Source organism: Tamandua tetradactyla, chromosome 16 (genome assembly GCF_023851605.1).
Source record: "Tamandua tetradactyla isolate mTamTet1 chromosome 16, mTamTet1.pri, whole genome shotgun sequence".
Lineage (NCBI taxonomy): Eukaryota > Metazoa > Chordata > Mammalia > Pilosa > Myrmecophagidae > Tamandua > Tamandua tetradactyla.
The window spans coordinates 29,036,007-29,180,185 of record NC_135342.1 but is presented as its reverse complement, the minus strand read 5'-3'; the positions used below and the strand labels follow the sequence as shown (position 1 = coordinate 29,180,185).

The 144,179-nt window shown below is 38.5% G+C and overlaps 1 protein-coding gene and 1 pseudogene across 18 annotated transcripts; one reads left to right on the top strand and one right to left on the bottom strand.

Annotated features, from left to right (window-relative positions):
* Window positions 1-74,066: 74,066 nt before the first annotated feature.
* On the bottom strand, window positions 74,067-133,575 carry ZNF382 (zinc finger protein 382). Of its 18 annotated transcripts, none has more exons than XM_077133394.1 (6): window positions 133,356-133,575; window positions 131,084-131,157; window positions 128,717-128,801; window positions 128,358-128,453; window positions 126,832-126,900; window positions 74,067-79,187 (listed from the first exon to the last, which is right to left on the bottom strand). In XM_077133394.1, exons 1-6 carry the CDS (start codon window positions 133,573-133,575, stop codon window positions 77,761-77,763), a joined length of 1,971 nt encoding a protein of 656 aa, XP_076989509.1. In that variant the 3' UTR covers window positions 74,067-77,760. The 18 variants fall into 18 exon arrangements, with proteins under 18 accessions (XP_076989509.1, XP_076989510.1, XP_076989521.1 ...); XM_077133395.1 differs by having other exon boundaries at window positions 131,084-131,139; XM_077133406.1 differs by lacking the exon at window positions 133,356-133,575 and adding an exon at window positions 133,173-133,349.
* On the top strand, window positions 94,889-97,790 carry LOC143660090 (macrophage metalloelastase-like; annotated as a pseudogene).
* Window positions 133,576-144,179: the final 10,604 nt, after the last annotated feature.

The following is a 144,179-nucleotide window of genomic DNA, read 5'->3' as shown; positions in this document are numbered from 1 at the left end:
CCATTAACCCTGGCTCCTACAATTCCCCCTTTTTATTTTATAAGCTGAGGTGACTGTGCCTGTCTTAGGTTACTCTTAAGCTCTGAAGGAAGGGTCTTGCCCATCATTGGCTACCAGTCAAACTCTCTGGCTTTGATTCAGGAGGGAGTCAAGGGCTTTCACCAGAATCACACTGTTAGCACAGCTCTGCTTAGTGGCATGGCTTGCTACTTTGAACATTTGTTGTTTGACATAGCTGAGGAGGAAGAGAAAGAGTATAAACACCCCCAAACCTAAGCTTATAGCAGTCAAAAAATGATGTGATTTCCACCAGTAAACAGCATTAAGATTGTTTAGCTCTTGGGTAAATGATTGTATAACATCATCTCCATCAGTTATATGTAAATTATTCTGAGATATTTTTAAAACCCGCTTTTCTTATTTTTAAATATCAAGATTTAAACTATCCAAATGCCCCAAAAGATGTCTTTTTACCTTTTCCCATTCTATTTCAGGATGATTATATCTTAAAGGGGTAATACAAAAATTGCTCTCATTCCAGTCACATTTTAAACATCATTAAAAATTTAAATTATGCATTTGACCTCCAATATGAACCAATGCTGTCTTTATATCATTTAGTCTATTATTAATTTGCTCATCAATATAAGATAGACTATGCCACAGTTCACTGACATTTTTATGCCATTTTCTAACATAATGCTGTGTCTGTATAGTTTGATGCAATACAATTCCAGCAACCACAGCCACTGTGATAATTCCAATGATTCCAATGACAGCAGCAATAATGAGTCCAACTAGTCTCTTAGTCCTTTTCAGATATTCTTTTGCCAAATGGATCAGGATTTGTGTTTCTGGAGAGGATTACCAGGATCTTGACATCTGCACTGGCAGCATACCTTTTCTCCTTGCTGCTATAATCATCTCATTTTCCTCCAACATAAATGCTTGGAGACAAGTGAATAGAGAACAATTCTCACAATTTAAAGTTTGGTTTCTTATATGCATATGACCTTTAACAAATACATATGGATTTCTAGCACATATTTGTATGTAATGTTTATGGTTGCTATAAGAGAAGTTATAGTTACTAGAATTTGCTATAAAAATTGGTCCCAGTCCTAGGAAAATTTTCCATAAATTTCTTTGACTAATGTTATATTTATCATCTCATGGATTTGGCACAAATCATCCTCTATGTATTAAACTCTGATTTAGCTTACCTGTTAACATAGTCTCAGTTATCTTTGAGTTAGAGATGGGAGGCCCCACAGGGGTCTCATCTCTTACAATTCCATAGGAATCATTAATTATGATAACTGCTTGGTCCATATGACATAACTGCCATCCATTCCAACTATCTTTCCCATCTCACAGGAAAGTATCATTTGATTCCACAGAGTTAAAAGAGGGATATACATGTAAGTAATTACAAGAATCATTCTTGATCTTAAACCACGTAGTTTGATTATTTGTTGTCATACATGGTAATTCATTACTTATGCATATGGGCCTTTCTAAAAATGGAAGAATTAAATTTGACACCATCTTTCCTTTTTCTTTAAGTAGTTTTAGAAGCCTTGACTCTACTGGACCTGGGAATCCTAAACTGGTATTCAGATATATTCAGGTAAAGTTGGATCTGCCCATGTTAGGGCCTGCAGCAGAGGTGGGCTAGGAATATAAACCCAATAAATATAATTATGTCCCTGTCCTTTAGCAATTAAAGTTATATGTCCTATAATGTACATTACCCACTTAGTTATTTTCATCAGAGTTGACATGTCTGGGTTTTATTCTTTTTGGGGAAATCCAAACCAAGTTTCCATCATCTGTAATGACAAGAGCAAATCCCCTACCCCACACTTTTATCATACCTGGTTTCCAAAAATCATCTTTAACATCTTTCCAATAGATCAGCTGCATTTCTGTTTGGGTCATATCACTTCTTTTCCAAATTATTAAAATGTTGTTCTGCAGGAGTCTGTGATGAATTATCATAAATGTTTTAAAAATTTAAAGTAAACAATGCTTTTACTAATTGATATTTAGGTGTACTTATTTTCACAACATCATCCTCCTGATCATCGTCTCCCCCTTTTTGTTTCATGAGCATAGACTTTAGTGTCCGGTTTGATCATTCAATAATTCCTTGACCAGAGGGATTATGTGGAATTCCTGTGATATAAGTAATATGAAAAGTAGTACAAAATTTATGAAATTGCTTTCCTGTATAACCAAGACCATTGTCCATTTTAATAGATTGAGGCATCCCATAACAGCAAAAGCATTAAGTAAATGTGATCGAACATGACAGAAACATTCTCCAGATTGTGTGGTAGCCCAGATGAAATGAGAAAAGGTGTCTATGACAACATGTACATATTGCATTCTACCAAAATGTGAAATCTGAGTAACATCCATTTGCCATAATTCATTTGCTTTTTTACCTCAAGGATTAACCCCTGGTGCAAATGGGAGTGCATTTAAAGGTCCACTTGTTGGACAAGTCCTAACAATGTCCTGAGCTTGCTGTTTAGATAAAGATGGAAATTTCTTTCACAATCCTTTGCTATTAATATGAGATAATTTGTGAAATGTTGTGGGATCCTCAATTACCCCCACAAGAGTATCTGCTTGCTGATTTTGTAATGACAAAGGACCTGGAAGATTGGTATAAGCTCTTATGTGCATGATAAAAAGGGGATTAATTATACTCCTGACTAATGTTTGTAAATGTAAAGACATTCGGGACAATTCATCTCCTTCAAACAAAGAAGCTGTCTCAATGTGAGTAACTGTTTGGCAGACATACTCAGAATCAGAAACAATATTAAGAGATTGCAGAAAATTTTGCAATACCTGAATTACAGCTGCTAATTCAGTGCACTGGGCTGAGGTATAATGTGCTTTCCAACTTTTGTTTTCCCCTGGGCTGAAATATGCAGCCTGCCCATTACTATTACCATCAGTAAAAACGGTAATGGCTCTCTCTAGTGGGGAAGCCCGAACTATTTTAGGGAAAATCCATTGTGTTCTTTTTAGAAATTGTAAAAGTTTATTTATTTAAAAAAAATTTAACAACCGAACAAAAACATTTCTAACATATCATTATTCTGTTCTATATATATAATCAGTAATTCACAATATCATCATATTGTTGCACAGTCATCATCATGATTAAGAAATTATAAAAGTTTTGACATAGGCAAGTGATTATTAATTTGTCCTTTAAAATTACTTAATGCTATTTGCCAAGAGGTATTGAAGATAATAGAGTTTGAACCTCTTCCTTTGTGAAGTTCACACACTATGCGATTAGGATTGTGACCTCTTAATTGATATCTTTGGTGACCTTTGGCTATTAAAGAAATGATTTTTTGCAGAAATATATTTAAATGTTTTTGTCAATTATTTGGTTAAAAAAAATCTATTTTAAAACATTACTTTGCCAAAATAGGCCTGTGGGAGACTGTGAGGTAAAGAAAATAATAAAATCAACAGGTTTTTCTAAATCTATTTGAACAAGCTGTCCTTCTTGAATGCATTGTTTAATTAATTTTAATTCTTGTTAAGCTGCATCTGTTAACTGCCTTTTGCTTAATAAATCAGAATCTCCTTGTAAAATATCAAACAGGTTTTGTAACATAAAGTATCAATAGTGACATATACCCATAGTAAATGACCAGATTTTATAAAATGAATTCACTGGATTGATGGAAAAGGAATGCAAGAATAAGGATTTTTTATAATTGATTGTGTGTTTTTGGTAATTTTAAATTTATTGCATGCCATTTTTATGATATTTTCCCAAAATAGTGGCCAAATCCCAATTTGCTTACATGACTGGGCCGAGTTGGGTCCTCTGAGAACTGGCTAGGGACCAAGAAGAGCTTCCTGGGTCTTAGACATCTTTATTAAAGTGCACCTCCTTCTGGGGGGATAGCCAGTCCTCCTTGTTAGAGTGCACATTTTAACTGTTTCTTACCAAGGTCATGTGATAGCAACATCAGTTGCATGTAATGGCAACATCAGGTGAAAGGAATAGACTCCACAAGTATCTCTTTTCCTTGTATTCAGCCTTTGAATTTGATTTGCTCCCAACATAAGCCATGGTTATTTGGGGATAAATTTAGTTTATACACATGTAGTTTATATAAACACTGGACAAAGCATTAAAATATTTTGGCTTAAAGGAATTTAGGTATTTGCATGATTTGAGTATTATTTAGCCAGTAATATATTCATTTATAGCAATATTACTTAAATTAGTAGATTAAGCCACCTGATTTAGGGCAAAAAAGGAAACATTTTTTTTTTTGCCAGTATAATGATACCCAGGAGAAAAACCAGTATTTTTTATACAGATAATGACATGATAAAAGTTAACATAAGTTATTTTGATAAAACACAGACTTTTTGCTTTTTACACTGATTATTTAGAAAATTTTTTTATATATTTTCATTAGAACAGGCTAAGAGTCCAAGAAAATGTTGTCATTTTAGACTCATTAAATCTTTTTTAATTTTGACCATAATATCCATTTTTACAAACTCTTAGCAATTATTATATTAGTTTAGGCTTTGTCCTATATTTTTCTCATTTTGTAACAGTTATTCATTTTATCTTAGGATAAAACTGTTCTGTTTTCCTATTAATAAAGATACATCTTTTGTATTTTTCATATTTAAGTCATTATTTTAAACAAATATTTTACTACATATAATGACCATCAAAATTAAATTTGTTAAAATAATGTTAAATACTTAAAATATTTTATTTAATGCACATTTGAAACATCAATATATAGTTTTTAACAAGAATTTTCAGTTTTAAAGTTCTGAAAATATATTTCCTTTTCAAATGTGACTAGGAGCTAAAATCATGGCCAGTTTCTAAATTGCTGTTTGTCAAGGATCTAAGTTAACAAAAGGAGATGGGGCTGCCATTCCCATTTCATGTCACAGATTTTATTTGTAGCGTTGGTATAAATTTCAGTGGAATAATTATTCAGATTAAACCAAGGTAACTTAACAGAACACTTTGAATCAGAACTACAATCCTGAATTGCATACCACTTAGGGGACTAATCTGTTACAATTCTATAGGAACCATTAATGAGTACTGATTTTTGTTTGGCATGGCATTGTTCTTATTGAATATTTTCTGACTCAGGTATATATGAATTTTTATATAAAGGCAGTTCATTAAGAACAAGCTCAGAAATTAATTTTCCTTTATCTTGGTCTGCTAAAGGTATGGTAAAGAAACAATTTTTAAATCTATTATAATAATAGAGAAGATTTTAGGAATTATAACAGGTATGGGCAAGCCAGGCTGTAATGACTCCATAGGTTGAATTACAGCATTAAGTTTTATTAAATCAGTTAACATTCTCCATTTTCCTGATTTCTTTTTTTATAATAAATACTGGAGAATTCCAGGGACTATGAGATTCTTCTATATGTCCTGCTTTAAACTGTTCTTGAACTAACTGAGTTAGAGCCTCTAACTTTTCTATAGATAAGGGCCACTGCTCAACCCCTAAAGATTCATTTGTAGTATTTGTAGTGGATGTCCCTGGAGCATCTCCTCACTTTATGCTTTAAGAGTTCCCCTATCAGATCCCTGGCTGGGCACCAATTGCCAAGTCCAGCTCAAGCAACTGTCCAAACAGGATCAGAAGGGGCAGTGGGAGATGGAGAAAAAACACAACTCAGAGTTTAAGAGAAAGCATGGGCTAGGTGGTTCATTGCCTGACTGAACACAATGACCAAATAGAAACAGGAATATCTTCCCCATTTTTTTATGCTTGCTGCAAAGCCTTCATAGCCAATTTCCATTACTTAAGATTTAAAACATTATGGCCTTAAGACTGAAACCAATAACAATATTTTTGAAAGAGATCAAATAAACTTACTAATTCAGATGTTTTAACAGGCACCCCAGTAGCTTCTAACAATGTTTTCAACACACACACATACTCCTCCAGCTGCCTATTATGATTACCTGTTACCCTGATGCTACAAGGAAAATGCTTACTTTACCAAGATGACTCGAGTCCTCTTCTATTGGCTGGACACACATGCCTCTAATGGAGACTTTTCCTTGGTTCCTTAATATTGTCTTGGAGTCTTCTTTTTCTTCTTTGAGCCCCACGTTGGGTGCCAGATGTTGCTTCCTATGAAATGGAGTTCAAACGATATTAAGGAATGATAAGAAAGAAAGAAAGAGACAGATAGGATCAGGGGGTCTGAAGCTTAGCAATAACAGACAACAGACAACTTTATTCTTAGCTAGTTCCTGCTTCTATACTGCAGGGTTTACATGACTAAAAGCATGCATACATTTCGTGGTAAAACAGAGTGCCTCCTTTTCAGTATATTATTCCATACACAGAAGAGATAGCTAACAAGACCTTGGGGTTTAAGAAAAAACAAACATTCTCTCCCTCTCAGACTGTCCTCCAATTAAGCAGATAGCAGTCTCCACAGTTTACTGCCAATGCCACTCTGAAGCCAGTTGCTCCCAATAAATTCTGCAGGTTTTCCATTAACCCTGGCTCCTACATTGACATATAGTATCAATTCATCTGCAAACAGTAAAAATTTTACTTCTTCCTTTCCAATTTTTATGTCTTGTATTTCTTTTTTTTTATCTAATTTCTGTGGCTAGAACTTCCAATACAATGTTGAATAAAAACGGTGATAGAAGACATCCTTGTCTTGTTCCTGATCTTAAGGGGAAAGTTTTCATTTTTTCCCCATTGAGGATGATGTTTCTGCTACCAATTTTTGTTTTGTTTTTCCAAATGCAGAACATTTTAATAGGTTGCCAAATATACAGTTATTAGAATTATCTAAATATCACTTAAGTTATAAAAATCACTGTATCACATTAGATGATTATATAAAATAAAAGCAAAGGAAGGTGACAGAATAGGGTAGGTCAAGTTCACTTTGGCCCCAAAGAACAGTTAGAGAAGGAATAGAAAAAAAAGATTGGGAGAGTGATTCCAGTATGTAAGTGACCTGGGACAGTCTTCTACACAGCATATGAAAGCCCTGGTTGAAAAAGCAGAATTGAGATGCAGAGACTGGAGACCAGCCAACTAGTGCAAACAGCTTAGTGCATCCATTTCTAGAGACCTGAAGCCATTAGGAGTGCAAAGACAGGAAGACAGGACAAGGAAGTAAGCTGAGCCATATTCCTTGAATGCACTACCCTCATATGTGTCACCCTTGCCCCACGACCTGTGACTCCTCCCACACCCTATGCATATGAACCTTGTCACCTGCCACCCCACTGCACTTCAAGTGCCCCCACCCTGAGCCCTCACTGTGTATCCTCATCCCACACCCCAGCTCCCCACATGCATGTAAACCTGTTTCAGCCTGACCCATCTCTCCAGTGCAAGCACACAGTCTTGTCCCACCCCTCCTCCCATTACCTGTGTACCCATGGCCAGCCCCTTAACCCGCACCTACCCCTCTCTGCCCCTGCAGGTGATCACTTTCATACCTGGGCCACACCCAGACCCACCCCATACAATCTCTCAACCCTGCCCGCCCCCCCCACACAGTGCTCTGCACACATGCACACGAGCATCTGGCCCCCCAGTCTTGCACATGCTCAAGCACCCACTCACACCACACTCCCTCAGCTCTGGGCAAGCCCTGATCTGCTCATTCAGGTCATACCCATCCCTAGGCCACCCAGGCAAAATCCAACCCACTGACCCTGAGCTCAGCGCATGTGCACATCAGGGCCATGCCCCACAGATCCACACATCAGCACAGCCACATCCTCCTTACTGGGAACCAATGTATCCATGCATGAACCTCTTAATAAATGTGCCTGAACCCCTCTCCCCGCAGATGTGCACATTCTTGACCCATCCATGACACAGGTGACCTATTCCCACACCTGTCAGGTTCTCTTGGGCACATCTGTGCCATATCGTTTCTGTCCTGCACTAGCGAGCACCCTTAGCACCAGGGCCCCACCAACCCATCATCACCCAACCGACACGTCCTACAACCTCTGAGACCTGTGCTTTGCCCCTACACACTCACACATCCACATCTTGAACCCCCTGGACCCCTCCCCCTGTGCAAAGATACACCCATGCCCCAATCTCCTTGTGCCCCAACTTCTGTGCCCTGAACCCCACACCCTGATACCCATAACCCACACGTCATGCACCCATCCATATCCTGCACACATGCCAGCCACCGTGCATCCATTCAGCCCCCCATTCACCTCCTGCCAGGCCATACATTTGTGTTCCCCATGCTGAACCCTGCTCCTGTGATCCATGGCCTGTCTCACTCCCACAGTCCCCACACCACACATCCACAACATCATGACACACACCCCAGGCTAATAGGCACCAGTGTAGAGTCTCCGACCTGTGCATATACCTGCACTACAACCTGCACCACACTGCTTTGTGCCTCCCAAGACCCCACATCCTGCTGTACACCTGTCCTGGAAATACAAAGTTTTAGACTACCGAAGGAAATCAACACCTAATGTAACCCTACTGAGATATTTACATGCCATAAAAATAATAAAAGATCACTAAACATATGAAAGTACAGACAAGACAGCCCAATGTAGTGACCAAATTAAAACATCAGAGGAGACACAGACTTTGGAACAACCAGTCATAACTTTACTAAATTCATATAACTACTAAATAAAATCAGTGGGTTGACAAATGACATGAGAAGATCAAAGGACACTAGAAGACCATAAAGAGGAATTTGAAAGAATAAATAGAAAAAAAGAGGAAATCACAGATATTAAAGTTGCTTTACATCAACTAAAAAAGAAAACAAAAAAAATACTAGAGACACACAACAGATTTGAAGAGGCTGAAGAAAGGATAAGCAAACTGGAGGACAGGACAAATGACTTTGAACACACAGAAGAGCAAATGGCAAATAATGATGGAAATTTTTGAATTGGATATCATGGAAATGATGGACAAAATAAAGCATGCAAATATAAGAATAATCAGTGTCCCAGAAGGAGAAGAAAAGAGTAAAGTACTAGGAAGGTTAGTGGAGGATATGATGGGTTAAAACTTCTCAACTCTTATAAAAGATATAAATATGTAAATCAAAGAAGCCCAACAAACTCCAAATAGAATAAATCCAAATGGGCTTGCCCCTAGACATATACTAATCACTCTGCCAAATGTTGAAGAGAAGCAGAAAATCCTGAAAGCAGCAAGAGAAAAACAATCTGCTACATACAAGGGTAACCACATAAATCTGACTTCAGACTACTCAACTGACACTATGGAGACAAGAATGCAGTGGTATGATATATTTAAGATTCTGAAAAAGAAAGACATCCAGCCAAGAATTCAGTACCCAGCCAAATTGTCCTTCAAAACTGAGGGAGATATTAAAGTTTACACAGATGAAGGAAGGCTGGAAGAATATGTCAACAAGAGACCAGCTTTCCAAGAAATACTAAAGGAAGTTCTGCTGCCTGAAAAAAAAAAAAAAAGATGGGAGAGGGAGGTCTAGAGGAGTGCACAGAACTGAAGAGTACCAGTAAGGGTAAACTGAAGAATAAAAAGAGAAAGATGGAAAATAACATATACATCTGACAAATAAAATCCAAAGGATAAGATGGTGGATTCAAGAAATGCCTTTACAGTAATAATTTTGAATATAATGGACTAAACTTACCAATTAAAAAATATAGATTGTTAGAATGGATTAAGAAATATAATCCAGCTGTGTGCTGCTTACAAGAGGCTCACCTTAGACACAAGAATACAAATAGATTGAAAATGAAAGGATGGAAAGAAAATTTCCATGAAAGCTGTGACCAAAAGTAAGCAGGAGTAGCTATACTGATATCAGACAAAATAGATTTTAAATGTAAACCCATCATAAGAGACAAAGAAGGACACTATATATTAATAAAATGGACAAATAACCAATAAGAAATAGCAATCATAAATGTCTATGCTCTCAATCAAGGCGCTCCAAGACATATGAGATGGATATTGGCAAAACTGCAGGGAGTGATAGACATTTCAATAATAATAGTAGGAGACTTCACACACCACCCTTCTCTATAGATAAAACAGCCAGACAGAGAATCAACAAGGAAATAAATAACTTAAACAATTTAATAAATCAATTAGACCTAACAGACATATATAGATCATTACACTCCCAAACATTAGGATATGTATTCCTCTCTAATGCTCATGGAACATTCTCCAGGATAGATCATATGTTGGGGCACAAAAATGGGTCTTTATAAATTTCAAAAGATTGAAATTATTCAAAGCACATTCTCTGATCACAATGCAGTACAGCTGGAAATCAATAACCAGCAAGGAATGAGAACTTTCACAAAGATATTGAGATTAAAAAACACTCTTAAACAACCAGTGAGTCAAAGAAGAAATTGCTAGAGAAATCATTAGCAAATGGAGATGAATGAAAAGGAGAACACAAATGGGATATGGCAAAGGCTGTGCTGAGAGGGAAATTTATTTCTCTAAATATCTATATGATAAAAGAAGAAAGTAAATATTCAGGACTTAACTGCTCACCTGGAAGAACTTTAAAAAGAACAGCAAACTAACCCCAAAGCAAATAGAAGAAGAGAAATAACAAATATTAAGGCAGAAATAAATGAATGGGAGAACAAAAGAACAACAGAAAGAATCAATAAAACCAAAAGTTGATTCTTTGAGAAAATCAATGAAATCAATGTGCCACTAGCAAGGCTGCCAAGGGAAAAAAGGAGAGAGGGTACAAATAAATATAATAAAAAATGAGAGGGCATGTGTTCACATGCCCACAGACCCTGAAGAAATTTTAAAAATCATAAAGTGGGTACTATGAACAAACTATATGCCAACAAACTAGACAACTTAGATGAAATGGAAAAATTCCTGGAAACACACATCAAACCACACTGTCTCAGGAAGAAATAGAAGATCTTAACAAACCAATAACAAGTTAAGAGATTCAGTCATCAAAAATCCTCCTACAAGAAAAGCCCAGGACCAGATGACTTCACAGGAGAATTTTATCAAACATTCCCAAAAGAGCTAATACCAATCCTGCTCAAATTTTTCAAACAAAAAAAATGAGGAAGAATTCATTTTATGAAGCTAACATTTTAATACCAAATCCAGGTAAAGATGTTACAAGAAAGAAAAACTACAGACCAATCTCCCTAATGAACATAGATGCAAAAATTCTCCACAAATATTAACAAATTGAATCCAACAGCATATTAAAAGAATTATACACCAAGGCCAAGTGGGGTTTATACCAGAAATGTAATAATGGTTCAACACAAGAAAATCAGTTCATGTAATACAGCATATTAACAAATCGAAAGGGAAAAATCATATGATCATATCAAGTAATGCCGAAAAAGCATTCGACAAAATTCAATGTCCTTTTCTGATAAAAAAAAAAAAACTTCAAAAGATAGGAATCAAAGATACCTTCCTCAACACGATAAAAGTTGTATATGAAAATCCATAGCCAGCATCATATTCAATGGTGAAAGGCTGAAATCCTTCCCTCTAAGATCAGGAATGAGACAAGGATGCCCTTGTTACCACTATTATTCAACATTGTACTAGAACTTCTAGCAGAAGCAATAAGGCAGGAGAAAGGATAAAAGGCTTCCAAATTGGAGAATAAGAAGTAAAACTTTGATTTTTTGCAGAAAACATGATACTTTACTAGGAAAATCCTGAGAAATCTACAACAAAGTTACTTGAGCTAATAAACAAATTCAGCAAGGTGGCAGGATGTAAGATTAACATGCAAAAATCAATAATGTTCCTAAAAACAAGCAATGACCTGAGGAGTCAATTAAGGAAAAATGTCCATTCAAAATAACAACTAAAAGAATCAAGTACCTAGGAATGAATGTAACTAGGGATGTAAAAGACTTGAACACAGAGAACTATATAACATTGTTAAAAGAAATCAAAGATTTAAATAAGTGGAGAGACATTCCATGCTCGTGGATAGGAAGGTTAAATATAGTTAAGATGTCAATTCTACCAAAAATGATGTACAGATTCAATGCAGTACCAATCAAAATTCCAACAACTGACTTTGAATACTTGGCAAAGCTTGTTCATCTGGAAGGGAAAGAGACCCAATTAGCTAAATGCATCCTAAAAAAAAAAGAATGAAGTGGGAGGATTAACACTCCCAAATTTTAAAACTTATTATAAAACCACTGTGGTCAAAACAGCATCATACTGACACAAAGATAGAAGTATTGACCAATGGAATTGAATCAAGAGCACAGAAATAGACCAACAAATCTACAGTAAACTGATCTTTGACAAAGCGCCCAAACCTACTGAACTGGGACAAAATAGTTAGTAAATGGACATGGCCAGAAGAAAGAAATTGGACCCTGAGCTTATGTCCTATACAAAAGTTAACTCAAAGTGGATCAAACACCCAAATATAAGTACCAGTACCATAAAACTCTTAGAAGAAAATGTAGGAAAACATCTTCAAGACCTAGTAATAGGAAACAGCTTCCTAAACTTTACACCTAAAGCACAAGCAACAAAAAAAAATAGATGAAGGGGAACTCCTCAAAATCAAATGCTTTTGTGCTTTAAAAGATTTTATCAAAAGGTAAAGAGGCAACCAACTCAATGGGAGAAAATATTTGGAAATCATGCATCAGATAAAGGTTTTATATCCTGTATACATGAAGAAATCATACAACTCAACAAGCAGCCCAAGTATAAAGTGGGCTAAAGATATAAATAGCCATTCTTCTGAAAAACAAATACAGATGGGTAAAAAGCACATGAAGAGATGCTCATTCTCATTAGCTGTAAGGGAAATTCAGAGTTATTAAACAAACAGGAAACTATAAATATTGGAGAGGATGTGGAGAAATTGGGACACTTATACACTGTTGGTGGGAATGTATAATGGTGCAACCATTATGGAAGACCGTCTTGCAGAAAACTAAATATTAAGTTGCCCTATGACCCACAATACCACTACTCAGTATATACCCAGAAGAGTTGAAAACAGCGATACAGACTTTTGCACACCAATGTTCATAGCGGCGCTATTCACAACCGCCAAAAGATAGAAACTGTCAAGTGCCCATCAACAGACAAATGGATTAACAAAATGTGGTATATACATATGATGGAATATTATCCAGCAATAAGATAAATGACATCCTGAACCACGCAAAAAGATGGATGAGCATAATGCTGAGTGAAATGAGCCAGACACAAAAGGGCAAATACTGTGTGATTTCACTTCTCTGACCATGGTAAAGGTAAAATCAGAGGCTTATAATGCAAGATATAGGGAACATATACAGAAGCTTGAGATAGGTGAAAACTTTGCTAATGAGGTTGAACTTAATTGTAATGGAATAGATAGAAGTGAAGGCATTTCACTAGTGGGTCTATAAGTAATTCTACCATATTGAAAGTGAACATGATTGAAAGGGGTTGTATAGACTCATGTGTTCCACCAATTAACTCTACAAATATAAGTAAGTTCTTGCATGAACTACTGCAAAGGATTGAATTTTGTACAAAGAGTGTATAATTTTGAGCTATAGGGGGAAAATGTTATTGCATGCTATGGGCTATGCTTGACAGGAAAATATCAACAGCACCACAGCAATATCAAGGGTACATAATGGGGGGGGGAACAAGAGTTAAGGGAGATTTAAATTTTCTATTTGGTTAGGGTGTGTTTATTGGCTATCTTTCTCTTGGGAACAATAAAATTATCTAAAATTGGGAATATTGATGAACTGTAGACTTTGGACATTGTACATAAGGTCCAGTAGATGGAGGTGGCTGAAAGATGTATTGACTGAGAAGTAGATTGGTGAATGATGGTGTAAACATATGATTAAACCTGGTACTGCTACCAAAAGGAATGAAGTTGTGAGGCATGCAGTGATTTGAATGAAATTTGGTGAAGCAAAATAAGCCAGAAACAAAAGAACAAATATTGCATGATCCCATTTAGAAAATATTTATAAGAAAGCTGGTGCCTAGAGTTAGACAGTCATGTTTACTCTGGAGTGGCAGATGTTATCTTTGGATTTTGAGGACCTATTTTATGTATGTATAACCTGGTATTTAGACATAATAATGAAGCTTATCAGGTCAAGATTAAGGTAATTCAGAATACAGAGGTAAGGAAGACCTTGTCAATATTTTAGAAACTCACATACTCTTTGAGACCAATGGAAGAAAGCTTTGTTATGTCCAGAACCTAAATTTTCTATACCACATAATCTAACACAACCTGTCTGGATAGATTATTTAAACAATCCAAACACAGAAAGCAAATAAGAATGAAAGGCTTTAATCCTGAAAGCTTGATGCAATGCCTGGATACACCCCAGAATATATTAAGCATATAATAAAAAGCATTGGCAAATCCCTTGAGGGATGGAAGAAAAAAATGTGGAACTATTAAAGTTTGCCACTGGGGAAACCTTGGAGACCAAGAAAATATTAGGGATACTGAAATTAATAGGCCAAGCCCTTGATCTTGAGCCTTGCCCTTGTGAAGCTTATGTATGTAGTGAAGAAGATTAGCCTAGCTATAGGTATGCCAAAGAGTTACTTCTGGAGGACCTCTTTTGTTGCTCAGATGTGGCCCCCCTCTCTCTAAGCCTAACTCCCCAAGTGAAACCATCACCCTCCCCCCCCGTGGGACATGATATCCAGGAATAAAAGTCTCCCTGGTGGTATGGTAGATGACTTCCAAGGATGAGCTTGGCCCTGGCACTGTGGGACCATCAATGCCATGTTGAGAAAAAAGGGGGAAAGAAGTGTAACTATTGAAGTACCAGTGGCTGAGAGAGTTCAAATATAGTCAAGAGGCTACACTGTAGGTCACTCTTACAAATGTTTCATTTAGACATTGCTACTTATCATAACTTGCCAAACACCAAACAAAACCATTCCTGCCAGTCCTAAAGACTATCTAGGACATTATACTCTACAAAGTTTCCATGCACTAGGATAACTTTCCAAAACTCACAACCTCCAGATTGGTCCCTGGACCAGATAAGTCATGAAGTGCAGAGGACCAGCCATTCCAGAAAATAAACTAGTTCCATCCCTATTTTCCATGTTAGTCCCTTCCAACATGAAAAGTATAGAATGGCAAAAGCCCAAATACCCCTAAAGAATGGGACAGAAAGACCAAAAGTGATGGTGAGTTATACAGAGATGGAAGGGTTTAACCAATGAATATGATTGCTGAATCACTAAATTGATATTTCTTTTAGTCTCCAGTATCTTAGAGCAGCTAGAAGTAAAAACCTTAAGTTGTGGAATTGTAACCCATACCAAACTCTGAAATTTGTTCTACAACTAATTGTTGTGCTGTGCTTTGAAATTTATTTTAACATATATTTTTGTATATATGTTATTTTTCACAAAAAAAGAATGTAAAAATTCAATTCTAATGACAAAAAATGTTTATTCCTTCTAGCCTCCTAACTTCTGGAGAAGCTAGAAGGAAAAATATGAAAGGATAGTATGGTAGCCCATGACAAACTCTTGGAACTGTTCTGTAACTACTTGTTGAAGAGTGCTTTGAAAACTATTGCTTTTTTCTTTTTTTGACTTGTATTATGTTATACAATTTAAAAAGTTTTTAAAAAGGGAAGTTTTAAACTTTCTTAAAATATTAAATATTTTAAGTAGTTAAAAAATAATTCTGTAAGTCAAAAAGTAATTTCAGAAAAATAGATAAATGGGAACTCCCCAAAATCAAATGCTTCTGCACCTCAAAAGACTTTGTCAAAAAGGGGACAAGATAGTCAACTCAATGGGAGAAAATATTTGGAAATCACATATCAGATAAAGGTTTGATTTCCTCTATATACAAAGAAAGCATACAATTCAACAAAAGAACAAACAGCCCAATTATAAGATGGGCTAAAGATATGAGTAGGCATTTTTCTGAAAAGCAAATACAGATGGCTCAAAAGCACATGAAGAAATGCTCATTTTCATTAGCTATAAGGGAAATGCAGATCAAGACTACAATGAAATAGTAGTCTTGCTATAGGAATGGCTGTTGTTAAACAAACAGGAAACTGTAAATGTTGGAGAGGATGTGGAGAAACCAGGACACTTATGCACTGCTAGTGGGAATGTATAATGGTGCAACCACTTTGGAAGACTGTTTGGCAGTGCCTTAGAAAACTAAATATCAAGTTGCCCTATGACCCAGCAAGAGCACTACTTGGTACATACTCAGAAAAGCTGGAAGCAAAGACACAAAGAGACATTTGCACACTGATGTTCATAGCAGTATTATTCACAACGGCCAAAAGGTGGAAACAAACCAAATGCCCAGCAACAGACGAGTGGATCAACAAAACGTGCTATACACATGTGATGGGATATTATGCAGCGTAAAACAAAATGATGCCCTGAAGCACATGACAAGATAGATGAGCTTTGAGGACATAATGCTGAGTGAAATTAGCCAGACACAAAAGGATACTGTATTATTCCACTTTTATGACCAGCATAACGATATAATCAGAGACTTATATTACAGAATATAGGGGACTTAGAGATACATAGAAACTAGAGATGGGTGAACCATTAGCTAATGAGGTTGAACTGCAATGCAAGGGAATAGATAGGAGAGAGGGTGGTTCTGAAATGGGTCTATAAATAATATTACCATACTGAAGATGAACAAGATTGAAAGGGGTTGTGTAGACGTATGTGTTCCACTGATTAACACCAGAAATATGAATTAGTTCTCAAAGCTTTATTTCAAAAATATGATTTTTGTACAAAGAGTGTTTAAGTCCAGGGTGCAGGGGGTGAATGATATTGCATGCTATGAGCTATGTTCAAAAGGAAACTATCAGCACTACCACAGCAACAGCAGAGGTAAATAATGGGGGGAGGGACAACAGTTAAGAGGAGGTTTAGATTTCCTATTTGGCAAAGGTGTGTTTATTGATTTTCTTTCTCTTGGGAACAATGAAATTAGCTAAAATTGAGAATGTAAATGGACTGTGGATTTTGGGTCCTTTACATGATGCTCAATGAATGCAGGTGGCTGAAGGATCCACTGACAGAGAATTAGATTGGCAAATGATGGTATATACATATGAACGAAGGGTGTGCTGCTGCAAAAAGGAACAAGGTCTTTAGGCAGGTAATGATGTAAATGAGCACGTGGTACATTTGGTGAGACAAAATAAGCCAGAAACAAAAGATCAAGAATAGTATGGACACCTTTAGAAAATGCTTATAAGAAAACAGGGACCTAGATTATAAGCTTTTAGAGGAGACACATTAAGTCCAGAGTGGTGATTATTATTTCTGGATTTTGAGAGGCTGTTTTATATACATAACCTGATATATAGAGATAATAATGAAGCCAAACAGGTTGGGGTTAAACTAATTCAGAACATAGGGGCAAGGAAGATAGTGTCTATATTTTAGAACCACACATACTCTTTGAGACCAATAGAAGAAAGATTTTTTTGGTCTGGAACTAAAATTTTCTGTAGTGCCTAATCTAATTCAGCCTATCTGTATAGCTCATTTGAACAATTGAAACACAGGGAGCCCAGAATAAGAAAGAGGCCCTTTAATCCTTTATAGGTTATTGCAATGCCCAGATATATCCTAGAGTATATCAAGCAGATAATCAAAAAGTATTGGCAGGACTTCTGGAGAAGATGGCGGTTTAGTAAGACATGCGGGTCTTAGTTCCTCCTCCAGAACAGCTACTAAAGAAATAGAAACGGTACAGAACAGCTCCCGGAGCCACAACAGAGACCAAAAAGACAGTGTACCCCATTCTGCAAAGGCTGAACCGGCAGGGAGAATCCGCTGTGGTGAGATACACGAGGGGCGCGCGCTTCCCTGGGCCTGGGCGGCTGGCGGCCAGAGTCCCTCCCTCCCTCCCTCCTGGGCCGGCTGGGAGAATTGGACAGGTGGTCCCCTCAAGCCACAGCGGCCATTGCCCCCACCACACATGGCCACCCGGGCCAGCTGGGAGAATTGGATAGGAGGTCCCCCAAGCCATGGAGGCCGGTGACCAGGGTCCCTTCCACACATGTGGCTTCCCGGTCCAGCTGGGAATGTTGGATCAGCACTCCCCCAAGCCACAGTGGCTGGCACCCCATGCCACGTGTGGCTTCCAGGGCTGGCTGGGAGATTTGGAACGGCACTCCCCCAAGCCATGGAGGCCGGTGCCCCCCACCCCATGCACGAACTCCTGGGCCGGCTGGGAGATTTGAATCAGAACTCCCCAAAGCCGCTTTCGCTGGTGATCCTCCCTCACAGCAAGAGTCTTCCAAAGTTAAAGGAGCCATGGCATCTTTTACTGGTGGGAAGCACAGACAGAAGAGCGCCACGAGCACCACATACTGGGCAGGATAAGAAAAACAGAGCCCAGAGATTTCACAGGAAAATCTTTCAACCTGCTGGGTCCCACACCCAGGGAAAACTGATTAAATGCCCAGATGCCAGCAGAAAATAACGGATCACGCTAAGAAAATTGAAGATATGGCACAGTCAAAGGAACAAACCAATAGTTCAAATGAGATACAGGAACTGAGACAACTAATTCTGAATATATGAACAGAAATGGAAAACCTCTTCAAAAACCAAATCAATAAATTGAGGGAGGACATGAAGAAGACATGGGCTGAACATAAAGAAGAAATAGAAAGTCTGAGAAAACAAATCACAGAACTTATGGGATTGAAGGACAAAGTAGAAAAGATGGAAAAAACAATGGATACCTACAATGGTAGATTTAAAAAGACAGAAGATAGAATTAGTGAACTGGAGGATGGAACATCTGAATTCCAAAAAGAAACAGAAACTATAGGGAAAACAATGGAAAAATTCGAGCAGGGGATCAGGAAACTGAATGATAATATGAAGCACACAAATATATGTGTTGTGGGTGTCCCAGAAGGAGAAGAGAAGGGAAAAGGAGGAGAAAAACTAATGGAAGAAATTATCACTGAAAATTTCCCAACTCTTATGAAAGACCTAAAATTACAGATCCAAGAAGTGCAGCGCACCCCAAAGAGATTAGACCCAAATAGGCACTCTCCAAGACACTTACTAGTTAGAATGTCAGAGGTCAAAGAGAAAGAGAGGATCTTGAAAGCAGCAAGAGAAAAACAATCCATCACATACAAGGGAAACCCAATAAGACTACGTGCAGATTTCTCAGCAGAAACCATGGAAGCTAGAAGACAGAGGGATGATATATTTAAATTACTAAAAGAGAAAAACTGCCAACCAAGACTTCTATATCCAGCAAAATTGTCCTTCAAAAATGAGGGAGAAATTAAAACATAGTCAGACAAAAATTCACTGAGAGAATTTGTGACCAAGAGACCAGCTCTGCAAGAAATACTAAAGGGAGCACTAGAGTCAGATATGAAAAGACAGAAGAGAGAGGTATGGAGAATAGTGTAGAAAGAAGGAAAATCAGATATGATATATATAATACAAAAGCCAAAATGGTAGAGGAAAATATTATCCAAACAGTAATAACACTAAATGTCAATGGACTGAATTCCCCAATCAAAAGACATAGACTGGCAGAATGGATTAAAAAACAGGATCCTTCTATATGCTGTCTACAGGAAACACATCTTAGACCCAAAGATAAACATAGGTTGAAAGTGAAAGTTGGGAAAAGATATTTCATGTAAATAACAACCAGAAAAGAGTAGGAGTAGCTATACTAATATCCAACAAATTAGACTTCAAATGTAAAACAGTTAAAAGAGACAAAGAAGGACACTATCTACTAATAAAAGGAACAATTAAACAAGAAGACATAACAATCATAAATATTTATGCACTGAACCAGAATGCCCCAAAAGACGTGAGGAACACACTGCAATCACTGAAAAGGAAAATAGACACATATACCATAATAGTTGGAGACTTCAATTCACCACTCTCATCAATGGACAGAACACCTAGACAGAGGATCAATAAAGAAATAGAGAATTTGAATATTACAATAAATGAGCTAGACTTAACAGATATTTATAGGACATTACATCCCACAACAGCAGGATACACCTTTTTCTCAAGTGCTCAGGGAACATTCTCAAAGATAGACCACATGCTGGGTCACAAGGCAAGTCTTAAATTCAAAAAGATTGAAATCATACACAACACTTTCTCGAATCACAAAGGAATGAAGTTGGAAATCAATAATAGGCAGAGTGCCAGAAAACTCAGAAATACGTGGAGGCTCAACAACACACTCTTAAACAACCAGTGGGTCAAGGAAGAAATTGCAAGAGAAATCAGTAAATATCTCGAGGCGAATGAAAATGAAAACACAACATATCAAAACCGATGGGATGCAGCAAAGGCAGTGCTAAGAGGGAAATTTATTGCCCTAAATGCCTATATCAGAAAAGAAGAAGAGGCAAAAATTCAGGAATTAACTTTCCACTTGGAAGAATTGGAGAAGGAACAGCAAACGAACCCCAAAGCAAGCAAAAGGAAAGAAATAACAAAGATTAGAGCAGAAATAAATGAAATTGAGAACATGAAAACAATAGAGAAAATCAGTAAGACCAGAAGTTGGTTCTATGAGAAAATCAATAAGATTGATGGGCCCTTAGCAAGATTGACAAAAAGAAGAGAGAGGACGCAAATAAATAAGATCAGAAATGGAAGAGGAGACACAACCACTGACCCCACAGAAATAAAGGAGGTAATAACAGGATACTATGAACAACTTTACGCTAATAAATACAGCAATTTAGATGAAATAGACAGGTTCCTGGAAAGGCATGAACAACTAACTTTGACTCAAGAAGAAATAGATGACCTCAACAAACCAATCACAAGTAAAGAAATTGAATCAGTCATTCAAAAGCTTCCTAAAAAGAAAAGTCCAGGACCAGACGGCTTCACATGTGAATTCTACCAAACATTCCAGAAAGAATTAGTACCAACTCTCCTCAAACTCTTCAAAAAAATCGAAGTGGAGGGAAAGCTACCTAATTCATTCTATGAAGCCAACATCACCCTCATACCAAAACCAGGCAAAGATATTACAAAAAAAGAAAACTACAGACCAATCTCTCTAATGAATATAGATGCAAAAATCCTCAACAAAATTCTAGCAAATCGAATCCAACAACACATTAAAAGAATTATACATCATGACCAAGTAGGATTCATTCCAGGTATGCAAGGATGGTTCAACATAAGAAAATCAATTAATGTAATACACCATATCAACAAATCAAAGCAGAAAAATCACATGATCATCTCAGTTGATGCAGAGAAGACATTTGACAAGATTCAACCCATCCTTTCCTGTTGAAAACACTTCAAAAGATAGGAATACAAGGGAACTTCTTAAAATGATAGAGGGAATATATGAAAAACCCACAGCTAATATCATCCTCAATGGGGAAAAATTGAAAACTTTCCCCCTAAGATCAGGAACAAGACAAGGATGTCCGCTATCACCACTATTATTCAACATTGTGTTGGAGGTTCTAGCCAGAGCAATTAGACAAGAAAAAGAAATACAAGGCATCAAAATTGGAAAAGAAGAAGTAAAACTATCACTGTTTGCAGACGATATGATACTATATGTCGAAAACCTGGAAAAATCCACAACAAAACTACTAGAGCTAATAAATGAGTACAGCAAAGTAGCAGGTTACAAGATCAACATTCAAAAATCTGTAGCATTTCTATACACCAGCAATGAACAAGCTGAGGGGGAAATCAAGAAACGAATCCCATTTACAATTGCAACTAAAAGAATAAAATACCTAGGAATAAATTTAACTAAAGAGACAAAAAACCTATACAAAGAAAACTACAAAAAACTGTTAAAAGAAATCACAGAAGACCTAAATAGATGGAAGGGTATACCGTGTTCATGGATTGGAAAACTAAATATAGTTAAGATGTCAATCCTACCTAAACTGATTTACAGATTCAACGCAATACCAATCAAAATCCCAACAAGTTATTTTTCAGAAATAGAAAAACCAATAAACAAATTTATCTGGAAGGGCAGGGTGCCCCGAATTGCTAAAAACATCTTGAGGAAAAAAAACGAAGCTGGAGGTCTCACGCTGCCAGACTTTAAGGCATATTATGAAGCCACAGTGGTCAAAACATCATGGTATTGGCATAAAGATAGATATATCGACCAATGGAATCGAATAGAGTGCTCAGATATAGACCCTCTCATCTATGGACATTTGATCTTTGATAAGGCAGTCAAGCCAACTCACCTGGGACAGAACAGCCTCTTCAATAAATGGTGCCTAGAGAACTGGATATCCATATGCAAAAGAATGAAAAAGGACCCGTATCTCACACCCTATACAAAAGTTAACTCAAAATGGATCAAAGATCTAAACATTAGGTCTAAGACCATAAAACAGTTAGAGGAAAATGTAGGGAGATATCTTATGAAACTTACAATTGGAGGCAGTTTTATGGACCTTAAACCTAAAGCAAGAGCACTGAAGAAAGAAATAAATAAATGGGAGCTCCTCAAAATTAAACACTTTTGTGCATCAAAGAACTTCATCAAGAAAGTAGAAAGACAGCCTACACAATGGGAGACAACATTTGGAAACGACATATTAGATAAAGGTCTAGTACCCAGAATTTATAAAGAGATTGTTGAACTCAACAACAAAAAGACAGCCAACCCAATTACAAAATGGGAAAAAGACTTGAACAGACACCTCTCAGAAGAGGAAATACAAATGGCCAAAAGGCACATGAAGAGATGCTCAATGTCCCTGGCCATTAGAGAAATGCAAATCAAAACCACAATGAGATATCATCTCACACCCACCAGAATGGCCATTATCAACAAAACAGAAAATGACAAGTGCTGGAGAGGATGCGGAGAAAGAGGCACACTTATCCACTGTTGGTGGGAATGTCAAATGGTGCAACTACTGTAGAAGGCAGTTTGGCGTTTCCTCAAAAAGATGAATATAGAATTGCCATACGACCCAGCAATACCATTGCTAGGTATCCACTCAAAGGACTTATGGGCAAAGACACAAACAGACATTTGCACACCAATGTTTACAGCAGCATTATTTACAATTGCAAAGAGATGGAAACAGCCAAAATGTCCATCAACAGACGAGTGGCTAAACAAACTGTGGTATATACATACGATGGAATATTATGCAGCTTTAATTTATGAAGCATGTAATAACATGGATGGACCTAGAGAACATTATGCTGAGTGAGTCTAGCCAAAAACTAAAGGACAAATACTGTATGGTCCCACTGATGTGAACCGACATTAGAGAATAAACTTGGAATATGTCATTGGTAACAGAGACCAGCAGGAGTTAGAAACAGGGTAAGATAATGGGTAATTGGAACTGAAGGGATACAGACTGTGCAACAGGACTAGATACAAAAACTCAAAAATGGACAGCACAATACTACCTAATTGTAATGTAATTTTGTTAAAACACTGAATGAAACTGCATCTGAGCTATGGTTTTTTTTGTTTGTTTGTTTGTGTGTTTTTTTGTTTTTATATATATATTTTTTTAATTATTATTTTTTTTATTTTTTTCTCCATATTATCATTCTATATCTTTTTCTGTTGTTTTGCTAGTTCTTTTCCTAAATCGATGCAAATGTACTAAGAAATGATGATCATACATCTATATGATGATATTAAGAATTACTGATTGCATATGTAGAATGGAATGACTTCTAAATGTTGTGTTAGTTAATTTTTTTTAATTAAAAAAAGAATAAAGAAACAATAAATACAACAGAATTAATGAAATAAAAAACAATATACAGAAAAGACTCAAGGATGCTCAATAAACCAAATGTTTGTCCTTTAAAATAACATAATAGATAAAGCATTGCTCACATTAATAAAGAGAGAAAAAAAGTAAGTATAATATTCAAATATAATAATTTGAAATTGTAAAAAGTGATATAAGTGAAGAAACAGCAGAGATTTAAAAATAAGAGTAGAGTGGTCCAGGAAGATGGCAGAATAAAATAGGTTGCTCCAAGAAACAGCTATAGAAATGAGAGAAAAATGACCAGGACAGCAATTCCAGGGAATAAGTGACCTGTGAGGGTCTTCTACACCATATAGAGAGGTTGAAAAAGCAGAAGAATTGAGATTAAGAGAACTGGAGACCATCCAACTAGTGCAAACAGCCTAGCACACTATTTTAGTTTGCAAGCTTCCAAAATGCAATATACCAGAAACAGAACAGTTTTTAAAAAGAGAAATGTATTAAATTACAAGTTTACAGTTCTAAGGCCATGAAAATTTCCAATTTAAGGCCCCAACAAGAGGTTGCCATCACTTAAGAAATGCCAATGAAATTCAGGGTTTCTCTTTCAGCTGGAAGGGCACATAGTGATGTCTGTTAGCATTCTCTCCCAGCTTCTTGTCTCATGAAGCTCCCCAGGGGAGTTTTCCTTCTTCATCTCCAAAGTTCTCTGGCTTATTTGGGCTCTAAAGCTTTTTCCAAAATGATTCCCTCTTAAAGTGCTCCAGTAAGCAACCCCATCTTGAATGGGTGGAGACGCTTATCCATGAAAACTGTCTAATCAAAGGTTACCACCCACAATTGAGTGGGTCACATCTTGAAAACAGTAAAAAAGATACCACCAACAATATTGAATGAGGAATAAGATCTTGGCTTATCTGGGGTACACAACAGATTCAAACCAGCATGTTCCACCCTTTGGACCCCAAAAAGACATGTTCTTTCCAAATGCAAAATACATTCATTCCATAATAATATCATAGAGACTTAAGCCTTTCAGTAACAATACAAAAGCAATACAAAGTCAGAAACAGTACAAAAACTCACCAAACTCGACTATAGCCATAGTCTGTCCTAAGACAAAATTCTCCTCAGCTCTGGACCTATAAAACTTAGAACAAGTTATTTGCTGCCGACACAGAAAGGAAGGACAGTCATCGATACATATTCCCATTCCCATAGGGAGAAATTGAAATTAGCACAGGGATCACAAGATCCAAGCAGTTTCAAAAACCTGCAAGGCAAACTCCACTAGATTTCAAAGACTGGGTCATCTATCTTTGGGGTTTTATAAAGTGGCAGTCCCACCCTTTCCAAGGTCTTATGCAGCATCCTGCCTTTCTCCAAATGCAACTTTGGGGTGTTAGATCTGAAAGACAGAAAAACCTCCCTCAATGCCCAAGACAATATCACCAAGCAGTATCAAAACCTATAGCCCTGGTGGGCCATGGTGGCTCAGAAGGCAGAGTTCTCACTACCATGCCAGAGACCCGGGTTCATTTCCCAGTACCTGCCCATACAAAACAAACAAACAAACAAACAAAACAAGCCTATACCTCTATGCCCACTCCCCACAACCACAAATGGTCAGCCTGCCCTGAACGCAATACAGAACTGAAATCTCTAGTCCTAGGTCCACCTCCCACCCTGTGAACAATAAGAGTCAGCCTGTCCTGAAAACAATGTCACATAGCAGAATAGAAACTTACACCACCAAGTGTTTTTCACACCAGTTCCTTGCACTTAAGCCACAAAAACTCTATCCCCCACCTCTTTGGGGTGGTTGCTCTCTCAAAGCACTGCCTGGCTGGTTCTGTGCTTTGGCTGAACTTCTCCTTGAAATAAAACCTTTGGCTGACTAAGAATGACCTCCAGAGAACCTTTTTTTGTGCCCAGATGTGGCCTCTCTCTCTAAGCCAATTCAGTGGCTGAACTCACTGCTCTCCCCCTACATGGGACATAACTCTGAGGGGCATAAATTTCCCTAGCAAGGTGGGAAAGGACTCCTGGGATTTGATGGGAACCAGCATCATAGGATTGAGAAAGACATCTTGACCAAAAGGGGGAAGAGAGAAATAAGAAAAATGAAGTTTCAGTGACTGAGAGATTTCAAACAGAGTTGAGAGGTTATCCTGGAGGTTATTCTTATGAGTATATAGATATCCCCTTTTTAGTTTACAGTGTATTGGAGTGGTTGGAGGGAAGCACCTGAAACTGTTGAGTTGTGTCCCAGTAGCCTTGATTCTTGAAGATAATTGTATAATGATATAATTTTTACAATGTGACTGTGTGGCTGTGAATACATTGTGTCTGATGCTCCTTTTATCCAGGGTATGGACAGATGAGTTTAAAAACATGGATAATAAATAAATAATAAGGGGAGAGGGGTAAAATAAATTGGGTAGATTGAAATATTAGTGGTCAATGAGAGAGAGGGGTAAGGGGTTTGGTATGTATGAGTTTTTTCTTTTTTCCTTTTCCTTCTTTTTCTGTAATGATGCAAATGTTCTAAAAATTATCATGGTGATGAATACACAACTATGTGATGATATTGTGAGCCACTGATTGCACACCATGTATGGACTGTAGGTGTGTGAAGATTTGTCAATACAAATATATATATATTTTTAAAAAAACTTTGGCTGAACTTCTTCATTCTTGCCTCATTCTTGTTAAGTTTGCCTTTCAACTGGTTCTGTAATGTAGGACCTGGACTGAGGTGAACCCCAGTCCCTGAACTTACCTCCTGGGAAACAGTGGGCAGTGGCAGCTCATACAGACTTACTCCCAGATCCTGGCCAGCAGGCCCTGGGTCTGGTACCCCTCCAGGTCTCCCCAGGAGTCCATGACATACATGAGGGATCCCTGTACTAATTCCACCTTGCAACCAGGGAAGCAGCAGGCAACAGCAGCTCATCCTGGACTTACTCCCAACCCTGGCAGTCCAGTCTGGGGCATGGCTTGGTCCCTAAGTACTCTGGACTCACCCTGCACGATCCACCTCCAATGATGGCCATGCCATCCGTGAAGGAAGTGGAAACTTCACCCCATCCACCAGAATCAACCTATAAGTCCACCTCACCAACCCCTGTCACCATAAAACCCCTATCCACTCATCAGAATCTCATCTGTTTCTGAAATCTTCAGTACCAGGCTCAACACAGCTCTGGCTTCCCTCTTAGAGACCACTTGGATTCATCTGGTTCCCTTTGAGTTTGGGGATGCCCAACTCTGAGTGCATGTTTCTTTCTCTTACTCTGGCAGCATGGGTGCAGGGCAATCCCTTCTCTCAACAGCCACACCCTTAGGGTGTCTGCTAAAACAGCACAAAACATTAGGCTACTGTGCCAGTTTGAAAGGATTTGTGAACCCCAGAAAAGCCATGTCCTTTAATCCTCATTCAGTATTGCTGGGTGGGAGTTTTTAAATTGTTCTCATGGAGATGTGACTCACCCGATTGTGGGTATTGATTTTTGATTAGAGGGAGATGTAACTCCACCCATTCCAGGTGGGCCTTGATGGAATCCTTTAAAAGAGGAAATATTTTGGAGACAGTCCTTTTTAGAAAAGGACTTTTTATGAAAATTATGAGAGCCAGAGCCCACACCACCAGAGACTTTTGGAGATGAAGAAGGAATACATGCCCAGGGGAGCTTCATGAAAAAAGAAGCCTGGAGAGAAAGCAGATGCCACCATGTTTGCCATGTGCCTTTCCAGTTGAGAGAAAAACCCTGAATGTCATCAGCCTTCTTGAACCAAGGTATCTTTCCCTGGATGGTTTATATTGGACATTTCTATAGTCTTGTTTTAGTTGGGACATTTTCATAGCCTTAGAAATGTGGACATGCAACTTAAAAGCTGTTCTGTTTCTGGTATATCACATTCTAGCAGCTAACAAACTGGAACAGTTACCAAGATCAAGTTTGACCTAAACTTTTCATATTCTACTGTAATACTTCCTGGCCACAATATAAATTAGACAATAACTCACAATGGCCAGAAAATAGAACCTTTGATTACAAAATACCCTGAGACCATACAATATACCAGAAAATAAGGTGAAGTTCCATATGTTCAGGCCTTCCTCTCCCCTCACTCTTAACCTTTCTCTGTGCTTCCTGCTCAAGCTAACACATCCTTGTAACCCACACACACCCACACACACCCACAACCCCACCTGTCACACAACCTCCCCCTTACTCTAATCCATCCAATGATTTTGGAAGGCACCAGGTGCCTTCTTCAAACCCAACCAACTAAGCAAGACACTCAACCCCTTCCAATCTCAGACCTTCAACCCCAGCCTCTCTGACCCCTTCTGAAAGCCACTCCTGTGTGTGCTGCCACCAACATTTAATACCTGATCCCCTCCACTTCACACACCTCACAGCCTTTATGTGAGGTAGCTGGTACCAAAGGCAGAATCCACATACATGTCCCATTCTCCCTGGGGTATATGTCTCAAATACAGAAAAGGTTAGGATCTTTTCCCACCAATCCCACTCAACATATCAAAGAATTTACATATATTTTGCAAACTTATAACATCACATGGCAAAACCTCTACATGACCCTCAACTCTACCCTGGTTCCAGAAGGGAGGAAAAGAGCCTGACTGTCAGCATGACAGCATGCAGACACCCTGCACACTACTGATAACACCAAATCCCATAACCCACCATGACATACAAAAATGCAACCACTTCCAAACCTGAATCCTTGCAGGACTTGATAAAGCCTCCCTAAAAATGGTTAACTTCCATAAACTCGAAGAAATGTTCCAGGGACCAAACAAAAACCCAGTCCAATTTATGGCCAGGCTCACTGAAGCTTTGCTTGCACACACACGCCTCACCCCTGAAAGCCCTGAAGGGCACCTTTGGCTAAATTCTTGCTCATTTTCCAGGCAACCTCAGATATGAGACACAAACTAAAAAAAGTTTGAAAAGGGTCCCCACACACCACTGCAAGATCTAATGGTTGCCACATTTAGAGTTTTTTAAAAATCTGACAGAGATTATAAAAGAATAAAAAAAAGGCTAACCTTCAAATGATAGTTACAGATCTTTCAACAGGCAAAAAAACTTAGCAAAACAGGCCACCTGTCTCCACCCAGCTCCTGCTCCTGATGCAACTCTACAGGACACTGGGCAAAGCAATGCTCCAATTCCAAGACACCCACAAAGCCCTGCCTATGATGTGGTCAAGCAGGTCACTGGAAAGGGTGGATTGTCCCTGAACACTTCTAGGTTTGCAGATATCCTCCAAAGCTGTAGTTGCTACTGACCTTCTGGGCATCCTTAATGAGGATTGACAGGTCCCAAGGCCTCCACTGGCCCCCATCACCATCAACAACTAGGAGTCTCAGTTGACCCTTCTCATAAAAGGTAAGCACATTACCTTCCTCTTGGACACAGGGGTCACATATTCAATTCCTAATGCTTATTCCAACCAAACTAATACATCAGCCATTCAGGTTACAGGGGTGGAGGGAAGCCCCTTCATGCCTAGATGTATCCTACCCCTAGCTTGTCATTTGAAGGCCACCTGTTCAAACACTCCTTCATAGTCATACCACAGTGTCCTGCACACTTACTTGGCAGAGATATTCTCACCACCATATATGCCACTATCAACATACTCCCATCATACATCCAGCCACCAGCCAATCTCCTCCTCCTCCTAGCTCTCATAGCCCTGGACCTTCCCCAAACAAGCAGTCTATCCTCACTCTTTCTGGCAGTTAACCTTATAATACGGGATACTGACAAACCTACTGTAGCCCACCACCATGAGCACGTTCTAATTGAGCTAAAAGCAAAATTCTCTTTCCCTTCAATTCCTCAATATCCCATTTCCCTCACACAACTGTGAGGCTTAAAACCAATCATTACCAGGCTCCTCTAAAGAAGCCTACTCCAGCCAACCCATTCCCCATGTAGTACCCCCATCCTACTGGTAAAAAAAACTCTAATGGCTCTTAAGTTAGTCCAAGATCTCTGCACCATCAGTAAGGCTGTAATTCCCCTCCACCTGGTGGTCTCAAACCCCTATACCCTCTTATCCATAATCCCAGCCTGCACAGCTTACTTCTCAGTCCTAGTTCTCAAATGTGTCTTCTTTATGATTCTTTTGCCCCCTGCATCCTCCAAATTTTTGCCTTCACTTGGACAGATCCTGACAGCAATCACTCCTCTCAATATACCTGAACAATCCTCCCTCAAGGATTCTGGGATTTCCCCCATCTCTTTGGACAAACCCTGGCCCAAGACCTCATACAATTCAGAACTGATGCTGTACCATCCTGCAATATGTTGATGACCTCCTGGTCTGTAGTGCCTCTAAACCAGAATGCATCGACACCTCTTAAACTTCGTAGCATAGAAAGGATATGGCATTTTCCAGTCAAAAGCCCAATTAATTCTCTCCCAAGTCACTTATGTAGGCCTTACACTAACCCCCCACTACCTGTGCAATCACAATTGAGTGCAAAACCTTTATTGCTACCATGCACTGTCCAATCACCAAGCAGAAAATTCTTTTTTCTAATCCTTGCTGGCTTTTGCATATCTGGGTCCACAACTTTGCACTGTTTGCCAACCCTCTATACTATGCCACAAAGGGAAACCTCACAGAGGCTCAACCCATCTACCCCTATCCCAAAACCCTTCCACACCCAAAAGAGGCCCTTATGTCAGCCCCTGCTCTCTCCCTCCCAAATTTGATCTCCCCTTTGTCCTACATGTCACAGAGTCCCATAACATAGCCCTAGGGTTGCTCTCCTAAACAAATAGCACTTTTTCTCAACTTGTAGCATATCTTTCCAAGCAACTATGCCCCACTATCAAAGGCTTGCCTGCATGCCTACGGACCCTTGCAGCAGTGACTACCCTTAGACAAGAAGCTGACAAACTCATCTTCCAAGCCCCGCTCACCACACATGCCCTGCACAATCTACATGACTTAACCTCTCCAAAAAAATCCTCAATCTTCTCCCTCCATCCCATATACAAGAATGCCACCTCACCTGTCCCAATACCATCATAGGAAAACTCACTAAACTTAACCCTGCTACCCTGTTACCCCTTCCAAACACTATCACACAAAACTACAGTGAAACAATCCAACTTACCCAACACCCTTCCTCAAATATCTCTCTCGAGGCCTTCCCCCATCCTAAGTGGAACTGGTTCATCAATGCATATACACATGAGGAAAAACATATAGCCAGATGTGCATCATCCAAACACCAAACATAATCATTAAAAATGCAAGTCTTCCCCTTCAATACAATCTCCCCCAAATCGGAACTTATAGCCTTCATTCACACACTCACACTAGTAGTAAAACACCCCTATAAACATCTACATAAACTCCAAATATGCAGATCACATAATACACCACTACGCTGCCATCTGGGCCAAAAGGGGATTTCCCAATGCTATTGGCACACCCATCACAAATGGACCCTTAATTTAAAAACTTCTTGAAGCTGCCCTCCTCCCCACCAAAGTTGCTCTAATCCACTGTAAAGTCCACCAGTCATTCCCATTCCCCACCTCAAAAGAGAACAACCTAGCTAACCTAGCCCTGCTTCTATCCCCACCTGTTTTGGTTACCCCTTTATTCCCAGATATCACTTCTAGTTATTCAGCTGATGAAATCTGTGAATGCACAAAAAAACAAAACTCTCTTTCTCATGGATGGTTTACACTCCATGATCACATAATCCTCCCCCACTCTTAAGCCAAAACCGTCCTCACCCAACTCCATAATCTGTTCCACATAGGACCAAAGCCACCTATGGTATTCCTAAAACTTATCCTGCACTGCTCTACACTCCCAACCCTCCTTCATTACGTCACATCCACATACCACATTTGCACTAAGCCTTCACCACAGGAAACCCTTGCTCCATTTAGAGGAAAACTTCACCAAGCCAGAGGCCAACTCCCTGAGCAGAACTGGCAAATAAACTATACCAACATGCCCCCAATCAAGAAATATAAAAACCTCCTCACCTTAATTGATGCATTTTCTGGATAGGTCAAGGCTTTCCCCACCACTTCCATAAAAGCAGCCAACACAATCTCCATCCTGCTTTCTGATATCATTCCCCATTTTTGAATCCCACATTCATTACAAACTGACAATGGCCCCATATTGACTTCACAGCTAACCCAGGGAATCTCCCTTGCCCTGGGAGTTACATGGAACTTACACATCCCCATTGCCCCCTATCTTCAGGAAAACTATAAAAAGCTAATCACTTACTGTATTAGTTGGGGTTCTCTAGAGAAGCAGAATCAACAGGAAATATTTGTAAATATAAAGTTCATAAAAGTGTCTCAAGTAACCATGGGAACAGAGAATCTGCAATCTGTAGGGCAGGCTGTGAAGCTGACGATTCTGATGGAGGGTCTGGATGAACTCCACAGGAGAGGTTCACCAGCCGTAGCAGAAAGAGAGCCTGTCTCTTCTGAATCTTCCTTAAAAGTCTTCCAATGATTGGATTTGGCATCACTCATTAAGACACTCCCCTTGTCTAATTACAAATGGAATCAGCTGTGGATGTAGCTGATGTGATCACGATTTAAGTGTATGAAATGTCCTTATAACAAAAGACAGGCCACTACTTTCTCAACCAGACAAACAGGTACCATCACCTGGTCAAGTTGACACTTGAACCTGACTATGATAGTCCACCCCTTGTCAACTTGGCAGCTATACTCATCACCTTAAACCATACCTAATTTCTAAGTATATTTTTCTAAGAAAACAATAAAACACACATTTTTTCTCACCTAACAATACTCAACTGTCTTGCATATAACCAGAAACACATTAAATCTGTCCAGAATAGGGTACGAGTCCTTGGGTAATATTCATTCTTAAACTTGATATCTTACAACTTAAATAGTATAACATGAACAAAATGGCATTACAGAACTCATTTCTGTAACTGATCACGTGGCCATAGTTCATATTATCACTTCCTTCTTCCACTACCCATTCCATGATCCCTTTACCCTCAGCAAGCACTTCAGTTGGCCATGGTTGTATGCCTGGTGGGATGACCCAAACCTCCATTCCTGAAGTTTCAGAGCCATTGGTAGCCCTGCCTGGATTGGGTTGTTGCAGTTTTCCATTGATTTTAATCACAGGGCATGGTAGTACTAAAAGACAACCTAGGAGATCTCCTATATTCCAAGAAAACTCTTCTTTACCTCCATTGTGTAGTTGCAGTCCCATTTCCCTCTGATAGTTGGGGTCAATCACCCCAGCCAGTAATTTAATCCTCTTCTTGGCTTCTTGATCCAGGGGGCATGAGTAGCTCAAAGTGACCAGGTGGCTGTCTTAAATTCCAGTTCAATGGGATCATTGTTTCTCTTGGTGGAAGCACCCTCCCTTTTGAACTAAACCTGTAGACCAGCAGAGCTCATGATTGCAGGAACAGGAAGCAAAAATTTTTCTAGTGGATCACTAGGGGTAATAGTGAGTAGTGTCACTCCCATTTCCACCCCTTGGTTCCTAGACCAAGGATCCTGGTGATGGGAGAAACAGCACCACACAGTGAACGCTGATTCAGAGCACATACAGCTTCCTGGAGAACATTACCCCAGCCTTTCAAGGTTTTGCCACCTAGTTGGCACTGTAATTGAGTTTTCAAAAGGCCATTCTATCATTCTATCAATCTAGCTGCTTCTGAATAATGGGGAACATGGTAAGACCAGAGAATTCCATGAGCATGTGCCCATTCCCGCACTTCATTTGTTGTGAAGTGTGTTCCCTGATCAGAAGCAATGCTGTGTGGAATACCATGACAATAGATAAGGCATTCTGTAAGCCTACGGATGGTAGTTTTGGCAGAACCATTGCATGCAGGGAAAGCAAACCCATATCCAGAGTATGTGTCTATTCCAGTTAGAACAAATTGCTGCCCTGTCTATGAAGAGAGTGGTTCAATGTAATCAACCTGCCACCATGTAGCTGTCTGGTCACCACAGGTAATGGTGCCATATCAGGGGCTGGGTGTGGGTCTTTGCTGCTGGCAGATTGGGCACTCAGCAGTGGCTGTAAATCAGGTCAGCCTTGGAGAGTGGAAGTCCATGTTGCTGAGCCCATGCATAACCTCCATTCCTATCACCATGGCCACTTTGTTCATGAGCCCATTGGACAATACAGGAGTTGCTGGGGAAAGAGGCTGACTGGTATCCACAGACAGGTCATCTTATCCACTTGATTATTAAAACCTTTCTTCGCTGAAGTCACCCTCTGGTGCACATTCACATGGGACACAAACATTTTCTTGTTTTTAACCCACTCAGAAAGGTCTATCCACATACTTCTTCCCCAGACTTCTTTGTCACCAATTCTCCAGTTATGGTCTTGCCAAGTCCCTGACCATCCAGCCAAACCATTAGCAACAGCCCGTGAGTCAGTGTACAAATGCACCCCAGTTCTCCTTCCAAGCAAATGAACAACAAGGTATACTGCTCAAAGTGCTGCCCACTGGGAGGATTTCCCCTCACCACGGTTCTTCAAGGACACCCCAGAAAGGGTGTTGAGTGCTACAGTTGTCCACTTTTGGGTGGTACCTGCATATTGTGCCGACCCATCTGTAAACCAGGCCTGAATTTTCTCTTTGTCAGTCAATTCAATGTAAGGAACTCCCCAAGAGGCCATAGCTCTGGTTTGGGAAAGAGAAGGTATTGTGACAGGAGTGGAGACCATGGGCATTTGGGCCACTTCCTCATGTAAATGACTTCTGCCTTTAGGACCTGCTCTAGCTCTATCTCGTATATACCATTTCCATTTTATGATGGAGTACTGATGTGCATGCCCAACTTTATGGTTTCATGGGCCAGGAAACACACAGCCCATGATAGGCAACTCAGGTCTCATGGTAACTTGGCAGCCATGGTTAAGCATTCAGTCTCTACCAAGGCCCAGCAGCAGGCCAAAAGCTGTTTCTCAAAAGGAGAGTAGTTATCTGCAACAGATGGTAAGGCTTTGCTCCAAAATCCTAAGGGTCTGCATTGTGATTCTCCTATAGGGGCCTGTCAAATGCTCCAGACAGCATCTCTATTTGTCAGTGACACTTCCAGCACCATTAGACCTGCTGGATCATTTGGTCCAAGTGGCAGAGAAGTTTGTACAGCAGCTGGACTTGTCAAATAGCATCCTCTTGTTCAGTTCCACACTCAAAATTAGCTGTTTTCTGGTCACTTGATAAATGAGCTGGAGTAGCACACCCAAATGAGGAATATGTTGTCACCAAAATCCAAAGAGACCAACTAGGTGCTGTGCCTCTTTTTTGGTTGTAGGAGGAGTCAGATGCAGCAACTTATCCTTCACCTTAGAAGGGATATCTTGACATGCCCCACACCACTGGACACCTAGAAATTTCACTGAGGTGGAAAGCACCTCTATTTTTGTTGGATTTATCTCTAATCCTCTGACATGCAAATGCCTTACCAGTAAGTCTAGGGTAGTTGCTACTTCTTGCTCACTATTCCAATTAACATGATATCATCAATATAATGGACTAGTGTGATATCCTGTGGGAGGGAGAAACGATCAAGGTCCCTGGAGACAAGATTATGACATAGAGCTGGAGAGTTGACATAGCCCTGAAGTAGGGCAATGAAAGTATACTGCTGACCTTGCCAGCTGAAAGCAAACTGTTTATGGTGGTCCTTACTAACAGCTATTGAGAAAAAAGCATTTGCCAGATCAATAACTGCATACCAAGTACCAGGGGATGTATTGATTTGCTCAAGCAATGATACCACATCTGGAACAGCAGCTGCAATTGGAGTTACCACCTGGTTGAGCTTATGGTAATCCACTGTCTTCCTCCAAGACACATCTGTATTTTGCACAGGCCAAACAGGAGAATTGAATGGGGATGTGGTGGTAATCAGCACCCTTGCATCCTTCAAGTCCTTAAGAGTGGCAGTAATCTCTGCAATCCCTCCAGGAATTTACTATTTTGCTAGGTAGGGGCAGTTCTAGTGGCTTCCACTTGGTCTTTCCCACCATAATAGCCCTCACTCTACAAGTTAGAGAGCCTATGTGAGAATTCTACCAGTTGCTCAGTATCTCTATTCCAATTATGCATTCTGGAACTGGGGAAATAACTTCAGAATGGGTCCAGGGCTCCACAGGACCTACTGTGAGATGGACCTGAACTAAAACTCTATCAATCACCTGACCTCCATAAACCCCCACTCTGACTGGTGGACCAGAGTGACATTTTGTGTCCCCTGGAATTAATGTCACTTCTGAACCAGTGTCTAATAATCTCCAAAATATCTGATCCTTTCCTTTTCCCCAATGCACAGTTACCCTGGTAAAAGGCTTTGGTCTCCTTGGGAAAGGCTTGGAGGAAGATTAGCAGTATAAATTTGTGGCAGTGTAACAGGGTCCTCCCACAAAGGAACCTGGCCTCCCCCTCATTCAAGGGGTTCTGGATCTGTAAACTGTTTCAAGTCTGGAAATTAATTAAGGTGCCAAGACTCTGTCATTTTGTAATTCAAATTAGACTTCTGTTCACTAGACCTAAAACTCCTTTGTTTATACAACTCAACAAGAATTTAGTAAACTGCCCATCTATTGTATTTCTAGGTACCCCATGATTTACTTGCCAATGCCACAAATCTCTGAGAGTCAGATTAATTTGACTCCTACTTTCATTCTGCTGTCTATTATGAAAGCTAGGTCCACCTTGTCTTTGGCATTTAACTGCTGCTACCTGGCTTCTGCCAACTCGGGATCTGGTCATCTTCATTGTGTTTAAGGATTCCAGCTCAGTGAAGCAGTTCCCACAGTAATATCTGACCTACAAAGAGCAAATACAGAGCTCTTTAGGGATGATGGTCCTAGTCTCACAAATTTATTTCTCACTGTTCTGGTAAAAGTTGCATCCTACAGGCATTCCTGGGGTGTAAAAGCTGGCTTTGAGTGATAAATCCACTCGAACATTCCAATCTGTCTAAGCCTCTGGTTCTCCTCATCTATGTTATACAGGGCAGTTCTGGCATTTCAACCTCAGGTAATGTCGGCCACCTTTTGATCCATGTTTCAGCCAAGCATCCAGACAAATTGTTAGTGCCTTTTCTAACCCCTCAAGCTATAACATTGAATGCAGAATCTCTGCTTAGTGGATCCATATCAATAAATTCAGCCTGATCAAGCTTTATATTTCTCCCACCATTATCCCACACCCTTAAAATCCATTGCCACACATATTCCCCTGATTTCTGTCTATATAAATTGGAAAATTTACACAGTTTTTTTGGAGTATAACATACTTCCTCATGTGTGATACTTTGTACCTCACCTTTAGGGGTCTGTTGGGACTTTAGTCTAGTTATAGGTCTGGAAGAAATGAGAGGTGGTGGAGGTGGGTCATGAAAGGAATTAGCAGTATCTTCCAAGCCATTTGCTTCAGGGCATTCATTTGCAGTTTCATCTGGTGAAACAGGATTAATCACTCTAGTGCTAATCCTTTCAGGTGAAGGTTGGATGGCCAACTCCTCAAGACAGACTGGAGTGGGGTGGCTATGTCCTTAGGGCAGACTATTACAGGGTTATCTTGAGAAGATTCAGCATGACCTAGGGTTTCAACTTCTCTACCAACGTCATTATCAATCCATATGTTGCCATCCCATTTTTCAGGGTCCCATTCCTTTCCAATCAATGCCCTCATTTTAATAACAGACACCATGCAAGATTGAGATTTCAGTTTATGTTGTACAGTTGCTAATATAACAACAAGATTCTGAGCCTGATTTTCAGAGATTTCAAGTCTACAGCTACAGGAAATGAGATTTTCCTTCAGGACACTTCCAGAAACGTCTACATCTATCAGACAGAATTTAAGCTTCTTGTTTGAAGACTTAAGCCCATTCCTTTCACTCATTAACGTATCCAGTGTACCTAACAATAACCAGCCAACATCTCTACACTTACTATTTCCACAAAACTCCATAAAGGTGTCAAAAACATTATCTCCCAGAGCCTGGCTTCGTACAAGCAAATCATTAGAAGAATTGAATGGTAATATTTTGACTATCTCTTTTGCCAACTCACTCCATGGATTGGCAATGTCATTCTGATTATGGGAATCAGAGTCCTTAGTGCCTTTGAGTCCAATCAATTTAGAAAATAATTCATAAAAACCCATTTTTAAGATTCTGTTTCTTAAGAATCACTCCTGGTGCCAAGTTGCATTAGTTACAGTTCTCTAGAGCAACAGAATCAACAGGAAATATTCATAAATACAAAATTTATAAATGTGTCTCACATAGCCGTGGGAACAGAGTCCAAAATCTGTAGGGCAGGCTGTGAAGCAGATGATTCTCATGGTGGGTCTGGACAAACTCCACAGGAGAGGCTCGCCAGTCAAGCAGGAAGAGAGACTATTCCTTCTGAATCCTCCTTAAAAGGTTTCTAGTGATTATATTAAGCATCACTCATTAAAGAAGACATTCCCCTTGGCTGATTATAATTGGAATCAGGAGGATGTAGCTGACGTGGTCATGATTTAATTCTATGAAATGTCCTCCTAGCAAAAGACAGGGCAGCACTTGCCCAACCAGACAAATAGGTACTGCCACCTGGCCAAGTTGACACATGAACCTGACCATGACACCTACTAAAAGCACACCTTACTAAACTAACAGCAGAGCTCCACACTTCATGGACACAACTCTTGCCCCTTGCTCTCACCTGTCTCTGAGCACTCCCCTGACGGCCCTCATATCTCAATCCATTCAAAGTCATGTACGGATGCCCCTTCCTCTTAGGTAGCCTCCCTCCCTCTGAGTCCGCCATAGGGGAGTACTTTCCCATGTTTTTCCAATTAAGAAACCTCCACCAGATTGTGGATACCCTCCTCCTAAGTCTGGATGCCACAGTTACATCCACATTAAATCCTGGAGGTCTCATCCTACTCAAGACTATTCAACCCACAAAACCACTCCAACCACCTGTAAAGGACCCTATACCGTTGTCCTTGCAATACTTTCAACTGTTAAACTAGCTGAAAAGTCCACTGCCTGGCACTATCTCAGCAGAATAAAAGTTTATCACCCTCCTAATCCAACCTGCCAATCATGGTATCCACAGGACCAACCTCCCTCAAAATAACCAAACTACCCAGCAATGGATGTCATCTCCAAATCCCCCTCCAACTCCTCACTGAAATCATCTCTCTATTTCTTCAATTTCCAGAGCCTTTAAAACAACAACTCCTAACATTCTTGTTGGATGAATTCCTTTAAGGCACCTTCAACAACTTCCACTGGCAACAGATCTAGTCCTTATTTTACCACTCTACCTTTACCTAAACTATGGCACAAACCCCCGTTATTTCTACTGATCCTTCTTAGCTTATCCTCACAACATCCACCCTCATATACCCACTCCAGTCTCACCTTAACCTGGCAACTTCTCAACCAAGCTAACTCCTCCTATGCCCTGGGTTGCTGGCTGTATTTCCACACATCTGGTCCACTTCTGTCACACTCCCTGATCCTGTCCCTCTCTGGGTTACCACCTGAGGCACTTTCCACCTCAAGGTGGAGCTATGGACCTGGTTTCTTCAAAGACCCTTGAAGCCCCCTTACCATCTAGTGTTGCATAAAAGGCAATGTAATATTTGTGGCCACTTAATTTATAAGCTCAGATTCATGGACAACACAGACTTCAGTGATAGAAAAACAGAATTTATGAGGAAAGTGATTAAAAGACTATTGTTAGGTCGGGGGAACAGGGAAGGTCACCACGACTTGAGTTGTGTAAAATGTGCTGCCCCTTTTAGATGTCACCTAACCCCTTTGCTTAAACACTGCCTGCACCAGGACCCAGCGGTGAGCTCACAACTCCCTACCTGGAGTTCTGTGGGCTCTGCCCAGGAGCGCAGGAATAAACTCGCTCACTCTAAGGTGTTTTGGTCTGCCTCTTCTCTCTCTCACCTCCTAAACCTTACATTTTGGTGCGCGTAACCCGGGAGGAGAACACAGGAGCCGCCCGCCGGGCCATGGGTGACCCGGCCTCCTCTCTCCTCTTTCTTCCACATATCCAGTGACAAGGGATCCCTCGGCGGCCCGCTGCTATGTCCACCACAGATTGGGTAAGTCCCTTCCCTCCTAGCCCTGCTGTCGGGTCTCACTGTTTCGAGAGAACCTGTCCATAAATTACCCTCTGAAAATCATGAATTCACATCAGGTTCTCTTCTGAGGGCTGAGGTGAAAATGGGACACCCGCAAACCTCATACCCTTCCCAGGACTCAAAAAGTCATGGGGATGCCCTGCTTCTTGTTCCCCTCCCAATTTTCAGGTCCAGGACCTGAAAGGGCCTCAAACCAGGGTGAGACTTCCCCTGGGGAGATGAGTCCCCGCTCTTAAGAGCTCTGAGGACTCTCTCAGGGCACTGGGACGCCGACACCCCCTGGGCCAGTCCTTTCTCCTTTCAGACCCATCAGTATGGGCAGCAAATCCTTGAAAGCCAAACCTTCTACCCCTCTGGGTTGTCTCCTCACTAACCTAACAACACTGGATTTATGTCCAGACATCCTGCCAAAATGCCTCACTTACTTTTGTAAAAAAGGCGTGGCCCCAATATCAATTGGACAATGATTCTCATTGGCCTGAGGATGGGACTTTTGATTTTAATATCCTTAAAAACCTCCACAACTTTTGCCAGAGGAATGACAAATGTGCCAAAATTCCGTATGTCCAGGCTTTTTTCCTTCTCTGCTCCCACCCCTCTCTCTGCACTTCCTTGCTCTACGGCTCAGGTTCTCCTAGCCAAAGAAACCCCCAGGCGCTCACTCTTGGACAAACAGTCCAATGAAACTTCCTCCTTTTCCAACCTCCTCAATTCATGTTCCTTTAAATGACCAGGGCCTCCACCATATTTAGGGAAACTATCCTCTTCTCCCCTGCTCTACTCTCTTCTCCCTCAGGCAGCACTCCCGCCACCATCTTGTCTCCTCCTCCTCCTTCTCCACCAGTGGTTCTATGGCTGCCATCTTGTCCTTCTCTTTCCTCTTCTGCTCTAGTGACTCTCCAGCAGCCATCTTATCCTTTCCTTCCTCCTTCTACTCCAGTGGCTCTCCAACCACCACCGTGCCCCCTTCCCCCTTCACTGGCTCCTCTGCCACCATCTAATCCTTCACCGTCCTCAACAGCCTTTCCATCCTCACCTGTAAGCTCCCATACCCACTCAAAAAGTACTTTACTCTGTCCCCTCAGGGAAGTTGCAGGACCTGAAGGGTTAATTTGAGTACACACTCCTTTCTCCCTGGCTGATCTCTCTCACATCAAAAAACGGTTGGGCTCCTTCTCCAATGATCCAACTACCTATACTAAAGAATTCCAATATCTGGCTAATGCCTACAACCTTACCTGGCATGACATTCATGTAATCTGCTGTTCTTCCCTAATTGCAGATGAAATGGACCACATTTTCAATGCGACCAGGGCTCATGCTAACCGGGTGCATACAACCGACCACACCATGCCAATAGGGGCTGAGGCAGTACCAGATCAAGAGCCAGGGTGGGACTATCAAATTGACACTCCAGTGGGGAGAAATGGATGGATTAGGTAAGACAAAATGCTTACATGCCAGCATGCAAAAATCTTCCCATAAAGTCATCAAATTTCATAAGCTAAGGGAAATTACTCAAAGTCCTGAAGAAAATCCTGCTGCTTTTTGAAGCTGGCTCACAGAAGCCCTCTCCCAATATACCTGCCTAGACCCTGACTCGGAGGCTGGTAAAACCATCTTAGCCAAACACTTTATATCCCAGTCAGCTCCGGATATAAGGCGTAAACTTAGAAAAATTGAGGACGTTCCTCAGGCCCCTATTCGTGACCTGGTAAACATGGCCTTTAAAATTTTTAATACTCGTGATGATTTAGAGAGGACAGAAAAAGAGTTCTGGGACCGCCGAAGGGTGAACTTACAAACCCATTCCCTGATTGCGGCCCTGCGGCCCACTTCAACTGACAAGAAGCCAGCTATGACTAATCCACCACCAGAAAAATGCTTCAAATGTGGCCTCAATGGACACTGGTCCCACCAGTGCCCCAATCCTCGACTACCCAAGGGACCATGCCCTCTCGTGGGAAAAAGGGACACCGGAAAATTGACTGCCCCTCGGCGCCTAGCCGTGGAGGGGCCATCCTTCCAACCACTGGCCCACCACTGGCAGTCCTGGGCCTGGCCACCAACAACTGATGATGCCCGGCCTCAGTGACCCCAATCACCCTCGTCGAGCCCGGGGTAACAATCAAAGTAACGGGTAAGTCCACATCCTTTTTAGTGGTCATGGGGGCTATCTTCTCTGTCCTCCCCTCTTACTCAGGTCAACTTCTCCCTTCCCAGGTCACAGTTATGGGCATAGATGGCCGTCCTTCATGCCTCTTACCTACTGGACCACTTACGTGTTTCATAGAAGGCTATCCCCATTACTCACTCTTTCTTAGTGATGCCTTCCTGACCCAACCCACTAATGGGGTGGGATCTTCTCACTGAATTAGGAGCCTCACTTCACTGGATACAAAAACATCAAATGAATTTACTATTACCCTTATGTGTGACCTCCACCTCCACCCAGGGTTCCACCCTTCCCTCACCTCTACTTCCTCACCTAGTGAACCCAGAGGATGGGATACTTCAACTCCCTTAATAGCTTCCCATCATAAACCGGTTCTTATACAGCTAAAGGATCCCTCCTCATTCCCATCTTGGCCACAATTTCCCATCTCCATAACCCATTGAAAAGGGCTCCAACCTATCATTAACTGGCTCAAGGGAAAGGGACTCCTCATACTCACTAACTCACCATATAACACCCCTATTTCGCCTGTCAAAAAACCTGACAGTTCTTATCATCTAGTCCAAGACCTCTGACTAATTAATGAAGCTGTCATCCCCATCTGCCCAATAGTTCCCAACCCATATACTCTTCTGTCACATATCCCCCCTCACACCACTCATTATTCTGTCCTAGACCTCAAAGATGCCTTCTTTACAATCCCTCTAGACCCTGCCTGTTACAATTTATTTGCCTTTACCTGGGAAGACCTGGACTCTTCAGCTGCCCCACAACTTACATCGACGGTATTACCTCAGGGGTTTCATGACAGCCCCCATATCTTTGACCAAGCCCTAGCCAGGGACCTAATAAGGTGCAATCTAACTCCCAGTATCATTCTCCAATATGTAGATGACCTATTAATTAGGAGCCCTTCTGAAGAAACTTCCACAAAGGCTACAGTCACCCTATTAAATTTTTTAGCTAACAAAGGATATTGAGTCTCCCCTGCCAAAGCTCAACTCTCTTCCACCATCACCTACCTGGGGCTCTGCCTCACACCTACATCCTGACATCTAACAGTAGACAGACAGCAAGCCCTACTCCAACCTCCAGAAGATGCTGAGCAAATTTTATCCTTCCTAGGTTTTGTGGAGTTCTTCCAACACTGGGTCCCCGGCTTTTCCCTCCTAGCAAAAACTCTTTATGAGGCAGCCAAGGTGATGCCCACGGGACCCCTGAATGACCCCTCTACTATAGCCAAAGCTTTTCTGGTTCTCCATAATGCCTTACTTCATTCTCCCCTGCTTGCTCTTCCAAATCCTGACAAGCCCTTCCTTTTCACCAATGAGAAACAAGGAACAGCAGTGGGAGTCTTAACCCAACCCCTGGGACCAACTTATACTCCAGTGGCCTATCTCTCTAAGCAAATAGACCCCACCGCCTGTGGGTGGCCTCCCTGTCTCTGAGTGCTGGCTGTGGCTGCCACCCTAACTCGTACAGCTCTTAAACTTAATCTGGGTAGGTCTCTCCAAGTACTGTCACCCCACCATTTACAAGACCTCTTATCCCATAAATCTCTCTCTCTGCTCACTCCTTCCCATCTCCAGGAATTTCACTTACTATTCCTAGAAAACTTGGATATCACACTCTGTCTCACCTGGCCTCAACCCTGCTACTCTTCTCCCTCACAGCCCCCATCAATCCCCTCTCCACAGCCCACTCATCTTTGCACCAAAATCATGGAAGAGCTCGCCTCCCCATGCCAGGGCCTCTCAAACACACCCCTGTCACAGGCAGACCTCACCCTCTTTATTGAGGGCAGCTCAATAATAGACCAATGGGAAAAGTGCAGGGCTTCATACGCTATAGTTTCTCGGGTAAGGTGGAATGAGCTAATGGTCTTATCAAGACGCAATTAACCAAGCTAGCCATTGAATTACAACAGTCCTGGGTCGACCTTCTTCTGCTGGCCCTTGCCTGACTACGCGCCGCTCCACAAGCAACTGCTTTCTTAAGCCCTTTTGAGCTCATGTATAGTCGCCCATTCCTACTCAATCACCATCTGCTGGTGCAACCTCCTCCTCTGGGTTCTTACTTACCATAACTCCCCTTAATCAGGCATTTGCTGCGGGAACACTCCAATCAATTCTTGCCACAACCTGGGGAAACTGATCCCGCCAATCCTCCCCACGGTCTCCAGCCAGGAGACGAAATACTCCTTAAACAGCTCCAGCCCAGACCACTTCAACTGTGATGGACTGGCCCACACATGGTGATTCTTAACACTCCTACGGTGGTAAAACTTGTAGGTGACCCCTCTTGGCACCACCTGTCATGGGTCAAGCTATACAAACAGAATGAGAGCCCATACACTTGTCACCCTCTGGGGCCCACTTGCATGTGCCTCATTCGCACTATTCACCCTCTTAACCCCCATTGAGGGCACTTCCTATATATGGCAATTCAAAATCCAGGAAACTGTCAACCAAAATGGCAAGTCGACCTGCCATATAATTGGTGCAGGAGACTGCCTTCTCGCGGGCTGTAGCCAATCTTTAACCATTCCCATAACTCCTAAATCGGTCGCTAGCAACCGGGGCCATTTGCCTGCTTTCCATACCATCAAACTAAAGCTTACTGAAACCAGAACAAGTATAATGGCATATATGGGGGATTCCCCCATTGGTCATGCAAAATGCATGATGCTGATGATGGGACGGGACTCTTCTACATCAGTTCCAAATGATTTTACATGGATATTACAGATCCCTGGGACACTAAATGGGTGACAGGGGTTCAAGGCAAACTATACTACAGCAGCTGGCCCCAGTACCCCATAAGCACCATTGAAATACATCGTGAGTATATCTTCATTAATAGATACCCAGGTGTCTATCAACATTTTACAAGCACAGCAGAACCTCTCCAACCACCTCGCCAAACTCTCTTCCCCAACAGCCCCTCAAACGTAGCTCCAAATCCTCCAATACACCTTACAATTCCTCAACCAAACACAAATACTTCCCAACGTAACCCACTGTTTCCTTTGTGCTTCACTGGGAAGGCCTCTATTAGCAGCTGTCTCTATAAATCTTACCTAATCCACAATCATAACCCTGATTCCTGCATACCACCCTAAAGAACATTCCCCTATGGGAACCAGAGCCCAATAACCTTCCCTACCCCCTTAGGCTCTGCTACCTCACCCACACAACCATGAGCCAAGCAGAGCTCCATAGCAAATGCCAAACTAACATCACCATACACAATTCCACCCACGTCCCTAAAGGACAATATTTCTGGTGTAATAGGACTCTTGTGAGGTTCCTCAACCCCACTACCCCAGGACCATGCTTCCTGGTAACTACTGTTCCTCAACTAACCCTCTATGGTGAATCCAAGCTAACTTGGCTATTGCCCCCTCTTTGCTCCAAAAGGGCTGTCTTCCTTCCAATCCTGGTAGGCACCAGCCTGGCTGCCTCAGTCGCAGCCTCAGCAGCAGTGGGAGGAGTGCTAGGACATGGTATTTTAACCTATCAAAACTTTGAGACTTGACTACAGGTAGCCCTGGAATCAACATCAGAATCCCTATCTTCTCTGCAATGTCAGCTTACCTCACTGGCCCAGGTGACTCTTCAAAATTGACCAGCCTTGGACCTGCTAACAGCCGAAAAAGGAGGGACATGCATATTCCTCCAAGAAGAATGCTGCTATTACATCAACGAGTTGGGTCTGGTAGAACAAAATGTTCACACTCTAAACAAACTAAAAGAAGCTCTCTGCCATAGAAAGCAGGGAACCAATTCTGCCCTAACCTGGTTCTCTTTGCCCCTGATGACATGGCTCCTCCTGCTACTAGGACCAATTATTCTAATCTGTCTTTTCTTTCTCCTAGCTCCTTGTCTCCTCAACTTCCTTCAAGGACACATAAAAGAACTATCACAGGTGGCAATCAACCAAATGCTCCTACATCATTATCACCACCTGCCTTCCTCACCGGATTCCTATAGCCAACCTCCCCACTCTCCTGACTATGACGGTTCCAGCCTAATACCCCATGAAACCCCAATGCAGCAGGTAGTAGCCAGAAGGATCTCGGTGCCCTATTATCACAAAAAGGCTGGAATGTTAGGTTGGGGGAACAGGGAATGTCACCATGACTCGAGCTGTGTAAAATGTGCTTCCCCTTCTAGACTCACCTAACCCTCTTGCTTAAAAACTGCCTGCACCAGGACCCAGTGGCAAGCTCGCAACTCCCTACCTGGAGTTCTGTGAGCTCTGCCCAGGAGCTCAGGAATAAACTCGCTCACTCTAAGGTTTTTTTTGTCTGCTTCTTCTCTCTTTTGCCTCCTAAACCTTACAACTATTAGAAACGAGACATAGTTACATCATGATATGGGACAGCACCAATACCTGAAAAGGAGTGCTGGGGAATCTTGGAGACAGCATTCAGGGTCTGACTGGTAGAAATATACAACATTCTCTCTCTCTGATGAAACTCTCTTGTCTAACTGCTTGCATGCAGTTTATAAAGTACCTTATATAATAGTGGCTGGATTCCAATTAGATCAAGTGATCAGGCCCAGGTGGTCCTCTGGGAACTGGTTAGGGACTGAGAGGAGTTTCCTGGGACCTAGATAACTCTTTTTATCAAAGTACATTTCTTCCTGGGAGGACATATAGTCCTCCCAGCTAGGGTGTACATTTCAACAACTTATTACTCAGGTCATACAATGGCCACCTAAACATAAAAAACTCTACAATAATTTATTATCAATGTCACTTAATGGTAACCTCAGTTGAGCAGAACAGACTACAAATTTAGTTTTCCTTTTCATCCAGCCCTTAGAGTCTGATCTGTTCATGATGTAAGGTATGGTCATCTTTGGGGAAAACCCAAACAGACAAAGACAAAAGAATTCAGGATAAAGACACATGGTCTAAAATCACTTGGCTGGTACAGAAATGGTGTATATTAGGAATGGATTTATCTACAGCAACAGTATATATATTAGTAACAGGTCCATCTGGTCTGGGGCTAGAAAAGAAACATCACCCAGACAGTACAGTATTCTCAGATTAATAGCCTAAACAACCTGATCTGGGGCAAGAAAAGAAACATCACCCACCCAGTACAGTATTTTTAAATTAATAGATTAAGCCACCTGGTCTGGGGCAAGAAAGGAAACATTGCCAAGCAAGTACAGCATTTTTTTTCTCAACAAAAGCATTACCTATACAATACAGTATTTTCATGCTCACTCTGCCAGTTTGAATCTGTGGTGGACCCCAAAAAAACCATGTCCTATAACGCCCATTCAATATTGCTGGTTGGAACCATTTTGATTGTTCCCATGGGGATGGGACCCACCCAAAATTGGGTGGCAAATTTTGATCAGATAGCTCTCATGGAGTTGTGACTTCACCCATTAATCCTTTAAAAGAGAAAGCATTTGGGAGAGAGTCCCTTTTTATAACCATGAGAAAGCCACAGTAGAGCCAAACAGAACCATGAGGCTGAGAACCACAGAATTCACCAGCCAGTGACCTTTGGAGAGGAAAAAGAACACCCCCAGGGGAGCTTCATGAAACAGGAAGCCAGGGGAGAAAGCTAATAGGCTGTCACAATGTTCACCATGTGCCTTCCCAGATGAGAGAACACTAATCCATCTGCATTTTTTTTTTAGTGAAAGTACCACTTCTTGGTGCCTTAATTTGGACATTTTTATAGTATTGCTTTAATTGGGACATTTTCTTGACCTTAGAACTGTACACTAGCAACTTATTAAATTCCCCATTTTAAAAGCCATTCCAGTCTGGGTCAAGATGGCGGCTTAACGTGTGCATTTTAGTTCATCCTCCAGAACAACTACTAAATAACCAGAAACAGTACAGAACAGCTCCTGGGGCCATGTCAGTGAACAGACACACAGTGTACCCCAGTCTGGACCAGCTGGACCAGCTGTGAGCACCCCCCAGAACCATCAGTTCCCAAAGCTCTGGCAGCCAGCGCCCCTCCCCCACAGGCCGCTTCCCAGAGGGGAAATGAAAGGACTTTACCAGCAGCAGGGACTGGGCACAATCAAACGCCAATTGTGGAACTAATTAACAAATTCTGACTACTAAAAATAGGCCCCCAACTTAGGTGAACCTGATCAAAGCAGAAGTTGCTCATTTTTGCCCTGGCACCAAGGGGGCAGGGCTGATGGAAAAAGTGGGGGGGGGGGGAGAAGGAAACAGGTTTTTGTGGCTGTGTATCTAAAAAGGCTTGACTACCTCTGGATACCATGGCAGGACTTTTCAGCCTGCAACTGCCCCAGGAATAGGCAGAAGTGAGCTCTTTTAGGGGCTTGTCTGGAGCCTGTGGCTTCCCCAGGGGAGGGGTTAAGCCCCACTCAGGTGGAATCCCTCCCTCAAGGAATTCAGACACCAGGGCTTGGTAATTTGAAGCCATTAAAACCAGCCTACAACCTCTCCTCTATCTTCACCATACTGCCAGCAGGGAGAGCCTGCCAAAGTTAAAGGTACTGCATCATATTATGCTGGTGGGACCTGCAGGCAGACAAGCACTACATACTGGGCAGGATAAGAAAAACAGAGTCCAGAGTCTTCACAGGAAAGTCTTTCAACCTGCTGGGTCTCACCCTCAGGGAAAACCAATGCAGGTGACTCTTTCATCCTGATAGGAGGCCACTTTGGTCTGGGAAAATCCAGCTGGAGTCTATAATATCTAAGCAGACCCTCCTAAGTTTGGGGGTGGAAAGGCACCATACAAGCAGGGCAAGAAACAAGAAAACCAGAACTGAAAGATTCTCCTCTGTTAAACAAAACTTAAGCTAGAGGTCCAGATAAAGCTAAACTGAATGTCAAAGAACAGATAGACAACAAATTCATCCAGCAAGAAAACCCTAGATAAAAGAAGTGAAAGCAATTTCCAGAATAAGCTAATTAAGGTAAATAAATGCCTAGACACCAGCAAAAAATAACAAATCACACTAGGAAAAGTGAAGATATGGCCCAGTCAAAGGAAAAAACCAACAATTCAAATGACATACAGGAGCTGAAACAATTAATTCAGAATGTACGAACAGACATGGAAAACCTCACCAAAAACCAAATCAATGAATTGAGGGAGGATATGAAGAAGGCAAGGAAAGAACAAAGAGAAGAAACTGAAATTCTGAAAAAACAAATCACAGAAGTTATGGGAATGAAAGACACAGTAGAAGAGATGAAAAAAAAAAGGAAACCTACAATGGTAGATTTAGAGAGGCAGAGCATAGGATTTCTAAACTGGGGGAAGGAACATCTGAAATCCGACAAGAAACAGAAACTATAGGGAAAAAAATGGAAAAATATGAGCAGGGACTCAGGGAACTGAGAGACAATATGAAGCACATGTATATACGTGTTGTGGGTGTCCCAGAAGGAGAAGAGAAGGGAAAAGGAGGAGAAAAACTAATGGAGGAAATTAGCACTGAAAATTTCCCAACTCTTATGAAAGCCTTAAAATTGCAGATGCAAGAAGTGCAGCATACTCCAAAGAGAATAGATCCAAATAGACACACTCCAAGACATTTACTAATCAGAATGTCAGAGGTCAAAGAGAAAGAGAGAATCTTGAAAGCAGCAAGAGAAAAGCAATCCATCACATACAAGGGAAGCCCAATAAGACTATGTGCAGATCTCTCAGCAGAAACCATGGAGGCAAGAAGACAGTGGGATGATATATTTAAATTATTAAAAGAGAAAAAGTGCCAACCAAGAATTCTACATCCAGCAAAATTGTCCTTCAAAAATGAGGGAGAAATTAAAACATTTTCAGACAAAAAATCACTAAGAGAATTTGTGACCAAGAGACCTGCTCTGCAAGAAATACTAAAGGGAGAACTAGAGACAGATATGAAGACAGAAGAGAGATGTGTGGAGAAGAGTGTAGAAAGAAAGACTATGAGTAAAGGTAAAAAGAAGGAAAATTAGAATGACATAAAAAATCCAGAAGGCAAAATAGTAGAAGAAGAAAGTACTACCCATGCAGTAATAACACTGAATGTTAATGGATTAAACTCTTCAATCAAAAGACGTAATCTGGCAGAATGGATTAAAAAACAGGACCCATGTATATGCTGTCTCTACTCAAAGGACATGGGGGCAAGGACACAAATTCACATTTACACACCAATGTTTATAGCAGCATTATTTACAATTACCAAGAGAAGCAGCCAAAATGTCCATCAACAGACGGTTGGATAAACAAAATGTGGCATTTACATAAGATGGAATATTATGCAGCTGTATGACAGAATAAAGTTATGAAATATGTAACAACATGAATGGACCTTAAGGACTTTATGCTGAGTGTGATTAGCCACAAACAAAAGGACAAATACTGTATGGTCTCACTGATATGAACTGACCTTAGTGAATAAACTTGGAATATTTTGTTGGTAACAGAGACCATCAGGAGATAGAAATAGGGTAAGATATTGGGTAAGTAGAGCTGAAGGGATGCAGATTGTGCAACAAGACTGAATATAATAACTCAGAAATGGACAACACAATGTTACCTAACTGTAATACAATTATGTTAAAACACTGAATGAAGCTGCATATGAGAATGATAGAGGGAGGAGGGCTGGGACATAAATGAAATCACAAAGAAAGATAGACAATAAAGATTGAGATGGTATAATCTAGGAATGCCTAGAGTGTATAATGATAGTGACTAAATGTACAAATTTAAAAAATGTTTTTGCACGAGGAAGAACAAAAGAATGTCATTATCGCAGTGTGCTGAAAATAGATGGTAATTAATATTTTAAAATTTCAACTTATGTGTGAGACTAAAGCAAAAAAATGTTTATTTGGTACAAATTTATACTTTGACTAGTGCATCTCCTAATATAACTTATGTAGATAGTTGGTTGAACACCTTAAGTATATGGAACTTTGTATAGGACATGAGATTTTGTTGGTTTGTCCAGGTGATGCCCTGATGAATCCCAGAGTGATTTGATCAGTGAGTGGAAAAGTATTTGCAAAGCTCCCTTCGGGTAATGATAAGAATGGGGGAAAGCTCAACTTCTCCCCATTGAATTCTTGATATTCTCACAAGCAGTGAGGGCAACCAAAGCTATAGGCTGAGCCCCCAGTCTTGGGGTTTGTTCATATGAAACTTAACCCCACAGGAGATAGGTCAAGCCTATTTAAAATTAGGCCTAAGAGTCATCCCCAAGAGAACCTTTTTTGTTGCTCAGATGTGGCCTCTCTCTCCAGCCAACACAGCAAACAAACTCACCACCCTCCCCCTGTCTACGTGGGACATGACTCCCAGGGGTGTGGACCTTCCTGGCAACGTGGGACAGAAATCCCAGAATGAGCTGAGATTCAGCATCAAGGGATTGAGAAAACCTTCTTGACCAAAAGGGGAAGAGTGAAATGAGATAAAGTGTCAATGGCTGAGAGATTCTAAACAGAGTGGAAAGGTTATTCTGGAGGTTATTCTTATGCATTAAGTAGATATCACCTTGTTATCCAAGATGTAATAGAGAGGCTGGAGGGAACTGCCTGAAAATATAGAGCTGTGTCCCAGTAGCCATGTGTCTTGACGATGATTGTATAATGATATAGCTTTCACAATGTGACTGTGTGATTGTGAAAACCTTGTGTCTGATGCTCCTTTTATCTACCTTGTCAACAGATGAGAGGAACATATGGAATAAAAATAAATAATGGGGGAACAAATATTAAAATAAATTTTATTTGAAATGCTAGTGTTCAATGAAAGGGATGGGTAAGAGGTATGGTATATAAAATTTTTTTTCTGTTTTTGATTTATTTTTCTGTTGTCTTTTTATTTCTTTTTCTGAATTGATGCAAATGTTCTAGGAAATGATCATGATGATGAATATGCAACTATGTGATGATATCGTGAATTGCTGAGTGTATGTGTTGGGAATGTTTGCGTTTCTTTCTTGTAATTTTTTTAATTAATAAAAAATTTAAAAAAACACATTTTTATATCATTCATATTTAAGTTACTAAAATGATTTTGGAAACTGTCTTCAAACAACATCTCTTGATATATAACTGCTATCAAAATTAAACTTGTCAGAATAATGTCAAATACTTAAAACATTTTAGTCAATACATTTTTGAAAAGTAGTTTTACAATTTTTACAAGAATTTTCACTTTTTCAAAGTTTTTTTAAATCATATTTCTTTCTTTCTTTCTCTCTCTCGTTTTACCTGGGCAGGTACCAGGAACAGAACCAGGGTCCCTGGCATGGCAGTCAAAAATTCTACCGCTGAGCCACCATCACACCACCCTTTTATCATATTTCTTTTATAAAACAAATCTAATTACAAGAGGTTATTGAAATTTAAAGTTTCATTCTTAGGCTACTTTTCACTGATGTTCAATTTATGCAATGGAAATTTAACAGATTTTTCAACTCAAAAGTAAAGGAAAAGAAAGTAAAGAAAAACTGGACAGTGCAATAGCGGCTCAGTGGTAGAATCTTTGCCTGCAATGCCAGAGACCTTGGTTTGCTTACCAGAGCCTTCCCTTGCCAAAAAAGAAAGAAAGAAAGAAAGAAAGTAAAGAAAAACTGTGAAGATAACACTTGCAAGCAAGGAGTTTCTTTTTTTTTCTTTTTTTTATTAATTAAAAAAAATTACAAAACATTTAGAAATCATTCCATTCTACATGTACAATCAGTAATTCTTAATATCATCACATAGTTGCATATTCATCATTTCTTAGTACATGCAAGCAAGGAGTTTCTTAATATTAAATGGTTACCCCAATACAAAAATATAAATAACATAAATAAATAAATAGAGGATTAACAAATGAATATGAATGCTGAATCATTAAATTGATGTCTCTTTTAGTCTCCAGTATCTCAGAGCAACTAGAAGTAAAAACCTAAAATTGTGGAACTGTAACCCATGTCAAACTCTGAAATATGTTCTACAACTAATTGTGACACTATGCTTTGAAATTTATTGCTTTTTTGTACATATATTATTTTTCAAAAAAAAAGAAAGAAAAAAGTAGTTTGTGGTGATAAAAAAAAGAAAAAGCCTTCTAACCTCTTATATTCTGGAGCAGCTAGAAGGAAAAATGTGAGAGGATCATGTGGTAGCCCATGACCAATTCTGGGATCTGTCCTGTAACTACTTGTTGAAGAGTACTTTGAAAACTACTACTTTTTTATTTCTTTGTTTTGTATATATATTATAGTATATAATGAAGAAGTTAATAAAAAAAGAAAGGGGAACCACAATTTAAGGTCACAGATAATGGGGTTTGACCTAATTCCTTTGTCTGAAAGAAAAGGGCTAAGTCAGGATGCAGAGGTGCTGAGGGAGCTGGACACAGGTCTTACCCTTGCCAGGAGTAGGAGCATTATCAGTATTCACTTTATTATTATAACTTGGTCTACATTTTTCTTAACACAATCTCTTTATCTCATTATTTGTCAAACTGTCAATACCCTTGGTTGACCCCAGCTTCCAGCAGGGTTTGGAGCACGCATCTGTGGGACATCCTATTACTGGTATTAGAGAACCAACTCCGATCATGTTTTTTGGTCTCTTCTTCCCTTGTATTCCAGTCTCCCATGTCCCCCAACTCTGCCAGTTTATCCAGAACCCCATTAAGTGGATGATCTGTTTTTCCTAATAATAAAGTCACTATCAAATGTTTACATGCAAGGGGTGCCACCTTAACAATGACATTTCTCTGTGAAGCATTGACAGGGAGGATATGGTATGTATTGGCTTCTCCTAATACAATTGCAACTTCATAACTTCCTCTTTCAATCTCTGCATAACATCTCACAAAGTGTACCAGGGTCAATCAATTCATGGCCACATAGTGTCAGTAGGGTATTGTCTATTATATCCATGTGCAGCCAACACCAGCAAGTTAGAATTTTCTCCTGTCTGCTGACTAAAGCCCCCAAAAGCAGTCAGTATGAGGAAATTAATGATAACTCCCACAATTTTGATGCAATTGGCATAGTGCAGCACCACTTCTGTAGCCCCTGCATCAACAATTCTGACCATTTGGGCAATTAATGGCTCACCAATTTCCTGAGTAAAATGGCTAAGAATGTTAGTTATTTCTTGTTGAATAAAATCTTTTAGAATGGTTTTGAAAGTAATCTGATTGCCCTGTTTCTCTTCTTTTTACCTTTGTACTGGGTGAGCTCCTATTTCTAGCAAATATTTTGTTTGTTTGTGTTTTTCTTGTTATTTTTCTTTTTTGGGGGTGTGTGTGGGCATTTATTATTTTCTTCCTGATAAGCCTTCTCATTCAAAACTTTCCAATCTTTTTCATCATCATCTGTCTCTTCCCACACATCACCATTCCACTTATCAGAATCCCAATCAGCAGTAGCAGTTGTTATCACAGTATGTATTTTCTTTTTGCTTATTTTGCCTTGTCATGGTCAGGTTCATGTGTCAACTTAGCCAGGTGGTGGTACCCATTTCTCTGGTTAGGCAAGTGCTGACCTGTCTGCTCCTATGAGGACATTTCATAGAATTAAATCATGATTACATCAGCTGCATAAACAGCTGATTCGATTTGTAATCAGCCAAGGAGAACGTCTTCTGCAATGAGTGATGTTTAATCTAATCAATGGAAGGCTTTTAAGAAGGATTCAGATGAGATAGTCTTCCTTCCTGCTTTGGCTGGTGATCCTCTCCTGTGGAGTTTGTCTAGACCCGCCATCGGGGTCATCAGTGTCACAGTCTGCCCTACAGATTTTGGATTCTATGTTCCCACAAGTTATGTAAGACACTTTTATAAATTTTATAATTATATATATTTCCTGTTGATTCTGTTCCTCTAGAGAACCTTAACTAATACAGCTTGGTACCAGGAGTGGTTCTTAAGAAACAGAATCTTAAAAATGGGTTTTTATGATTGGTTTTCTACTCTGACTGGACTCAAAGGCACTAAGGACTCTGATTCCTTAATTTAATCAGAATGATACTGCCAATCCATGGAGTGAATTGGCAAAAGAGATAGTCAAAATACAACCATTCGATTCTTCTAACTCTTTGCTTTTATGAAGCCAGGCTCTGGGGGATAATATTTTTGACACCTTTATGGAGTTTTGTGGAAATAGGAGGTATAGAGATGATGGCTGGTTGTTGTTAAATACACTGTACACATTAATGAGTGAAAGGGATGGGCTTAAGGCTTCAACTGAGAAGCTTAAGCACCATCTGACAGATGTAAATGCTTCTATGAGTATTCTGAAGGAAAATTTTATTTCCTGTGTCTGTAGACTTGAGATCTCTGAAAATCAGACTCAGAATCTTATTGTTAGAGTAGCAACTTTACAACATAAACTGAAATCTCAATCTTGCATGGTGTCTCCTGTTAAAGTGAGGACATTGATTGGAAAGGAATGGGACCCTGAAAAAATAGAATGGCGACATATGGATTGATAATGATGTCGGTGGAAAGGTTGAAACCCTAGGTCATGCTGAGTCTTCTCTAGATAACCCGGTAACAGTCTACCCTGAGGACATAGCAACCCCACTTCCAGCCTGCCCTGAGGAGTTCCTGCCACCCAACCTCCACCTGAAGGGATTAGCCCTACAGTGATTAATCCTGTTTCATCAGATGAAACTGCAAATGAATGCCCTGAAGCAAATGGCATGGAAGATACTTCTAATTCCTTTCATGATCCACCCCCACCACCCCTCATTTCTTCCAAACTTATTACTAGATAAAAGTACCAACAAGCCCAAAAAGGTGAGGTACAAAGTATCACCCATGAGAAGGTACATTGTGCGCCAAAAGAACTGTGTGAGTTTACCAATTTATATAGACAGAAGTCAGGGGAATATGTGTGGCAATGGATTTTAAGGGTGTGTGATGATGGTGGGAGAAATATAAAGCTGGATCAGGCTGAATGTATTGATGTGGGCCCACTAAGCAGAGATTCTGCCATCAATGTTATAGCTTGAGGGGTTAGAAAAGGCATTAACAGATTGGATGGTTGGCTGAAACATGGACCAAATGGTGGCTGACATTACCTGAGGTTGAAATGCCAGAACTGCCCTGGTATAATGTAGATGAGGAGAACCAGAGGCTTAGACAGATTGGAATGTTAGAGTGGATTTATCATGTAAAGCCTGCTCTTACACTCCAGGAATATCCGTAGGATGCACCTTTTACCAGAATGGTGAGAAATAAATTCGTGAGACTAGCATGACCATCTCTGAAGAGCTCTGTAGTTGCTCTTCTCTGTACATCAGATATTGCTGTGGAACAGCTGACACTGAACTGGAATCTTTAAATGCAATGGAGATGACCAGATCCCAAGTTGGCAGAAGCCAGGTGGCAGCATTTAAATGCCAAAGACAAGGTGGACTTGGCTTTCATAATACACAGCAGACTGAAAGCAGGAGTCAAAATAATCTGACTCGCAGAGACTTGTGGCTTTGGTTAGTAAGTTATGGGGTACCTAGAAGTACAATAGATGGGCAGCCTAATAAATTCTTGTTTGACCTGTATAAACAAGAGAGTTCTAGGTCAAGTAAACAGAAGTCCAACTTGAATTACAAAAAAAAGAATCATGGCCCCTTAATCAATTTCTAGACTTGAGACAGTTTACAGATCCAGAGTATCTTGAATGAGGGGGAGACTAGGTTCCTTTGTGGGAGGACCCTGTTACACTGCCACAAATTTATACCGTTAATCTTCCTCCAAACCTTCTCCAAGGAGACTGATGGCCTTTTAGCAGGATAACTGTGCATTGGGGAAAAGGAAATGATCAGATATTTTGGAGATTATTAGAGACTGGTTCAAAAGTGACATTAATTCCAGGGGACCCAAAACATCACTCTGGTCCAGCAGTCAGAGTAGGGGCTTATGGAGGTCATGTGATTGATAGAGTTTTAGCTCAGATCCATCTCACAGTGGGTCCTGTGGGGACCTGGACTCATTCTTTAGTTATTTCTCCAGTTCCAAAATGCATAATTGGAATAGACATGTTGAGCAACAGGCCGAATCCTCACATTGGCTCTCTAACTTGTGGGGTGAGGGCTATTATGGTGGGAAAGGTCAAGTGGAAGCCACTAGAACTGCCCATGCCTAGAAAATAGTAAATTAGAAGCAATACCGAATTCCTGGAGGGCTGCAGAGATTACTGCCACTCTTAAGGATTGAAGGATGCAGGGGTGGTGATTCCCACCACATCCCCATTCAACTCTCCAATTTGGCCTGTGCAAAAAACAGATGGGTCTTTGAGGATGACAGTAGATTATCATAAATCAACCAGGTGGTAACTCCAATTGCAGCTGCTGTTCCAGATGTGGTATCATTGCTTGAGCAAATCAATACATCCACTGGTACTTGGTATGTGGCTATTGATCTGGTAAACGCTTTTTCCTCAATAGCTATTAGAAAGGACCACCAGAAATAGTTTGCATTCTGCTGGCAAGGTCAGCAATAAACTTTCACAGTCCTATCTCAGGGCAATATCAACTTTCCAGCCTTATGTCATAATCTTGTTTCCAGGGACTTTGATCATTTCTCCCTCCCACAAGACATCACACTGGTCCGTTATATTGATAATATCATGTTGATTGGACCTAATTAGCAGGAATTAGCAACTACTCCAGACTTACTCGTAAGGCATTTGTGTGTCAGAGGATGGGAGATAAATCCAACAAAAATACAAGGGCCTTCCACCTCAGTGAAATTTCTAGGTGTCATGTGATGTGGGCCATGTCGTGATATCCCTTCTAAGATGAAGGATAAGTTGCTGCATCTGGCCCCTCCTATGACCAAAAAAAAAAAAAAGGCACAACATCTAGTAGTTGGTCTCTTTGGATTTTGGTGACAACATATTCCTCATTTGGGTGTGCTATTCCAGCTCATTTATCAAGTGACCAGAAAACAGCTAATTTTGAGTGTGGAACTGAACAAGAGGATGCTATGTGACAAGTCCAGCTGCTGTACAAACTTCTCTGCCACTTGGACCAAATGATCCAGCAGGTCTAATGGTGCTGGAAGTGTCACTGACAAATAGAGATGCTGTCTGGAGCATTTGGCAGGCCCCTATAGGTGAATCACAATGCAGACCCTTAGGATTTTGGAGCAAAGCCTTACCATCTGTTGCAGATAACTACTCTCCTTTTGAGAAACAGCTTTTGGCCTGCTGCTGGGCCTTGGTAGAGACTGAATGCTTAACCATGGCCGCCAAGTTACCACGAGACCTGAGTTGCCTATCATAAGCTGTGTTTTCTGGCCCATGAAGCCATAAAGTTGGGCATGCACAGCAGTACTCCATCATAAAATGGAAATGGTATATACGAGATAGAGCTAGAGCAGGTCCTAAAGGCAGAAGTCATTTACATGAGGAAGTGGCCCAAATGCCCATGGTCTCCACTCCTGACACAATACCTTCTCTTTCCCAAGCCAGAGCTATGGCCTCTTGGGGAGTTCCTTACAGTGAATTGACTGACAAAGAGAAAATTCAGGCCTGGTTTACAGATGGGTCAGCACAATATGCAGGTACCACCCAAAAGTGGACAACTGTAGCACTCAACTCCCTTTCTGGGGTGTCTTTGAAGAACCGTGGTGAGGGGAAATCCTCCCAGTGAGCAGCACTTTGAGCAGTATACCTTGTTCACTTGCTTGGAAGGAGAACTGGGGTGCATTTGTACACTGACTCACGGGCTGTTGCTAATGGTTTGGCTGGATGGTCAGGGACTTGGAAAGTCCATAACTGGAAAATTGGTGACAAAGAGGTCTGGGGAAGAGGTATGTGAGTAGACCTTTTTGAATGGGGTAAAAACATGAAAATGCTTGTGTCCCATGTGAATGCACACCAGAGGGTGACTTCAGCAGAGGAAGGTTTTAATAATCAAGTGGATAAGATGACCTGTTCTGTGGATACAGTCAGCCTCTTTCCCAGCAACTCCTGTCATTGTCTAATGGGCTCATTAACAATGTGGCCATGGGGGAAGGATGGCGTTTACACATGGGCTCAGTAACATGGGCTTCCACTCACCGAGGCTGACCTGGTTTACAGCCACTGCTGAGTGTCCAATCTCCGAGAAACAGAGACCCACACTCAGACCCTGATGTGGCACCATTCCCCAGGGAGACCAGCTGGCTACATGGTGGCAGTTTGATTACATTGGACCACTCCCTTCATGGAAGGGACAGTGATTGGTTCTAACTAGAATAGACACATACTCTGGAAACGGGTTTGCTTTCCCCACATACAATGCTTCTGACAAAACTACCTTCCATGAGCTTACAGAATACCTTATCTATTGTTATGGTATTCCACACAACATTGCTTCTGATCAAGGAACCCGCCTCACAGCAAATGAAGTGCTGGAATGGGCACTTGCTCATGACATTTTCTGGTCTTATCATATTCCCTATCATTCACAGGCAGCTATATTGATAGAATGGTGGAATGGTCTTTTGAGAACTCAATTACCTGCCAACTAGGTGGCAATACCTTATAGGGATGGGGCAATGTTCTGCAGGAAGCTGTATATGCTCTGAATCAGTGTCCACTGTAGGGTGCTGTTTCTCCCATCGCCAGAATCCATGGGTCTAGGAATCAAGGGATGGAAATAGGAGTGGCACCACTCATTATTACCCCTAGTGATCCACTAAGAAAATTTCTGCTTCCTGTTCCTGCAATCTTCAGCTTTGCTGGTCTGCAGATTTTAGTTCCAGAAGGGGAAGTGCTTCCACCAGGAGAAACAACAATGATCCCATTGAACTGGAATCTAAGACAGCTACCTGGTCACTTTGGGCTACTCACGTCCCTTCATCAACAAGCCAAGAAGGTGATTACTTTATTGGCTGGAGTGATTGACCCCGACTATCAGGGGGAAATAGGACTGCAACTACACAATGGAGGTAAAGAAGAGTTTTCTTGGAATATAGGAGATCCCCTAGGGCATCTCTTAGTACTAACATGCCCTGTGATTAAAATGAATGGAAAACTGCAACAACACAATCCAGTCAATACTACCAATGGCTCTGAAACTTCAGGAATGAAGATTTGGGTCACCCCACCAGGCAAAGAACCATAGCCAACTGAAGTGCTTGCTGAAGGTGATGGGACCATGGAATGGACAGTGGAAGAAAGCAGTGATAAATATGAACTATGACAATGCGATCAGTTTCAGAAACGAGGACTGTAATGGTATGAATATTTCTTCCCTGTTTTGTAATTAGTATCTATGTATTTATACATAAATCAAATATCTTTGTTTTACTCTTTAGTTTATTCCTTTTATCATAGGACATAAGCTGTTTTGTTTGTATTATAGAATTTGATTTGTAAGATATCAAAGTTAAAAGTGAATATTACCAAAGGACTTACATCTTATTCTGAGGAGATTTACTGTGTTTCCAGTTGTACAGGGGACAGTTGAGTATTGTTAGGTGAAGAAAAAATGTGTCTGTTATCTTTTTTTTAGAGATTAAGTATGATTTAAGGTGATGTGTATAGCTGTCAAGTTGATAAGGGTTGGACTGTCATGGTCAGGTTCGTGTGTCATCTTGGTCAGGTGGTGGTTCCCTGCTGTCTGGTTGGGCAAGCACTGGTCTGTCTGTTGCTATGAAGACATTTCAAGGACTTAACTCATTACCACGTTGGCGGCATCCACAGCTGAATGGGAGTGTCTTCTGCAATGAGTGATGCTTAATCCAATCATTGGAAGGTTTTAAGGAGGACTCAGAAGAGACAATCACTCTTCCTGCTTCAGCCAGCCAGCCTCTCCTGAGAGTTCATTGAGGAGCTTCATTGGAGCTGCCAGCTTGTGGCCTGCCCTACAGATCTTGGACTCTTAAATCCCCACAGTTGCCCAGTCAGACTCTCCCGAGAGTTAGTTGAGTACTTTCATTGGTGAATAATTCTACTGGGGTTCCCTTTAGGTTATGAGGCTTTTTCTCTAACTGTTTTGAGGATTTTCTCCTTGACTTTGGCTTTCAGCAATTTTATTAGATGTTTGTTTGCGCATCTCTTTACTTAGTGTTTCTTGAGCTTCTTGAATATTCATACATTTTTTAAAAATTTGGGATGTTTTCAGGCATTATTTCTTCAAATTTTTTCCTTACTTTTTCCTCTTTGCATGCATACTGATGTGCTTAATGTTGGCCTACATTTCTCTGAGACTCTGTTTGTTCTTACTCATCATTCTATTCTCTATGTGTTTTGAGTTGCATAATCTCTATCAATCTGTGTTCCCTGTTCACTGATTCTTTCTTCTGCCAGTTTGTATCTACTCTTAAGCCCTCATAATCAACTTTTCCTATTGCTAATTGTGCTTTTCAACTCAAGAATTTCCATTTTATTTATTTTTTTACTAATTTCAATCTCTTTATTAACATTTGCTATTTGATGAGACACAGTCATTATACTTCCCTATATGCCCTTAACCATGGTTCCTTTTAGTTCTGTGAGCACGTTTATAATTCCTACTTTGACATATTTGTCTATTAAATCTGACATCTGGGCCCTCTCACAGGCAGTTTCTGTTGCCTGTTTTTTCTGGTGTCTGGTCATATATTCTTATTTCTTTGTATGTCTCATAGTTTCTATTTAAAACGGAATATTTTAGGTACAGTATTATAATATATTTTAACAACTCTGGACACTGATTCCTTGCCCTCTTTTCTGCAGATGTTTTGTTGTTGCTGCTGACTTGTTTAGTTATTTATTGTCTTTGCTGAGCTATTTTATGATGTATATTGCCACTTTAATGTCAGTAATCAGAGGGTACAGTCTTGGGCATACACACAATCATGCTTAGATAACAGTGGCTTTAGCAGGGCTCACTTTGTCTCTTTTTCTAATCTCGCTCTTAAACTGTCTGCTTCATTTGATACCACACTCAAATTTTAGGGTTGCTAATTTTGATGGATTGCATTATTCTTTTTAACAATGCTCTCAGGCATAACCTGCTCTACAGTCTCACCCAATTAAATAAATGATGCAGCCAATAAAATTGCAACCATTTAAAGTAGGCAGCAGCATGATGGACATTCTTTCCAGGTAATGTGGAAGACGTTCCATGCCAGCAGAGAAAACTAGACTCTAACATCTAGCCTGGTGTCCAGAGAAGTGGCTCTGAGATTTTTCCCAGGAAAAGAGTTTATAAGTACAGAGAGCTCTGAAGCTTTCTCCAAGAGAACTGACTTTATTTGAAACATTGTGTGGGAAAATTTAAGCCTATGAGCACTCTCAAAAACAATAACTTCTTAATTCAGAGCAAAAAGCTAAATTATAGGTGAGCTAGTCCATCACAGTTCAACAGTCTGATCTAGTTAAGTTAAGGTTCCTTTGCAGGGGGAGTTTTTGAGACCAGGTTTTGAGGTTTATTCTGACCCAGAAGGGCTCTTCTTAGCAGTATCATTTCCTAGTTGTCTTTGATAAAGTAGCTGGCCTGTGGTTTAGCTTGTTGTTCTCATTAAGTGATGCTCCTCCCCTTTATTTCCTATTACCAAAATCTCTGTTGTTTTCAAGAGGACCCTTATGCTTGAAATTCCCCATGCTCAGTTTAAAATAAAGTCAGTTCTTTGGGAAGAGTTTTGGGGCTCTCACTTCTATGGTCTCCAGTCACACATATCTCTTGGAGTGACATTCTGATTTGTGAGTGGGGACATTAGTGTTCAATCTTCTTGACTGCCATTCCTCCCCTATGAGCAAAGCTGGGGTGAGGGTGATTGGGGACTTAGTATTCTCAGCCTACCACAACAAGGGTAGAGTCTTCTCTGAGTAGGGACAGGGTGGAAAAAGTGAGTTTTGATTTCTTAGCCATATTTGCTTAAATTTTAGCCTATTCAACACAGAGCCTCTCTTGGGGATGAAAGTGGAAATTAGGGGAGGGCAGTAAATGCAGCCCTGTGTTCTTGTTCTTTACTTCCTGCTGTGGAGTATCTGTCACACTTAGGTGGGGGAGTGACAAGGGTGTGGGTTGTTTCAATTGTCATGACTCACTGTTCTTATTGAGTTTTAGTATGTTTTCTTGAATAAATGTTTGCTTCATTTGCCATGTGCCCAATGGGCAATATCCATTCACTTTAAATGGTTATTTTGTAGTTTTACCAGCTTTGGTTGTCATACTAGAGAATGGGTCTTTGGAGCTCCTCAAGTGGCCATTACATAAATGAAACTCTCACTCAAATACATTTTAAGTGCTACTATTTTAAGACAGATCCATGATGCTGTGTGAAATTCAATTCATTTTCCTAGTGCCTGCATGATACTATATGGCATACCTTTGCCATAAAAAATTAAACTATATGTTTGCAAAAAGACTTTTATAAGAATTTTCATAACATCTTCATTTATAGTCAAAAACTAGAAAAAATCTGAGTCTTCAAAGGGTGAAAGTATATAAAATGGTCATATTCATACAATTGCATATTACTTAACCATAAAAATGAATGATGTGGTAGGTCGGGGCCAAGATGGTGGCTTAGTAAGGTACGCGTATCTTAGTTCCTCCTCCAGAGCAACTACTAGGTGACCAGAAACAGTGCAGAACAGCTCCCAGGGCCACGGGAGCCTGACACACAGCGTACCCCAGTCTTGACTGGCTGGACCGGCTGTGAGACTCCGCTGTGGTGAGCTCCCTGAGTGGTGCGCGCTTTCCTGGGCTGTGGCAGCTGGCGGCCGGCACCCCTCCCTCCCTCCTTCCCGGACCAGCTGAGAGTCTCAGAGAGGCAAGTTTCCCAAGCCGTGGTGGCCAGCGACTGGCGCCCCACCCCACAGGCGGCTTCCTGGTCCGGCAGCGAGTCTCGGATCAGCGAGATACCCAAGACATGGTGGCCAGAGGCCGGCGCTCCTCCGCAACAAGTGGCTGCTCGAGGGAGAGGAGGGAGTTTCCAATGGTGGCAGGGACTGGGTCCAACCAAACACCAATAGTGGTTTTAATAAAGGAGCCACAACATCTTTTGCTGGTGGGACCCGCAGACAGACAAGTGCCACATACTGGGCAGGATAAAAAAAAAAACAGAGCCCAGAAACTTCACAGGAAAATCTTTCAACCTGCTGGGTCTCCGACTCAGGGAAATCTGATTAAATGTCCAGATGCCAGCAAACAATAACAAATCACACCAGGAAAATCGAAGATATGGCCCAGTCAAAGGAACAAACCAATAGTTCAAATGAGATACAGGAGCTGAGACAACTAATTCTGAATATACAAACAGAAATGGAAAACCTCTTCAAAAACCAAATAAATAAATTGAGGGAGGACATGAAGAAGGCAAGGGATGAACAAAAAGAAGAAATGGAATGTCTGAAAAAACAAATCACAGAACTTATGGGAATGAAAGATACAGTAGAAGAGATGAAAAAAACAATAGAAACCTACAATGGTAGATTTCAAGAGACAGAGGTTAGAATTAGTGAACTGGAGGATGAAACATCTGAAATCCAAAAAGAAACAGAAACTATAGGGAAAAGAATGGAAAAATTTGAGCAGGGGCTCAGGGAATTGAATGATAATATGAAGCGCACAGTATATGTGTTGTGGGTGTCCCAGAAGGAGAAGAGAAGGGAAAAGGAGGAGAAAAACTAATGGAAGAAATTATCACTGAAAATTTCCCAACTCTTATGAAAGACCTAAAATTACAGATCCAAGAAGTGCAACGCACCCCAAAGAAAATAGACCCAAATAGGCGTTCTCCAAGACACTTACTAGTTAGAATGTCAGAGGTCAAAGAAAAAGAGAGGATCTAGAAAGCAGCAAGAGAAAAACAATCCATCACATACAAGGGAAACCCAATAAGACTATGTGTAGATTTCTCAGCAGAAACCATGGAAGCTAGAAGACAGTGGGATGATATATTTAAATTACTAAAAGAGAAAAACTGCCAACCAAGACTTCTATATCCAGCAAAATTTTCATTCAAAAATGAGGGAGAAATTAAAACATTCTCAGACAAAAAGTCACTGAGAGAATTTGTGACCAAAAGACCAGCTCTGCAAGAAATACTAAAGGGAGCACTAGAGTCAGATATGAAAAGACAGAAGAGAGAGGTGTGGAGAAGAGTGTAGAAAGAAGGAAAATCAGATATGATATATATAATACAAAAGGCAAAATGGTAGAGGAAAGTATTACACAAACAGTAATAACACTAAATGTTAATGGACTGAATTCCCCAATCAAAAGACATAGAATGGCAGAATGGATTAAAAAACAGGATCCCTCTATATGCTGTCTACAGGAAACACATCTTAGACCCAAAGATAAACATAGGTTGAAAGTGAAAGGTTGGGAAAAGATATTTCATGCAAATAACAACCAGAAAAGAGCAGGAGTAGCTATACTAATATACAACAAATTAGACTTCAAATGTAAAACAGTTAAAAGAGACAAAGAAGGACACTATCTACTAATAAAAGGAACAATTAAACAAGAAGACATAACAATCATAAATATTTATGCACCGAATCAGAATGCCCCAAAATACATGAGGAATACACTACAAATACTGAAAAGGGAAATAGACACATCTACCATAATAGTTGGAGACTTCAATTCCCCACTCTCATCAATGGACAGAACATCTAGACAGAGGATCAATAAAGAAACAGAGAATTTGAATATTACAATAAATGAGGTAGACTTAACATTTATAGGACATTACACCCCACAACAGCAGGATACACATTTTTCTCAAGTGCTCATGGATCATTCTCAAAGATAGATCATATGCTGGGTCACAAAGCAAGTCTCAACTAATTTAAAAAGATTGAAATCATACACAACACTTTCTCAGATGATAAAGGAATGAAGTTGGAAATCAATAATAGGCAGAGTGCCAGAAAATTCACAAATATGTGGAGGCTCAACAACACACTCTTAAACAACCAGTGGGTCAAGGAAGAAATTACAAGAGAAATTAGTAAATATCTTGAGGCGAATGAAAATGAAAACACAACATATCAAAACCTATGGGACGCAGCAAAGGCAGTGCTAAGAGGGACATTTATTGCCCTAAATGCCTATATCAAAAAAGAAGAAAGGGCAAAAATTCTGGAATTAACTGTCCACTTGGAAGAACTGGAAAAAGAACAGCAAACTAACCCCAAAGCAAGCAAAAGGAAAGAAATAACAAAGATTAGAGCAGAAATAAATGAAATTGAAAACATGAAAACAATAGAGAAAATCAATAAGACCAGAAGTTGGTTCTATGAGAAAATCAACAAGATTGATGGGCCCTTAGTAAGACTGACAAAAAAGAAGAGAGAGGACACAAATAAATAGGATCAGAAATGGAAGAGGAGACATAACCACTGACCCCAAAGAAATAAAGGAGGTAATAACAGGATACTATGAACAACTTTACGCTAATAAATACAACAATGTAGATGAAATGGACGGGTTCCTAGAAAGGCATGAACAACCAACTTTGACTCAAGAAGAAATAGATGACCTCAACAAACCAACCACAAGTAAAGAAATTGAATCAGTCATTCAAAAGCTTCCTAAAAAGAAAAGTCCAGGACCAGACGGCTTCACATGTGAATTCTACCAAACATTCCAGAAAGAATTAGTACCAACCCTGCTCAAACTCTTCAAAAAAATTGAAGCTACCTAATTCATCCTATAAAGCCAACATCACCCTCATACCAAAACCAGGCAAAGATATTACAAAAAAAGAAAACTACAGACCAATCTCTCTAATGAATATAGATGCAAAAATCCTCAGCAAAATTTTAGCAAATCGAATCCAGCAACAAATTAAAATAACTATACATCATGACCAAGTAGGATTCATCCCAGGTATGCAAGGATGGTTCAACATAAGAAAATCAATTAATGTAATACACCATATAAACAAATCAAAGCAGAAAAATCACATGATCATCTCAATTGATGCAGAGAAGACATTTGGCAAGATTCAACATCCTTTCCTGTTGAAAACACCTCAAAGGATAGGAGTACAAGGGAACCTCCTTAAAATGATAGAGGGAATATATGAAAAACCCACAGCTAATATCATCCTCAATGGGGAAAAATTGAAAACTTTCCCCCTAAGATCAGGAACAAGACAAGGATGTCCATTATCACCAGTGTTATTCAACATCGTGTTGGAGGTTCTATCCAGAGCAATTAGAAAAGAAAAAGAAATACAAGGCATCAAAATTGGAAAGGAAGAAGTAAAACTACCACTGTTTGCAGATGATATGATACTATACGTTGAAAACCCTAAAAAATCCACAGCAAAACCACTAGAGCTAATAAATGAGTACAGCAAAGTAGCAGGTTACAAGATCAGCATTCAAAAATCTGTAGTGTTTCTATACACTAGCAATGAACAAGATGAGGGGGAAATCAAGATACGAATTCCATTTACAATTGCAACTAAAAGAATAAAATACTTAGGAATAAATTTAACTGAAGAGACAAAAGACCTATACAAAGAAAACTACAAAAAACTGTTAAAAGATATCACAGAAGACCTAAATAGATGGAAGGGCATACCGTGTTCATGGATTGGAAGACTAAATATAGTTAAGATGTCAATTCTACCCAAATTGATTTACAGATTCAATGCAATACCAATCAAAATCCCAACAACTTATTTTTCAGAAATAGAAAAACCAATAAGCAAATTTACCTGGGAGGGCAGGGTGCCCCGAATTGCTAAAAGTATCTTGAGGAAAAAAAACGAAGCTGGAGGTCTCACACTGCCTGACTTTAAGGCATATTATGAAGCCACAGTGGTCAAAACAGCATGGTATTGGCATAAAGATAAGATATATCGACCAATGGAATCGAATAGAGTGCTCAGATATAGACCCTCTCATCTATGGACATTTGATCTTTGATAAGGCAGTCAAGCCAACTCACCTGGGACAGAACAGTCTCAATAAATGGTGCCTAGAGAACTGGATATCCATATGCAAAAGAATGAAAGAGGACCCGTATCTCACACCCTATACAAAAGTAACTCAAAATGGATCAAAGATCTAAACATTAGGTCTAAGACCATAAAACAGTTAGAGGAAAATATAGGGAGATATCTTGTGAATCTTATAATTGGAGGCAGTTTTATGGACCTTAAACCTAAAGCAAGAGCACTGAAGAAAGAAATAAATAAATGGGAGCTCCTCAAAATTAAACACTTTTGTGCATCAAAGAACTTCATCAAGAAAGTAGAAAGACAGCCTACACGATGGGAGACAATATTTGGAAACGACATATTAGATAAAGGTCTAGTATCCAGAATTTATAAAGAGATTGTTGAACTCAACAACAAAAAGACAGCCAACCCAATTACAAAATGGGAAAAAGACTTGAACAGACACCTCTCAGAAGAGGAAATACAAATGGCCAAAAGGCACATGAAGAGATGCTCAATGTCCCTGGCCATTAGAGAAATGCAAATCAAAACCACAATGAGATATCATCTCACACCCACCAGAATGGCCATTTTCAACAAAACAGAAAATGACAAGTGCTGGAGAGGATGTGGAGAAAGAGGCACACTTATCCACTGTTGGTGGGAATGTCAAATGGTGCAACCACTGTGGAAGGCAGTTTGGCGGTTCCTCAAAAAACTGAATATAGAATTGCCATACGACCCAGCAATACCATTGCTAGGTATCTACTCAGAGGACTTAAGGGCAAAGACACAAACGGGCATTTGCACACCAATGTTTACAGCAGCATTATTTACAATTGCAAAGAGATGGAAACAGGCAAAATGTCCATCAACAGACGAGTGGCTAAACAAACTGTGGTATATACATACGATGGAATATTATGCAGCTTTAAGACAGAATAAACTTATGAAGCATGTAATAACATGGATGGACCTAGAGAACATTATGCTGAGTGAGACTAGCCAAAAACTAAAGGACAAATACTGTATGGTCCCACTGATGTGAACCGACATTAGAGAATTAACTTGGAATATGTCATTGGTAACAGAGACCATCAGGAGATAGAAATAGGGTAAGATAATGGGTAATTGGAGCTGAAGGGATACAGACTGTGCAACAAGACTGGATACAAAAACTCAAAAATGGACAGCAGAATACTACCTAATTGTAATGTAATCATGTTAAAACACTGAATGAAGCTGCATCTGAGGTGTTTTTTTTTCTCTCTATTATCATTTTATTTCTTTTTCTGTTGTCTTTCTATTTCTTTTTCTAAATCGATGCAAATGTACTAAGAAATGATGAATATGCATGTATGTGACGATATTAAGAATTACTGATTATATATGTAGAATGGAATGATTTCTAAATGTTTCGTTAGTTAATTTTTTTAATTAACAAAAAAATGAATGATGTATGATGTATGTAACAACATAGATGACTCACACACATTATGTTAAGTGAAGGAAACTAGTTCACCAAAAGTATATATTACATGGTTCCAACTATATGAGGTTCTAGAGCAAGCAATACTGATGCATACCCAATTTCCCCTTCGTAATCAGAACCAATCACCCTAGTCAATACAGTAACTTCCCTCTTTGCCTGTTGATTCAGGGACATTAAGAGCCCAAAATGGCTGGGTGGATGTCTCAACTTCCAGTTACATGGAATCACTAACATGTTGCTAGTGGATCACTATGGGTAATGATAAATGGAGCTACTCCCATTTTCACTCTTCCTTCCTGAACCTATGTCTGTCCTGGCTTTGCGATAATTAGCACCATATATTGGATGTTGATTTAGAGCATATACAGCCTCCTAGAAGACACTGCCACAGCCCTGCAAGGTTTGTGTCTCAGCACTTCGTTTACTGTTAAGTGAGTCCCTTGCTCAGAAGCAATGCTGTATGGAAAACCATGATGGTGGGGATAAAGATTTGGTACATCTGAAGATGGTAGTTTTGGCTATTTTGGCAGAAGGAAAGGCAAATCCATATCCAGAGTGATGTCTTTTCAGCAAGAACAAAGTGCTGCCCTCCCATGATGGAATTATGCCATATTAAGAATTTAGTGTTAATCTCTGCTGCTGGGTGATTAGGCACCCAGCTGTTATAAACAGGTTGGCTTTGGTGAGCAGAAATCCATGTTGCTGAGCGCACACATAATGCATCTTTGCAACTCTGGCCAATGTATTCATGTCCCCCATCATGCCTTCTTGAGATCTTTACTAACAGGTCCTAAGAAAAAAAGCATTTTCCAGGTCAATAGCTGTCCACCATGTACCAGGGGATGTGTTAATTTGCTTAAGCAATAAAAACCACTTCTGGAACAGTAGCTACAACTGCAGTCACCACTTGATTAAATGTAGAACAATTCACTGCCATTCTCCAAGACCCATCTGTTTTCTGCACAGGCAAAACAGTCAAGTTGAATGAAGAGATGCTGGGAATTATCATCCCTGCGTCTTTCAGTCCTTGATGGTGGCAGAAATCTCTTCAATCCCTCTATTGCCTTTAGTTTACTATTTTTGTTATTATATTCAGTTCTATTTATGAAAATTTCCAACAGGCCCTTCCTTCCAAATCCTTCACTCTACAGATGGGAAAAAATGTAGGGATTCTGCCAGTAGCTGAGTATGTCTATTCCACTTCTGCATTCTAGAACTGGGAAAATTACCACAGGATGTGTTTGGGGACATACTGGTCCCACGGTGAGATGGATCTGAGCCAAAACTCCATCAATCACCTGACCTCCATAAGCTTCTATTCTGACTTGTGAATCACAGTAATATTTTGGGTTTCCAGGAATTAATGTCAGTTCAGAGGCAGTGTCTAGTAATTCCTGAAAATTCTGATTATTTCTGTTTTCCCAATGCATACTCACTCTGGAAAATTGCCATAAATCCCCTAGGGAAAGGATAGGAGTAAGATTAGCTGTATAAAGTTTTGGTAATATAGCAGGTTCTTCTATTTTTTAAGGGGCTCTAAGTAAACTGGCTCAATTCTGGAAACTGATTGAGGGGCTGGGCTGGTTCACAGCTGTTATGTACTCCAGTCAACCCATGCTCTTTTAATCTTTTGGGGGCAGACCTGTTGTTTGGATGGGATCGTTTTAAAAGTTGTTTCCATGGAGGTGTGAACTAGCCAATTGTGGATGGGACCTTTGATTAGGTGGTTTCCATGGAGATGGATCCACATATGAAGAGGGAAGCATTTTGGAAAAAGCACAGAATTGACACAGATGGAGACATTTGAAGATGCAGAAAGAAAACATCTCTGGGGAAACCATTTGAAACCAGAAGCCAGTTGAGAAAGCCAACAGACATTGCCATATGCCTTCCCATGTGACAGAGAAACCCTGAATGCCATCGGCCTTTTCTTCAGAGTCAAGGTGTCTTTTCCTGGATGCCTTAGTTTGAACATTTTTATAGCCTTAGAACTGCAAGTTTGTAACTTAATAAATCCCCTTTATAAAAGCCAACCCTTTGCTGGTATATTACATTTCCAGCAGCTTTAGCAAACTAAAACAGGGGCTGTAACTCTGTTTAGTGATTCAAATTAAAATTCTGTTCACCCAACCTAGAATGCTTTCACTGATATAGATCAAGTAAAAATTTGGTAGTCTGACAATCTATGTCTTTTCTAGGAATATCATGATCAATTTGTTAATATCAAAGGTTTCTTTGAGTCAGATTATTCTGATTACTGTTTTGGATCCATTATCCATTACAGTAATGACCCTCATCTTGCCTTTGGTTTTTTAATGCCACCACTTCACCCTTGTCACCCCAAGATACCATTGTCCTCACTGCATTTTGAAATCCCAATTCAATGGTAATCATTCCTAATGTAATTTCTGACCTACAGAGAAAAGAAAACATGGAGCGCTTGGAGGATGCTGGGGCTCCCTGTACAGATTTATTTTTCACTATCTTAGGAGAAAATTATGTCCTCTGGAAATTTCTAGGATAGGTGAACATGTTTTATATAATAAATCCAGTCTAAAATTTCAATAGTATACCACAGCAGTTCTGGCATTTCAACTTCATTAAGGATAGGCCACTTTTGGGTCCCTGCTTCAGCCAGACAACAAAACTACTAGAGCCCTTTCTAACCTCTCAAACTAAGACCCTGAATGCAGAATCTTTCTTAGTAGGACCATATCAATAAATTCAGGCTGATCCAACCTTATATGCCTTACACCATTATCCCACATCCTTAGTATCCATTCCCATTCATATCCCCCAGATTTCTGTCTATATAAATTGGAAAAACTATGCAGCTCTTTTGGTATATAGTACATCTCTTTACAAATCACAGTTTGTACCTCACCTTTTTGGATCTACTGGGAACTGATTCTGGTTACAAGTCTAGAAGCAAAGAGGGGTGGCAGGGGTAGGTCACCACAGGTTCCATTACAGGTGCTTCGGACTAAAGAAAACTAACTTCCTCAGGCAAGTCTGGAAGGGCTACTTCTACTGACAAAGGAAAATCAGCAGAATTTATGAGTTTGATGTCCCTAACTTCATTGGGATCTGCCCATATGTCCACATTCCAATTTTCAGGCTCCTATTCCTTCCTAATCAATGCTCTTACATTAACAGAAGACACTCTGGGAGTTTGGTGATTGGATTGCATTGTAATTCTGCCACTGTGGGCTTGATTTTCATAAATCTTAGTTCTAAGGCCCGAGGAGATAAATTTTCTTTTAGGGCAGTTACAGAAGATTTCAGATCATTTATGGGAGAGCATGAGCTGGGAATCTGAAGCCTTGACAGCATCCTTTTCTTTCCTCACATTCTCCAGCAAAGGAGCTATAAACTGTATTAGTTTCCTACGGCTGCTAGAACAAATTACCACAAACTTAGTGCTTAAAACAACACATATTTTTTCTCTTAGAGTTTCATAGGCCAGGAGTCTGAAATCAGTTTCACTAAGCCAAAACCAAGGTGGCAGCCAAGCTGTGCTCCCTCCAGAGGCTCAAAGGGAGAATTAATTTCTTGCCTTTTCATAACCCTATTATTTTCACATCTTGATTCATGGGCCCTTCCTTCATCTTCAATGCTCAATCTACTTCTCTCTCGCTCCTCTCTCTCTCTCTCCCTCCCTCTCTCCCTCTCCTGTCTCTTTGCTGAGGTCATTATATCATTTTCTTTCCATTCTAGTAGAATGCCTTTGCCTCCTTCTTATAAACACAGATTGCATTTACCACCCACCTGGATAATCCAGGATAATCTTATTCTCAAGATCCCACTTTAATCATATTTAGAGTCCCTCTTGCCATATAAAGTAACATTCACAGGTTCCAAGTATTAAGAACTGGGGGTCTTTGGGGGCCATTATTCACCTTACCAGCTAATCCAAATGTACTCCTCAGTTTCACTAAAATGTTCTGAAGTAGTAAATGCATGGTCATCCAGAACCTTGCTTTCTATAGGTATTTAATTAGGAATACCCAATGATAATATTTTGTGTATCTCTATTGCTCCATCATTCCATGATTAACCAGTGACCTTTTTACCATTAGAAATATAATTATTTGTGCCTTTAAATATGATTAGATTAGAGAACCAATCCCAGAAAACTCAGAACCAACTCAGAAAATTCATCCTTAACACTCTTTTCCACTAGAATCACTTCCAGTATCAAAGTCTCTGTCAGTCAAGGTTCAACTAGAGAAACAGAACCAGTAGGGAATAACAATGGGATAAACTGGTCATATCACATACTACACCACCTAGATACTCCCCATCTGATAAAGCACTGGATTGGCCTTTTGAAAGTATAGCCAACATGAAGCCTTGAATAACATATTAGGCAAGGATGGAGTACCACCCTCCAGGATGCAATATACACATCCAGGGACCTTTGTATGACATCAAGTTCCAAATAAGAAGGGTACCTTCGAGAACCATGAAGTAGAAGCAGGATTGTCTTCCCTTACAATCATTTCCAAATGATCACATGCACACTGATGTGTTTGTACTGGCCAGCTGGTCAGCCAGTTTGCTCTGTGGGAGAAGCCCCACAAAACACACCGCCTATATTACATCTTCCTACTTCACAGGTGTGCTCTCCCTATCCATCTCCCACTCCCCTGCCCCAACATGAAGCCTGGAGCCTGTGTGGGGCTCATCATTTGGATGTGGGTTATAAACACGGGCCAAGTGCAGCATATCCCTTCTGTTGTGGGTAAAATCATATGGGAACAAATAACTATGAGACAAGTGAGCAAGGCCTATGTATGTGTGATGTGTACAGGCTACCAGACAAAGAATTCAGAAGTCAGTCTAAAGATTTATTTATTTATTCATTTATTATTTATAACATAAGTACTTCTGATGATGGAACTGGAGAACGTGCCTAGTTTTAATTCTCTTTACTTTTTAAAATTTACAAACAGTAAGATTCACTCCTTTGGGGGCTTTGTATAGTTCTGAGTTATTACACATGCATAGATTTTTGTATCCATGACAGAACAATTCCATGCCTGAAAGAACTCCCTCATGCATCCCTTTTGTTTTCAGATCCCCCTCCCCTACCCCTACCCCTCAGCAACCACTGTCTATTTTGTTCATATTTTGCCTTTTCTAGTATGTCATAGAAATGAAATCATACAGCATGTAACTTTTTGAGACTGAGTTCTTTTCTTTAGCATAATGGATTTGGGTTTCACCCATGTTGCTGCATCAAAAGTTCATTATTTTTACTGCTGGGACATATTCTATTGCGTGAATGAATGTACCACAGTGTGTCCATTTACCCATTGCAGAACATTTGGGTTGTTTCCAGTTTGGAGTGACTATAAATAATGAACATGTTTTCTTTTTCTAGGATAAATACCTGTAAGTGGGACTGCTAGGTCATATGGTAGGTATATGTTTAACTGCCAATTGTTTTCCAGGGTGGCTGTACCATTTTGCATGTGTTAGCAATGTATGAGATTTCCAGTTGCTCCACATCCTTGACAGCACTTGTTATTGTCACATACCTACAATTCTGAAAAGCCCAATTAGACACTGATGAATATCTCAAACTGTAGAACATCTCAGTTGAATGTTGGAGACCAGTGTTGAGGTCTTTGTTTTAATCTGTTATTATTACTTGTGAGGCAGGATATGGCAAGCCTGGATCTATTGCTGGACCAGAAATTGAGTGTAGAGACTCAAGCATTACCTGGCAAGAAAGCTTCAGTTTAAAATACATTGCACAACCTGTTAGTGGGGAGAGAAGGAGTTAGGAGACATGCTTGTTCACATACACACATTATCAGAAAATACATTGGAGATGTAGGAATCATGTTTTGTAGGCCAGAAGTGTTTTAGTTGGAGTGGAAAAGCTCTAGCATTATCTTTGTGATATCCAGATGTTTTGCTTTGACTCTTTGTTAAGGGAAGTGGGATATATGATATGCTGTTTAAAGTACAAAACTCCTCAGGTGACCCCCAGGGCCAATTCATTTACTTAGGGTTTTAAATTCAAATAACCAGTTAGATTGTCTGGCTTGACTAAATAACCAGTCACCAGAAAGACACAAAAGAAACCCTTGCTGGGCACTTCTAACTTAACCTCTCCTGAAGCCAACATTCCTCACACAGATCCTGGTGGTTCAATTGGGAGACAGAACGCAGTCTGTGTGCAATTAAGGACACTGAAGAGCTTGCATCTGGATGATTTTCAGAACCTCCAATGCCTGCCTGCACTTTCTTTCTCTTTCTGAACAATACACTTCACTTTTAAATAAAAGTGCCCAATCTCTTGGAAATTGGGAACTAAATTTTGGAAAATAAAATTTCCAAAAATCTTGGAAAATAAATTTTCATGCACACAAATTCAAAGGGGAAAAAAGGATGGTGATGAAAATCATAATATAATAATTAGTGGGAAAAGAATCAATACTACAGTTGAATTATATAAGGCATGGTTTATTTATATGGATTCTGGAATACAGCCCAATGCTGTTTCATAAATAAAGGCTACAGGTTGTTTTTCCCTTTATTTCAATCAAATAATCAAGTTTAATTTAAAAACTAATTGTTTTGTGGGTTAGGAATTTGGGAAGGCCTCAGCTAGGAAGTTCTTTACTGGGGTCTCTTGTTTCAGCAGGAGCTCACTCCTTCATGCAAACTGATGGCTGGGAGCTCAGCTGGAGCTATTGATTAGGTTGCTTACACATGGACCCTCTAGTGTTTTGGTCCTCATGATAGCTGGCTTTCCCCAGAGTCAGAGTCCCAAGTCTCACCTTGTTCCCTTTTAGGATTCCTTTCTTTAGTATGAATTCCTTGATGTTGTATGGGGAGTGAACTATGGCTAAAGCCATTCTTACAATCATTTCATTTGAAGAGTTACTGTGCAATGTGAATTTGTTAGTGTTATATAAGATTTGAGCTATGGCTATAGCTTTCTATATCAATTAGTTTTATATAACCATTTAGATGTAGATCATGGTGAAAAGTTTTCTTCCCTTCATTATACTCATCAGGTTCTTCACCAATTAGAATTCTCTGATACTGAGCAAGGGAAATGCTGTTTAGCTCCCTTTCTATAGCAGGACTTTTTAAAAAATTTCAAATAAGGCATTTAACTGTGGCTAATGGCAATCCCCCATGTATTACATTTATCTAGTCTTATATAAGGTTTGGGCTGTGGCTAAAAGCTTTCTACAGGCATTACATTCATATTTCCAGCAACTGTGGGCTAAGGCTACAGGCCTTCCTACAAAAACATTCAGAGTTTCCATCTAGCATGACTTATCTAGTTTGAACCATCACCATATTGTTAATATTCACAGTTCTTTCCCTTTGGAGTGAATTACTTAGGCTGTGAAAGTTCTGAGCTATTTGGCAGTACCTACCAAAGCCAACTGAACACACCTATGTCCTAGGATCCACCCACAATTCCACTCCTAAGTGTATACACAAAAGAAATGCATATATATGAATGCTTAAAGAGAAATATGTTCCCATGAACATAATTATTATAGACCTAGGCTGCAAACAATGAAAAAATCCATCAACAGTAGACTGGATTAAATTGTGATATATAATGCAATTCTATACAGAATGCAAATAAATGAAGTTCTGTCACATACAAGAAAGCTGAGTCTTAGAGACAAAATGATGGATGAAACAAGACATTTATGAAAGATAGAAAATACAAAATCACATCTATATAATGCTTTATAATATGGAATAACTATTTTATAATGTTTTAAGTCAGAACTATGGTAAACTTTGAGGAGTAACAAGTAAATTTTATGCCATATGAGAAATACAGTTCAGACCTCCTTTCTTTTCAAGCACTGCTGTTCACAGCGTGGTCCAATGGACCTGTACCAGTTGCCCAACAGTTAATTACTATTTCACAAGATATGGAATTAAGTTGAAAATATACAATTTTAAACTTTATAGTAATTTGGCAGAGGAAGTTTATGTCTCATGAATCTAATAAAAAAATTGGGCTTGTATTTTCAATAACTTTTGTCATTTTTTGCATGTTTAAAGGTGTATTTTAAGCTAGAAAACAGTAGGTAACTATGTGGTATAGTACCGTAAACTTCTGAATATCATTACACTTACAAACCATATTATATACTGGGTTTACCATGACAAAAAGTTTTCACAAAAAAGTCACAGTCATTTACTGAATTACCACAGTTTCTCCTTTGTGAGTTTTCTGATGGACAATGAGATTTGACTTACAACTGAAGAACTTCCCACATTCCTTACATTCATATGGTTTCTCTCCTGTGTGTGTTTTCTGATGGCGGATGAGGTTTGACTTCCTACTAAAGGCTTTCCCACACTGAGTACATCCATTGGATTTCTCTCCTGTATGTATTCTCTGATGAACGGTGAGGATTGCCTTCTGGCGGAAAGACTTCCCACATTCATTACAAATATAGGGTTTTTCCCCTGTGTGAATTCTCTGATGGAGAGTGAGGGTTGTCTTTTGGCAGAAGGACTTTCCACATTCGTTACAAATATAAGGTTTCTCCCCTGTGTGAGTTCTCTGATGTACAGTGAGGGTTGTCTTCTGAATAAATGCCTTCCCACATTCATTACATTGATGTGGTTTCTCTCCTGTGTGAGTTCTCTGATGATCAATGAGGTATGACTTCTTTCTAAAGGCACTCCCACACTGAGTACATTCATAGGCTTTCTCCCCTGTATGTATTTTGTGATGTCTAGTGAGAGTTGCCTTCTGGCGGAAGGACTTCCCACAATCAGTACAAATATAGGGTTTCCCCTCTATATGTGTTTTCTCATGAAGAGTGAGGGCTATCTTCTGACGGAAGGCCTTCTCACATTGATTGCAAACATAAGGCTTCTCGCCTGTGTGAATTCGCTGATGTTCAATGAGGTATGACTTCCTTCTAAAGCCATTTCCACAGTGAGGACACTGAAAAGGTTTCTCTTCTGTTTGAGATCTCTGATGCATAATAAAAATGGACTTCTTGCAGTAGAATTTTCCATATTTGCTGTATGCATAGGGCTTCTTTTCCATAAGAGTTTGTGGATGGACACTGAGATTTGTCTTTTGGATGAAGTCTATTCGATCTTTATTGGATTCTAAGGGCCTTTCTCCTCTGTGAGCTCTAGTGTGTGTAAATAACATTCCTTTCATAAGCAAGGATTTTTCACATTCATTATGCTCAAGTGGTTGCTCCGGACTTTGAACCTTCTGATGTTGAATGAGCCCCTGTTTACCACTGAGACCCCTATCCGTTTGTTTATGGAGATTCAGTGCAGGATGACTTTTCTTGCGTTCAGTATAGAGCAGTGATTTTTCCCATCTATCACTCTCATCCAACTTCTCTCTTACAGGGCTTATATTTCTAATGACTAACTCTGAAATATTTTTCAATACCTTTCCATTGGATTTATATTCACATAGTGTTGTCTTTGAAATAATATGGTTCTTGCCTAGAGTAAGTATTTTCCCATAAATATTACTTCTCTCTTTAATTAGTTTTTTGTGGTTGATGAATACAATTGACTTAGAATGCTTGTCTTGGTACTCTTTAAACTTCACTAAAACATCTTCTTGAGCTTCCCCATCTTCTCCTAGAAAAGAATACAATGAACAGCACTGAATTTTCATACAAATGCTGTCAACTGGATTTATATACAGACCCACAGTGTGACTATCTGTCTCGCTAGCGTGGTTTATAAAAACGCCAAAATAAATAACATCTTGGTAGAGAAAATGCACAAAACAGAAACACAAAGCCTGCTATAATGTTAATATAAGGAAAAATCAGCATAGGCAAATATCACTCATATCTGTGCCACGCTAAAAATATAAACTGCACTGAGAAGATATAATAAACACAAGGACAAGGGAGCAGAAGACATAGTATGGTGAAAGAGGGACTATTGCTGGGATGGGCAGATTCACAGATAACAGAGTCATAAAAATTAAGCAACGTGATGAGGAAAATTGTTCAGATAGAGATGAAAACCTATAACATGCCTCCATTCGTACCTAAGTAACTGCTGTAAAATGCTTCCACTTGTTTCCTCCTCACTTCCACTTAGCTCATCCATGACAAATTAACTTTGTCAAGCACTCATTTCTTAGTGTTTAGAGAAATACTAGTCCATAGTCTGGGCCCTAACTCTTCATATAGCTGTGATTTATTTTCTCTTAAAAAGGGAGAATTAGAAAAACATATTCCCATTAGGAATTAAAATAAGTCAGGGCAAAGCATACTTGGAACACGACTATAGTCACTCTTGTATTATGATTACTGCTACCATCAATTTATTGTTTCAGAGACAATCAATATTGAACTTCTCCTGACTATCAATTCTAACTTTTCCTCTTTTCAATTCAGTGAGTTACTTTTTCAGTTGCAGGGAAAGATGGGTTCAAGTTTTACCCCCAATGCAGGAACACACCTTAACTGTACTATTCCCTATAGGAGCCATGAAGAAGTAGATTCTTTAAAGTGTATGTAGGGCACTAAATTACCTCACCTATCATTATTATTATAAATTTTTGGTTATATCTGATTAATGTTACCTTACTACCACTCATATCTCACAGGGTAGTTTTAAAGATCTTACCATGACTTGCATCTTTATTTATAACAGCCCTAAATTAGAAACAGTCCAAATATCCATTGAAAGGTATATAGGCAAATCTTGTGTCATGTATTTATTCAATGGACTACTACTCAGCAAAAAGGAAAACCAACCTACCAACACATAGAACAGAAATAGATCTCAATTATAGCAGAGAAGATAAGCCTACCTATAGTTATGTTTAAGAGTTACTTCCAGAGGACCTCTTTTGTTCCTTCCATGTGGCCAATCTCTCTCTAAGCCCAACCATGCAAGTGAAAGTATTACCCTCCCCCCTACACAGGACATGATATCCTGGGGTGAAAGTGTCCCTGGCAAAGTAGGGTATTACTCCCAGATGAGCCTGGCCCTATCACCATGGGATTAACAATTATTCCTGACCAAAAAGGAAAAGAATTGTAACAAATAAGAAATCAGTGGCTAAGAGAGTTCAAATAGAGTTGAGAGGCTATTCTGAAGGCTACTCTTACGTAAGCTTCAGCTAGATATTGCTAGTTATCATGGTTTGCCAAATTCCCATCAAAACTATTCCTGACAATTCTAAAGAACAATACCTAGGGCTTTATCTGAGATTTTACAAAGGTTCCATGTACTCTGATTTCTTTCCAGAAACCTACAATCACAAGATGGGTGCCTAGGCCAGGCAAATCCTGAAATCCAGAGAGGCCACCCAGAAATCAACTAGTTCCACCCCCATCCCATACTATAATAGCCCTTTCCAACATGAAAAAGTTAGAATGGGCATAGCCCAAATACCCCTAAAGATTAGGAGAAGGGTCAAAGGAGAAGGTGGTGTTACAACAGAGAAGACAGGATTTAACAAAGAGTATGACTTGTTGAATTTTTATATTGATATTTCTTTTAGTTTCCAGTGTCCTGGAGAAGCTAGAAGGAAAAACCTAAAATTGTGGAACTGTAATTCATACCAAACTCTGAAGTCTGTTCTACCACTAATTGTTGTGGCACGTTTTGAAATTTATTGCATTTTTTTATATACATGTTATTTTTCACAATAAAAAAATAAAAAATATATATACTGAATTTGCCAACGGACACTTGGGTGGCTTCTATCCTTTGGCTATTGTGAATAATGCTGCGTGCTATAAACACTGGTGTACAAAAAAAAAAAGAAATGGATCTCAAGAACATCTTGCAAAGTGAGAGAAGCTTCATGCAAAAGAGTATATATTGTACAGTTCTATTTATGTGAAGTTTCTCAAACAGGCAAAACTAATTTGTATTGGTAATTGGAGTAAGGCTGCTTTCCTGAGTACCTCAAACACTTTCAGGGACAGGCTTCTGTCTGAGCTTTCCAAAAGCCTTCACATATTCTTTCTACCCTTAAACGTTTGTTTGAAATTGTAATATAATTTTGGTTTGGACCACTCATTTTGATAAATCTTTCAACAACTTGTTATTTTAACATGAGTATTCTAATACTATGTAAAATCTAAGTTGGTAATATTGCTTTCCCAAGTAAAACTTCTGCTCTTGGAAAAACATTTTATTGGCCATCTTTAAACCCTTCTGAGTATATATATTAGCACATTTTTATCTGAGGTGAGTGAATATGATCTTGGCAGGTGTATCTAAAAAGAGCTTACCAGCAAATGAGTAAGCTCACAGAGAGAAATACGTTTAGAATGGCCAGATGGAGTATTATTCTGTCAGCCCTTGAAAAGGGATTTAAGTTTAACATAAGTTATACCTTTTTTAGGATACTGACAGTATCAACTAGGAGAATTTTTCATGGCAAATCCAAATTGTAATCACAGCAGTCTACACATGAAATAACATGGCTCTCATTTTGGAAGGTGTCAGTGAAATCTGAGAATTCTTACTCTTAAATAAGAATATGAAAGGAGGCAAAGATATCTCACAGAGTGAAAAAAATTAACATGAAATATGGAGAAATTATTAAGAAAGTCTAACAAAGATAGTGGAATCAATCTGATATTATAGGGGTATACAAAAGTATATAAAAGCAAAGTAAACATAATGACTAACATTTCTGACATACCAATAATCAAAAAGGTGAGAAAACCTATTTTCATTTTTCTGTAGGCAGATTAAAATATGCTACTGTATTAGTACTCTCAAGTTCAAAATGTCATTTGATATTTTGCCATATCAGATCAACCGTCATGGTCAAATTCAAACAAGCACCCACAAATTACATACTTGACTGCCCAACTGCTAATGTGCTGCAGCCCACAGTTTCCTTCTGTTCTCTCACTTAATTGTTGTGGTTACCCTGTGTCAGGTTATACTCTTGGTGACCTTGTGTGGCATGCTGTGTACTTCTATGGGAACTGTGAGTGACAAATAAATCTAATTTGTTTTAAAATCCTTCCTGTCCTTGTCTCTGTACCTAACTTTACCAAACTGAATAATTTAATCTTCAACATTGCAAGACAGCTTGAGAGCAAGTGGGCAAAATGGACTGAAAATGTCCATTTGAAAGCCATCTATGTAAAACAAAGAAATCACACCTTGAGAATGGATCAGATTATAAAAGCTTGCAGGACTTTTATATAAAAGTAAGAACTGAGGTTGAAGAAAGTTCTTTTATGGACACATCAGAAAGATACCAATTAGAAGCTAAAGAAAAAATATATTTATTTAACAAAAATTTAAGGTTCCAGGCAATGTAGATAATGGGAAGAAAAGCAACTAAAATGTGAAAACATATTAAAGGCAACAAGATGAGAATGGTTTTTCACCTAAATAAAGGTGGACAGATATCATGAAGCATGCTCAGCACTATGATATAAAGTATATGGATTTCTTGGAAAGAAATGATGTTTCTGAAATTATTAATATGGTCCATGGCATATGGATTTTGAAATCTGATAGAAGTCTTATCGTAAGAATGGAATGTGAGACCAAGTGCAGGAAACAAGTATAAGTTATTTCACAGGGAAAAGAAGGGAAGAAAATGAAAACTGAGAGAAAGAAAAATGTCAAACATGGATTTATTTTCTATTTTTTTGGATAGATTTAAGAATGCCTAAAAATAAGAGTTTATAGCAAAGAAGTTAGAGGACTAAAATGTTAAGAAAAGAGAAGAAAAACAAGAAAAAAGGCCTAAACCAGCAGTTCCCAAAATGTAATTCATAAATCCTGAGATATCTGACACCCTTATGGTGGATCCTCAAGGTCAAAGCTGTTTTCATAAATAATAACAATACTTCATTTGTCTTTTTTATTGTGCTGATGTTTTCATAAATGGGGCAAAAGCAATGGTAAAATATTGGCACCTTTGTAAAAATCAAAGCACTGGAACCAACTGACAGTACTAATCACTATATTTTTACCTTATACTCATAGGTAAAACAAAGTTTCACTCAAGAATGTTTTCATAGAGCAGAAAAAATCATTTTATTAAATTTCTACGCTTGAGTACACATCTTTTTAATATTCTGAATGATGACTTAAGAAGAATGCATAAAGCACCTCTGCTGCATACAAATATATTTTGTGAGGAAAAGTACTCGTGCAGTCATTTGAGCTGAGTAGTGAATATTCACTTTTTTGAGGAACAGCAGTTTTACTAAAAAGTACAGCTGACTAGTTATTCAAACTTTGGGTATTTGGCAGACATTTTCTTGAAAATAAACAAAGTCAGCCTGTCACTTCAAGGAAAACACCTGCCAACGTGTATTGCCGATGATAAAATTCAAACTTTCAAGTCAGTATCATTATGTTGGAAAGCTTACATTTGCCATTGTGAGCTTATCAGACTCCCAATACCGAAAGATTTTTCTGATGAGACTGATGGTGATATTAACAAATGTGGAGTGCTTTTTTTTTAAAAACAATGTATATAGAAATGTATTAACATTTGGAAGATCTGTGTGAGTTAGTGAACACTTTCCAAATGACATAATAACAAAAATGCATGGGTAAAATATCTATTCACAACTAACAGACAAAGAAATCGCTGTTTGAATATATTATTTAAAAGTATCTCCACAATTTTCCTCATATTGCCTTTCTATTCAGAATGGCTTCTCTGCAATATCCATTGAGAAAATCACATTCATCCTACAAATCCATTCCAATGTTACATTTTCCCAAATCAACTTAAAAGAATAGTGGAGTTCTTTGTCTCTCTCAGACTTTTTTTAAACTTCATAGGATTTATTTTAAATGAATGCTGGTTCCAGATAACTAAAAAAACACAAATTCTATGGCAGCAGCCATAATACACACATAGTTCTTTGAAAGATAGTTTTAAAGTTACCACATAATAATAAAATATAATTTAACAAAATTCAAATGACATTTGTAGCATAAAATTCTGTGGTTGAATAAGCAGAAAATTAAAGAAAAATATCATTAGACATAGGCTTTGAAAATGAAAGCATATTTTTTCTATTAGAATAATTTATTCTTTCCTTCTTAAAAATAGCTAACTATGGACATTACAAAGTTAGAACAAAAGGCACCTGAAGTTCCTAGAAAAGAAAAAATGAAGCTTCTATTACAGTAACTGATGAGGTCAGACTTTACCAGGCAGGCTGAATATTAATCTGGTTATAGCCAGAGGATACACTGCTCATTTTATAGAAGTAAAGTGTATTACATTGGAAACAAAAAAGGAGACATCTCAAAAGTTTACTCATTAAACATAGTTAAATTCTTACAAATCTCCTTTCGAAAATGCAATTCATTTATACTCCAACATCAGAAGTTTGAATTAAAAATGAAATATGAAGACAGTAGTAGGGGAGAGAGTTTAGTCAAATATCTACACAAATCAGGTTGTACTTCTTCTGTCTATCATACAGGAGAAAAAAAGTGAATCTAAATATACCCAAGTAAATGCAGAAAAATACATCACTGTTTGAGGCAGACCATGCTAAAATAAAGTTTACAATGATTAGTTTGCATTTAAGATGGCTACTAATGCTTTTAGCTTGAATCAATGAACAGTTTGAACCAATGAACAATTTGTTAGTTACTTCATTATTGCATTCATTACATTTCAACTTGCATTATCTTGTTTGGTGTACTCTTTATTATTACCTAATTGAAATATTAACCTTTAAAAAAAAATCTATCCAAAGTCCAAGACAGACCAATGGATTTTTAAGTCATGGTGGGCAAAAGTGCACTGTTACAGTTTCCGATTCTATATTACAAATAACTGTTGAGTAACTAATACCTGTTAGATTTCGGTATAGCAACAAAGAAGAACATCCATGATAATCTAAAAAGGCTATTAAAATACACTTTTTTTCCTTTCAAACTACATATACACATGAGGGCAAATTATCTTCATTTTTAAGTTAAAACAATGTATTACAACAGCTGAACGCAAAATCAGATATGAAAATCAGCTGTCTTCTTTTAAGCCAGACACTAAATATATACTCAATAATGTAAAATAAATGCCATTTTTCTCACTATTTTGTTCTTTTGGACAACATAGGTTTTATTGCTGTTGTTGTTAAAAATAAGCTTTTTCTGTTATCATGTAATGGGTTTATTATTGTTATTTTAAACAATTACTAAGTGAAATTTCAATTTGTTTTAATTTCTAATAGGGTATAACACATAGAGACATATGTAAAGCTTTTTGTAATGGTTAACTTCATATATCAACTTGGCTACTTTATGGTGTCCAGTTGTTTACTCAAGCAAACACTGGCCTGATTGCTACTATGAGGATATTTCATGGATTTAAATCATTAGTCGGTTGATTTCATCTATGGCTCATTTGATCTACAGCTGATCATATCTACAACCATCAAAGGAGACAACTGTCAGCAATGAAAGAAGTCTCATCTAATCAGCTGAAGGCTTTAAAGGGAGAACCAATGCTTTCAACAGTCAGAAAGAATAATTTCTATTTCTACTTCAGTCAACTAGCTTCTTTTGGGGAATTCGGTATCACCACCAAGTTCCCAACTTGCAGCTTGCCCGACAGAATTTGAATTTGCCAACCCCCAAGGACACATTACATTATTATTCCTATAATAAATCTCTTTAATATTTACATACATACACACATATATATCCTGCCAGTTTTGTTTCTCTAGAGAACTCGGACATACACTTGTGCAAGTCCTTAATAATTAAAAGTGTAAAACAAGTCCTGAGACATGTTTTACAATGATTTGTTTACAATGATTAGTTTGCATTTAAGATGGCTAAAAGTTGTAAACTGCTGGTCTAGATAAACAACCAGATTCCAGTAATGGCAAAGAAGTTTGTATCAAAACAATCTTTCAGTTGACAATAATTATAAACTGTGGATCAGCTGTAATATACAACTTGTTTGAAGGCACTAAAGAGTGACCAAAAGTAGGAAGAAATTGGATGGATACAATTTTTGAAAAAAGAAACCACATTCGGTATAAGACCTATATTTATCTAGGTTTCCCACTGCGCGCCTTCAATAGTACATGCAGCACATAGGGGTTAGATTATCAGAGAGAAAGCAGGCGTCCTCCTGTGCAGAAGAATAATAGATCAGATCTAAGGCTCTCATAAAGGCTGTATATTGAAGGCAAAATCTGAAATGGAGGAGTCATAAAAGGAGAGCCCCAAAGCTGACATAAACTCCCCTCAAAATCTCAGTTAACTGCATCTGTGCAGGGAAAGACTGCAAGGAGCCTAAAAGGAAAAGAAAGCTGGAGCAGTGAAAGAAACAAGATTTCAGCAACTGCTTAGTTCTGGTAAAGTGGATTTTTAAATTCCAGTACTATATCAAGTTAAGAGAACCTCGTTAAAACCCTGGTTTTTCTATTGAAACCTCAGAAGGACTACCATTTCTTAGGAGTAAAGTCTGCATTCCAGGACTCATAGCAACACTGTAAGATAAAAGGCAAAACTGAAATTGAAATAAAACAAGAAAACTTAAAAGCAATGTGACAAAGGGGTTAACATGAGACTCCATGTTGCTATAATAAAATTCAGCAATCTTCAGAGGAAGCAAAAGGATCCAGCATTTTCACAACATATTATCTACAAGATCTTTCTTCTTTTTGAGAAGAAACAGGAAAATGTGACCAATACAGAAGATCAAAAGCAGTTAATAGAAACATATGGATACATGCCCCATGTATTGAAATTAGCACTAAGGAATTTAACATAACTATGATAAATGTTTTTATAAAGGTACAGGAAAAAAATGGAAATAATGGGTGAAGAGATGGAACATTCAGAATAGATAAAGAAACTTTCAACTAAAAAATCCTAATCTCTGAGATAAAAAAGTCCATTGATTGGATTTAATAGCAAATGAGCATAAGAGAATAAACAGCCAGTAAACTGGAAATATGGTTAACAGCAACAGAAAATAGCAGACCCCTACTTCATACCATCTACAGAAATCAACCCCAAATGGATGAAAGACTTTAATATAATAGCTAAAACTATCAAACTCCTAGAAGAAAATGTAGGAAGTATCTTCAGGACTGTGTGTTAGACAAAAGTTTCTTAGACTGTACAACCAAAGCACAAACAAAAGAAAAAAACAGATCAATGGAACCACGTCAAAATTTAAAACTTTTAGTTCATCTTCTAAGAGCAGCTAGTAAATACCCAGGAACTATCTGGAACAACCATTTTGAGGACATCCATAACTGGACACATATAGTACACCAGTTTCAAATGGGTGGAAGGGCTGAAATTATACCACAGAATTGTGAATAAAACCCCCAAAAGACAGAGGCTGGTGCCCCTCCACCACTGGCAAGGTAGGCTCACTGGAAACATTTTCCTGTGGGAAAAAGAAGAGGCCTCTTCTGGGAACAAGGAAGGGCAGCCCAGCCAAGCTCCAATTGTTTTAATTAACAAATTTGGTTTGCTGAATACAAGCTCAAAGCACAGATAAAACAAAAGCAAGCAGGGAAGGAATCCTGAGGCATACAGGAGGCGGGGCTGATGGGAAAACAAAAACAAAAACGAGACTTTTGGAGTAAGCTGAACTCAGAACACTGGAAAAGGGGCTGTACCCCAAGGCACATAGAACCAGGTACCAAATCCAGGCGGTTGACTGGCAAAACTTGGGAGCTGGGGACTGGCTCTGAAAAGCGATTTTTTAAAAAAACTATTCTAAGTAGCTCATTAGAAAAAACCTCAGGCATTTTCAATTGCCAGGCAAGCGCAGAATTAAGACAGGTCTGAGAGTCAAAGTAACAAGTCAGGTGAAGGAGTTAATTCCCTAAAGGGCTTTCTTTCCCAGGAAAAGGGGGCAGGCCCAGCTCAAATGGTGGCCCTCAATAAGAGAAATCATACCCCAGGGGCTAAGCCCTAAGCCTGCCTTCTACATCAACCTCTGTCTTAACCATGCCCCTGACAGCCACAGGGTCAGCTTAGAGTTAAGGGTACCAAACCACATTATGTCAGTGAGGAGTTACATGCTGACAAACACCACGTGCTGGGAAGGAAACGAAAACACAGAATGTACAGGCTTCACAGGAATCTCTAAAAACCTACTGGGTCTGATCTCTAGGGAAACATAATATTGATTACACCCTCCTCCTGAGACCTGGGCCTGTCTCGTAGGGGAAAATCTGACTGGGGTCAGAGACATCTGGTGAGACCTTTCTTTAAAAAAAGAAGAAAAGAAAGGCTCCATTTAGGCAGGGCAAGAATAAAAAAAATGGGCTGAAAAATTCTGAACAGTTAAACAGAAGCTTCACTAGAGATCTAGAATACATTGACTGAACACACACCCACCCACAAAACAGATAAAGAATAAAGCCAACCAACAAGAAAACCCTAGGTAAAGAGTGAAAATGACTAGAGGAATAATAGAAAAATGGAAATCAGGTGCCAAGACACCAACAAAAAATTATGAGTCATACTAGGAAAAAACAAAGATATGGCCTAGTCAAGGGAACAAACTAATACTTCAAATGAGATTACTAATTAATGTTCAATCAAATATGCTAAATCAAGTAAAAAAACAAATCAATGAGTTGAGGGAAGATATGGCAAAAGAGAAGAAGGATATAAAGAAGACATTGGGCGACCATAACGAAGAACTTGAAGCATGAAAAAACAAACGGCAGAACTTATGGGAGTGAAAGGCATAACAGAAAAGATGGAAACACAATGGAGACCAAAACAGCAGATTTGAAGAGGCAGAAGAAAGGATTAGTGAACTAGAGTCAGGACATCTGAAATCCTACACACAAAAGAACAGATAGGGAAAAGAATGGAAAAATATGAGCAGGGAATTAAATGACAACATGAAGCACACAAATATATGTTATAGATGTCCCTGAAGGAGAAGAGAAGGGAAAAGGCACAGAAAGAGTAATGCAGGAAATTATCACTGAATATTTCCCATTTCTTATGAAAGACATACAATTACAGATCCAAGAAATGCAGTGTACACCAAACAGTATAGACACACAAAGACCTACTCCAAGACACTTACTAATCAGATTGTCAAATGTCAAAGACAAAGATAATTCTGAGAGCAGAGAGAGAAAAGTGATATATCACATACAAGGGAAGCTCGATAAGACTATCTGCAGATTTCTGAGCCAAAACCATGGAAATGGGAGGGCAGTGGTATAATATATTTAAGATTCTGAAACAACCAATCAATAATTCTACACCTGGCAGATCTGTCCTTCAAAAATGAAGAAAAGTTAAAATAGTATCAGACACTAAGAGACCAGCTCTACAAACAAGTACTAAAGACTAAGACAGCACTACAGGCAGGCAGGAAAAGACAGGAGAGAGAGGTCTGGAGAAGGGTATAAAAATGAAGACTATCAGCAAGGGTAAAATGAAAAAAAAATGACATATAAAATCCAAAAGACAAAATGGTAGAAGAAAGTACTGCTTTTATAGTTAAATTAAATGTTAAGGGACTAAACTCCCCAATTAAAAGACACAGACAACTTCTGGGAAGATTGTGGAGTGGGGCAGATGGAAGCCATCCCTGCTCTGTGGGACAATACAGGGATGGGGAGAGAATGACCAGGACTGCGGTCCTGGGGGGTGACTGACTGGGCAGGATCTTCAAAGGATTTGGGGAACAGAGGGTGGTGAATTGGGCCAGGGGGAAAGGGGTAGGGCACATTGGCAGTGACCCTCACAGGGGATGGGTGGTGGTGCACAGGGAGGAATGAACTGGAGGATGCTGACTTCTCTCCACTCCAGCTTGCCTCACCTGCTGGCTGGGGAGGTCACCCAGTACAGATCCACAGCCAGCAGTGCCCACAGGGACTCAGGAGCTGGGCCAGCTCTCTGCCGCTAAGAGCTGTACCTCCGGGTTTTGGAAGCAGTCGTCTGACTTGGTGCTGCAAACAGCCATCCTATCCCAAGCGGCTGCAGGTTGGCTGCTTGTTCCCCATCCCTGGTGCAGATCAACTCCCCCAACCCATGTACTGGGACCAGTCATCAAACCACTGTGGCCAAAGTGGTCCGCCGCCATGCACACCATTTCTCCAGCAGCAAGGAGGCGCCTTGGAGTGCAATCTGCTGGGGGCATGTAGTAAGTAAAGGCAGAGAGCTGGCTATCTCCCTAGGTTTTTCTTTCTTTTCTTTCCTCAGTGTATCTTTTATATATATATATATTCTTTATTAGTAGTATTTTTATTTACATATACTTTATATATTTACATATTTATTGATTTTTAAATTTTTAACTTCTAATTTTTAATTTTATTTATTTTTTCCTTAATTTAAATTTATTTTTTTCCCTTCTGTGGGCACGAGAGAGAGTTCATCCCCAATATATCTTGGGATGTCTCCTACAGACTTTGGGGGCTAATACTGATGAGGTGTTTTTTTGTTGGTGGTGTTTTTTCATATTTTTATTTTATTATTATTTACTTAAAACTTGGGGCGGGGGGGGTGGATGGGTCAGGAATAAAGCCTGGATCTCCAGAATGGCAGGCCAATGTTCTGTGTGGAAGTACCTGTGCACCCCAACCCAGCTTTTAATAGACCCTCAACAAAAAATTATACCACCTACATGGGATCTGGACCTTGGCTTGGTGGGGAATTACGATAAACCAAGTGCAAAAGGAAACACTCAACACAAAACCAAGTAAATGCAAAACTTTAGAAGGGTGAAGGAAACCAACTCACAAAATAACCTTATTAAGATAATTAAATGCCCCAAACACAACAGAAAATCATAAAGTATGTGAAGATCCAACCAGATACGGCCCAACCAAATGACCAAATCATAACTCTGGAGGGGACACAGAACATGGAACAACTACACAAGAATATTTATAAAGAAATAAAAGATATCAGAAAAATATTATAAGAGCATAAAGAAGAATTCAAAAGATTAAATTAAAAGTGGCAGATCTCACAGAAATGAAAGATACAGTTGACAAAATTAGAAATATACTAGAGATACACGATAGGAGGGTCAAAGAAGCAGAAGGAAGAATAAGTGAGTTACAAGACAGAACAACTGAACTAGAGCACACAAAAGAATAAATGGCAAGAAAGATGGAAAAAAATACAACTGGATCTTAGGGAAATGATAGACAATAAGAGGCACAGAAATATAAGAATCATTGGTGTACCAGAAGAAGAAAAGAGTAGTAAAGGGCCGAGAAAGTTACTTGAAGATACAATCGGGGACACCTTTCCAAGCCTTGTAAAAGACATAAAAACAAAATCAAAGAGGCCCAAAGAACTCCAAATAGAATAAATCTGAACAAGTCTACTACAAAACCATACTAATCAAACTGTGAAATGTTGAAGAGAAAAAGAAATTCCTGAAAGCAGCATGAGAAAATCAATCTATATACAAGGAAAACACATAAAACTGACTTTGGACTACTCAACAGGCACTATGGAAGTAAAAAAACAGTGATGTGATGTATTTAAGACCCTGAATGAGAAAGACTTTCAGCCAAGAATTCTTTATCCAGCCAAGGTAGCCTTCAAAATTGAGGAATAGATTAAAATCTTCAAAGACAAGCAAAGATTGAGAGAATCAGTCAACAAGAGACCTGTCCTACTAGAAATAACAAAGGGAGTCACTATCAGCTGAATAAAACAAACAAACAAACAACAAAAACAACAAAAAAAAACAGGAGAGGGAGATCTGGAGGACAGCTCAGAATTGAAGAATATGAGTAACAGTAATTTAAAGGATAAAAAAAGAGAGAAGGAAAAGAATATACAGATATGACAAAAACTAAGGATAAGATGGCAGCTTCAAGAACTGCTTTTACAGCAATTACTTTGAACATTAATGGACTAAACTCACCAATTAAAAGATACAGATTGGCAGAATGGATTAAAAAACATAATCCATCTATATGTTGTTTACAAGAGACGCATCTCAGACTCAAGGACATAGTTAGATTGAAAGTGAAAGGACAAAAATTATCTTCTATGCAAGCTGTAATCAAAAGAAAGCAGAAGTAGCTATACTATTATCAGACAAAATAGACTTTAAATGTAAAGACGTCATAAGAGGCAAAGAAGGATACTACATGTTAATAAGAGGGGCAATTCACCAACAAGAAAATAACAATCACAAATGCGTATGTTTCCAATCAAGGAGCTCCAAAGTATTTGAGGCAAACATTGGAAAAACTGAAGGGAGCTACAGACATTTCAACAGTAATAGTGGGAGGCTTCAATACACCACTCTCCATTACAGATACAACAACTAGTCAGAGGATCAATAAGGAAAGAGAGAACCTAAACCATGGGACAAATGAATTAGACCTAATAGATATATATAGATCATTACACCTAAAAACACAAGGATATACATTCTTCTCTAGTGCATAAGGAACATTCTCCAAGATAGAACATACGGTGGGAGACAAACTGAGTCTTTAGAAATTTAAAAAGATTGAAGTTATCCAAAGCACTTATTCTGATCACAATGGAATAAAGCTGGAAATTAATAATCGGCAAACAGCCAGAGCTTTCACAAATAAACGGAGACTAAACAACACATTTTTTTTAACTAAATGGAAAAAAATTTTTAAACATAACAACATACAAACACGAATATTCTTACCATATGATCATTCCATTCTTGGTATATAATCAATAACTCACAATATCATCACACAGTTGTATATTCATCATCATGATCATTTCTTAGAACATCTGCATCAATTCAGAAAAAGAAATAAAAAGAAAAAAACTCACATATACCATACCCCTCATCCCTCCCTTTCACTGATCAGTAGCATTTCAATCTACTAAATTTATTTTAACATTTGTTCCTCCTATTATTTATTTATTTTTAATCCATATGTTTTACTCATCTGTCCATAAGGTAGATAAAAGAGCATCAGACACAAGGCTTTCACATTCACACAGTCACACTGTGAAAGCTATATCACTATACAATCATCTACAAGAAACATGGCTACTGAAACACAGCTCTACACTCTCAGGCACTTCCCTCCAGCTTCTCCATTACACCTTAACTAAAAAGGTGATATCTATATAATGCATAAGAATAACTCCCAGGGTAACCTCTCGACTCTTAAGCAACACACTCTTAAATAATCAATGGGTCAAGAAAAAAATTGCTAGAGAAATCGATAAGTATCTGGAGATGAATGATAATGAGAGAGCAATGTATCAAAACTTAAGGGATGCAGCAAAGGCAGTGATGAGAGGGAAATTTACTGCACAAAATGTCTTTATTAAAAAACAAAAATGAGCTAAACTTCAGGATTTAACTACTCACCTGGAGAGTTGAGAAAAATAATGGCAAACTAACCCCAAAGCAAATAAAAGGAGAGAAATAATAAAGATTAAAGCAGAAATAAACAAAATGGAGAACAATAAAACAATAGAAAGAATCAATAAAACCAAGAGTTGGTTCTTCGAGAAAATCAATAAAATTGATGGACTCCTAGCTAGACTAACAAAGAAAAAAAGAGAGAGGATGCAAACAAACAGGATGGGAAGTGAGGGGGGTCATTACCACAGATCATGAAAAATTAAGAAAATCCTAAGAGACTATTATAAACAACTATATGCCAACAAACTAGACAACTTAGATGAAATGGACAAATTCCTAGAAACACACAAATTACCTACACTGACTAAGAAGAAATAGATGATCTCAACAAATCAACTACAAGTAAAGAGATTCGATCAGTTATCAAAAATCTCTCCAGAAAGAAAAGCCCCAGAACAGGTGAAATTCACCTGGCCTCACAGGTGAATTTTATCAAACATTCCAAAAAGAACAAACACCAAACCTGCTCAAACTCTTCCAAAAAACTGAGGAAAAAGGCACACTACCTAACTCTTTTGATGAAGCAAAATCACCCTAATACCAAAATCAGATAAAGATGCTACAAGGAAAACTATAGACCAATCTATGCATCGGTGAACACAGATGCAACAATTCTTAACAAAATACAAGCAAATGGAATCCAATGACACATTAGAAGAATTATACACTATGACCAAGTGGGGTTTATACTAGGAATACAAGGGTGGTTGAACATAAGAAAATACAGCATATACGTAATACAGCACATTAACAAATCAGAAGGGAAAAATCACATGATCATATCAATTGATGCTGAAAAAGCATTCAATAAAATCCAGCATGCTTTCCTGATAATAACACTTCAAAAGTTAGGAATAGAAGGAAACTTTCTCAATATCATAAACAGCATATATGAAAAACCCATAACCAAACTGAAAAGGAACAGAGTAAATTGGGTTAAGTATTTCAGAAGTTTACAATGAAATTTCTTCTATTGATTCTCATCCTGCAAGTTAGTACTTCCAGATCTCTTCCCCTGACTAGAGATAAAAATGCAGAAGAAAATGATGTGGTGTTTGCCAAAAGGTACCTGGGAGCCTTTTATGGCCTTGACACACACACAAAAAGCCAATGGGAACCTCATGCAGATTAAAATCCAGGAAATGCAGCAGTTCTTGGGATTCCTGGGCAACTGAACACATTGACTGTGGCAATGACGCACACACACCCCCCGCCCCGCCCCACACCTCCAATGTGGAGTGCCAGACATTCATCATTTCAAGACAATGCCAGGGGGCCCAGCAGGGCAGAAATGTCATATCACCTACAGAATCAACAATTATACCCTTGACCTGGCACCTGCAAATGTCAACTACACCATCCAGAAGGCTTTTCAAGTATGGAGTGATGTGACCCCCTGAAATTCAGAAAGATTAATGTAGGCAAGGCTGACATTATGATATCTTTTTCATGTTGAGCTCATGGAGACCTCTACCCTTCTGATGGAAAAAGTGGAGTTTTAGCCCATGCTTTTGCCCCTGGAGCTGGTATTGTAGGAGATGCACATTTAAAAATATATATTTTTATTGCCAAATCTTCACACACATACAGTCCATACCTAGTGAACCATCAATGGCTCACAATATCATCACATAGTTATATATTGATCACCATGATAATTTTTAGAACATTTGCATCACTCCAGAAAAAGAAATAGAAAAAAGAAAAACGCATACATCTCATACCCCTCCCTCTCATTAACCACTAGTATTTCAGTCTACCCCAAATTTTTTAACCTCTTACCCCCTATTATTTATTTATTATCCATATCTTTTTACATCTCTGCCCATACCCTGGATACGAGAAGCATCAGACACAAGGTTTTCACAATCACACGGTCACACTGTAAAAGCTATAAGTCATACAATCGTCTTCATCAATGAAGGTTACTGGAACATAGTCAACAGTTTCCGGTACTTCCCTCCAGTGTTGGGGTCCTTTTTTTTTTTTAATTGACAAACCAAAACAACATACAAACAAGAACATTCTTAACATGCAAACATTCCATATATGGTGTACAGTCAATGACTCACAATATCATCACATAGTAGTATATTCGTCACCATGATCATTTTTTAGAACATTTGCATCACTCCAGAAAAAGAAATAAAAAAAGAAAAAAGTCATACATACCATACCCCTTACCGCTCCCTTTCATTGATCACTAGTATTTCAATCTATTGAATTTATTTTAATATTTGTTCCCCCTATTATTTATTTATTTTTAATCCATATTTTTTACTCATCTGTCCGTATCATAGATAAAAGGAGCATCAGACACAGGTTTTCACAATCACACAGTCACATTGTGAAAGCTATATCATTATACATTCGTTTTCAAGAAACATGGCTACTGGAACACAGCTCTACAGTTTCAGGCACTTCCTCCAGCCTCTCCAATACACCCTAAATAAAAAGAGGATATCTATAAAATGCATAAGAATAATAACCTCCAGGATAAACTCTCAATTGTGCTTGAAATCTCTCAGCCACTGACACTTCATTTTGTCTCATTTCTCTCTTCCTCCTTTTGGTTGAGAAGATTTTCTCAATCCCTTGATGCTGAGTCCCAGCTCATTCTAGGATGTTTGTCCCACCTTGCCAGGGAGGTTTACACCACTGGGAGTCATGTCCCACATAGAGAGGGGGAGGGCAGTGAGTTTGCTTGCCATGTTGGCTGAGAGAGAGATAGGCCACCTCTGAGCAACAAAAGAGGTTCTCTGGGGGGTGATTGTTAGGCCTAATTTTAAGTAGGCTTAGTTTATCCTTTGTGGAGATAAGTTTCATATGAACAAACTCCAAGACCAATTTGGTGTCCCTGCTGCTCGTGAGAATATCAAGAATTTAACTTGGGGAAGTTGAATTTTCCCCCTTCCTCACCATTCCCCCAAGGGGACTTTGCAAATACTTTTTCATTCACTGTTCAAATCACTCTGGGATTTGTCGGGACATCACATTGAATAAACCTACAAAATCTCATGCACTATTCAAGGTTGGAGGAGAGGCACATTTTGATGAGGACAAAATATGGACTAAAAACAGCAGAGGCATAAACTTGTTTCTTATTGCTGTTCATAAGATTGGCCATTCCTTGGGTCCTGAACATTCCAAATGACCCAAGGGCCATAAAGTTTCCCACCTACAGTATACTGACCCCAACACATTTAGCCTCTCTACTGATGATATATGTGGCATTCACTTCCTCTATGGAGGCCCAGAACAGCACCAACCCATGCCAGATCCTGATGGTACAGAATTGTAGCCCCAATTTGACATTCGAAGCTGTCACTACAATTGGAAATAAAATATTTTTCTCTAAAGATAGGTTCTTCTGGAAGCATGCTGAGATACCTAAGATCAGTGTTAGTTTAATTTCTAATTTGTGGGCAACTTTGCCATCTAGTATTCAAGCTGCTTATGAAATTGGAGCCAGAAAAGAAGTTGTTCTTTTTAAAGATGATAAGTACTGGTTAATCAGCAATTTAAGAACACATCCAAACTCTCCCAAGAGCATATATTCTTTGGGTTTTCCTGACTTTGAGAAAAAAAATTGATGCAGTCATTTTTAACCCACTTCTCTACAAGACTTACTTGTTTGTAGATACTGGTATTGGAGGTATGATGAGAAAAGACAACGCATGGACCCTCATTATCTTAAATTGATTACCAAAAATTTTCTGTGAATTGGGCCTAAAATCAATGCAGTCTTCTACTCCAAATGACATTACTATTTCTTCCAAGGATCTCACTAACTTGAATTTAACATCCAATCCAATCGTGTCACCAGAAGGTTGAAAAGCAATAGCAGATTTCATTGTTAAAAATTGTGTAACTAATGGTGTTCATCAATTAACTTCTGTTTAATAAGTATTTATTGCATATAAGTTTTTCAGTTTTGTTGACTTGTCAGTTTTTACTTGACTTGCAAATAGAAACATTCAAAGGCCAAGAGAATACCTTTTGGCTTGCCTAAAATGAACAATTTCATTGTAAAAATAATGTACCTATAACTTTAAAAATGACAGCTGTGATGTATTTTTATTCTGCTGACTTACTATATTAAATAAAAACATTGAAAGGGAAAAAAAAACAATATAGCCAGCATCATGGTTAATGGTAAGAAACTGAAAGCTTTCCTCCTAAGATCGGTAATGAGACAAGGAGACCCAATGTCACCAATATTATTCAACATTGTATTAGAAGTCCTAACTGGAGTGATTAGATGGAAGAAAAAATAAAATGCATCCAAATAGGGGAGGAAGAAGTAAAACTTCCATTATTTGCAGATGACATACTTCTATACTTAGAAACCTGTGAAAAATCTATGGCAAAGCTACTTGAGCTAATAAGCAAATTCAGCAAAGTAGTGGGGCACAAGATTAATGTACAAAAATCAGCAGTGTTTCTATATACAAGCAATGATCTATCTGAGGTGACAAGGAAAAAATTCCATTTAAAATAGTGACCAGAAGAATCAGCTATCTTGGAATAAGCCTAATAAGGGATGTAAAGGACTTATACACAGAAAATTATAAAAAATTGCTGAAAGAAATAAAAATTGACTTAAATAAATGGGAAAAAATTCCATGCTCATGGATATGAAGGCTGAATGTTGTTAAGATGTCAATTCTACCCAAACTGATCTACAGATTCAATGTAATACCAATCAAAATCCCAACAACCTACTTTGAAGACTTGGAAAAGTTGGTTATCAAATTTATATGAAAGGGAATAGCTAAAGATATCCTAAAAAAGAAGAGCGAAGTGGGAGGACTATCACTTCCTGACTTTAAAGCTTATTATAAAGCCACAGTAGTCAAAACTTCATGGTATTGGAACAAAGATAGATGTATCGACCAATGGAATAGAATTGAGAGTGCAGAGGCAGACCAACATATTTATGTACATTTGATCTTCTGTAAGGCCCCTACATCCACTGACCCAGGATAGAATAATCTTTTCAATAAATGGGCATGGAAGAATTGGATATCAATGGCCAAAAGAATGAAAGAGGACTCCTACCTTAAACTCTAAACAAAAATTAATTCAAAATGGGTTAAAGACTTACATGTAAGAGTCAGTACCATAAAACTTCTAGAAGAAAATGCAAGTAAACATCTTCAAGATCTAGTAATAGAAGGCAGCCTCTTAAACTTTACACCTAAAGCATAAGAAGTGAAAGGAAAAATAGACAGATGGGAACTTCTTAAGATCAAGAGCTTCTGCACCTCAAAAAACTTTGTTTAAAAGGTGACAAGGTAGCCACCTCAATGGGAAAAAATATTTGGATCCCCATTACTGGATAAAGTCTTGATGTCCTGTGTACATAAATACATTATACCACTCAACAACAAAAGAACTAACCCAATTATAAAATAGGCAGAGGTTATGAATAGACACTTTTCTGAAGAGCAAACGCAGATAACTAAAAAAGCTCATGAAGACATGCTCATTGTCATTAGCTATAAGGGAAATGCAAATTAAGATGACAATGAAATATCACCTCACATCTATAAGAATGGCTGCTATTAAATAAGCAGACAACTACAAATGTGTGAGAGGATATAGAGAAATAGGAACACTTAATCGCTGTTGGTGGAAATGCATAATGGTGTAACCACTGTTTGGCAATTCCTCAGAAAATTACATATTGAGTTACCCTATGACCTGGCAATACCAATACTTGGTATACAATGAGAAAAACTGAAAGCAATGACATGAACAGACATTTGCACACCAATGTTTACAGCAACACTATTCACAACTGCAAAAAGATGGAAAAGTCCAAGCACCCAACAACAGACGAGTGGATAAAGAAAATGTGGTATGTACATACAATGGAATATTATGCAGGAGTAAGACAAAATGATGTCCTGAATCATATGACATCATGTATGAACCTTGAGGACATAATACTAAGTGAAATAAGTCATTCACAAAACGGACAGATATTGTATGATATCGTTATTATGACCCTGGTAAAGGTAATTTCAGAGGTTACAGTGCAGAATATAGCAGACCTAGAGGTACACAATAGCTAGAGACAGAGGAAAAGTTACCAAAGATGATGAATGGAAAGAAGTGCAAGAAAATAGATAGAAGTGATGATAACTAATTAGCAAGTTTATAAGTAAAATTGCCATATTGAAGGTGAACATGATTGAAACCCCTGGGACTCAATGTATAATGGCACTATACCTGTATAGTGCATGTATCCCAATGATTAAATTTATGATTATAAATAAGTTCTCACATGAGCGATTTCAATGGTTCAATAGTGGACAAGGAGTCAATAGTAGAGGGATACGAGGGAAAAGTTAAAAATGCATGCTATGGCCAATAGTTAAGAAAATATCAACAATACCAGACCACTACCAGGGGCAAGTAACCAGTGGGGGAGGGGCAAATGATAAGGGGCAGCTTTGATTCGATGGTTGTTGATGTTATATTTGTTGGTTCTTTGTCATTACAGGCCAACGAAAATTGTCTGAAATTGAGTGTGCTGCTGACTGTACAACCAAACAAAGATAATCTAAGACCTGGTTTGTCTGTTTTGAACATTAACCATGATGCCCAATAGATGGAGGGAGCTAAAGGATATGATTGAAAAGTACAAATGTGAACAGCAATACACTTATATGATGGAATTTGGTACAGCTACAAAAAGGAAGGACATCAAGGGGCACACAATGAACTGAATAAACTGTGGAGACAATGGGCTGTGCAGAATGGGCCAGAAACAAAGAACAAATGTGCTAAGGTCTCTCTCAGAAAATACTTATAAAAAAATGAGAGGTGGGCCATTATAGCACCCACATTTGGTCTGCAGGTATTTCTAGATTCTGAGACACTGAACTATATGTGTATCAGCTGGTATCTCCCTGGAACTTTGAATAGTTCAGAGGCATCTGGGTCCCAGAAATGGAGTGCTACATCCCTGAAAGTTAGCATAGGTATATATAATAACAGTTGAAGTAACCAAGAAGAGATCAGGCCTCAGAGTTTAAAACAAAGCCAATCTGGCTGGGTCTAAGGTAAATTTAGGATGCAGGGTATAAGATGATGCTATATGTACTTTAGACCTTCAGTTGCTATATGAGATCAAAGGCAGAGAGGTTTTTATGTCTAGAACCTAAATTTTCTTGTAACTCAGTATGAATCAGCCTCTCTGGATAGCTCATTTAGACAGCCTGGACTCCTGGAGTCCAGAACCGGAATAAGGCTTTGTAATTCTCTATGACTTGTTGTAGGATACATCTCAGGTTATGATGGGATGATACGTGTTCTAGCTTACAAGCTACTGGAATGCAATATACCAGAATCAGAATGGCTTTTAAAAAGGGGAATTTAGTAAGTTGCTAGTTTACAGTTCTAAGTCCCAATTAAAACAAGGCTATAGAAATGTCCTATCAAAGGCATCCAGGGAAAGATACCTTGGTTCAAGAAGGCCGATGAAGTTCAGAGTTTCTCTCTCATTTGAGAAGGCACATGGTGAACACAGTCATGGTTTCTCCCTAAGTTGGAAGGGCACATGGTGAGCACAGCATCATCTGTTAGCTTTCTTTCCTGGCTTTCTGTTTCATGAAGCTCCCCAGGAGGCGTTTTCCTTCTTCATCTCCAAAGCGCTGGCTGATGGACTCTCTGTTTCATGGTGCTGCAGCATTCTCTGCTCTCTTCAAATCTCTCATTCTCCAAAATGTTTCTTCTTTTATAGGACTCCAGAAACGTCTCAAGACCCACCCAAATGGGTGGAGGCATGACATCACCTAATGCAGCTTAACAACCACTCTTGATTAAATCAAATCTCCAGGGAGATGATCTGATTACAGTTTCAAACATACAATACTGACAGGGATTAGAAGAAGTGGCTGCCTTTACAAAATGGGATTAGGATTAAAACATGGCTTTTCTATGGTACATACATCCTTTCAAACCAACACAATACTTAAAAAGTATTGCTAACATTCACTGAAGATTTGAAGGGGAAAAAAACATGTATCTGGAACCATTAAACTTTCCCATCTAGGAAACCATGGGTACCCTTTCAATTACTGCTGATTTCCAAGAAAATAGGTCAAGCCCTTGATTTTGAGGCTTGTCCTTATGAAACTCATTTCTGTAGTAGAGAAGCTAAGACTACCCATAATGAGGACTAAGAGTTCCTTCCAGGAAGCCTCTTTGTGGCTCAGATGTGGCCTCTCTCTCTCTCTGAGTCCAACTCTGAAAGAAAAACTATTGCTGCCACACCCCACCCCCAACACCAACTGGTACAAGCCATTCAGGGGTGAAAAATCTCCCTGACATGGTGGGGTGTGACTCCAGAGGATGAATCTGTTCCTGGCGCTGTGGCACTGACAACACTTACCTGACCAAAAAGGGGAAAACAAGTGTAATAAAATAAGGCATCACCCCAATACATCCCAGAATAATTTGGAAAGGGGATAGAAAAGTATTTGCAAAGTCCCCTTGAGGGACTGGGGAGAAAGGAGGAAATATTCATCTTCCCCATCTGGAGAAGTTTTCATAAGGATTTGGGACAACCAATTCAATTGGCTGAGCCCACAATCTTGGGATTCACCCCTTTGAGGTTTATTCCTAACAAAGGAGAAACTAAGCCTACTAATAATTATGCCTAAGAGTTACCCCCAGAGAACCTCTTTTGTTGCTCAGATGTGGCCTCTCTCTCTAAGCCAACTTGCCAGGTGAACTCACTGCCATTCCCCCTACATGGGACAAGTCTCCCAGGGGAGTAAATACCCATGGAAATGTGGGACTTGACTCTCAGAGATGAGCCAGGACCCAGCATCATGGGAATGAGAAAGTTGAGAAGAGAGAAATGAGACAAAATAAAGTGTCAGTGGCTGAGAGATTTCAAACAGAGTTGGGAAGTTATCCTGGAGGTTATTCTTATGCATTATACAGAGATCTTTTTTAGCTTATGGTGTATTGGCATGCCAGAGGGAAGTACCTGAAACTGTTGAACTGTGTTTCAGAGCCTTGTTCTTAAAGAAGACTTTATAGCTATATAGCTTTTACAATGTGGCTGTGTAATTGCGAAAACCCTGTTTCTGATGCTGTTTTTATCTAGGTTATAGACAGATGAGTTTAAAAAAATGAGATTAAAAAATAAATAATAGGGGGAGATAAAGGGTCAAAGTTGAGTAGATTGAAATACTGTGGGTCAATGAGAGGGAGGGATAAGTGGTAAGGGATGTATGAGTTCTTTTTCTTTTTTCTTTTTATTTTTCTGGAGCAATACAAATGTTCTAAAAATGATCATGATGAAGAATACACAGCTATGTGATGATACTGTGAGCCATTTATTATATGATATGGTTGGACTGTATGTGTGTGGATATTTCTCAAGAAAAATAATTTTTAAAATAATAATTAAGATTAAAAATAAAATAATAAGTTAAAATAAGGTATCAGTGGCCAAAGGAGATCAAATGGAGTCAAGAGGCTGTTCTGGAGGCTGTTCTTATGCAAGGTTCAGTTTGATAGTGTTAACTGGCATGGTTTGCTAAACCCAAATAAACATCACTCCTGTTGACTTTTAAGAACACCTAGGGCCTGAACTGAGACTCCATAAAGGTTTCATGCACTAGATTTGCCTTCCTGGAACATATAATCCCCAGAGAATTTCTAGGTCAGCTAAATGCTGAAAACAGAGAGACCAGCCTCTCCAACAGTATCAATTAATTACATTCCCTGATTCTTCAGTGTGGACACCTCTTCTCAATATGAAAAACAGGCATTCCCAAATACTATAGAGTGGCAGAAGGATTAAAGGAGAAGAAGGAGGATAACAGAGAAAATGGTATTTGACAAATGAATATGGCTGCTGAATCACTGCATTAATATCCTTCTAGCCTCTAGTGTTTTAGACCAACTAGAAGGAAAAATCTGAGCTGATGGAATGGCAGCCCATGACAAACTCTGGGATCTGTCCTGTACCTAACTACTTGTTGAAATATGATTTGAAATTATTGCTTTTTTCTCTGTTTGCTTTGTGTATATGTTATATTATACAATTAAAAAGTTCAAAAAATAAAAGTTAAATTGGCCATAAAAAATGACATTGCATGCAAGCAATCCATTTCAAAAGTAGAACTGTTGTGGAATTAACTCAATAACTTGCTGTACCTAGTAAGAGTATTTAGACAGTAAGGGAAAGGTATTTAAGATATGCTAATTACATGTTTTTCTGATTTAGGGTAATGTAGTCAGAAGTAATATTTCATTTCCCTTTTAATTATCACTCATAAACAAATTTAATAAGTACAGTGCTTATAAGTGGTTATATGATCTTTTGTTTTTAAAATGAACAATTTTATGCCAAAAAAATAGAAGCTATTGTAATGGAGGTGACAAGGTGATAAGGAAAAGTATGTTCATAAAGGGAAATCTTTGGAGCCATGAAGGCAGTAAATTCCTACACTAATAGGTGTATCCAAGGCAGGAACCCAAATCCTATCACATAACCACATGAAAACCTCAAGTATAATTTTTACTGCTACGATATGGGGGAATATTTAAATTTATAGATTTAGTTTTCTTTTGATTGCTCAGAATTCTTTCTCCCTTTAAATAGTACCACTTCCTGAATAACACCATCGTTACAGCCCTTAATTCTATATGATGTTATAATTTTGCAGAAAACATTGAATAAATTCATGCTTTTTATGAAGAACTAGTGAAAGGAGAATCTTACTTAGGATTATATTTAAAAATGGGTGGAGGGGATAGAATTATGACAAAAATAGATACTATTTCTAGGCAGAGCAATTAGACAAGAATAAGAAATACAAGGCATCCAAATTGGAAAGAAGAAGTAAAACTTTCACTGTTTGCATTATGACATGTTACTATATGTTAAAAATCTACGTTAAAGCTACTAGAGATGAGTACAGCAAAGTGGCAGGGTACAAGATCAACACCCAAATATAAGTAGTGTTTCTATACACTAGTAATGAGCAATCTGAGGAGGAAATCAAGGAAAAAATTCCATTTACAATAGCAATGAAAAGAATCAAATATTTAGGAATAAATTTAACTAAAGATACAAAAGACCTATAAACTACAAGAAATTGTTAAAAGAAATAAAGAGGACCTAAATAAATGGAAGGATATACCACGTTAATGGATTGGCAGACTAAATATAGTTAAGATCTCAATTCTATGCAAACTGATTTATAGATTTAATGCAATACCAATTAAAATCCCAACAACTTATTTTACAGAACAGAAGAACAAATAACCAAATTTATTTGGAAGGAGAGGGCAGGGTGCCCTGAATAGCTAAAAATATCTTGAGAAAGAAAAATGAAGTTGGAGGTATCACACTGCCTAACTTTAATTCATATTACAAAGTTACAGTGGTCAAAACAGCATGACACTGGCATAAAGCTAGATATACTGACTGATGTAATTGAATTGAGTGTTCAGAAATAGACCCTCTCTTCTACAGAAAATTGATCTTTGATAAGGTGGTCAGGGCAATTCAACTGGCAGAGAAGCCTCTTCAATAAAGGGTATTCGGAGAAATGAATATCCGTATGTAGAAGAAGAAAAGAGGACCCATATCTCAAACCACCTACAAAAATTAACTCGAAATGGATCAAAGACCTAAACATTAGAGATAAGACCACAAAACTTTTAGAAGAAAATAGAGGGAAATATCTTATAAATCTTGTGATAAGAGGTGGTTTCCTAGACCTTGAACCCACAGCTCGAGCAATGAAAAAAGAAACAGATAAATGGGATCTCCTCAAAATTAAATGCTTTTGTACATCAAAGAACTTTGTTAGGAAAGTCAAAAGGCAGCCTATGCAATGGGTGATAATATTTTGAAACCACGTATCAGACAAGGCTTTAAAATCTAGAATATATAAAGAGATTCTACAACTCAACAATAAAAAGACAAATAACCTAATTAAAAAATGGACAAAAGACACAGACACTTTCAGAAGAGGAAATACAAATGGCTATAAAGCATATGAACAGATGGTCAACTTCACCGGCTATTAGGGAAATGCAAATCAAAACCACAATGAGGGTGCATGGGTGGTTCAGTGGTAGAACACTTGCCTTCCATGCAGGAGCCCTGGGTTCAATTCCCAGACTGAGTATCCAAAAAAAAAACAACAACCCCACAATGAGATAACATCTCACACCCACTAGAATGGCCATTATTTAAAAAAAAAAAAAACAGAAAACAACAAGTGCTGGAGAGGATGTGGAGAAAGACACACTTATTCACTGTTGGTGGGACTGTAGAAAGGTACCACCGCTCTGGAAGGCAGTTTGGCAGTCCTAAGGAAACTAAGTATAGAATTGCCATATGACCCAGCAATCCTATTATTCGGTGTATATTCAGAGGAACTGAAGGCAAAGACACAAATGGACATTTGCACACCAATGATTATAGCGCCATTATCGTGACTGCCAAAACACAAGAGATAGCCCAAATGTCCATCAATGGATGAGAGGTTAAACAAGCTGTGGTATAGACATATGATGGAATATTATGCAACTGTAAGACAGAACATCATGAAGTATATAACAATGTAGATGAACCTTGAGGACATTATGCTGAGCGAAATTAGCCAAAAACAAAAGGACAGTTACTGTATGGTCTCACTAATATGAACTAACATTAATGAGTGAACTTTGGGAGTTAAAGTTAAGAACACAGGTTATCAGGAGATAGAAAGAGGGTAGAGATTAGGCATTTGGTGCTGAAGTAGTACAGAATGTGCAACAGGATTTACTGTAAATACCTATATGTGGATAACACAATATTATCTGAAGGCAGCACAATAATATAAGTAGGCTAAATGAAGCTGGGTATGAGTATGGTTGAGGGAGAATGGTTGGGGCATGTATGGCAGCAGAAGGAAAGATAGAGGATCTGCCAGTTTAAAAGTATTATGTACCCCTGAAAAAACGTATTTTAATACTGATTCAATCTTTCAGGAGCAGCCATTTCTTTTAATCCTAGTTCAGTATTGTAGGACAGCAACTTTTGATTAGGTTATCTCCATGGAAATGTGACACACCCAATTGTGGGTGTAATTTTTTATTAGATGGAGATGTGACTCCACCCATTTTAGGTGGGTCTTGATTAGATTACTAGAGTGTTTAGAAGGGGAAACATTTTGGAGAGAGTTAGAAATGACAGAAATGTCAAAGCTGACAGATAGAGACCCAACAGAAACTTCAGGTTCAACAGAGAGAGAGTAGAGACACGAATGTTTGGAGATGACTGGAGCCCAGCAGATGTTGCCATGTGCCTTCCCACAAGATATTAAGCAAGCCAGAACTTGGAGAGAGCCAAGGGAAGCCAAGAGATGACAGCCAGCCCCAGACAAGCAAACTGAAGAACTTCCACATGGACAGATACTGAAAACAACAGACCCTAGAAGCAAGGGACTACAGATGCCAGCCACATGACTTTTCAGCTCATAGACTTGTTCTGGACAGTATCAGCCTCTCTTGAGTGGAGGCAACCTTTGGTTGGTGTCTTAATTTGGATATCTTGCACTTCCTTAGAACTATAAACTTGTAACTTTATTAAATTCCCCTTTTGTAAAAGCCATTTCAGTTCTGGTATATCGCATTCTAGAAGCTACCAAACTAACACAGAAGATAAAGACTGAGATGGTATAACTTAGTGATGCATAGAGTGGAAAATCATGGTGATTAAATACACAAATATAAGAATGTTTTTGCATGAGGGGGAACAAATGAATGTCAACATTGCCAGGTGTTGAAAATGGGATGTGTACAGGAAAAAATACACTCAATGCAAACAAGGGTCTATAGTTAACAGTAACATTGTAATATGCCTCCATTGAATATAACAAAGGCAATATCCCAAAACTAAATGTCAATAAGTGAGACATATGGGGGAGCTGTATGGGATTCTTTGAAGAAAAGGAAATATCCGCATAAAAATTATGGTGGTGAAGACATAGCTTACTGGGAGATAATGATTTTTCATTTAGGTTGGATTGTATGATGTGTGAATAAAACTGTTAAAAATGAAGAGAGGGGGACGTCCGGAGAAGATGGCGGCTTAGTAAGACGCGCGGATCTTAGTTTCTCCTCCAGGACAGCTACTAGGGGAGTAGAAACGATACAGAACAGCTCCCAAAGCCACGACAGAGATAAAAAAGACAGCGTACCCCATCCTAGAACGGCTGGCTGGCTGAGAGAACCCGTTCTGGTGAGATCGCCGAGGGGCGCGGGCCTCACTGGGCGGGGCGGCAAGTGGCCGGAGTCACTCCCTTCCCCCTCCCCGGGCAGGCTGGGAGAATTGGACAGGCGGTCCCCTCAAACCGCGGCGGCTGGCGCCCACACCACGCGCGGCCCCCCGGACCAACTGAGAGAATTGGATTGCAAATCCCCAGGCCGCGGAGAACGGCGACGGGGGAGGGGGCCCCTTCCAAACCCGTGACTCCCCGGGAACGTGCACTCTCCCAGGCGGGCCGCTGCGGCTGGCGCCCTCCCGCCGAGCTTGGCGCCCCGGGCCGACTAGGAAATTCGGACGGGCGCTTTCCTGGGCTGCGGCGGCCAGCGACCCTCCCCGCGTTCGGACCCCGGGCCGGCTGGCATTCTTCCAAGCCACTTCGGCTAGCGAACCTCCCGGACGGCGAGAGTTTTCCAAAGTTAAAGGACCCACAGCACCTTTTACTGGTGGGACCCACAGACAAACGTGTGCCACGAGCGCCACCTACTGGGCAGGATAAGAAAAACAGAACCCAGAGATTTCACAGAAAAATCTTACAACCTTGTTGGGTCCGACACCCAGGGAAATCTGACTAAATGCCCAGACGCCAGCAGCAGAAGATAACTGTCCACGCTCAGAAGATTGAGAATATGGCCCAGTCAAAGGAACAAACCAATAGTTCAAATGAGATACAAGAGTTGAGACAACTAATGCTGAATATACGAACAGAAATGGAAAACCTCTTCAAAAATGAAATCGATAAATTGAGGGAGGACATGAAGAGGACATGGGCTGAACATAAAGAAGAAATAGAAACTGAAAAAACAAATCACAGAACTTATGGAAGTGAAGGATAAAGTAGAAAAGATGGAAAAAACAATGGATACCTACAATGATAGATTTAAAGAGACAGAAGATAGAATTAGTGATTTGGAGGATGGAACATCTGAATTCCAAAAAGAAACAGAAAATATCGGGAAAAGAATGGAAAAATTTGAACAGGGTATCAGGGAACTCAAGAACAATATGAACCACACAAATATACGTGTTGTGGGTGTCCCAGAAGGAGAAGAGAAGGGAAAAGGAGGAGAAAAACTAATGGAAGAAATTATCACTGAAAATTTCCCAACTCTTATGAAAGACCTAAAATTACAGATCCAAGAAGTGCAACGCACCCCAAAGAAAATAGACCCAAATAGGCGTTCTCCAAGACACTTACTAGTTAGAATGTCAGAGGTCAAAGAGAAAGAGAGGATCTAGAAAGCAGCAAGAGAAAAACAATCCATCACATACAAGGGAAACCCAATAAGACTATGTGTAGATTTCTCAGCAGAAACCATGGAAGCTAGAAGACAGTGGGATGATATATTTAAATTACTAAAAGAGAAAAACTGCCAACCAAGACTCCTATATCCAGCAAAATTGTCCTTCAAAAATGAGGGAGAAATTAAAACATTCTCAGACAAAAAGTCACTGAGAGAATTTGTGACCAAGAGACCAGCTCTGCAAGAAATACTAAAGGGAGCACTAGAGTCAGATACAAAAAGACAGAAGAGAGAGGTATGGAGAAGAGTGTAGAAAGAAGGAAAATCAGATATGATATATATAATACAAAAGGCAAAAGGGTAGAGGAAAATATTATCCAAACAGTAATAACACTAAATGTCAATGGACTGAATTCCCCAATCAAAAGACACAGATTGGCAGAATGGATTAAAAAACAGGATCCTTCTATATGCTGTCTACAGGAAACACATCTTAGACCCAAAGATAAACATAGGTTGAAAGTGAAAGGTTGGGAAAAGATATTTCATGCAAATAACAACCAGAAAAGAGCAGGAGTACCTATACTAATATCCAACAAATTAGACTTCAAATGTAAAACAGTTAAAAGAGACAACGAAGGATACTATCTACTAATAAAAGGAACAATTCAACAAGAAAACATAACAATCATAAATATTTATGCACTGAACCAGAATGCTCCAAAATACGTGAGGCATACACTGCAAATACTGAAAAGGGAAATAGACACATCTACCATAATAGCTGGAGACTTCAATTCCCCACTCTCATCAATGGACAGAACATCTAGACAGAGGATCAATAAAGAAACAGAGAATTTGAATATTATAATAAATGAGCTAGACTTAACAGATATTTATAGGACATTACACCCCACAACAGCAGGATACACCTTTTTCTCAAGTGCTCATGGATCATTCTCAAAGATAGACCATATGCTGGGTCACAAAGCAAGTCTCAACAAATTTAAAAAGATTGAAATCATACACAACACTCTCTCGGATCATAAAGCAATGAAGTTGGAAATCAATAATAGGCAGAGTGCCAGAAAATTCACAAATACATGGAGGCTCAACAACACACTCTTAAACAACGAGTGGGTCAAGGAAGAAATTAAAAGAGAAATTAGTAAATATCTCGAGGTGAATAAAAATGAAAACACAACATATCAAAACCTATGGGACGCAGCAAAGGCAGTGCTAAGAGGGAAATTTATTGCCCGAAATGCTTATATCAAAAAAGAAGAAAGGGCAAAAATTCGGGAATTAACTGTCCACTTGGAAGAACTGGAGAAAGAACAGCAAACTAACCCCAAAGCAAGCAAAAGGAAAGAAATAACAAAGATTAGAGCACAAATAAATGAAATTGAGAACATGAAAACAATAGAGAAAATCAATAAGACCAGAAGTTGGTTCTATGAGAAAATCAATAAGATTGATGGGCCCTTAGCAAGATTGACAAAAAGAAGAAGAGAGAGGATGCAAATAAATAAGATCAGAAATGGAAGAGGAGACATAACTACTGACCTCACAGAAATAAAGGAGGTAATAACAGGATACTATGAACAACTTTACGCTAATAAATACAACAATTTAGAGGAAATGGACGGGTTCCTGGAAAGACATGAACAACCAACTTTGACTCAAGAAGACATAGATGACCTCAACAAACCAATCACAAGTAAAGAAATTGAATCAGTCATTCAAAAGCTTCCTAAAAAGAAAAGTCCAGGACCAGACGGCTTCACATCTGAATTCTATCAAACATTCCAGAAAGAATTAGTACCAACTCTCCTCAAACTCTTCAAAAAAATCGAAGTGGAGGGAAAACTACCTAATTCATTCTATGAAGCCAACATCACCCTCATACCAAAACCAGGCAAAGATATTACAAAAAAAGAAAACTACAGGCCAATCTCTCTAATGAATATAGATGCAAAAATCCTCAATAAAATTCTAGCAAATCGTATCCAACAACACATTAAAAGAATTATACATCATGACCAAGTAGGATTCATCCCAGGTATGCAAGGATGGTTCAACATAAGAAAATCAATTAATGTAATACACCATATCAACAAATCAAAGCAGAAAAATCACATGATCATCTCAATTGATGCAGAGAAGGCATTTGACAAGATTCAACATCCTTTCCTGTTGAAAACACTTCAAAGGATAGGAGTACAAGGGAACTTCCTTAAAATGATAGAGGGAATATATGAAAAACCCACAGCTAATATCATCCTCAATGGGGAAAAATTGAAAACTTTCCCCCTAAGATTAGGAACAAGACAAGGATGTCCACTATCACCACTATTATTCAACATTGTGTTGGAGGTTCTAGCCAGAGCAATTAGACAAGAAAAAGAAATACAAGGCATCAAAATTGGAAAGGAAGAAGTAAAACTATCACTGTTTGCAGACGATATGATACTATACGTCGAAAACCCGCAAAAATCCACAACAAAACTACTAGAGCTAATAAATGAGTACAGCAAAGTAGCAGGTTACAAGATCAACATTCAAAAATCTGTAGCGTTTCTATACACTAGCAATGAACAAGCAGAGGGGGAAATCAAGAATCGAATCCCATTTACAATTGCAACTAAAAGAATAAAATACCTAGGAATAAATTTAACTAAAGAGACAAAAAAAACCTATATAAAGAAAACTACAAAAAACTGCTAAAAGAAATCACAGAAGACCTAAATAGATGGAAGGGCATACCGTGTTCATGGATTGGAAGACTAAATATAGTTAAGATGTCAATTCTACCTAAATTGATTTACAGATTCAATGCAATACCAATCAAAATCCCAACAACTTATTTTTCAGAAATAGAAAAACCAATAAGCAAATTTATCTGGAAGGGCAGGGTGCCCCGAATTGCTAAAAACATCTTGAGGAAAAAAAACGAAGCTGGAGGTCTAGCAATGCCGTACTTTAAGGCATATTATGAAGCCACAGTGGTCAAAACAGCATGGTATTGGCATAAAGATAGATATATCGACCAATGGAATCGAATAGAGTGCTCAGATATAGACCCTCTCATCTATGGACATTTGATCTTTGATAAGGCAGTCAAGCCAACTCACCTGGGACAGAACAGTCTCTTCAACAAATGGTGCCTAGAGAACTGGATATCCATATGCAAAAGAATCAAAGAAGACCCATATCTCACACCCTACACAAAAGTTAACTCAAAATGGATCAAAGATCTAAACATTAGGTCTAAGACCATAAAACAGTTAGAGGAAAATGTAGGGAGATATCTTATGAATCTTACAATTGGAGGCAGTTTTATGGACCTTAAACCTAAAGCAAGAGCACTGAAGAAGGAAATAAATAAATGGGAACTCCTCAAAATTAAACACTTTTGTGCATCAAAGAAATTCATCAAGAAAGTAGAAAGACAGCCTACACAATGGGAATCAATATTTGGAAACGACATATCAGATAAAAGTCTAGTATCCAGAATTTATAATGAGATTGTTCAACTCAACAACAAAAAGACAGCTAACCCAATTACAAAATGGGAAAAAGACTTCAATAGACACCTCTCAGAGGAGGAAATACAAATGGACAAAAGGCACATGAAGAGATGCTCAATGTCCCTGGCCATTAGAGAAATGCAAATCAAAACCACAATGAGATATCATCTCACACCCACCAGAATGGCCATTATCAACAAAACAGAAAATGACAAGTGCTGGAGAGGATGTGGTGAAAGAGGCACACTTATCCACTGTTGGTGGGAATGTCAAATGGTGCAACCACTGTGGAAGGCAGTTTGGCGGTTCCTCAAAAAGCTGAATATAGAATTGCCATACGACCCAGCAATACCATTGCTGGGAATCTACTCAAAGGAATTAAGGGCAAAAACTCAAACGGACATTTGCACAGCAATGTTTATAGCAGCGTTATTTACTTTTGCAAAGAGATGGAAACAGCCAAAATGTCCATCAACAGACGAGTGGCTAAACAAACTGTGGTATATACATACGATGGAATATTATGCAGCTTTAAGGCAGGATAAACTTATGAAGCATGTAATAACATGGATGGACCTAGAGAACATTATGCTGAGTGATTCTAGCCAAAAACTAAAAGACAAATACTGTATGGTCCCAATGATGTGAATCGACACTCGAGAATAAACTTGGAATATGTCATTGGTAACAGAGTTCAGCAGGAGTTAGAAACAGGGTAAGATAATGGGTAATTGGAGCTGATGGGATACAGACTGTGCAATAGGACTAGATACAAAAACTCAAAAATAGACAGCACAATAATACCTAATTGTAAAGTAATCATGTTAAAACACTGAATGAAGCTGCATCCGAGCTATAGGTTTTTGTTTTGTTTTGTTTTGTTTTGTTCTTACTATTATTACTTTTATTTTTTTTCTCTATATTAACATTCTATATCTTTTTCGGTTATATTGCTAGTTCTTCTAAACCGATGCAGATGTACTAAGAAACGATGATCATGCATCTATGTGATGATGTTAAGAATTACTGATTGCATATGTATAATGGTATGATTTCTAAAAAAAAAAAAAAAAAATGGACAGCACAATACTACCTAATTGTAATGTAATTATGTTAAAACACTGAATCAAGCTGCATCTGAGCTATAGTTGTTTTTTTTCTTATATATTTTTGTATTTTTTATTTTTATTTTTATTTTTTCTCTATATTATCATTTTATTTCTTTTTCTGTTGTCTTGGTATTTCTTTTTCTAAATCGATGCATATGTACTAAGAAATGATGATCATACATCTATGTGATGATATTAAGAATTACTGATTGCATATGTAGAATGGAATGATTTCTAAATGTTGTGTTAGTTAATTTTTTTTAATTAATAAAAAAAAAAAAATGAACAGAGGGCCATGGTGGCTCAGCAGGCAGAGTTCTCACCTACCATGCTGGAGACCCGGGTTCGATTCCCAGTTCCTGCCCATGTCAAAAAAAAAAAAAAGGTAAAAAAAAAAATGAACAGAGAGATATAAGGGGAAAATGTGGACAGAGATGTACCTATTCTTTGTTGTTAAGAAAGCAGAGTGAGCCCCTCCAGAGGGCAGCGTAATGGCTCTGTAAGAGGTTAGGGATGGGGTCGCCGTAAGATCCTGCAAACCCACTGCTAGGTATATACTTGGAGGACCTAAATGGACATTTGTACACCGGCAGAGTACGTGATTTGCAATGGATGGAGGTGGCCTAAGAGTTCACTAACTGAGGAATGGAAGGGGAACTGTGGACTACTATGTAGCTGCAAGAAGGAATGAAACTGTGAGGCATGCAACTAAGTGAATGAATCTTAAAGACAGTATGTTGAATGAAATGTCAGAAACAAAAAGACCTATATCATGCCTCACTCATATGGACTAACTATAATATACAAATGCAGAGAATTGAAATTGAGAGCGTAGGTTATCAGGTTAAGATGTTAAGTTTCCTAGATGTAAGTTTTTACAGCAGTCACATCTATTCTAAAGTCGTAATTGTTACTTCTAAATTCTGAGATGCTGAGCTATTTGTGTATAATCTAGTAATTCCCTGGAACTTTGGGTATCTGTGTGACACCTGAGACTCAGAGTTAGAGCCCTGAAGCTATGAAACTCTCAGCATCACCCCATACAGCAACTGTTGAAAAAGCTGACAAAGTGATTAGACTTTGTGCTGGTTTAAAAGGATTATGTGCCCTAGAAAAGCCATGTTTTAATCCTGATCCATCCTGATGCATCTTGATTAGATTAGATTACCTCCATGGAGATGTGACACACCCAATTGTGAGTATTAACCATTGATTACAGGGATATGTGACTCTGCCCATTCCAGTCAGATTTTGATTAGTTTACTGGAATCCTTTAAGAGAGGAAGCATTTTGGAGAGAGAAAATCCAGGAGAGCTATAACAGACCAACAAGAGCCACCAGAGCCACAAAAGAACAGAGCCATGAGAACCATAAGAGTCCATGCAGTCAGAGACCTTTGAAGATGAAGAAGGAATATGTCCCCTAGGGAAGCTTCATGAAACAAGAAGCCTGGAGAGGAAACTAGCACACGTCGCCATGTTTGCCATGTGCCTCTACAGTTGAAAGAGAAGGCTTGAAGTTCATCAGCCTTTCTTGAGTGAAGGTAACCCCTTGTTGATGCTTTAGATTGGGCATTTTTATGAACTTGCTTCAATTGAGACATTTTCATGGCCTCATTTTGTAACTCATTGTAAACTTGCAACTTAATAAGTTCCCCTTAAAAAGGTCATTCCACTTCTGGTGTATCGCATTCTGGGAGCTAGCAAACTTGAACAGATTTAAACTTGAGATAAGAATGAAGCAGACCAGGATAAAACTAAGGTAAATCAGAACACAGAGTAAAGGATGATGTGATCTATATTCTAAAACTTCAATTTCTGTGTGAGACCAAAGGAAGAGATATTTATTTGGTAGAATAATAAAAAAATAAGATTTTTATTTTTGGTAGTACAATATCTAATTTAACTTGTATGGCCAGTTTATTCAAACACCATAGTTACATGGAATCCTGAATAGGGAGATCTTGTTGGATCGTACAGGTCAGTGTGATACCACCAATATATTCCAGAGTAATCTGGGCAGAGAATAAAAAAGTATTTGCAAAGCCCACCAGAGGGACTGGAAAGAAAGGAGAAAATATTAAACCTCCCCACCTAGGGAATTCCTGCTATCTTCGCAACACTAGGGACAACCAATTTAATAGGCCAAGCCCTCGACCTTGGAGCTCACCCCTATGAAACTTATTCCTACAAAGGAGTACCCAAGCCTATAAAATTATGCCTAAGAGCCACCTCAGATAATCTCTTTTATTGCTCAGATGTACCCTCTCTCTCTAAGCCAAGTAGGCATGCAAACTAACTGCCCTCCCCTCTACATGGGACATGACCCCCAGGAGTGTAGATCTCCTTTGCAATGTGGGACATGACACCCAGGGATGAGCTGGGACCTGGCGTCATGGGCTTGAGAAAGCCTTATTGACCAAAAGGGGGAAGAGAGAAATGAGACAAAGTTTCAGTGGCTGAGAGATTTCAAATAGAGTTAAGAGGTTATTCTGGGAGTTATTCTTATGCAATATATAGGTATCCTTTTTTAGGTTATGGGCATATTGGAGTGGCTAGTGGGAAGTACCTGAAACTGTTGAACTGTACCTATTCAATTGTATTCCAGCAGCCTTGATTCTTGAAAATGATGGTATATAACTTTTACTATGTGACCATGTGATTGTGAAAACCTTGTATCTGACACTCCCTTTATCTAGGGATATACAGATAAGTAAGAAAATAAGTACAAAAAATAAATTAATAATAGGGGGTGGGATAAAGGGTAAAAAAAAATTGGGTATACTGCAATACTAGTGGTCAATGACAGGGAAAGTTAAGGGGTATGGGATGTATGGGCTTTTTTTGTTTGTCTTTTTATTTCTTTTCCTGGAGTGAACGCAAATGTTCTAAAAATGATCATTTTATGAATAACAATTATGTGATGATATTGTGAGCCACTGACTATATACTTTGGATGAACTATAAGGCGTGTGAAGATACCTCAATAAAAATACTAAATATATATATATTATAAAATATATAAATAATATTTTATAGATATGTTTATATATTATATATAAATAATATTTTATATATAATATATGTTTATATACAATGTATACAAATAATTGAGAAAGAGGCAGAAAAATAACTTTAGAAATACTGGCTAAAATTTCCCATCTAAAATAAGAACACTTGAAGTTGCTAAACTCATTAGTTTTAACAGCTGTTGTGGATTTCTTAGGATTTACTATATACACAATCAAGCTGCCTACAAAGATTGTTTCCTTTCTATACTGTTTACCTCTCTCTTACTTTATTGTACCGACCAAGCCTTAGTCACTGTACAACACTGAATAGACGTGATGATAGTAGGCAGTTTTTCTTTCTTCTGTTCTTAGGAGAAAAGCATTTGACCTTTCACCATTGAGTGTGATGGTAGCTGTAGGTTTTTAAAAGATATCCTTTATGAAGAGGAGGAAATTCCCTTCAATAGCTTATTTATTCTGAGATTTTGTAACACATTCTTTTCCAGTTTCTACTGAGAAAATTATATGGTTTTTCTCCTTTATTCTTTTTCTAGCTATGTAGGGTAGCAGCTTAGATCCTATTTTAGACAACTTTTCCCCTATATGTGGTAGATTACAAGAATGATTTTTTTTTTTACACCTCTACATGCTTTTTTATTAGAAAGACTATCGAGCATAGGTGGAAAATACATCATTTGTTAATGGCATCTAAAGCACAAATACTTGGGAAAAAAGGGAATAAACAGATTCATTAAATTATGAAATGATTAACTCTGTAACTAAATAAAACATTTATATAATAAATCCAGAAAAAAAGTTGTAAAATATAGTTTATAGTAATTATTCACATTTAAGGCTATAGATAATACACACAACCTGTCCCCAAACATAAATTCAATCCAAATAATTCATATATTAGAATTTAAATAATACAGACTGAACTAGAGGCCAATAAGAGCCAGCAAATAACCCTATATAAGAATAAAAATACAAAAGTATATCCTAATATCATTGCATTGTTTTCATGGTTTTTGTTTTTTAAAATTTTTGCTTTGCCTGTATATCACAGTTAAAAGCTCCTGTATATCACAGTTAAAAAGTTAAATTTTTGCTTTGCCTGTATATCACAGTTAAAATCAGGTAGAGAATATTACACATGCTCTAACTGCCTGCCACCAACCTGAAAGGCAGTTAGCACACTATTGGTTCTTCTTATGTTTTTAAGGAACAGCTACAGCAGCTCTAACTACTGCCACAATTTCATTTCGCCAACATCCAATAAAGCTGAAGGTCATAACAGAGGCGTGTCAGTAGCAAAATGACCTCAATTCATAGTCATTCAGCCAGATGACTTAGACTAAAGTAGATTACACAGCTAAAAAAAGGTTTGCCTTTGGAAAAAGTTCTCTGTACATAAAGTTTCATATTTCTTCATATAGAAGAAATGAGTTATGAGGAAAACCCAGGTATATAGGTAGGCTCATTCAGTTGCCCACCATAACCATCTAAGCTAGAGATAAAACTGTCCTTTGTTGGAGCTGTTTCCTCCCCACACCAGTTCTCCACAAGCAGCCTGGCTTAAAATGTGTGACCCTGGGCCAGTGAGCCTGTTTCCTCAGAGGCCTGGATCAGAGGGCACTGGTGGCATGAGGAGCAAAGGACACACCCACCTGAGTTACCAACAGTTCATGTTAGATTTGGATATGAAAACAAAATGGAAAAACAAGTATGGCAATATTTCAAAGAATAGTACCTTCACCACATGCTCATGGTGGCTGCAGCTCGCATTGCCTCTGAAGTCTTGACAATGATGACCCTTGTCTATGGACCAGCTAGAGGGGAGGGGTCTCGGGGTGTCAGAGGAAGGCCAGGCGGCCTAATTCCCCACAATTCAACCATAACCTCTGACTGTTAAGTAGCACTCAGTATGGTGCCTGGAAAAATCTGTCATGCATGTTTACCTTCAATATTGATGGATTCCCTAACTAACATTGGGAATATAAAAATGAAATCAAATTTGGATGGTGTGGGCTTATAGACAGCTAGATACAGATAGCCTGTAAAACGAACTCCTAAAATTCATACCAGCCAGGAACAACCACATTCAAAAATGAAAAAGACTGGGTCATTGTGCTCTCCTGTACTTCTAAAACCTTGTGACTTCATCCCACAGTAGGACCAACTGAGGGACACATATTCTTCTATAAGATCCAATCAGTCTACACAGTTTATTTTTCAAGTATAAAGGCTCTTCTACAGATTCCAAATGGCCCAGTGTACTTTCTGAGTCTATAAACTTAATAACAAATCATCCACTAAACCTGTGGCATAGGCAGTTCAACACTTCCTATCTCTGCTGACTGCGCAGGTACAAATTCAGTACTATTGTGGACACATAGTACAAGATTCTGAAAATATCACCAAACACTTGAAAGCCACAGCAGCAGGGATGAGAAGATAACATGTACAAACAACCAGATTCTTTCAACAAAAACAAGTAATTTTTGGGGGGGGGGGGGGGGGAATCTATCATGAATGGATTGCAGTAATGGTATTTTAGCAATTTAAACCAAAAAAATGGTCTTATTGAAACACTCTTTGAAACATAGAGCATATCAGAAATGGATCTATTCAGAATCTGAAGGAAAGAACCAAGGATGTTCTGTTACGAGAATTCTCAGCATCTAAGCATTAGATCAAGAAGAAAGAGCAATACCACCTTTAAAATGAACAAACTCTTGAATCTCAAAATACCACTTCTAGGAATATAACGGGGGGAATATCAGACTCAAAATCAAAGATTTATAAGGATATGCATCACAGCAATATTTAAATAGTGAAAAACCAAAAACTACATGAATGTTTTACAATAGAGAAATGGTCAGATAAATTATGATTAAAATTTATAATCATTAAGCTCTACCGTCATTAAAAACAGGTTTTTGAAGAATTTTTCACAATATGGGGAAATGCCTAAGAAGAAATATCAAGTGGAAACAAACGGATGCAAAGCTGTATATGTTGTGTGATCTCAGTTCAGTTAACAAAGCAAATAAACTTGTGGAGGGGGATGAATGGCAGAATAGACACCAAAATGTTCATAGTGTTCTCCTGAGTGGTGAGCCTGTAGTTGATTTTTTCAAAAAACAAATATTGGTTTTAAGAAAGTACAGACTAAAAAATATATACAAATAAATCAAATTAAAAAAAGAAAGTACAGACTCACGAGGTGCCCTGTGGTGAGCCCTAAGGGTCTGTGCCATGGGGCTGGCTCCTCTACAATTTCTTCACGCCTGGTTCACAAATACAGGAGTGGTCCGAGAACTGGGCTGGGATGGGTAAAGAGATGCCCACCAGCTCTGGCATATGAAAACACAAGCCATCTTTCCTAAACTTTTAACCAGCTTCCACTAAATGGAGGTTCCAAACAGCAGCCACACTGTGGTAATCTCCACTGGGATGGAGGCGCTTAGTGTTCTGCAGAAGGATTCTTGCTCTGGCCTGGCAGGGTTTGGTCCACAGTGAGAGGGAAGGGAGCACCCTCATGCCAAACCAGCTTCCTCCAGGTTCCCAGAGCAAGGCAAGGCATAGTGAGCTATCTGAGCCAATAAGCCCCACAGCTGTCCTGGCCATCCTCTCTCCCATCTGTGCCATGGGGTGAGTAGTCTTGGTTCAGCAAGCTGCCTGATCTGGCATTTGCTAATTGATTTTGAATGCTAAACCACTTTTGCTTTCCTGGGATAAACTCTTCTTGGCCCTAATGTATTGTCATTATATACTGCAACATTCAATTTTCTAATATTTTGTTAAGGATTTTGTTTTTGTTGTTGTTTTTAAGGATTGTTGTATCTACCCTCATGAGGGATATTGGTGTGCAGTTTTCTATTCTTATAGTGTTTTGCTTCATTGTGGTATCAGGATAATGCTGGCCTTATAAAATGAGTTGGAAGTAGTTCCTCTTTCTCTATGTGTTGTAATAAAATTGTTTGATAGTACCTAATTATTCTGTTAATGTCTGTTAGTTTTGAGTATCTTTCATTTTTTATAATGGTAATCTATCTTTATTTTTTATTAACCTATCTATGGTTTATTAATTCCATTGATTGTTTTAATGAATCACCTTTTGATCTACTCATTTTTCTATTGTTTTTTTAATTTCATTGATTTCTGCTTTTGCCTTTATTATTTTTTCCTTTTACTAACTCTGAATTTCATTTGCTTTTCTTTTTCTAGCTATTTAGGGTCAGCTCAGATCCCTAATTTAAGACTGATTTAAAGGGATAAACATTTTTAAAATTCTGCTTTATAGCTGCATTCCACAAATTTTGAAATACTATGTTTTCATTATGATTCAATTAAAAATATCTTCTAATTTATATTAGGATTGCTTTTTAATTTATGATTTATTTGGAAATGTGATTAGTTACCAGATATTTGGGAATTTGGAGATATTGTTGTTTTTTATTCTGAATTGATTCTAATTTGGTTAGAGAGCATACTGTTAGGATTTCACTCCTTTTACATTTTTTGAGGCTTGTTTTATAGCCCACCATAGACTTAACTTGCATATAATATATGCTATAAACATTATTAACTTGGTACAATTGACTAAAGTGTTTTTCAAGTCTTCTATAGTCTTACTGATTTTCTTTCTCTTTGTTCTTTCAATTATCAAATGAGGGGCACTATATCATAAACTACAATTATATTGTTTCTTTCAGGTCTATCTGCTTTGCTTTGTGTATTTCATGCTTCCTCAATGGGAGTGACAGAGCCCCCTCAGTTCTGGGGAGGATGAAAATACATGAGTTATTATAATGCTTTGTGGTCTTGCAAAGGGTAACAGAACATATACAGGTATTTAATATATATATTTGAGGTAATTTCATGAGTAGGGCAATAGAAAAAAATAGTCCCCTTAGGGGAATTTATTTTAAAAAAGGTGAGAAACGTTAATGTATTTTAAAGCCCTATTAAGGATTGTTATGATTTCTAATGCTATGTCCCTCTTCACTTGTAATATTGTGTTCTAAAACCTACTTTGTCTGATATATGGCCAATCCCACTTTCTTCTGCATAGTGTTCGTGTACACAATACAGTCTGACTCCATTTTTTTATATTACTGTTAACAACTTCCTAGATCCACCCCTTCCTCCTTCCTCTCTCCCTATGCCTAGGCAAGTGAATAAGCCAGCATACTCCCTCTGTAGCTGCTAGCAGGAAGTCTAAACAACGTTAAGTCCCAGTCCACATGTGGAACTCTTATATAGGCTCTCCCTCCTAACTCTAATAAAAACCAAAAAAGTCAGATTCTTTCCTTGCTCTTTCAAGCCATTTTAGGATCAACTTGGAAGTCTTCCCTGCTCTTTTCAGAAAGCTTCATTTACTTCAGATGTCATTCTCGACATCTGAACCAAAATTTGGGAGGGAATGTAGAATTCCATTTTCAAATGGGAAACTACAAGGTAGCATGATACATTTTTTCCCATCTTTTTATGTTTAACCTGCCAGTGTCTTTACATTTAACTTGTTTCTTAAACAGGGAACATAGGTGGGTCTCCCTTTTCATTTCAGATTCTAAATAATCGTTTGGATCTTATTTCTATTTTTGTTTTCTTGCCTCAGTGCATTCATTGATGACATATCCTTGACAATACTGAGGTCATGTCCTCGTCTGCAAATTGCACCACTTTAATTTCTTTTCTAGGTTTCTACTGACCAATTTTTTTCTATTGACTGACTTTTCTCCATTTTGGGGTCATGTTTTCCCGCTTCTTCATATATCTAATAATATTTTATTGGGAGCCTAACATTGTCAATTTTATATTGTTGAGTTCAGGATACGATTGTATTCTCATAAAGACTACTGGTCTTTTTCTGGCATTCTGCAGCAACCACAGAGTTGCGTGACTAGGACCTCCCTTCAAGAAAGAACTTGTCATTCATGTACGAGAAGTGTAGTTACCAAACAGCCTTCAACTGTTAGCATCTTCAGGAAGCAACTCAGATTTTGAACCAAGGCCATAGTCTTCTCAGGGAGCTCTCTTCCAATAACTGAACCCCATGGAAATACTAGGGCCAGGCTATTTCTGCCAATGAGGGACTGCTCTAGAAACTTTGTTTCTGCCTATCTTGTTGGGCTGGTTGAGATTTTGTCAGATCTGCATAATGACCTCAGGTTCTCTCTGCCCAGTTCTGTTTGTCTCCTCACCCCTTTTCTTTCATAGGTGTCAAGTCTATATCATAGTCTGATAGCTTTCTATGCCCAATCTTGCTTTTTTCTCCTTTTGTCTTTCAGAGATGTCACCTCTAAGAAACCTGTTATGCTCCTAACTCCATCTTACATACCTCCTTCCTAAAGGACCCGACAGACACACATTGGTTTAATCCTTTTGACACTTGTGTTTAAGTTATTTTCAGGCATAGTCTAAACCTAGGGCTAATTTAGCCCTATTTATTAGGGGGTGGCCTTTCTAGGATGTCTACCTAATGTTTTGTGTATTAACAAGATCTTTTTGCTCTAGCTGGAGGGAAGTGAAATGGCACTGTGTAGAGTCTGGGAATTGTTCATCTTATAGTACCACAGTAATTCTACTTTCCTTGGAACATATCCTTGCCTAGCCTCACAGATTTTCACCTACACACATGCAGACTTGTATTTAGCTAAAGACTCAGGGTAATTCTTTTCATATTTGAGGAACTCTTTCTTTGCAAAGCTCCCTCTTTGTAGGAAGTGTGTCCTGGAAATATGAGCCACCTCAGTCTTCCCGGATTCTTATGTTGGTTCCTCCAAGTCAGTGAAATTGCCAGGTTCTTTTTGGATTCTCTTTTCTGTATTTTTGTCTGGAAGCTGCTTCTAGATGGAAAGCCTGAAATAAAGTAAGGCTTGCCTCACTTGTTTCTCTTCTTTGAGGAATCTAGGCCTGTGCTACCTTAAGTTCAGAAAATGGCTTCTCCAGTTTTCTAGTTCTTTTTCATAGGAGGATAATTCTAGACCCTGTTACTCCCTTGGGGCTGGAAAAAGAAGTCATGAATTAATAAAACACACATCCATATGCCTTAATGGTGGTTTTCATTAAATATTTGAGGAAATAATAATATTATCTTACAGACTCTATTAAAAAATAGATGAGGAGGAAACAAGCCCAGTTTGCTTGATATGGTAACACAACTCTGATACAATAATTTTCCAAAGATATTATAAGAAAAAGAAATGTACAAATGAATATCCCTTGTGAAAACATGCCCAAAAGCTTGCCAAAATATTAGCAAACAAACTTCAGCAATTCTATAAGAAGGATAATGCACCTTGTCCAAGTGGGGTTTACCCCAGGAGTCCAAGATTGGTTTAAAATTGAGATTAATCAACATAATTCAGCATAAGCAGATTAAAGAAGAATACTGTATTCATCTCAATAAAAGCAGAAAAAGTATATGTTAAAATCAACACCCATTCACAATTAACACTGAAAACTATAAAAAGAAGAGAACTTTCAGAAACTGATAATGGGCATTTATGAAAAAACCCACAGTTAATTCTAGGCATATGAATGAAAGATTAAATGTCTTCTTTCTAATTTAGTAATTTCTAAAAATATTTACTCTCACCACTTCTACTCAACATTTTACTGTAGGTCCTAGCCAGTGCAACAAGGTAAAAAAAAAAACAGAAATGAAAGACGTAAAGTTTGAAAACGTAAAAGGCTCTCAATCTTTGTATGCTCACGGATAAGATGGATATTACTGATATGAAGATTAAAGGAGATATATATATATATATATATATATCCCCTTTATATATATATATCTTTATATATATAAAATGCTTAACATAAAGCCTGACACATGTAAATGGTCACGATTATTTTCTAAATATTTATTTTCTGATTTGTTATCATGTCATTCCTAAGCTCCTTAAAAATAAATATCATGATTTTCTATATCTATGAAGAATCTAACACATCAGTGGTATTAGAAATGTGTAAAAATTAAATAAAGTGGTACATATATGTTGTTTTGTAAATTATAAAGAACTTATTAGACATAAAGTATTACTAACAAATAATAATGTAAATTAAACTTTTTGCAATGTTGAATTCAATTCCTGGGTGTGTCTTTATGCTAAAAGTACTTTTGAAAAACTATTAGTTTCTATGTGATTACTTTTCAGAAACCTACAACCTCCGGAAGGGTTCCTAAGCCAGATAAGTCCTGTAACCCAGAGGAGCCAGCTTCTCCAGAAAATCAACTAGTTCTATACCCATATCCAATATTATCAAAAGCCCTTTCCAACATGAAAAAGTTGAAATGGGCATAGTCCAAATACCCCTAAAGATTGGGAGAAAGAGCAAAGGAGAAGATGGAGTTACAATAGAGATAATAGCATTTAACAAATGAGTATGATTGCTGAATCAATACATTGAAATTTGTTTCAGCCTCCAGTGTTCTGGACCAGCTAGAAGGTAAAAACTTTAATTGTGAAACAGTATCCATACCAAACTCTGAAATCTTTTCTAAAACCAATTGTTGCAGTGTGATTTGAAAGCTACTGCTTTTTTGTATATACGTTATTTTTCACAATTAAAAATAATCAGTTGAAAAAAAATAAAACATAAAAGAGAAATTTCTTTGATGAGGATATGTTTCATATGTAGACGATCCAAAGGAATATACAAACAAACAAACAAGAACAACAACAATAAAACCTACTATGATCAGTGAATTAACAAGGAAGAAGTGGGTAAAGTCAATATATAAAAATTAATTGCATTTATATATATTAGCAGTAAACTAATTTCTTTTAAAAACAAATATTTAAAAATCTACCACTTAAATGAGCAAAAATACAAAAAGCTTACAAGTAAATTTAATGAAAAATGTATAAGACCTCTGCACTGAAAATAATAAAGCATGGCTTACAGGAATAAAAATGTTAAATAAAGTGGAAAGACATACTATTGTCCTGGAAAGAAGACTCAGTATTGCTAAGATGTCAATTCTCACCAAGAAGAGGCCCAGTACATTTATTTTTTAAAAATAAAGAAGCTGATTCTAAAAATATATTCGAAAAAAAAATGACCTATAATAGTGAAAATTTTAAAAAAGGAAGTTGAAGGATTAATCTGACTTCAAGACTTATTATAAAACTACAACAATCAAGTCCTGACAACAGACTTAAAACATATCAAAGAAAAGAACAGAGCCCAGAAATGGATCGCCATAAATATGACTACACATTACTAGATTACCAGAGCAATTCATTCTAACAAATGGTAGTGGAACAAACTGACAGTTATATGGACAAGAGACAGACCAAAGAACTAATCATAAAAGCAAAAAATACACATTTTTTGAAGAAAATATCTTCACAGCCTAGGAGCAGGCAGATATTTGTCTGAAATGTCAAAGAACAAATTATAAAAGAAAAAGATTATAAATTGGATTTCATCAAATTTTAAAATTTCTGCTCATCAAAAGATACTTTAAAATGAATAGGCTAGGGGAGATATTTGCCACCATATTATCTGAACAAAAGACTTCTATTCAGAATGTGTGAAGAATTCCTATTAATCAAAGAAAAATATATACTAGCCAATTAAAAAATGGGTAAAATACTTGAACAGAGACTTCCAAACAAGATATAAAAAGCATCTGAAAAGTTCTCAGCATCATTAGTCATAAGAGAAATCTAAAAACTAAATATATACCACATACCTTTCAGAATATTGATAACACCAAATGTAGAAGAGAATGTGGGGCAACCAAAATTTCCATACGTTGCTGCTGAAAGTTTAAAATGGTACAGCAACTTTTAAAAACTGTTTGGAAGTTTTTTAAAAAGTAAAATATATACCTTCCCTATGAATCAGTAATATCACTCCTAGGTACTTACTAAGGAAAAATAAAAACATATGAACACCAAAATATTTTTACCAGACTGTTCACAACAGCTTTATTCCTAACTGCATCAAAGTGGAAATAAGCCAAAAGTCCATTAATAAATTGGTATATGTGCACAACAAGAGTACTATTCAGCAATTAAATTACCAAACTATTTATACGTACAAAAACTTATATGAATCTCTCAGACATTAAACTGAGTGCAAGAAAGTAGAAACAAAAAAATTCTAGAATAGACGAACATAATCTATGTTGGTAGAAATCAACTGTGATAGTCCTAGTGGGAGGGACTAACATGGAAAGGACTGGATGGAATTTTATGGATTGATGGAAATGCCCTTTATTTTTACTGAGGGATGGGATATATTGGTTTATACTGCTGTCAGAACTCAAAGACTTTTATACTTAAATTATATCTACAAAGCATGGAATGGATTCTTGGTAAGGCAATAGAAGCCAAAATCTCTATAGACACAAGGCAAATGAGGAAAAGACTTACAAGGGGAGAGTGAATGATATTTAAAACTAAAATTTAGATGGAAGTCTAACCATGTACAGTCACTTTGAAGATCTCAGGCTTTTAAAAAACAGATGTCAAAAAACATTCAAAGTGACAGACCCTTCCAATACAAAAAAGTTAGAATGGCCATCGCCCAAATACCCCTAAAGAGATGGATGAAAAGATCAAAGGTGATGGTGGAGTTATACAGTGAAGATAGGATTTAACAAATGAATATCATTGCTGAATCATTAAATTGATATTTTTTACTCTCTAGTATCTTCGAGCAGCTAGAAGTAAAAACCTAAAATTGTGGCGGTGTAACCATGTCAGACTCTGAAATATGTTCTACAACTAATTATGGTGCTGTGAATTGAAATTTATTGCTTTTTTGTACATATGTTATTTTTCACAAAAAAAAGGAAAAAAAGTCGACTGTTATGATAAAAAAATATTTAAGCCTTTCTAGCTTCCTATATTGTGGAGCAGCTAAAAGGAAAAATCTGAGAGGATCATACGGTATTTTATGAGAAATTCTGGGATCTGTCCTGTAACTACTTGTTGAAGAGTGCTTTGGAAACTACTGCTTTTTATTTCTTTGCTTTGTACATATATTACACTATACAATAAAAAAGTTAAAAAAAAAAAAGGTGAGAACACTATGAACAACTGCATGCAAAAACTTAGAGGAAATGGAAAAATTCCTAGAAAGACACAAACTATCAATTTTGACTTAGAAATAAAAAACATGGATACACCCACACACACACAAAAAAAAACGTTCAAAAGTGCCAACTACCTGAGATATACTATACATTGGACTTCATTTGTACCAACTCACCTAGGTAGCTTTGATTTGGAAAAACTCTCTCTGTTGTCCATAACTCCTCTCCTTCTTCCAATTTGCGGATCATATCAGGTTTAGTCATACGAAACCCTGATAATGCAAAATAAGATTTGGTGTAAGCTACCTGGGCTTCAAAACATTAAAGAAAAAGATACAGCTTTAAGTTGGCAAATGTGGTACACATTTACATCTTACCAAATAATACTTTACACCAGGCAAGTGAGGATATAATCATACTTCCTGCTAATCAAAGAGAGTCATCATCTCTGATCCCTGAAATTCAATGCTGCATGTTTCAGGGATTCTTGACAGATAAATGACACTGAAAGAGTCAAAGAGTGAACTTTCCTTACCCACAGAGATGAGGTGGCAATAGTTTTCCAGCATCACGTCCCTGTAAAGGGCCTTCTGAATAGGGTCCAGTTGCTGCCACTCCTCCTGGGTGAAGTCCACAGTCACATCCTTGAATGACACTGATCCCTGTAAGGGCATACTCTAGTTCATCCTGAAGTGATCAGAACTGGGTGAGAACTAGATGGGGGACCATGTTCAGTAGTCAGAACTAGTTTTCCCATTTTGTGTTTCATATTATAGAAAAATGGCTCTGAAAATACATTCTTCTTTATTTACTTATTATCTCATGCTAAAAATATATACTGAAATCATACTATTGCCTTGATGTGGCTGGCTGCCTGATGGACCAAAATGAATAAAATCCTGACCCTGCTCAAGAGAAGTTATAGGCTAAAAGAAAGACAAACGTAAATACGTACACTCAATAGGTATTACAGATGCAATGATAGATGTACAAGTAAAAGATCCACAAAGTAAAGAAAAATTTCATTTTGTATTGAAGACATAAAAGTTTTCTACTCACAATGAGTTTGTTTTGTATAAATGCAGTGTATCACATTTTAAATATTCATGGGGAGTGAACAACCAGTTAGTAAATTCAGGAAATAACAAAAAAGCACAGTATTCAAGCTCTTAGAAGAAAAAAGTATATGGAGGTAGGCAATAGGTATATTACAGAATAATACTGGATTTTTTCCTACAGAGTAGTGGTCACAAAAATGTATGAGCACACTCCCAACATATTGTATTTCTTTAAAATCATCAATAGGCACTACCGGCAATCCACATTGTTAATGTAAACAGTTAATGTTTTCCTCCCTTTCAATGAATTGTCTTGTATATTCCACAGTGGTGCTTGCCCCACTTTGGATCTATTGCTTAGAGTGTAAAGAACATGAACATCACATATGTTATGTGATAAAATTTGTGCTTAAGAGGCAATACTCTTAAAGACTGGAGAAGGCTTGAGGTGTGTTAGATAGAAACGCACTGGGAGAGATGCCTCCTAGATTAAGATGGTATTAGTGGGCCATACAGGTGACAATTGATTCCTACATAATGAGTAGAAACAGAACTGGTCATTAATTGGTTATAGTGTAGAAGAAAAGAGAGGTGTAACTCTTGGGATATCACATAGGCAAGTGGGCAGATGCCGGGACTAGAGAATGGAAATGGGAAACAGAAGAAAGAATAGGTTGGACAGAATGAACTAATGAGGTAAACCTTGGAAATGCACTTGAAGTATCTATGGAACACAGAGGTGGTGACACAAGATCTGACACTCTGGCCAGGGGTCTAAGTTAGAAAACGTATATGAGAGTTACTAGAATATACATGATCAGTGGAGCTTCCAGAGTGGATCTGATTGTACACAGAGCAAAAAGGATTGTGATAGGAAGAAAACCAATGTAGCATCTGGGGAAAATCAGTATTTTAAAGGATAGTAGATAAAGGGGAAAGAAAGATATAAAAACAGTGCAAAGCACTGCCTTTGATTCAAGAGCAGAATATTTCAAGAATTACATTTGTAGTTGAGTATACACATTTCCTTCTTTGGTATCCACATTTAAAAAAATAGAAGAAACTAATAAGACAAGAATAAATCTATAACAGATTTGGAATACTGGGAAGGTTTTACACTGGCAAACCACAGTTTGTAGGAATTACTTCCTGACATTGATAAAACAGACAGAAGAATCAGAGAGGAGGAATACAAAATCTCAGCATTCTATTCAATCTTGTGTTCAAATCACTTCCCTGAAAACCTCACCAAACAGGACATGTCACCACAAACTATTAATACAATCCACCAATTCTATCTCATATGTCATTGCAAAATCTATGTCAGTGGAAGAGACCAAGCTTTCCCATGTCTGCTCCCTGACTACTCACAACTTGTATCTCCAAATGGTGTCGAGACAAGGTAGATTCATTCAAGTAATATATTCTTGTTTAAATCAAGATAAAACATTTCTGTTCCAACAATACTTTTGTGAGAAGACTGAGAAAGAAGATAATGAATGATGTACCCAATCAATATGTGAACATTGGCTACAACTAGAAAGTATAATTTTGGGGAAAGGCTTAAGTTTATCTGGCAGGGATGAGAGAAAATGGGAATAGGGTTGCAGCTAGGGTGAGTCCCCTGAGATGCCAAGGGTGCAAAATTTAGGGAGGCACAGTTCTGAGAGTACCTCCTTAGATTTTGTACTATAGGCTCTTTGCTTGCCACAACCTAGCCCAGGCCCTGACCGGAAAACAGTTTAATGGAAACAAATCCCAATACCCAGGAGGTATGGGAGCAAATATTCATATATCCTGAAAAAAAGATTATTTCAGAAAGGCAAGAAGTAACATTATCTCACCTGAGACATGGCTTTGAGATCTGAACTGATGAAGTCTTCTATTTTCGGCTCTTCTTCTGAAAAAGTGAAAAGTCCTGAGGAAGCAGGCATGGGGGATATAAGAAGCCGTATGAGGACATACTTGACTTACACCTCCCTAGAATAAGTCAGTTAACTCTACATCAATTTTCACTGTTTGAGCATATGCCTACTCTGCACACCCCACACAAACTCAGGAGAAAGATTCGTGAGAATATGGGCAAATTCTGCTCCAATCCTAGAAACCCAGTCTCTTGGTGAGGCAGAATGGATCCAGTCTACCTCTTGTAGTTTGGAGAGAGGGAACATTGTGCTTTTCCCCCTGCAGTTTCATTTTCCATCTCCCACACAACACAGTGTTACAGATAAAATGACTCTTCATGAACTTTCTACCAAATCACACTGTCACCATCAGTGCACGAGAGTATCTGTCTCCCTACACCCTGATGAATATAGTTGACAATAACTTTTAATCTTTGCCTATCAGGTCTACACTGCAGTTCTAATTTATACATTTCTTATTATGAGAGAGAATAGGCTTATTTTAATCACGTAAAAGACATTTCTTTTCTGTAATGACATCCTCTTATAGGATATCTATTTTTCTTGTGCTTTTATTTCCTAATTAGTTGCATTATCTTATTTTTTGAATTTAAGAAATAGCCTTTTATCTGTTTTTAGTTGCAAGTAATTTTTTATAGTCTCTCATCAGACTATTAAAGTGTTTTGCCTTATGAAATTTTTTTCCCTGAATGGTTTGTTTAGCAATACCATGTATTGTATAATTCATACTTCCTCAACTGATGCATAATGCCATCTTTATCATACATTACATTCCCCTATGTGCTTGAAAATACCTGACTTTTAATTTCTCTACTTCATCTCCTTATTGGTTTGCCTCTATTGTACCACTTAATAAGCATAGTTAATTACTGAAAATCAACAATTATTATTAATTTAGGAATAGTTAATATAAGTATTGATTATTGAACAATACTTCTTAGCAGTTCAGGCAATGAAAATAGAAAAGAAATTGATCAGGTACTCATTCCACTCTGCAGGCTTTCAGGCAGAGAGGATACTATTTTTGTTAAATGAAGTCAGAAGTCTTGACTGCAACAGTTACTATTTTAATTGGTAAAATAACTAATTACTAAAATGAGACTGATTTTGTGATGAAAACTGTGACAAATACTGTTCATTATCTTAGAATGCCAACCTTACATGGATTTCATCCAGTGGTAGGAAACCTTACTCATATAGAAATGTTGAAAAGTCGCAGTTTGAGGAAAAAAAAAATTTTTGTTTTGTTTTTGTAAATAAAATACTGTTCTTAGTTATATCGTTTTTCTAGGTAATGAGTCTTACCATCTGGAAATTATTAAAACCTTACCTTTTCTTTTCCAATATTTATACAGTCTATTTTATATGCTATCAGAGACAAAATTTTGGAGGCAAGCTTAATGGTCAATATTCAGACTTCTAAATTACACATACCCAATTAGCCAACTAACCAGACACTCAACTATGTAGTCACCATGGTCACAAAACCATTACAATAGGTTACAAAAACGTGCATAATTACATTCAATCAAATATACTTTACAAAACCACAATCTTAAAGCCCCAATTTACCATTCACAACCTCAAACAGCATATTCCAGGCAGTCACAAAATCACATTACAAATCACTTTAGCTCCTCCGCAATCACACAGTGCCTCAAATACCACTCACACCTAATCTAAAAATAGACACATGCAGGAGAAATTCCACATAGCAACACTATGTGCACGTTCACATACCATGGGCTGCAACGCAGCAGAGTAATATGCACCCAAAATGCAGCAGACTGGGAACTGGGGAGGTGGGGGGTTACCCCCATTTGGACACACACACAAATACACACGCACGCACAGAGCTAATGCTGTGTGCCAAACCCTGCTTACAGCAATGGGACTTTTTCGGGGTCAAAACTGACAAAAATGCCCCCTCCCCAAGCTCGCGCCAGCTCACACTCGCGGTCACCCTCAGGGTCACGCCCACGAACCACACCCGAGGCTCCACTCGTACCCTTCTCTGAGTTTCTGGAATCGGAGGACCCAGTTCCCTTCTCAGAGTTACCAGGCCCGACCCGGCCTCCCAGTTCCCTCCCTAACTTCCCAAAGCCCCCAGATCCCGCTTTCCTCCTCGGTCCTCCGGGACTTGAGCTCCCGGTTCTCCCCTCGGCCTCCCCAGACCGTAAGACACACACACCAGCTTCACCGGGGACCAAGAACCTGCAGCCTACGCCTGCGCCTGCGCCTGCGCACTCCTGCGTGGGTTTGCACTCCCAGGAGTCTCCGGGGCTGGCGAGTGAGGAGCCGTGCTGTCCCGGCTTGCCCAGCTCTACCCTTTCATCGTCGGGGTTTTTCCAGCTTGGACTACGTTTCTCACAGGCGCCGGGGCAGCGACTAAACTTCGGCCTCTGGTTCATTTTCCGCTGGCCATTGTCGGAGTCTGTGTGGTAAACTGAGGTGACCTGGGTCGGGTGTTGGGAGCTCATGAGTTCCTGGTCAGGTTCCCGGGCGCGGAAGGGAAAAGAGGAGGCCGGAACCTCAGACCTGTGTGTGCGTGATCTGCGGAGGATGGTGATTGGGGTTGTGTGTACGGTTGTATGACTACCTCAGTGTAGTTGTGGAGTGTGCGTGTGACAGTGTGTGCGCGCGTGTGTGATGGGGCCGGGTGTGTGTGCGCGGTGGGGAGACCCTGATTGGGCTGGGAATGGGGGCGCGTCCTTTTGTGAGGCTGTGGTCGACTGTGATTGTGAGATGTCACACTATAACCTAATGATAGTGTGATAACGCTATAGTGACCGTATTCGAGACTAAGCAAATGTGGCCAAGGGGAGCTTTTTCACTCTTAAAAAGATTGATCTTCATTTTTGCAGTTCTGGACTGAGGACTCTGTGGGTAAGATCCCCACGTAACTCCATCTCTGCCAGTAAGAGTTCAAGGCCCCATTTTTAAAGCATGGTTCTGTTGCCTTCATCAATACACCTGGTATCCATTGTCCAGCCTAGTGCATGCAGCAGGCATGCAGTACAATGTGTATACCCTACTCCAGGGCCAATTTTAAGTTCCATGGTTTCTTGAATCTGTTCACTGGGTTTTCTTCGCCGGCCTCTATCATTTCATCTTATAGCCACACTGCACAGAAATACTAGATGCACAGAAATGGCTGTTGGATATTTGAGACCTAGAAGGGAGATTCCAACTAAAGCCCAGCCCTGCATTTGTTATGACTTGCTGAATTGCCTCCAAGACAGGGTCCTCGGAAGACATCTTACTCAAATCCCTCTTGGAAACTCTGTGTGGGCATGTTCCAAAGCATTTTCATAATTCTGTCTAAAGTAAACTGAATTTAGAAACAGATTCTTGTCCCAGGTGTCAGTGACTCTGACCTCTCTTTCTGATAGAACGAAGTGCCAATCAACACTATCCCAATGTTTCTTATACTTCCATCTGGGTATGTTTAATGTGGATGATGGGAAGTTGAACCTGTCTGGCCTCCAAGAACCAGGGGCCTGGTATGTCATGATTTTCTTTTTCTTCCAAGTTTTTCTGTACTGCAGATTAAGAGCCTGGAGGAGGAAAGCATTGCAGTTGTGCTCTTAAAGCCAAGCTAGAGGTTACTTTGAGTTGTTTCTTTGTCTTGTGAAATGCATTTTTGTTTTTCAGATTATAGAATAACTTCATCTGAAATGCCCTACCAGATAGTGACTTACCCATTTATTTGGTCCCTAGACTTTCTATTCCTTCTTAATGATGGTACCAGGAGAACCGATCACATTCTTCCCCAGTGTCTCATCAATTGCCCTTCCAACATATAGTTAATTTTCATACCATTTAAAATGTTCAAATCCCACCTTTTATTTTTTTTGTCTAAGCATTTCAATAGCATGAAAGTAGTTCTTCTTTACTTTACCTGGTGATTTGTTAAGGAGATACTTTAGATCTTCTTTAGAGACATGAGCAGAAAAAAAAAGGTAGAAGGTGATTTAATTGGTTTCAGTAAATAAGTAACATAGGAGGCCTTTTAGAAAAAGAATGTGATTGGGGGTATGTTTGTGTGCAGAGATCTCTTTCAAGAGGGACAAGATTTTTTTTCCAGGGAATCCCATGGGGAAATTTGTATGGTACCAATCACCTCTTGTTTGGCAACATCTATTTTTAAGTCATGTAATTGTATAGACTGAAAGGCAATATGGTGTCATGGCCTTTGGATCTAGAGCAGGTAGGGATTGGCAGTCTATGGCCTGTGAGCCAAATGTAGTTAGTGACCTGTTTTTAATGTCCTGTGAACTAAAACTGGTTTTTACATTTTTCAAAAGTTGACAAATCAAAAGAAGTTTGTGACTCGTGAAAATCATATCAAGTTCAGATTTCAGTATCCATAAATAAAGTTCATCCAAAAATAACTTATTGCATTATGTAAATATTTATGTGATTATATCACTTGGGTGTAATGTGACTAGTCAATAAAAAATAAGTGAAACTAATATAAAAATGTGAAATGTAATACAGTGTTCATGCTTATGAACAAATGTACTCGAGAAATTGCTAGATTATAAATCTATGTTTGTTTTAGTTTTCTGGGCTGCTCAAGCAAATGCTATGAAATGGTTCAGCTTATACAATAAGTATTTATTTGTTCATGTTTTGAGGTCAGGAAAATGTCCAGATCAAAGCATCATCAATGCAATACTTTTTCCGCAAAGATTATAGCATTCTGGGACTGGCTGTCAGTGATCCTTGGTTCCTCTGTCATATGACAAGGCACATGGCAATGTTTCTTGGTCTCTTCTTCTCTTCCAGTTCTGTTTCAGCTTCTTGTGGCTTTCTCTCTTTGTGTCTGAATTTCATTCTACTTATAAAGGATTACTATAATAGGATTAAGACCCATCCTGATTGAGGTGGATCACACTTTAAATAAACTCCTCAAAAGGTCCTATTTACAGAATGGATTAAATTTAGGAACATGTTTTTTTGGGTACATATCAACCATCACACTATGATAGGCACTTAAAAGCAGCTTTTCAAGGAATATGTCCAATATGACATCTTAATTGATCATTCACTGGAGAAGGACAATGATAAAATCACATTTATTAAGCCCCTACTGTGGATCAAACACTTTATTCAGTCTAAAGTACCTCTTATCCAGTTGTGCTCATTCACAGGAAGTCTTAATATTGAAAGTGTCTCATTATGTTGATAAAATATGGTGAAAGAATGCATAAAACTTGGTAGGCTTACTTGTTTCAGTTATACTGATTTTAATGTTGTGCCTGTCATTTGACAGGCTATTTGCTCATAGCTCAGAGTTATTTTCTCAATAGATAGCCTTTATTCTAACTTTTTAGAAAAATCCTTTAAACAGAAACAGGTTTATTATATATTCTTTTTCTTTTTTTTTTTTTTTTTGACAAATGCATTTCATTATGTATTTAGATGTTTAAGCTTTTGCACTAAGTTTTTACAAACTGGTGAACACTGACAAATTATTTCTTCCACAGAACTATAACCACACATTCCTGGACAGTGTAAATGTATGGTTGAACTAACATTAATACGCATCATCATTTATCAATTACATAATAAAACAAATTATCAAGTATCCCAATATTAAGTTACACAGCTCAAAAGGCATATAAAATATTAGATGTCTGCTGAATCAGCAGAAACTTACTTCTTTTTTTTGCAAGAGAGGTTGGGGAAAAAAGGGAAAAAATCACATTTTATTTCAAACAAAAATAATAGTTGGTAAACAACTTCCAATAGATATGGAAAAAATTACAAAAAATTAAGAAATTTTGATTAAGAATTATTGTAGTTACCCTAACAAAGCATCTTTACCTTAAAAAATATATATTTACTAAATTAAAAAGCATATTCTACATGTTCTGCACAAGATAAAAGCAACATTTTATAAAGACCTGTTTTTTGCCCCAACATATGATGTATCCTGGAGAATGTTGCATGAGCACTAGCACTATTCTGGTGTTTTGTGGTGTAATGACCTATATATATATATGCCTGTTAGGTCTAATTCATTTATCAAGTTGTTTAACTTCTCTATTTCTTTGTTGATCCTCTGTCAGGTTGTTCTATCTATAGAGGAGAGTAGTATACTGAAGTCTTCTACTATTATCGTTGAAATGTCTATCACTCCTTTCTGTTTTGCCAATATCTGTCTCATGTACTTTGGAGCTCCTTGATTGGGAGTGTAAACATTTATGATTGTTATTTCTTCTTGGTGAACAGTCCCTTTTACTAATATATAGTCCTTTTTTTTTTTTTAATATCAGTGCCATCGTTTACTTAAAGAATGGGAAACCTTTTAATTACAATAATAGTTCAATTTTGCCATTCAGTTCATGGGATCAAAGCAAGGCTTTTAGATTTTAATTCTTTCTGACTGGTTGTGATGCTCATATATGGTGCCTTCTTTGTCTCTTAGGATGTCTTTAAATTTAAAATCTATTTTGTCCAATATTTGTATGACTACTCCTGCTTTCTTTTGGTTACAACTTATGTGGAACATCTTTTTCCATCCTTTCACTTTCAATCTATTTGTATCCTTATGTCTAAAATGAGTCTCTTATAAGCAGCATATAGCTAGATTATATTTCTTAATCCATTCTGTCAATCTCTCTTTTAATTGGTAAATTTAGTCCATTAACATTCAAAGTTATTACTAAAAAGGCATTTCTTGACCCACCATCTTACCTTTTGGATTTTATTTTTCAGCTCTATATATTATTTTCCCTCTTTCTCTATTTATCCTTTAAGTTACCCTTAGTGGTACTCTTCAATTCTGAGCCCTCCACCAGACCTCCCTCTCCTGTCTTTTTTTTTTTCAGCGGCAGAACTCCCTTTAGTATTTCTTGTAGAGCTACTCTCTTGTTGAAAAATCCTTTCAAGATTTGTTTGTCTGAAACTTTTAATCTCTCCCTCAGTTTAGAAGGATAATTTGGGTGAATATGGAATTCTTGTTTGGAAGTCTTTCTCTTTCAGGATCTTAAATATATCATACCACTGGCTTTTCACCTCCATAGTGCCAGTTAAGTAGTCTGAACTGTCTTATATGGTTTCCCTTGTATGTAGATTATTTTTCTCTTGCTGCTTTCAGGATTTTCTGCTTCTCTTCAACATTTGACAGACTGATTAATATGTGCCTTGGGGAAGGCCTACTTGTATTTATTCTATTTGGAGTTCATTGGGCTTCTTTGATTTGTGTATTTATGTCCTTTATAAGGGTTGGGAAGTTTTCTCCCATTATATCTTCAACTAATCTTCCTAGCCCTTTATTCTTCTCTTCGCTTTCTGGGATACCAATGATTCTTATATTTGTGCACTTTGTTTTGTCCATCATTTCCCTGAGATCCAATTCAAAATTTTCCATCTTTTTTGCCATCTGCTGTTTTGAGTCTTCAAAATCAGTTTTCCTGTCTAGTTCACTTATTCTTTCCTCTGTGTCTTCAGATCTGCTGTTGTGTATCTCTAGTATATTTTGATTTGGTCTACAGCATCTTTAATCTCTATGATATCTGTTATTTTTCTATTTATTTTTTCAAATTCCTCTTTATACTCTTCTAGTGTCTTCTTGATCTCCTTTATGTCATTAGCCATCCCATTTATTTATTTAGTAGAGTTATATGAGCATCTTTGATTAATTGTTCCAAAGTCTGTTTTAATTTGGTCATTAGGCTGTATACAGAACTATATCTGTCTGCATCTTGATATACATAGTGATCTGTTGTCTTCAGTGTGTTTTAATTTGGTCATTAGGCTGGACTATAACTGCATCTTGATATACATAATGATCTTCTGTTGTCTTCAGGGTATTTACAAACCTTGATTGGTTTACTTTATAAGTTGATTTCTTTCAGTAAAGCTTTGTATTTGTGGGATGGATGTGGAGCACGATGTGGGGTGTGGGGCGGGGCACAACAGTGTGGTAATACATTGCAGTGCAGATATAGGCACAGGTTGGGGGCACTATGCTGGTGCTTTTTAGCATGGGGTGCATGCAGGTCACAGGGTTGTAGAGGTGTAGTGTGGGAGCCATGGGTATGGGGTACAGCTCAGGCAGATCTTGGAGCACAGGAGCAGGGTGCAGCATGGGGGACACAGAGGTTGAGCGTTCCTAGTCCCAGTCCCCCCATCTGTACACTCCTGAGGGCTCTGGGTTTCTGTTTAGAAAGGGACATGTTAGGCTGTTTGTACCAGCTGGACGGTCTCTGGTTTTCTGTGTCTCAGTTCTTCAGTTTTTCTAGCCAGGGCTTCCCTATGTGGTGAAGACCCTCCCAGGTCACTTACACCCTGGAACTGCAGCCTCAGTCACCTTCCTATCTCTTCTCTAGCTGTTCCTTGGAGCAGGGGTGAACTGTATCTATCCTATTCTGCCATCTTCTATACATATATATATTTTTTTAAACTACCAATAAACACCAAACAAGCGCAAACATTCTTAACTTTTGATCATTCTGTTCTATGTATATAATCAGTAATTCACAATATCATCACATAGTTGCATATTCATCATCATGATCATTTCTTGGAACATTTGCATCTTTCTATATATTCTTGATGATGGAATTAGCCTTGTTGAAAAAAATTCAGTAACCTAGGTTGAACCTATAAAATAGGAAGTTAAAAGTACTCCTAGTCCCAACATCTAGAAATAATCATTATTAATATTTTGGTGTTCATTCTTCCAAAATTTTTTCTTTGTGCCAATATTTATATTTTTTTATCTTGTTTTGCCACAAAATCACACAACTTGGTCATTTAAATGAGAATAGATCTCTTTAACACTTGGTTGAAAAAGGAATCCAATCCAGTCACTGGTTTTGTAATACTTCTGTACATGTAGAGGTAAGAAAGAAAGAAATGCCAATGATGCCCAACTGATCTGACAAACTTCTGAGTACTTACACCTTTTAGAATTATACAGGTATCAATTTATGCATAAGTACCAGAATAAATTTTCATGTAAAGCAGCTACTCAGAGTTAGATATTTTATTTTTACAGTTTTATGTAACTTTCACAAGACAGCAATAATCTCTCAAGACCAGGTGTCTTGGGAGACTCCGTTATACAAACCACACTGCCAAGGATGAGTTTATAGTTTCAGATAACAGAATTAGCTGTTAATAGTTATAATTATACTAAAAGTCTGGGTTGGACAGTGAACAAGAATGATCTTTTCTCAATTTGCTTCTTCTTCAGGCCATATTTTCTTGAGTTAGGTTTATGAGATACAATGGTACAACTGCTGTCCTCTTTCTTTCAGAAAATCTTTGTGGCAAATGTTGTTACTGTAGAGCAATTTATAGGCTGTGCTCTGTAATCTGTTAGCATTTTAAGAAAATGCAGGCCTAAAACCACAAATTTTACACTCAGGAAAAAACAGTAAGGACAGAAGAGAATTTCATTTAACTGTAATGTATTACAGGGTACGAAATAGCCTTTTCATTATCGATAAAAGTAGATATTTAATAGGTACTTTTTATGGGACATGCAAGTGCTTTATTTTTTTTCTCACTTAATCCTAACAACAACTCTTTGAGGTATGTACTATCATTTGGTGTGTGTGTATATGTGTTTCATTTTATTGATGAGGAAATCTAGGCAGTGCAGATAAAACATTTGCCAAAGCACACATTCACTAACTTTCAGAGCTAAGATTGACATTCTGAAAGTTTAACCATAGAGCTTGTACTTATTTACAACTATACATAACCTCCCAACATTTTTTTAACTTGCCTGTATCAGTAATTCATCGTAAATATCTTTCCTTAACATTTTATATGAATTAAGGCTGTCATTATTTAAGCTGAACATATGCATAAATAATAGCTACACATAATTTATTTCACCTTTTCCCTGTCATTAGATATTTATGGTTACCAAAAACTACTCTGTGGTGAATATCCTTGAGATACATGTTTGTCTACTTCTTTATCTATTTCCGCCCAAAGCATGGCAGACCTTATTCTAGTACTTGGGAGACACCAATGTTAAAAAAAAGAAAAAGACCAAATATGTGTGGTAAGATAAATATGGTAAGGTAGAGTATGATAAAGTCTCTTACAGAACTCAGAAGACATACCTTGGGAGTCCATATGGAAAGGACATTGTGCTAACAGTAAGTGATCTCAGATTATGACCAAAGTGACACTAATAGAACAAGAAGATTAAATAGTTGTTTGGAAGGCTAAAAGGAATGAACTAAAAGCAAATAACCCACATACAGGAAGACAAGAAAGAAAGTAAAATTTAGAACATCATCAATACATGAGACTTAGAGACTTCTAATTATTCTTTTCTAGGAAGAACTTCAACTTCCTTGGTCATGTGTAAAAATTAAAGTGTTAAACCAGGTGTGGGATGCCAAAGGAAACAAAAAATAACCATTCTGACATTGTATCTATTTATACAGTATAAATATATTGAGCTTTTTCTCAAAGTTCAAGGGAACGCCATTTAAAACTACTTCTTTATATAACAGTGACTATATATATATTATATATATATATATATATATATATATATATGTTTTGGAGAATAGCTTCCTTTTTACAAAATTAAAAATTACATATATATGTTCATACATGGCCACTGGTTAATTAAGAGGTGTTCTTACTAAAGCAAGAAATGTTTGGTACAAAATTTATATTTTGGCTAGTGCATTTCCTAATTTAACTTATATGGACAGTTTAATTGAACAGCATAAGTACATCGAGCCTTGAATAGATTTTGTTGGTTTTCCCAGGTTAGTGTGATGCCCTGATAAATCCCAGAGTGATTTGAACAATGAATAAAAAAGTGTTTGCAAAGTCCCCTTGGGGAAATGGGGAAAAAGGAGGAAAAATTGAACTTCCCCATTTGGAGAATTTCTGTTATTCTCGCAAGCAGTGGGTACAACCAAATCAATAGGCTGAGCCCTCATCTTGGGGTTTGCCCCTGTGAAACTTATCCCCACAAAGGAGAGCCTAAACCTACTTAAAATTAGGCCTAAGAGTCACCCCCAGAAAACTTCTTTTGTTGCTCAGATGTGGTCTCTCTCTCTCAGCCAACATGGCAAGCGAACTTAGTGCCCTCCCCCCTCCTCTACATGGGACATGACTCCCAGGGGTGTAAACCTCCCTGGCAACATGAGACAGAAATCCTAGAATGAGCTAGGACTCAGCATCAAGGGATTGAGAAAAACTTCTCGACCAAAAGGGGGAAGAGAGAAATGAGACAAAATAAAGTGTCTGTGGCTGAGAGATTTCAAACAGTCGAGAGGTTATCCTGGAGGTTATTCTTATGCATTATATAGATATCCCCTTTTTAGTTTATAGGATATTAGAGTGGCTAGAAGGAAGTACCTGAAACTGTAGAGCTGTATTCTAGGAGCCATGTTTCTTGAAGGTGATTTTATAATGATACAGCTTTTGCAGCGTGACTATGTGATTGTGAAAACCTTGTGTCTGATGCTCCTTTTATCTATGGTATGGACAGATGAGTAAAAAATACGGATAAGAAATAAATAATAGGGGGAACAAATGTTAAAATAAATTGAGTAGATTGAAATACTAGTGATCAGTAAAAGGGAGGGGTAAGGGGTATGGCATATATGAGTTTTTTCTTTTCTCTTTCTATTTCTTTTGTTGGAGAGATGCAAATGTTCAAAAAAAATGATCCTGGTGATGAATACACAACTGTGTGATGTTATTGTGAACCATTGATTGTAACCATGTCAAGAATGTTTGTATCTTTGTTGTTTACAATAAAAATATTTAAAAAAAAAAAAGAGAGTTGGTCATAAAAGAAGAAAATCATGATCCAAACACAGAAGTAATGCTAACAAAAGGTTGCATAACTTTTCAGACGTTTTTCTTGGTGATCCCTACAACCATACCCACACTCAAAGACTTACTAGAAGGGCTCTAGGGTCACAACATATAGTTGTAGTCATTGCTAAGATTTATTATAGTGCTGTACCATGGATACACAACTGTATTAAAATGAAAAAAAGACCCAGATAGAGTCTTGGGAAATCCATGGGTAGGCTTCCTTATGCTCTCTCCTTCCCTTCAGAGGGCCACACGAAGCTCATTCTTTACCTCGCAATAAAAGTTAGCAACACCTATGCAGTGTTTCTCCCCAGAGTATTAAGGGACATTAGAGAGTCAATGCCCATGATTTTTATTGGAAACTCACATAGATTCCCTTTGCCCAGCAAGTATGAAAATGTCAGACTCCCAGAAGAAAAGAAGGTGTTCAGCACAAAATATATTGTTTGCAGAGTCCAGGCACAGTGAATTGCCTTTATCAGTTAAGGAATAATGGGAATTCTCCCCAAATCTAAGATTCTAGATGCCAACCAAGCCTGCAAGCAGGTCTTACCAAGGACAGCATATCAGGCTGGCTGTGTTAATACTTTTCTGCTAAGTATATTCTCTTGGCCCATGGTCCAAGGCATCTTTACAGCAAAATTATTATCAATAGAACCCCACACAGTAGCTTGAGACCAAACTGCAGTATTAGCTTTTAGTATACCTTCTAGGGGGCTTTGATTCTAGGGGGCTTTGATTCAGGCGGTTTAAACAAACTCTACATTGAACCATAAACAACTAACTTGGAAAGCCTGGTGGTTTCCTCCCTAAGTTTCTGTATTAACTTTTCTTAAAAGTCTGTCCTGAAGCATCAATTTAAGCCCAGCACAACTCTGGCCAAAATGTTAAAGCTTATCTGAATGCTTTCCAGGGCTGAGACAGTGTCATAATAGAGTACATATATAAGAACAATTCCAGAGAGCACATGCAGATTGGAAAAAGAATTTACAATTATTAGGGCACCCTAAACAGAACATGCATTAGTTTGGCAGTACAGGTTTTCAGGACACCAAAGTGGCCTTCTATCATGAGGCTTCCCACCCGAGGATTACCAGTCCAAACCAAATAATTCAGTTTAGTTTTTGGTTTCAGAAGCACTACCTGAAAACTCATACATGCAGTCAGTTCAGACAGTTTTGCTTGTCTATTA

Coding starts and splice junctions, on each gene's coding strand:
- ZNF382 (XM_077133392.1), bottom strand. CDS start 133,575: ATGAACCAGAGGCCGAAGTTTAGTCGCTGCCCCGGCGCCTGTGAGAAA. Junction 131,158..133,355: donor CTTGGTCCCCGGTGAAGCTG/GTGTGTGTGTCT, acceptor CTGCTTCCTCAG/GACTTTTCACTTTTTCAGAA. Junction 126,901..128,357: donor TCCAAATCAAAGCTACCTAG/GTGAGTTGGTAC, acceptor TTAAACTTTCAG/CAGCAACGTATGGAAATTTT.